General features: G+C 33.0%; 4 protein-coding genes across 6 annotated transcripts; 3 read left to right on the top strand and 1 right to left on the bottom strand.

Moving 5' to 3' along the window:
* Nucleotides 1-15,298: 15,298 nt before the first annotated feature.
* Nucleotides 15,299-19,871, bottom strand: LOC148605253 (beta-1,3-galactosyltransferase 5-like). The gene is made up of 2 exons (XM_088549299.1): nt 19,515-19,871; nt 15,299-17,218 (listed from the first exon to the last, which is right to left on the bottom strand). The coding sequence occupies exon 2, from the start codon at nt 17,153-17,155 to the stop codon at nt 16,082-16,084; it is 1,074 nt and encodes a 357-aa protein (XP_088405425.1). The 5' UTR covers nt 17,156-17,218; nt 19,515-19,871; the 3' UTR covers nt 15,299-16,081.
* A 15,820-nt stretch (nt 19,872-35,691) lies between these two features.
* Nucleotides 35,692-49,769, top strand: LOC148605252 (beta-1,3-galactosyltransferase 5-like). Its single transcript, XM_088549298.1, has 2 exons — nt 35,692-35,773; nt 44,637-49,769. The coding sequence occupies exons 1-2, from the start codon at nt 35,754-35,756 to the stop codon at nt 45,730-45,732; spliced, it is 1,116 nt and encodes a 371-aa protein (XP_088405424.1). The 5' UTR covers nt 35,692-35,753; the 3' UTR covers nt 45,733-49,769.
* Nucleotides 49,770-64,523: 14,754 nt separating this feature from the next.
* Nucleotides 64,524-114,285, top strand: LOC148605251 (uncharacterized). 2 transcript variants are annotated; one of them, XM_088548137.1, is made up of 5 exons: nt 64,524-64,624; nt 67,650-67,969; nt 68,935-69,269; nt 70,758-70,981; nt 113,127-114,285. In XM_088548137.1, the coding sequence occupies exons 1-5, from the start codon at nt 64,613-64,615 to the stop codon at nt 113,229-113,231; spliced, it is 996 nt and encodes a 331-aa protein (XP_088404263.1). In that variant the 5' UTR covers nt 64,524-64,612; the 3' UTR covers nt 113,232-114,285. The 2 variants fall into 2 exon arrangements, with proteins under 2 accessions (XP_088404263.1, XP_088404262.1); XM_088548136.1 differs by lacking the exon at nt 64,524-64,624 and adding an exon at nt 65,698-65,826.
* A 12,799-nt stretch (nt 114,286-127,084) lies between these two features.
* On the top strand, nt 127,085-138,006 carry LOC148605250 (uncharacterized). Of its 2 annotated transcripts, XM_088548139.1 has the most exons (4): nt 127,085-127,159; nt 127,728-128,047; nt 134,476-134,699; nt 137,506-138,006. In XM_088548139.1, the coding sequence occupies exons 2-4, from the start codon at nt 127,771-127,773 to the stop codon at nt 137,605-137,607; spliced, it is 603 nt and encodes a 200-aa protein (XP_088404265.1). In that variant the 5' UTR covers nt 127,085-127,159; nt 127,728-127,770; the 3' UTR covers nt 137,608-138,006. The 2 variants fall into 2 exon arrangements, with proteins under 2 accessions (XP_088404265.1, XP_088404264.1); XM_088548138.1 differs by lacking the exon at nt 137,506-138,006 and having other exon boundaries at nt 134,476-134,916.
* The last annotated feature ends 6,173 nt before the right edge of the window (nt 138,007-144,179 follow it).

Genomic DNA, 144,179 nt, shown 5'->3' with positions numbered 1-144,179 from the left:
AGATCGCCGCAATGGTCCCGGCGGATATGATCGCGATTTTTAGCATCCTGCTCAAAGAAGCAGGTGAAGTTGGCATTCTCCCGGATCGATTGCCGCGGGAGCTTGGAGTAAATTTGGCAGAGGTAGAAGCAGTCCACGTTATTATGGCGACCGCGCACGTAGTAGTCTTCGCACTTGCTCTGCTTGCTCAGCATCAAGTCGTCGAAGACCATGAGGTTCTTGCGGGTGGGATTGAGCTCTCGAGGATCCGGCACATCGCTCGCCTGCTCAAAGAAGAAAGGTTCGATACCGCTAGGCTTGATCGGCGGCTTCATCATCTGCACCACGTCGACCAAAGAGTGGGGGTAGCGATCCTTGATGGAGAGAAGGTCGCGGATATCGTCTTTCGAAAACTCCTTTCACAGCACCTGCCGTAGTAGCTGGTAGATTGGCTGGTGGAGCGATTTTCAGAAGACGTAGAGACGATCGTAGTCAAGCCATCCATCGCGCAGGAGGAGGTTATTCAGCAGCGTCGTCTTGCCACAGTCCGACTTCCCGATGATCAGACCTCGGAAGGATCGCTGTGGGAGGAGAAAGTGGTTATGCCGACGACTCGCGGTGGGTTCATCGTAGGTAAGGTCTTCAACGTCCATTTATCTATATAAAATGGAATGTATTGCTTGAAGTGTAAGCGGTCGACCGAGACAGAAAGTCGCTATGAGACCACCACCAGCAATGGGAGGCGGCGAAGGGGTGGGCTATGCGCCGTATGCGGGGCTAGGAAGTCTCAGTTCCTCCGAGGGAGCGAAGGTGCGGGGCTCGTAAATAAGATGATCAACCATCTGCCCGTGAAGATGCATCTGCCGGGGCATAATTTTACCGGGCCGGGCACACAGCTCCATAAGCGTCTAAATGCAGATGGCACCCCAAAGTTTTGGTCGAAGCCCATTAATCGGGTCGATCAGGCCGCCTATCGGCACGATCTCTGCTACGCCAAGCATAAGGATACTGCCGCTCGCAATTCCATTTGCGATAAGGTCATGCTAGCCTTACTGGACGCCATTCCCAATCCCACCGTCCGGGAGCGCATGGACCGCAGCATCGTCAAGCCAATCATCGACACCAAAGCACGATTTGGGCTGGGAGTGCGGAAAAAAAAGTACGATGGTCGGACGAGCTAGCTGAAGAGCTGCATAAGCCAGTCCGACGTAAATTTCAGAAGCGTCGCGTGGTGGTAGGTGGGGTGGATGAGACCTGGGCTGCCGATCTCGTGGATATGAGCGCCTTCTCCAGCGATAACCGAGGCTTCAGGTATCTCCTGAGCATCATCGACGTCTTTTCAAAGTACGGCTGGTTGGTACCGCTCAAGGATAAGAAAGGCGTCACAATACGAGATGCCTTCCGGATCGTCTTCAAGGATTGCACGCCTGAGAAGCTATGGACTGATAAGGGCACGGAATTTTACAATCGTGAGGTGAAGGATCTGCTCCGGAAGCACGACATCGATCTCTACTCCACCGAGAACGAGGAAAAATCGAGCGTGGTGGAGCGCTGGAATCATGAAGGAAAAGATGTTCAAATACTTCTCGGCCAATTCCACGCGGGCCTACCTTCCCGTCCTGGACGATCTCGTCCGCCAGTATAATACCACCAAGCATCGATCCATCAAGATGACACCTACCGCCGTCAGCCAGAAAGAGCACGAGTCCAAGGTCTTCTGGGATCTCTACGGAGACCTCCCACCCATGCAGCCTCAGCGATTCAACGTCGGCGATAAGGTCCGGATCACCAGGAAGAAGGGCATCTTCGAGAAGGGATATACTCCGCGCTGGACGGAGGAAGTCTTCACCATCGCCCAGACCCTAGCGACGCAGCCGCCCACCTATCGGCTCAAAGACTATGAGGGTGAGGAAATCAAGGGATCCTTTTATGAGCCCGAGCTCCAGCACACCGACCAGGATATCTATCGCATCGAGAAAGTCTTGCGCCGGCGGACCCGAGGAGGGACGAAGGAAATCTACGTGAAGTGGAGAGGCTACCCCAAAGAATTCAATTCCTGGATCAAGGAGTCCGACTTGCAATGATCCCCAGCAGGCTTTCTGGTCTCGATCAAAGGAGACCAGAAAGTCTTGATTTACGCATGCTTCAGTTCGACGAAGAGCCTTAATGCGTCTAGATCCTCTTTCAAGCGGTCGTAAAGTGCTTTTGTGATGGGCTCGTTATCCGTCCGGGGGAGTGGGAGATTTAGCAGGTGATACTTTCGGATGTCTAGATCCGAATTCACCTTGCCGCTGTCTGACTTATCGACTTTGTCATCTTCTACGACCATCAGCTTTTTGGTCAGGTCTTTGATCGATGCGTCATGCTCCTTTTGCATCTGCTTAATCTCCGAATCTAGCTCATTGATGTCTTTCATGCTGTCTTTCAATTGTTGGCTGACCCATCGCTTCGTCACGGCGTCCGAGCTGTCTCGGGGCAAACCGAGGCTGGTGATCCGATGATCTTTCATATCGAGATCCTGAAGCATCCGCCAGACGGGCAGGCGCTTTCTCGAGTGAGATCCAAACTTATCCATTTATCTATAGTCCGAAGATCACCTCCTCGAGCGTCCGACCTTCCGATAAGAGCTTCAGGACGTGCAGGCAAAAGTGTCCGCAGACCACGTCGCCGCGTCGCTGGAGCTCATCGGTATTATATCGAATTTCCGGCCGCAGATAGTCGACCATCTCGTCCGGTGGAGGCAGGCCGTAGGAGTCGAAGTAGACTTTGAATCCTCCGCGCTTATGCCAGCATGTCCAGTGCGTGCCCTGACCATGACGGTCGTCGTGAATCAGGATGCCGCACTCGGTGGGATGGGGGTTGCTAGGTAGGGCATCGCGCATGAATACTCCTCTGAATCGAGGGATGCCTAGGGCCGTGGCAGCTTCTTCCAGCTCTACGTTGGAGAGGGGTTTGTGGGGGAGGAGGATACCGTGCACTCGTATGCTGCTCATTTATCTATGGATGGGCAGGCGAAGCCGACGAAGTCCCGCACCCGTCAGAGCCTGACAAGTGCAGAGGATGTGGCGCTTATCGTCCTTGGCTGAGAAAGCGATCTTGTTGATCTCCTCGGCGTAGATCTGATGGAGATGGCTGCGAAGGATGCTCATCGGTCGGTGGATCTCCTGCTGAGTCTCAAGGCATCGCTTGTAATCCTCGAAGGCGATGCTACGTTTGAAGACGCTCTTGGTGACTCCCTTCGCCTTCTTGGTGGTCTGACCGTCATCCATCTTGAAGGCGTATAGCTTCGCCCGGAGCCCTACGAATTCGGCCATGATCTTACCGCCGCATTCGTCCTTGAACATCCCGACGACCTTCTTATTCACGCCGGTGGGGATGTCGGAGGGATGCTCGGCCGGGTGGTTCGAATTTTTCCTGCACGTGCGGTGTGATAATCTAGTAGAAGTCGGCGGTCTGGATCTCGTAAGCCAAGCTATCGGTGTCAATCAAAAGTAGTCGGGCACGATCACCGTACATCTCCTTCACGAATCCGTAGTGGGTCGTACATAAGGAGCTTCGAGATGTCCAATATGCACGCTCCCAGGTAGACGGGCTTATCGAACTTCAGCTTGGTCTTCTTCATATGAACGGCTGCTAGATTCTCGGTGAAGACGACGCAACGATCGAAGTTGGGCTTGGCCACTAGCTTCAGGGCCTGCTTCTCGGTGGTGACCAGCTTGACGTCGACGCTCTTCCGGATATTCTCCATGGTCTTGCCGAAGACCGAATTATTCATGAGCTTGAAGAAGTCCTTCTCGGAGTCACTGATATGCTCTACGGAGAGCGTGCTGAAGAAGACTTCTTTGGTTGGGAGCTGAGTCTCTTCCAGCTTGACCGGCCCATCCATATAATCGCAGGGAAATACCCCCTTCCGAATCATTAGCTCGTAGCGATCGCCGAATCTCGCCTTCTCGCGAATTGGTCGGGGGTGAGATTCTTAGCTAGGGTATCCAGGCTGTTGAGCATAAACCTGCACGAATCGACGAATCTCATCTCCAGATCGTCCACCTGCTTGGAGAAGCTGATATACTTCTCGTCGGTCGGTATTAGGGATGCAGTTGATCTTACCTTCGGTGTGGCCAAGCTCTTTGACGAAGATATGAGCGTCCTATCCGCTCAAACTGTGGAAGAAGATGGGGACGTGCTTCGGAAGCTGGAAATCCAGATTGCACTGGTTGTGCGCTGCGCCGCGATATTTCCCGGTGAGATGGTCGTGATCCCGGACCTTATCCCCTCTCTATGCATCGCCACAGATGTGGCAGCGCCTGCTTGCTTCGAAGCGCGTCTTCTCGTCGTCGGTCATCTCCATTGGCTTATTCTCCTTGTATAGTTTGGAGATGGTGCACACTTCTTCCTCTACGCATTGCACAAATTTCTTGGCCGCATCCTCCCCCGCAGTAGACGACTGGATCTTTGTAGTCGCCGTGAGCGTATTTCACGTAATAGCAGAAACCCGAGGGTCGCTGCAGTTGATAGGCCTTCATGTAGGAGTGTGATGGATCCGGCTGACAGGTGTTAAGTTTCTCCGTGAAGCACTCGAAATCCGCGTATATCGCGAAGGGGACTCTCATCATCTTCTTGAGATTATGGAAGGTTATGATGGCTCCTTCTTCCGGCATCTCGATCCTGACCGCCTCTTTCTGGGTGCAATACTCCATGTGCTCGTCCAAGATGTCCTGCCTGGAATAGTGGGAGAGGCATCTGTGGCAGAAGAAGAGCTCGAGACCATTGTCTGAGATTTGGGAGCTCAGGAGTCGAGAGAGGCTCTTGATCCAGCAGTAATGCTGCTTTGTCTTGCTTTTCAGGAAGAGGAGATCTACGTGGGTGGTGCCCGTATTCTTGGGTATCTTGAGGGGGTAGATCTGAAGATCCTCTTTCCCATCTTCACCCTTCTTTACGCCTTCGAAGCCATAGACGTTGACGTTGATGGAGGCATTCTGCTTCTCGAATTTATTGATCACCTCGAGCGAGACAGGGAAGTCGATGCCTTCAAAGTTGAGCTCGTCCGCCCACTTTTCGTACTGCTTGACTCGGCTGGTCTGCTTCTGATCCACCGCCTCGTGATGGAGGGCCGAGAGGATCGCCCACTTGAAGCAGCGATCATCCTCATTTTTCACATTGATGATCGCCTTCTTTTTTGCCAGAGCCGATGGGGTTGGAATGAAGGAGCCCCCCTTGAGTGGTTTGAATTGGTTGAGGTGAATTTCTAGCTTCTCGACGCGGCTGAAAGTCCACCCACTCCCTTCCCGCATGTATCTTGCCATACTTTCCTTGACCTTCGCGATCATGAAAGCGATCTCCAATTCGAGGTCAGATGACTGGGTGAGGGTAGCAAGAGATGATCGAAAGTAGGGGGTGACGTACGTATTTTTTCCAGTCGCGGGATTGGTCCTCACCAGCTCTGCTAGAAGTATTAAGTTCACCTTCAATCCCTTCTTTTGGGCAAGCGCATCGGAGATGGTGGTGGTGATGGTGCTCCGACTTACCTTCAGAAAAGTGCCCACGTCGTGCGGTTTTGCGGGTTCGATGACGACCGTGCCAAATACGCCATTCAGTGCTTGATGCCTATCGGTGACCTTGATCTCATCCTCGACTGGGGTGCTTTTGATGTCCTCTTCTACCAGCTGGAGCAGATCCTCTCTCTTGAGCTGGGAGTACTTGGTGAGGCCACGATTCTTTGCCAGTGCTTTGAGCTGCTTCTTGCTGAAGACTTCCTGGCAGGCAAATCTACGGGTGGTTTTCTCCTCGATGAACTTCACCAAGGCCTCTTTGTTCTTCCTACTGACCCCCCTGAGACCCTCGTCCTTAGCTATTTGACGGAGGGTCTTCATGGTCTCTTTCACCACCATCTTACCCTCGACTGGGATAACCTCCTCCTGCTGACGTGGTTGCCTGCTATGTCTCCAGCAGAAACCATCCTTCCCGGGCTTGCTCTTGCAGAACTGCCCCTTCTTCCTCTTGAGTTCGACGCCGCAGGTGGTTTTCTGCTCCTCTGGTTGATGCTCAAATCGCAGCTTCATTACCTCTGCACCACAATTTTGACACTGCGTGGTGTGTTCATCCACCTGCGTCAGGTTGGAGGCATTGCAGCACTGCTGCTGCCTTTTGGGGGTTGGGGCTGGGGTGCTATTTTCCAAATCTTGCTCATTCTCCAGGAAGAAATCCTGATAGCGATCCATCTTATCACTATTGGATTCCATCCTTTTATTTATTTCAATCTGTGACATCCTTCCCTTTAAGGTGTCCTTATCCCCACTTTTCTGTGGGGTGATCTGACTTATGCTCTGTACGAAAGACATAATTCTTGTATTTACCCTATGCTCAATAGGAATGCCGTCCGTTTGCATTTGGCCGTCGGGGTTGGGGTCCTATGCAGGATTTCTGCATGAAAATGGTAATTGTGGCAGAATCGGCCTTTTGAAACTACTGATGTGTTTTTCAACATACGGTCGGCATTCCAATGGGAATAAATTGTGCTCCCTTACTAGCTGACCTATTCCTTCACTCTTATGAGGCTGACTTTATAGCTTATCTGACTAGAAAGAAAGAATATTGTTTAGCTAGATCCTTCAATCTCAGTTACCGCTATATAGATGACGTGTTATCTTTCAACAATCCTAATTTCGGGGATTTTATACATCGCATCTACCCAAAAGAACTTGAGATAAAGGAAACTACAGACACTGTGAAGTCAGCCTCATATCTTGACCTACACTTAGAAATCGATGGTAAAGGAAAACTATTGACCAAACTTTACGACAAACGTGATGACTTTTCATTCAGAATTGTCAACTTTCCTTTCATCTGTGGCAACATCCCTTCGGTTCTTGCGTATGGAGTGTTCATATCACAACTCATACGTTATGCCAGAGCATGCCGAAACTATGGAGACTTTTTGTATCGTGCTAGAACTATGACAAATAGGCTTCTGGAACAGGGTAATGTGGCAACAAGATTGAAGTCATCACTACAGAAGTTTTATGGTCGTCATCATGAACTCGTGGATCGTTATGGTGTATCCACCAGCACCATGAAAACTTATTTATTCAACGGGTCATAGTTTTCCTTTCCTCGTTTGTCTACCCCGAATTTGACTTTTTATGAGCAACTCGGCGGGTGTTTCTAGAAGAGCAGAGGACGCTTACCCTTCCGGTGCACCTGGTCCATACTCCCAGTTTTTAGTGGAGTCTGAGTTGCTCATTTGCTTTTGTTACTTTGTATGTATGACTAGTTATTTTATGTCCTTTGTTGTGAATGTCGGTTTTCCATGTCTGGTCTTTGTCCCTGGATTATATTCTTTTGATTACCGCTATAACCTTGATTCCATTGATTACTCTTACAATTAAAACCGATGCGTGCATACATGCCACCTTTTTCCATACCAGACTTTTGATTAGATACGATATTTCGAAAGTTTTCTCGCGATTCCGCATTTTCTACCTGTTTGCGTATGTTATGAAATATACTTAAATGTAAAAGAAACCGACTCGGAAGACTGATGAACTACCAAACAGTTGTTTTACATGACATTTAATCGATGTGCAAAACTGATTTTCATTGTTACATCTAAATAAGTTATAAGGATTGGTCGTATGACAATGGAACATGATAAATGTCGTAAAAGATGACTAAAGATACAAAAAAAAATTCACATATCCATAAGAAGACTTTACATGCTCCCAGTTTTTAGCGGACTCTGAGTCGCTCATTTACTTTTGTTACTTTGTATATATTCACTAATTACTTTATGTTCTTTGTTTTCATTGTCTTTTTACCATGTTGGGTCTTTTTCCCTGGATTTGGTTCCCTTGATTACTCTTTACACCTAAGATATCAAACGAAATGATTATGGGTTTGCCTATTGGGTCTTAGGAATATAGGGCACTTAATAATTACTTAGATAGTCAGTGGTATATTTACCCATATAACAAGAATTCGCACGAGCTTTCACTTTTTATCAAAAGCAGTGATATGTTAAAAGTATATGTTTAAGAAAATTATAGATTTTTATGGTGTGATTGTCGTACAAAAAATATGTTTGTACTACTGACAAACTGAACACCGTTCTATCAAAATTACAGGTGATTTAAGTATTAGCTTAATATGTTCATTATACCAATTACGCCGAAATGAATTCAGTTGTTGAACGTCAATCATTTTAACCAAAACTTAGCACATAAACGAAGGAAAAAATGCACATTTTGTTATTTAAGGAGGTAGACCTTGGGTGAGGAATATAACTCTTGAAATCAGTGATATGTTTGTATCATATTCAATTTATACAAAGGCTACCAAACTTTCATTTGAAACAAAATGAAATCAATCTATGTTACTCAGATGCTTACATGAGATTGATGTAAAATGCTGAATACAAACGTTTCAATGATTTGTAAGAGTTGTGTCCCTTACCTTAAGTCTACATCCTTAAGGAATGACTGTAATATTTTTTTTCTTTCTACCATGAAGAAATAGCCTCACTGTATAGATAGCAGTATTTTATCGAATATTCCAAGTGTAATAAATTTCGATAAATTCACACTTTCAAATAAATTCGGTATATGATTTCACTCTCGGTCTTTCCCCCGCCAAAACGTCAGAACATAGATATCAATCCGCCAATCACAGAATTTAAAATTCATGTTGAAAATATCGATAAATTATGAAGAAAATCTATATAATAAATAGGATAATCAACTGGTTATTGTGTATAACATAAATATGATCACTCCAACCAACAACTCTTAAGGATTTAACTCGTGCTCGGAACAAGATCCGCATACTCGTTAAATCTAGGCGTTCTTCGGCACTCGTGATAATATTTTGGTTATCCACTCTTTCCAATTTATCATCCTATTATTAATCACGTGATGCACAATAAATAATCTGCGTACATGTTATTTTCAAGTGTACACCACAGGTATTACATTGGTCACAATTTTTAGTATAAATCGTGATTTTATTTTAAAACACTGCCAAGTAAATTGTAAAAAAAAAAGATTAAGCGCAAGAAAAAAAAAATGAATTAGTGTCAAGACGATTTGTTGTCAACTAAATGCGGCGTTGTAAACTAAATGCCAAAAAAAAAAGAAACGATGAATAAAGAAACGAGAAGAAAGGGGAAATAATATCAATTTGAGACGGGCATGGTCGTGACAGTTTTTTTTAACACAGTATAGTTGTATGAAAAGGACGATGTTTGTCGACTTGTTATAAGTTCTTGTTTTAATAAGGAGAAAAAATGTTTCGTCTATAGTTATTTAATCTAACATCGGTATTTATCGACAAATTAAATTGATATGAGTACTTCGACTGATTTCTCTGAATTCTTTTAAATCCAGCAAATTATGCTTTGAATGCATTTATCGAATTTATCGAAATTACCAAGAAGTGTTTCTTCATTTTCACTAATGATATCTTTTTAGAACTTAACCCATTTGACAAATTCGCATTCGGTCTTATAAAATTGTATGTATTTATGTAATTCTGATTGATATACCCACCAAATCTTTTTACACCGCTTTCTTTTCTTTGATACTGATAATGTTTTGGTAAGGTCAATGAATCAATATTATTTAGTTTTGTCTCTACAAAAATACAAACATCATATTTAAGAATTTATTAAATAAAATCAGGACAAACGAGTTTTTGCTTGATGCCACTGACAAACATTTAAAAACATAGTTTTATTTTCTTTTAACTTTTGCTATCACATACATGTAGTCCTCTTGCAGCATGCCCTAATCAGGACCTCGGTTGTAAGATCGAGGAAATAGACAGTTTTGGTGTAACAGCATTAACTTATATATATATGAATTTTCTTATGATAAAATATAAATAACCGATTATCGAAAGTAAGAAAAGACATTTTAATGACAACCTTTTTACCATTTTTGGGAACAATAACAGTTTTTTTCCGGACATGTGGACACTTTTTGAAATTGGCCCTACTCATGGTCAGAATCCTGGGGAAAATGGCCTAGGTGCTTTCAAAACGTAAATGAAGGTCACCAATTGTAGGCTGATCTGTTGTCTAATGTTGCTGAAGACAAGGAGTAAAGACCGATTTACAATTAGAGACTCAAAATGAAATTTCCTATCTGTTTTAACTTATACCGAATACAACTGCTACACTTGACGTCATGTTTGCCATTTCAAAAGACAATGACAATATACGTAACAAAAAATTGAAATTGACTACAAGTTCTGCTTGGCAAAACTGGTGCTTTATTATTGACTAAATAACACAACGTACAAATAATACACAATGTCGTGAAAGCACCTAAATATAATCTACACGGACAATAACTATAAAAACAGAAGACGAAAAAAAAAACAAAAATGAAAAAAAAAAAGATTGCACAAATACGTGGAAGACTGCACCCATGCTTCCATCAAAGACATGTTCACTATAAATACCGGATATATAAATAAGGGGAAGTAACTCTCATGAAACCTACATGTATATGTCAATTAGGCACAATGAGTTGTGTCCCATTGTGCACCATTGTAAATCATCCGACAGTATCGTAACTCATAGTAAAGTTGGTATAACTACAGACATTAAGTACTCCAGCATACTTACTCATTTATAATGACAAGTTGATAACAAAGAAATATACCTGATTTTTCATTTTCGTTTTTTTCTCTTTTTCTCAAGTTCTGCACACTCATTAAATCTCTGCGTTCTTCGGCACTCGTTTCGTTATGTTTTGGTTATTCACTCTTTCAAATTTATTATCCTATAAATCTTCACGCTTGGATCGGCAATGCTAGCGACAGTTTTTTTACTGACTGGAAATTTAGATACATGTATGACCGAAGAAGGAAGTCCTGATTAAATCATGTAAGTTGTGTAGATATGAGATACTATTAGATTTACCCACCGAAGTATTATACGTGCCACTAAACACGGGCTACTACCATTACCATTTTTTAAATAATCTGTCTTGGCTTTTCCGTATTTCTGACTTACCATGCATTTAAGTAGCAATCTTTATAAAAATCAGACAGGAGGTGATTCATGCATGTCAAAAACCCACCGAATTCAGTTTTATTTCTTGTTCAGAAAGCGATATAGATCATATAACCAGCCTTGGTTTTTCATTTGGTGGTAGCACTTTTGAGATAAAATGTGTATAGATAGTACATGAAATCAGCACTTTGCAAGAGTTATCTTTCTTGATTTGGTTTGATTTGGTTGATTTTATTGGGAGGTTAAAGTGTAGTTTTCTCAAAAGTACAGATCTTAAGACAGAAAGGACCTTTGTCACATAAAAAAAATACATATGCAGACCAAAAATGCATCGTCTGATCCATGGGTTTTTCTACATCATGAGTCACCTTACCATAGGGAGTGGCTGAATTTTATATGGATTGGTATTTAAGGAGGTAGACCTAGGTTAGAGACACAATTCTTAAAAATCATTGGAACGTTTGTATTCAGCATTTTACATCAATCTCATGTAAGCATCAAAGTTTCTTGTATTGATTTCATTCTGTTTCAAATAAAATGTGTTACCGTTGTCAATTCAAATTTGTTTTGTGAAAAATAAACACATGTTTTATGTCACTTGCTATTATGTACCATGCAATGTTCCAAATCTACAGAACAGAAGATTCATACTGTACATAGTATAGACAAACTGAAACATATTCTAAATACTTTAAAGAAAACAGTATATATAGATTAACAGGCAAATAAAATCAGGCATATGATGACAGTACAAAATGTACATGTACTGCGTATCAACAAATATTGATCAACGGCGTACTAGTATAACTAAGATGTATAAAGTATATAGTACCATTCTGTGTAAGAATCAGGCAATGGGTGGCACACCATTTTTCTCAATTTTGTGTTTTACTGCCTCAAATGCATTCAATATATCTATGAAACGAACGAAAAGCTATTCAAATTTATCGGAAAGCAGCTATGAAATAGATATTTTTTTACATGGAAAAAGTGCTGGAAAATTCTCCCGCCATCTTTTCAAAGTGCATTTCAACTAAATTTGACCTACATTTATCAACATCTTGACAATCACTTTGATGGTTATTTCTGGAGGTCATGAGGTATAAATACTTTTGCCTGATTCTTAAAAAGAGAATTACATAAATATTAAAGTCTAACTCATGATGTTCTGCGGTCATCACCAAAAACTTCATTACTCTCTGACAAGTATGATAAACCTGTCTCAGTCATAAATAGTATTCTATTTACAACGAACTTGGCGTTAAACAAGCAGCAAGGTTATTGCACTGTGCGATAGGAGAAAGCATTGTTTATTCACCAGGAGCATCTGAGTTCATGCACCCAACATTTTAAGTGGGGTTTTCCTGTGTGAACTTTTCTGTTCTTTTGTATTGTAAAAGGAGTATGTCCCGCTAAGGCAAAAGTTTGTCTACAAATAAAATTGTATCTGAAGTGAGTTGTATGATATTTTTCAAACTATATTTTAGTCGATTGGATGGTTGGTGGGAATACTGTAAGCATATATATTTAAGACTTGGCTAAATAAAAAAAACCGCAAGTTTTTTGCACAGTGCTCGACTCTTTTAACATTGGCTGCATGCGGGTTCATATATTTTGTAAATGACTGTCAATTACACGTACAACATGAAATATCTCGACTAAACACACGTGTGGCCACTTTTTTTGTCAAAAATAGCTTGTATCTAGTATTTGCATTGTAGTATACTACTGATATATAAAAAAACCTGAATCAAATTTAAAAAAAAAATTACAAATTATGAGGCCAAAAAGAGTCCTTACCGAATTTTCTCCTTTGTATCCTTATGATAGTGGAAAGTGTATTGAGGAAAAATGCCCTTGGCCATTAATAAGGACCATTGAGTTTTTACCTTATTATTCATCACATAAAAAAAAACAATTGTAAAGGATTATCGCATTCCGCTCCAGAAACCCTGAAAATCACGAATTGGATCATTCTGTAAAAGAAATGCTATAAAGTGTATTACAAAAAAAAAGTTTCATTTCAAGTTCTTTCTAACACAAAACTGCGGAAGGTAAATTCGAGGGAATGTTCCAAGAAAAGAAGGCAATTAAGCCTTAATGGTGGTTACAGCTTAAAAAAAAATCAGCTATGCGTATATAGCAATTAACTTCAAAAGAAGGATTTCTGTTAAGAAAAAACCTCAAAAAGTTTTTATTTGTATCTTTAATTGACTCTGATAGACTTTTGTGTAAGAAAATACTTTAATTATTGATCTTTGATTCAAGGAATAATTATTATTTTCAAGATAGACTGGGTTTTCAAATCACAAAATCAAAACTCAATAAGACACTTAGGATTCTTTCCTTGTAGTTGCATATTACATGATACATGTAGAACTTCTGATTTCTGGATTTGGCTTTCTTTTCGATATTTGTGGTCTTAGACATGGTTTACAATCTACATGTACTTATGATGTAGACTTTCCTATGTACTTAGTTACATGTACTCTTATAAACTTGTGTACATTCTGCTTTCAATATGCATACATAGTTTTGCACTTTAAAAATTGAAAACTGATAAAATCAATACTTGAAATGAAATGTACGCTGTAAATCAATTTTGATAAAGAAATAAATCACAGAAACTCCATTTTATCTTTGTTTTACCACCGGCTGACCATCGGAGTTTCCGTGATTTATTTCGATTCTGATAGGACAATTACGAGACTTTATTTCATTTTCGTGACCTATTACGGTAACTTTAGATCCGCCATATTTATTCATAGTTGGCTGTACACTTTACGCTGTATCAGTTAAAATGGTCGCTAGTGAAACTTTGCTCTGTATAATTTGATAATGAAGGAAAGGGCGAATGAAGTAGAATGATGTTAGATATGGCAATAGTTGTTCGCATTATAAGGTCACAGTTTTCCCACATGGACAAGTACAATGTTTATTCCTTGACGACTGTATTCTTTTGTTTTCATACATGACAGCGCACATAGCACGTGTTACGGTACCCTGAACGTGTATAATTGATTTATGCAGAATATAACTTTTCTTAAACATATAGGTTAATACATTTATTAAATATGAATTTGATAATCATTAACACTACTGGAATGAATGAAAACAACTGGTACACATTGGAAATGTTGCGTATGTTTATTTACATGATTAAGGTGGGCAGTAATTTACACACATAGAAGCCACGCCCAGTAAGTCGCGTGCTGCTCATGTAGCAATCGAAAATCAACCACGAAGCTTTTTGAGGACATCATAATAGAATATAAGATTTAAGTCACAAAAAATTCAAATAAGCAGCTGACTTGTATCCGGTTGAAGTGTACATCTGAACCAAGTGACATACAATGAATTTAAGTCATACTTCAGCTAAAAATCATGCAAAATGTGATACATGGAACAAGAACCTTTGCAAACATATTTATTTTTATTTTTGATATTTTGTTTGAAATGCTTATTTAAATAGAAAATTACAAATGAATTTTCATAGAACCATTGTTCATAAGAGATAAAAAAAATATATAGAATGCACTGCAGAATTTAAAATTAAGGGAGATAAATCTGTGAATGACACTAAAATACAATAGAAACTATTGAATTTTCAATATGATTTAACCCCTAAGACAGGCAGATTTTAATGAATAATTATACATTTCATCAAATAGACCTACATGTTTAAAGCCACTTTATTACAAAAATAAAAATGTGTAGCCTTTTATGGGGAGCATTTTACAGAACTTGCATGATTCTTACGAAGACTGTTACTTAACTGTATTTATGATACATGTAACTCAACTATCTAAATTTTTCTAATTTTGTTCTGAGATATATTTCTTTTCAATGTGATAAACAGGTTGACTATGCTCATATGTACGTTACATTTCACTGGTAGAAACAAAGAGGTACACGGTTTTGATATAAATGCAATGAAAAACAGATACATGTAGTTCTAACAAACAAGTGCAAATTTTGAATACTCTCGTATGGATATTAACAAAGGCTTCCTCTGCGGTTAATTTTTTGGAGCTACCACAAGAGCCAAAAACAATTTATGAGCCAATTTGGACTTTTTATGTGCCACTTTGAACTTAATTCATATTAATAGCACTAAAACAGAGGCTGTCCCTATGTTAAATGTCCAATATAATAAGTAAATTACAAGTTACCTGGTCAATGCAGTACATGTATTTGTTCAGATCTCCAAGTAAAGAGTTTAATTTTGGCAAAAAATAAATGTTCTTCACGGCAGCAGCATTTACTCATGCTCATGAGTTTGGTAAAAACTACATGTTTTATATACAATTACCGTTCTCCATAATTTATTAATAATATGTACATATATCTCAATTAATAAGTTACAGTAAATGAATTACATGCTTACATGCACAAGCAAGTGTCAGTCACTATAAAAAAAGGAAGTTGGCGCAACATGGTGTTAAATGTACAAACATTATAACAGTGTAATTTGGCTACTTGTATCCAAGGGATAAAGACAAAACTTTCACATATTTTGCTTAAATGAGTAGCATTTTCAATGAAATACACTGACAGTGAAAATATTAGAAGTAAATAATTCTGTCAAAGAAAGTTGATAAGATTTGAATGACAATTTTCAGCACCATGAAAACTGATTTATTCAACGGGTCATAGTTTTCCTTCCCTCGTTTGTCTACCCCGGACTTGACTTTTTATGAGCAACTCGGCGGGCGTTTCTAGAAATGCAGAGGACGCTTACCCTACCGGTGCACCTGGTCCATGCTCCCAGGTTTTAGTGGAGTCCTAGTTGTTACTTTGTATGTATGATTTTAGTTACTTTATGTTCTTTGTTGTGTATGTCTGTTTTCCATGTCTGGTCTTTGTCCCTGAATTACATTCTTTTGATTACCGCTATAACCTTGGTTCCCTTGATTACTCTTCTAAACATATCCAGTGATGCAGAGATCCGATAGCTGTCATTTCAGTTGGAGAAAACTTCTTTGAGTGAAATTTTATTGTTAAATTAATGGACTTTTGATATGCATATTTTAAATTTCTCCCATTTTGCGTGATTCTTATGGTGACTAGTACTTAACGGTAAGTCTACCATCAAAATAATGATCCAATAATCACTTTCACATTATGGTAGATACGAAATAGTATATTGTATAGCACAAATATCGGTGCTTTAAAGTTTGTCAGACAGGGTTCCTTCCAAATTGTTAAAGTTCGCTCTTCTCCAACGTTATGTATAAGGACAAAATCTGGATGTTTTAGATTACAAACTGTATGCTTTATATCTTTTTCCTGAAAAAATCCGTATAAAAATACACATTCTTTTCCAAGTTTCTTTAATGCAAATCCTATATAAACATCTTCCAGATAAAAGTATGGTATATTTTTTGAAATATTGACAATTTCTTTTGCCATTATCATTTTAGTCAAGTAGCCTGGGCCTTTCACATATTTTGGATATCTGTCAAACGGATATTCTGAGGTTGAGACATGCCATTTCGACGAATTGTCTCTCATTCTCATTGCATTAGCATTGCAAATTCCTCCTACTCGATCTGACAGTAAACTTCCGGCCTCAGATAAAGTTTTAAGTAATCCTGGAATATTTAAATAAATATCATCGTCCGCTTTCATAACGAATTCTACATCGGAGCAAAATTGCGTTGCCCATTTATACCCCATAACTGATTTATACGTAAGATTTCTATAAGTGTCTAAAAATGAGAACACAGTTATATCTTTTTCTTTCCAAAATTCACCTCGGACGTTTGCATTTATGGTGTCGTCTGACGAAAGTCCAAGAATAAAGACGTACCGTATCGCTCCTGTATTGTGCTTACTTGCTGACATCCATGTGCGTCTAACTATATTTCGACTCTTAAAATTAGAAGGCGATGATGGAATAAAAATAATTATTGACGGACGAATCCATGTTCCTTCGCCATGTTCGACAGTTTTACATATATTTTTGTTGTTAAGCAGAAGATCCCAGTCTTGTTTGAAACAGTTGTTGCAGTTTAAGATTTCTGATGTAAGTGAAACTTCACTGATGTACCAGTAATTATAAATGATGTAAAGACATATAAAAACACACACGATTTTCAAGACATGTACTGTACACAAGCTCAAAATAAAGTTTGCTCGTTTTTTTACTCCTCGCCAATACATACTCGTTTAAGTCAATACAGTAGCAATGGGAATTTATTCTGCATATACTTGGAAAAAAACTTCCTGAAACAAATAAAAAGACGATGTATTAAATAAAATTAAACAGGAATACTCATGCATGTGGCGATACCTATGGCAATAATCGTAACTAAATATTCGTTTTAAGCTCCGCCCAATCAGACTTAATGGACCACTTATTAAGCAACGAATTGTATCTTACGAAAGACAGGCGCAATAAATATTAATGGCCAATAATAAATCAGTCTTTCTTTCATATATTATACTGCGGAAGTAAATTCAGAAAATTACACATAATCTATATAGAAGTTTCACAGTTTTTCGAAATGATATTTGCGTTTTCAGTGACAAGAAATCCTTGCAAAAATTTCAGACACAATAGAATGCAACAACCAATCTAACAAAAAATTAATGAAACAAAGATATAATTATTTCTATTACTTTATTTTCGTGGTCCTTATCAATTAATACGGGTAAAGTTAAAAGTACTCTCTATTCGCAGATTGTTTAATAAACCACATACTAAAAATGGAAAGGAATATATCCTGCTAAAAAGGTTTAAATTTATCCCTGTACCGAAGGATAGTCTCCCAATATAATTATAATACACCATTTTACTGATAATTTCCAACTTGTTAAAATACACAAACACTAGTCGGAAAAAAGAAAGAATTTTATATGTACAGTAGAAAACACCCTTCAAAAGCATGCTCTATAATTTTGGAACAACCCTAAACCATTTGTATATCAACCTTTTAAAAGAAAACTGTGGACATAAATGTTGCGGTAGTGAATTTACGACAATGTCATAACCAGTCTTCGTAGAAACTTGAAACCAAATGACCAATAGAAATAGTGAAATATAAAGAGGTGCCTCCCACCCATAAGAACCTTGGGCAGAACATTCAAAATCACAATAGCCCATCCAGAACTGAGACTAACGTCTAGTCCAAATAACTATGCCGTCTTTAGGGGGGGGGGGCTTATTTATATTTGCTTGGTAGCCTCCCTTCGAGGCGTCAACGTCATATATAAAAAATGCCCCAGCGAATGTTATAATTATCTGGACTAAGGCTGACCGGAAAAATGAGTTCAGAACATGCAATCAAATGGACTTGACATTTATATTCTGCACACTGACACAATGCATGTTTTCTGAGAAAAAGTAGTATACCAAAGTGTCAAAAAGAGGGGACTATGTGGACAAAGAAAAAAAAAATAAGAATACGAAAATGAAGGGGTCAAAGGATAATCGCTTTATTTAAGTACCTTAACGTGTGGTCACCCGGCTCTTACCGATGAGCAAAATACAATAATTTTTAGTCATGTATATAATTATATAAAAGGATCTAAGAGGTTCCATATTGTTTAATCAGTATCATTGATATTGTAAGTATATTTATAACAACCACATACACCATCACATCATCACAATATTTGCTAGTTATATCATGTCAATATTATGTTTATATATTTATTGTATTTTTTTTGCATGCTTTCAATATGTATTGTTACACACTGTATATGGGAGAAGACTTAACAAGTTTGTCTAACTTGTGTCTAATCCCTTTTGCATAATTACGCAAATAAAATATGTTTAAACTAATCACTTTATTTTAAAACCAAAGAGAAACGAGCAGCGCCAACCCATTTTATTTAATAAAAGTGTATCTATATCTGATATCCAGTATTCAAACAAAATAGACTTAGTGTAGATTTATCGCATCATAATATTTTATTTTATAGATAGCAGTGTGTTATCGAATGTTCTCAGTTTAATAATTCACACTGTGAAATAAATTCGGTAATTTCACTCTCGCGCTTTCTCTAGCCAAAAAACGTCACAATTTTTAAATCAATCCGCCAATCACAGAATTTAAAATTATTGCAAATATCGATCAATTATGAAGAAAATCTATAAAATAAATAGGATAATCAATTGGTGATCACGAATATTATAAATATTATCACTCGTGCCAAGAACACTTAAAGATTTAACTCGTGCGCGGAACAAGTTCCGCACACTCATCAAATCTAGGCGTTCTTCGGCACTCGTGATGATATTTTGGTTACTCACACTTTCCAATTAATTATCCTATTATTATTTCCTTTCACTAAAAACCTACAGAGCGCTCCGTAAATTAACTATTAAAAAGTAAATTTTATATTTTCGCCACCTCCAACCCTAAACAACCTCCTCCAACCTCCTCCTTCTAAATCTACTAAATCTACCCCTGACTACTCATGCTTTGCACATTTTAGGGAGGTGGCGCATGCCCGCCACGCCCCGCCTGAATCCGCTCCTGACAGTTGTGAAGCATTATTACATTGAATCTCTTACCGGTTTTATGTGTATGCCCCCTCTGTCATGGCATATGGACCATATGCATGTGGAGTGTCGCAAGGTGAGCCACATCTCTGTCACAATACACGTGTTGTTTATCCCAGTTTGATACAACATGTATAGGGTCGCAGCATATTCACTATATACATGTACATGATTATTCTAACGATATTTTTGTATGAGGTCTTTATTTGATAACGAGCTTACAATGTGTAAATCTGTTGATGGTTAATATAAAGCTTAAAGGTTACGTTATTTGTACGTTGTCTATATCAGAATGTTATCTGTTATGATAGATTTTCGAGATATGTGTCTGATACAAGTACAACCTGTCAATGTGTCAGTCTTTTGGCGGTCATAAAAATGTCTTTCTGTTACGATATTTCTACAAGTTCTATATCTGAAAACAGAAGATGACGATTAAGTGTAAGTGTTTGTAAGAATCAGGCAAAATGGAAAAGAAATCAGAAACATGCATGGCCAAACCCCACCGATATGACAAGTATCACTCAAAGATGCTATCTCTATTTGAAACGACCATTATCTAATCTTTTCACTGGCTTTGCTCAGAATTTTTTCGATAGAACGTTAGACAAATGAGGTTTTTGACAGAGTTACCTGTTTCATTTTCAGTTCATTGAAAAAAATGCTTATTGTGCTTGATTCTAATGATGCAAAAAGTCAAATTACGCTATCAAAATGATGATTTTTTTTACCATGTTTCACCCACTGCCTTATTCCTACAGAGAGTGACACTTAATTGATACTGTTTTCTATTAAATTGATTGATTGATTGTTGGGGTCTAACGCCCTAGTAGCAATATTTCAGCTATATCCAGGCAACCATTAACAGTATTCTGTCAAAGGTGGAAATGAACTTCTGTCAAAAGAGTTCTTTTTTACAGGTTTGTTATAAAGAACGAGTTCAGGTCAAATTGTTCGTTTACCGAAGTGTAAAAGTATATTTTTCCCGGCCGAGAAAGAGATAGTCCAACTCTCGCTATATCTTTGACAAATGTAAATCATGCTTTGACTCGATGAACGACTGGTTGAGATTAAAATATATCGTCAGCTTACATTGGTGACCTAGCATTTAGTTGAGGAAGGATAGCACCTTGTTAACTGTCGTTAATGAAAATTAAATATGACTTGGCAGACGGAACACTTCCTTGTCGAATACCACAGAACAGACTGAACCAGTAGAGTTAGTTAATTGTCCACCGAAAAGAGCAACATTTTTTTCTAATACTCAACCATGTTGTACACTCTGAACAGTAACTTGTATGTATTTCGAAACCTTTGTCGATCAGTCTCATAATGTAGAATTATAAATCTCTAAAGCAGTCGTAAAGAAAGATTTTTTCCTTGTATTTGTTTTTGTCTTTTTTAAAAAGCATGTATTTCAAACCTGTCAATCTTTATTCAAATATATTGAAGATGTTCAAAAGAAAGTTTTCACATTTATTAAATTCAATATTAAAAGAACAATAACACGTTATACTGTGTTTGATAGCAAAACACAAAAATCGTCAAAACGGTCAAATGGTGTGATTCAGTCAAATTATGACCATGTAAAGTAACCATGTATAAACAATATGCTAAGCAGGAATAGAATTTGTATACTTGGTGATAATAGAGATATGCAGAGTGTGTTACATGGTGACAAAAGAAGTAAAAGTGATGTACAGAATTGTTAGAATCATTCATGATATTCCGAAAGATTTCATCCTAGAAAGACAGTACACTTGACCTGTTGACCTATATTGTATAAAATGTAAGTTTGTTCTTGTCTACATAAGTGAACCTACAGTACCTGAACCGATCCCTGCAACATAAATTGCGATCGGTCATCGATCACCGATCAGTTTCTGGTCAGTCATCGATCCGTCAAACTGATCCATTTAACTGGTGATGGCATCACGTGACCACAGAGCGGTCAATGTATTTTACGGTTTTTGTTGTTTTCTTTATTAATTTCACATATATTTACACAATGTAATAGATTAAAACATTAATTTATCCTTTTATTTTATATTTCTTTAATTTAAAACAGATCTTACGTCATTTTACATAACAAAACTGCGATCAGATCTGTCACTAGTATTCGGTCATCGATCCGTCAGCGATCAATCAGTCAACGGTCATCGATCCGCCAAATCGTTGAAACAAAAAGATTCTTTCACTTGACTGATTCACGTCAACATAGCCTATATTCCCACCAATTGAATCAAAAAGTGATATATGAATCAGATCTTAGCAATAATATCCAGTGTATCTACCCTTTGTACATACCTCCAAGATGGTTGCACAGCGTTGAAAAAAGTTAAGATGATGTATACATATTGAATGGAATGGTGAGAACAACCAATGTTGACAAAAGGATTGCAGAGGTTTCAATATGCATATTTTGATGGATGGACAACTATGTTTTTTTGTGTTCTCAATACTGAGTTTCATCTTGTCTATAAGAATTCAAACTTGATATGCAATGATACATAGAAAGATGTAGTCTTTATTGCAAAGAAAATTAAATTTAGATTAATTCATTCTGTGAAATGGGAAACTTTTTTGTTGAATTGCAATTACAGGACAGGGATGAATATTATTGAGTTTGCATTCAAAAACCCTACTTGATGTCTTCTCATATTCAGTACTTCCTTACTTAGTTCTCAGTCTCTCTAATTTAACATATACTTGGTAGGAGGAAATATCAGTCAGTGAGGATATGGATATGTGAAAACTTTCCATCTGGTCGTCTCCGCGAGTTTTGTTTTGTATTAACTGTTGTAAGTTATTTAATTATGCTAATATTACAGGGCGACTGCAGTTTCATGTCACACTCTGAATCGAATGCTTGATGAAGCACTTGGGTTTTTGATTTATTCAATTCTCTCATTTATACCCGTTTTTCAATGAGAAGCAAAACATTTCCGTAATTACACTGAGACAAAAGGCTAGTCTCTAAAATTCATATGTCTCACCTAAAAATACTATGGTACTTGTCATATTCATACATGATATTGGAGATTTATCATACTATTGTTTTATTGTTCAATGGAAGATTTGAATAGAGAAATAAGAAATATTCTTCCCTTTCAATCTTAAAATTTAGATTTATCAGTTTTTAATTTTCTCGCGGTCATTGAACGCGATGTAAAATGTACTTTGAGTCCGTCTTTCATGCGCGAGACGTAAACGGTTTTCGCCTTAAAACACACAATTAATGCTGATCAATTAAACTGACCTGATCGACCAAGATTCAGCAAGTGATAACAAACCATAACCTAGACATAGCCTAGGGTTGATTCTGCGACGTTTTTGTTCTGAATTAGTGTATTGCTAAATCATACTTCATTCACGGATATTTCCCCATAAATAGATGGAGTTGAATGGATATTTATATATTTATAAAAAAAAGATTAGTCAATATTTAAGAAGATCAAAAGTTGTCCAGTGATTTGTAAAAATGCACTATAAGTACATGTATGTAATTTCAATCAAATACAATATAGAACTGTCCGAATTGTGAAATATTTTTTCCTTTTTATCTTAATATTCAAATTTATACAAATACATATACCTGTTACCTCAATCACGTTGTGCACATTAGATAACCTACGTAGCAGGTTATTTTCAAGCTTGCACCACGGGGTTTGAAGTTATTTCAAATAGACCAAAAAATATAATAGTATTCCTAATAATTTCATTTTAGTATCAAAGTCATCATAAAGGGTTGATGACGTCACAGTCACATAACAAAAGTGGGTTTATCTGATGATGGACAATTTTATCCAATCAAAAGCGTGTTGCAGCTTATATTAAATTATACAAGTACAGTTTTTGCATTGATCACCAGTAGACAAAAATGTAATTTTCAAAATTAAGAATTTAAAAAAAAATGATATCCCTACTCCTTGACACCTAAGAGCAAAATAAAAAGAGATAAAACTGGCGTCTGCAACAAAGTGCTTAAGTAGCACTCCAGCTAGGAATCATACAATATGTCATACCTGGTTGGAAAGCCTTCATATTTTTTGCGATATCTGGTTCAAAATGTTAAAATGTGGCTTTTCTTATAATCCTTGTTTGTAGGAGATAAAAATATACAGAATGTACGGTAAAATTCCAAATCCAATTAAGGAGATAACTCTGTAAACCACACTACAATACAATACAAATTGTTGGATTTTCAATGTGTAGCTTTTTGTTGGTTTATCAAATATTACAGAATTGTTTGATTCATACAAAAACTACTACATTAGTATTCAAGTAAGTATGGTATTATTTGGTATCAGCAGTTTTGTGTAATAAAGGACTTAAATGAGTATAATGATAGATCAAGGGAACCAACCCTGTTCTTGAGAGTATTGAGAGGACTAAACGTCCACTTAACATAAACATGAGGGGTTTCGAATACATAATGTTATCTTGAATAAACAAACAAACAATAGAAGTGTATAGATGAAATATGCCTGGCTCAACAATCCATTTCATTTGCATCGTAATATTTAGTTGATACAAAGATACGAGATAAGGGACGTTTATGGCAAAAATAATACCATATTCACATTAAGTCATCCTGCTTCTGTAAAAAAAAAAAAAAAAAACACCAAGAGACTTTGGGGCTGTGGGGCCTTGTTATCGAAGGAATATTTGGATTAGGACACGCACTACGACCATCTTAGGATCAAACTAAATCAAGCTATCGTTAATTGAAACGTGTCTGGATTTTGGTCTTTACTTTAGGACTAGTAAATGTCTATTGTAACTTATTACTCCGTATATTTATCACAAGTTTACTAATTATTCCCTTTCAGTTTCAATTATTATAACACTAATGAGGTATCAGTATCTACTCCAAAGTATGACCGTCAAATTATGCCTGGGAAAATGCACCATGTTTACAGAGTTATATATATATATATATGTATACATACATACATACATATATATATATATATATATATATATATATATATATATATATATATATATATATATATATATATATATATATATATATATATATATATATATATATATATATTTCAATATATTAAAACCAACATCCAACTTTGAGAAACAATATATTTGAAGGATGAAAAAGATGAAAAAAAATTAAAACAAAATTATCATTCGCCCCTCCCCCCAACTGCCTGGTATTTGCATGGACACTCTCTTAATACAAAGGGAAGAATCATCATGGAAACGCACTGAACTGTTACGTTTTGCATTTTTACATCTTGATAAACTCCTTATTAAGAAGTAATAAATAAAATTAAAACACATTTTAGGAGTTGAATTATAAGTCGAAACAAACATGCTTTCAGTTCTATAACAAATGCTAAAATAATTAAAAATAACTTTTGAATTGCCTTTCAGAAAAAAAGTCAGATAAAATTAATGATCACCCCATCAACAAAATAAGAAATCGACCACACTAAATGTTATGATTATTGTAATTAAAAATTACTTTAATGATTACATTGATCTGTGCAAATATTAAGAAAATAAGTTATCGCAGTCCACAAAACAAAAAGATGCTTTGCATAATGATTTTGAATTATGACTGTTCTTTCTGCTATATTTGGAATTTTGATGATTTTTTTTTAAATTGAATCATATTTATTAGTTTTCTAACATTTAATAAGGTAACTGAATTTTCACTAGAATATTATTTATATAACTATTGATGTATTAAATGGTGCCTTTTACTTAAAACACATTACCTGCATTCGAGCGTTGAATTTCCAAAATCCCGTAAGTATCTCCGTTGTACATATAATCAACAAAAAGAAATATCAGAATAAAGCGCTTCAAAGACGAAATGAAAAGCAACTGACTGGCAAGTCAAGATAGTGACTTGTGTCTCATCTATATAATTTTACAGCCTTTTGATATGGATGTCTACCTTATGACATGATTAGTAAACACTTGAATACACAAATGTGATAAAGACATTATTTTACTCTTTGTTTAAATTTTCGAAAGTTATATGATTAATTTTATATCCCTTTGGTTACATTTTTCAAGGCAATGTGTTTACTTGTTTTTTGTGTTTTTGTTTCTTTTTTACAACGAGCATCGAACTAATTCTATCTCAGTATTTCCATTTGTATTGCTCTTCGGTAAGAATGTTTTATACCATTCAGTGTAGTAAAGAGGTCGTAGGTTTTGTATATTTATTAGACGACAATGATAGAAATATTAAAAAAGGATCAAGAAAAGAAGAAACAATTTTTTTTATATGTTTTTGAATTTAAATGGTCTAATGCATCCTTAAGACCGATACATTTTGGTTGAATTTTGGTTAAGAGCACATGGAATCACTTTCACTCAATGTTTGTTCATTTATAACAGCTATTATAAATATACAGGTAAGTACCAACAGCAATAAGCTGCACAATAGGGGATGGTTCAATGAGTGCTTTTTCGGATAGTATAGTGTGGTAAAACTTCAATGTGGAGCCCATAGCAGTTTTGCATGTCGTTGGGCGTTGCCGTATCGACGTCTTTTCCCACTGCTTTAATTCAGTACATTATGCATTTAAAAAACTGTCAAACAAGTTAACGATATTACTCAGAAAATCTTTAAACAAAAGTGGAAAATAATAAAATAAAACACTACGACATATTTGAATGCGTAACTACGAAGTGCACAATCGATTGTAGACAAAAAGCTTACTATCATGGCAACAAATCAACAGATTCAAAATATTTATGGTAGTTATAAAAATTGAAAGAAAAAAGAATTAAAATAGTAGTTTTTATCTTTTTCTCAAGTAAAATAACATTTCGTGTTCATACTCTGTATTACCTAATGAGATTCACAGGTACAACTGGTGGGATAATATTTCCCAAATGTGATTGTAGAATTTTTTTTCACAAAAGACAAGCATATAAGTAGAAAAATTGATGAGTCAGTGTACTCGTTTTTGACAGGACATTATTTCAATTTAAAACCAAGATATTTTAGAAAAGAATATCAAATAATTCAGATATTTGAATATTAACAAGTTGTAAAATATCAACGATTTATTACGTTCATAAATTATATTTGTTTGAACAGTTTTTCACTTTATGATAGTAGGCCTCGGCAAAGAGACGTACAAATGAACTGTTGTCGACTTGCATCAGTATGGATTCAATATTTTCTGATTAAGATATGATTAAATGTAAATTTCTTTTATTTTTTGTTTATCAGATTTACATATATTACTACTAATATTTAATATTTCATTATAAGTAGTTATTTTCTGTAGTTTTTCTGTGTTACTTTTAGTTGCATTTTATTCTTTATGTTGTTTACTATTCACATATATAATATAAGACCATACTGCAAGCTAATCCACGGACTAAATATGCTATTAATATAATTATGATGCAAATATACTTCTGCTCATGATTTATTTTTAAATGTGGGGGTACTTAATGTTATTATACAAAGTTCAATTAGCACATTTACTAATCATTTTTAATTTACCTAATAAAAAAGTCCTAATTAAGGCAATAGTTTTTTTCACAATAGAAGCACTGAGAGCCTGATTTCAGTCTGACAGGATGTTAACGGCTAATATATCGGATAGTACTGAGTGAGGATCCTTGCCAGTTTCGTAACCTTAACAAAACAAACATATTTAGTTTCTCATTTGCATTTTTCTTTGTACATAATATATTGGACATTTCTTGTTCTTTGCTGTGTGTGTCAGTTTATTATTATTTTGGAAACTAATTGAGAAAAATATAAATAAATTAATTTTCGTCCTCCTACAGGTTACATGTACACCTGTCTCAAATTCCATTCATTAATTTTACATCAATTTTTTAAGTGCTGAAGTATAATTCGGTAAAAGCATCAGGCAATAGATGGTAAATCATTTTTCTTAATTTTTGCTTCGTATATAATCAGTACATCTAGAAAACAACCGGAAAGGTAATTTGACTTATCCTTAAGCGTCTGCTTATATAGGGAAAAAGTGTAAACAAAATTATTCCGCAATTTTCCATAGTGTATTTCAACTAAACTTGGCCTATCAATATCGTAAAAAGTCAAACTTTACAAACACTTTGAACATTTCTGCAGATTTTGAGGTATTAAAACTTTCTGCGTCTTTTCCTTCATGTACCACACCTTATACAGGTAACTGATTCGTAGACAGAGAAGTACCTAAAATGGATGACGGATAAAGGTATATAATAGGAAGAGGATTAGAACGCCAATAGAAAAGAGCACAATCAATGGACAAAGAAAATATACACGCACAACAAACATAGTGATATTAAAACATTACATATATTAAGAGGATTTCACTTGACAGATTTTGTTTTATAAAAACATCATCCGGCGTTTTAATAAAACAATTTTAATTTCAATGATGGTCCCAAATTAGTGTTAAAAATATTGAAACTGACAAAATTTGTATCCGGTTAGTGGTTGCGACACTCATTTTTCAGTCAAAAATCTTCAAAATAACACATTTTTGCAAAATGTATGTGTGCAAACACTTTAGATATACCTATTAGTATACAATTATTGTACAAAATGTTAAAATTGTCTATATCATTATTATGTTGATGGCTGTGATACATATATTTGAGATCAAATTCTTGAAATGAGATATTTTTGGCAAATTAAATGAGTGTGAAAAGATCCTTAATAGTCTAATATTAATGTTTAAAGTTTACAGAGGAAGATGTTTACAAAATGCTGGAATTTTTAATCGTGTTTTTCAACAAACGTTTGGCATTCTAATGGGAACAAATTGTGCTCCTTTACTTGCTGACCTTTTCCTTCATTATTATGAGGCTGACTTAATAGCTGATCTGATCAGAAAGAAAGAATTTCGGTTGGCTAGATCCTTCAATCTCAGTTTCCGCTATATAGATGACGTATTATATTTAAACAATCTAAATTTCGGAGATTTGATACATCGCATCTACCCAAAAGAACTTGAGATAAAGGATACTACAGACACTGTGACGGCAGCCTCATATTTTGTCCTACACTTAGAAATCGATGGTAAAGGAAAACTATTGACCAAACATTACGACAAACATGATGACTTTTCATTCAGAATTATCAATTTTCCTTTCATCTGTGGCAACATCCTTTCGGCACCTGCGTATGGAATGTTCATATCATAACTCATAAGTTATGCCAGAGCTTGCCGAAACTACGCAGACTTTTTGTATCGTGCTAGAACTCTAACAAATAGGCTTCTGGAACAGGGTTATGTTGCTACAAGATTGAAGTCAACACTACAGAAGTTTTATGGTCGTCATCATGAACTCGTGGATCGTTATGGTGTATCCATCTGCATCATGAAAACTGATTTATTCAACGGGTCATAGTTTTCCTTTCCTCGTTTGTCTACTACGGACTTGACTTTTTATGAGCAACTCGGCGGGTGTTTCCAGAAAAGCAGAGGACGCTTACCCTACCGGTGCACCTGGTCCATTTAGAAAACATTTGAACTTAAAAATAGACTAAACAATAAATTCAAAATCATTAAAAGATGGGGAAATATCCATGAGTAAAATGTTTTAGCAATACACTTTTTCTTACTTTAAAAACGTCGCAGACACAAACCTATTTTATCTAAACTTGGGGATGTCTAGGTTGTGATTAGTTATCGCTTACTCAATATTGGTCGATCAGGTCAGTTTCGTCGATCAGCATTAATTGTTTATTTTTAAGACGAAAATGTTTTAGGTACTGTGCAGGAAATACGAACCCGAAATACCTTTATGCAGCTTATAATAATAGTCAGTGAACAAAATTGTTAATCTGAATTTTAATATAAACAGGAAAGACTATTTACTACCCATCTTTTCAATTCCTTCTTTGAACAATTAAACAATAGTATGATAAATCTCTTATGTCATGTATATTCAGATCTCTATCAATAAGAGGAGTACCATATTTTTTTTCAGATCAGACAAATGAAATTTTATTGGCTAATCTATGGTCCCAATGTAATTGAGGAAAGATATGTTTGCTCCATTATTTAACACACAATTGAGCAAATAGATTATACAAAAAACCGCAGACCTTCATCAAACATTCGATAATGAGTATGATATGAAACTGAAGCCTCCCCGTAATGATGTATAAAAATATAGTTATATAAATAATGGTTACAACAAAAATACCGAACATTTATCCAATTCACAGTCCAGTCAAGTCCAAAATGAATCTGCCAAATAGATATTACACCACTGAAGCAGCTGATACTCCAATGATCCTGACTTCGTACAGGCATTTCAAACGAAATGGTGGGTTAAATCTAGGTTTTACAGCGTGCTAAACTTTCGTCTTCCAATGCGGCGTCAATATACCAGTGGTGATCAAAAACATTTGCACGCTATTGTCATAATCGGTAAATCAGCGGTCACATCAGCAGAACAATTTCACACTTTAGACTTTTTGTGAAAATGACACCTGGTATATATATTGACAATTAGCATTTACGAAAAGAAGGGCTGTTGATGGTTAATACATTATCAATATATCTGAATGTAAAGTACAAGGGTAAGCATCTTTTTTGATATTTATTATTAACGAGATTCTGAAGTAATTCAGTCTCGTATGAATAGAAAATCAAATCGGCTAGGAGATGAGCAAAGTTATTGCTCATTGGAATAACAACTTGTTGTTGAAGAATACCTCCTCCAAATTTTACAAGTATGTTATCACTGAAGAAATCAAGCATATTGCAATTTTGATTTTCTATTTAGAACACTTTGCCCATCTGTGTTGTTTTAAAAAAATAATTGGATTTGTAACCAAGAACATCATATTTTGCGAAACAGCAAAATATTTACGAATAAGTCCTTCCAAACGAGATTTAAATTTTACTAAACCGGGAAATGTCTAGTTTTTCAATCTCTGTCGATCAGGTCAGTTAAGTTGATCAGTATCAATTATTTATTTTTAATACGAAAATTGTTTAGGGCCTGCGCACGAAGGACGGACTCAAAATCAAAGTACCTTTACGCATTTTTAAATGATAGTAACAAAATTGATAAATCTAAATTTAAGATTAACAGGAAAGAATATTTACTATCTCTCTGTTCAATTCTTTTTTCTTAAGAATAATAAAACAATAGCATAATGAAACCTCCAATATTATGTATGACCAGAGCTCTATTAACAAGACAAGTATCATATTTTTTTTCAGATAAGACAAATAAACATTAGTGACTAGCCCGTGATCCCCGTGAAATTAGAGAATTAAAGTTTGCTGCTCAATGAAATACGAGAATAAATGAACAAATAAATTATACAGAAAACCAATGAGCTTTATCAAACTTTCGTCAAAGGTTACATGTATGACATGAGACTTCAACCTCCCGTAATGATGTAAGCATATTTATAAAACTTACGAAAGTAAATACAAAACACAATTGGACAACACGACCACATTTCAAGTTCCTGACTTCGGATATAACATATCCTCACTGAGTGATCTAAAGAAACGCATAACATAAAACGCTTCTGCGTAAATGGAACCAAAGTTCTTCATAATTATTTATAAAAGGTAATAAATATATATATATATATATAACGTCTCAGAATGTGACGACTCTATTCGCTACACTGCTCCATCGGATCAAATTGATACAGGGAAGATAACGTAAACTTATAGAAGGGTCTGAAAAATTCCCAACGATGTTAGAACTGTCAAATTTGCGAAGTAAATTTTTGGTCGTTCCCTCCGCGGGACTCGAACTCGTACCGCTGTGACATCTATGGCAACACCGCCTGCACTAAGTCCAGCGCCCTAGACCACTCGGCCAGCTAGGCTATATATATATATACTAGTTATATTCCTTAAGTAAAAAGGTATACAGAAAAATCACGAGGTCAGAGTTGGCCTTCTTAAATCAAGATACGTAAAGTGCCTGATTGATTTTTTTTATTTCAAGGTTCGGCTTTAATGTTATCGTTCTGGTTTTGTTTTTGTTTTTGTTTTTTTTTTCATTCACACCTTTCTTTTTCTTATTTTTCTTTTTATGTTTCACTCCAGATAAGAATTATATTTTCTATATTTTCTTCAAATGATAGTCAAGTACTAAATGTTAACAATAAATGAAGTTCTCAATACCAAATTTACAGCTCATACCATTTTTTTTTACTAAATACACGCAAACTAAAATTAATCCATATTCTTAAGTGTTGCATAACTATAAAACCTTGATCAACACGGAGTTATATCATAACTGCAGATATATGTAAAATCTGCTTTGTCATTCTTTTGTCGTCTTTTGAAGTGGCTATTTCAAAATGCCGATATATATTCAAATTATTCACTTGTCATGCGCAATAATCTTATACAAAGCCTTTAACAATACCTTAATCAGACTTCAACAAAACATATCTGGTGCTCAACTTCTTACATATTTTGGAAGTGTTCTGCAGTGTAAGTAAAACTTATACTGAATAAAAAACTACGACAATATAATTGATGTAGGTTTTGGCTGTCTGGACTTTGTTATTGCTTCATTTTATACAAGCGATGATATTTAAATTGTTAAAAATAATTATTGAAAGAAAACTAGTTTCAAATCTTTTAAAAGACGCAATAATTAAGCCGACCACCAAACTTACACTAAAATTTGCAAGTATCATTTTTATACATCTGGGGTCTTTTTTAAAAATTTTGTTATCTAAATTGTCAATCAGATATAAATTCAGCTGTATAAATACCAAAGATGTGATGAATTGATGTAATGATTCAAGATAAATTTAAAAATAAAATCAAATATGCTTGTTTTTGAGTTATAATAAAAAATCATGTAATATTGAAAAGTAAACCAATGACACAAGCGTGAAGGAAACTAAAAACGCGTTCTTAATTTTTTTAGCATAAAACTACGAAAAATAAAATAGAGAGATACAGCAACCTTCAAGAATTTTCTATTTTATCATTTCATTTTTTTTTGCGATAAAAAAAATTTCTTTACAGACCTTTCTATTGCTGCTTTGAATTTGTAGCCAATACAACTCAAACTATATGTTAACACTTTAGAGTGCATATTTGCAAAGAAAGTTGTTCATATACTGTTTTAGTTTTCTACTTTGTATAGATGTTTGTCCTTACATACTATGAAACTGTTATTTAATATTTTTGTTTAGTTTTTAGTTGTTGAATTTCTTTGTACGAGCTTTTCAGAGAAAATTAGTCTAACAGTGTGATTGTTTTTAAAATAATTGCTAATTAAAATTATAAAATATATAAATTAGCCCTATACACTTACAATTAAAATTGAAAAAAAAGTACAGTACAGAAGAATGAATGCACATATAATAAATGGAAATATCAAGGAAAAAAATAATTATAAAAAAAGGCAGTAAGATTCAACCCTGATGATCCTAAATTCATTATGGTTGAGTAGTTGATTTTTTAAAATTAATAATCGCTTGGATTTGTTGAAAAAAAACTAATATTTAGTTTCTACATGAGCAAACACATACCTACATGTATTTGTCCTTTTTCATATTTCCGATTTTGAAAACGTTGTTATAAGATTTTAAGCAAAGGGAAGTAACTCTCCAACCCGCCGGCTGGTTTACTGTCTAATTAAAGCAATGGACAGCATAGGACTTCAAATACAAATACTTGATTTATTGGTGCTCATGTAAGTACTCTGATGCTATGAAATATATTTCAAACCAAGTGAAAATAGATTTAGTTTCAAAGACAAAATAGTATACTTTTCTTCTTTTTACCAATGACACCACCAACAAGGATGTCGTGTGTTAGTGAGTTACGTCCCTTGGAAAAAAATGCTCATTTAGCTTGCATTCTCTTAATATAAAAATCTGGATTATTATTTTACATATAGTAATAAAGACATATATGTCGACCTGCTAATACGTAATAAAGACATATGTCGACCTGCTAATGCGTATGACCTTTTGTAAAACATTATTCTAAATTCTGTTGTGCAAAACTAATAGAGATATACATTGTGAACTTTCGTAAATAATATGATAATCCTAAATGACATATTTTAGAGATTTACGCATTCATTTTGTATTATGATAAGATAAAAGAGAAATAGAAAAAAAATAAACACAGAAAAATGTTTAGTTACTTTATGTTCTATATTGTGTTTGTCTGTTTTCCATGTCTGGTCTTTGTCCCTGGATAACATTCTTTTGAATTCCGCTAGAATCTTGGTTCCCTTTTTTACTCTTTTACATGGACGTTAAATATGACCGAATAATAAGCTATTTAATGCTTCATAGTGTAAACAATGTTGATTTATCATATACTGAAAGACAGTTGATGTTATTATGAAATTAAAATTTTAGAAAATCTTGGATTGATAAGGGTTGAAAAATCGAAGACATGTACATGTATTTGTTTTCTTCAAGAAATTTTTTTATTTAAATTCAAAATAGTCTTGTTGTTAAACGGTTTATTTTTTTTATGCACAATTATTAAGAATTTGGAAAGTTTGTGTGAGAAATTTATAAAAATGGCTTCAATAATCAAATTATTTTTAGGATCTATATTTATTAATATAATTAAATGTACGAAGTGATAAATAATTGCATAAAAAATTATACAAAAACTTACGCTTGGATCGTAGTCCCATTTTTTAAATTGAAACTGCCAAGATACTTCACATTATTATATAATTGTATTTCTATTTCCTTGTTATTTTATCTTGGTTTTCTAATATTGAATATTGGTGTCACTGTAGTTTTTTGTGCTTTAAAATTGATAATATCTTTAAGGAAGTAGTAAAACCCATTTTATTCTATCACATTTCAGCTTGAAATATACCGAGAAATTGAGATTACTGTGAAATTTGTAGGAAGTAGATAATTCAGTGTATCGTAATCTGAATACAAAACACTTAGAATCAAGTATTGGACAAGATGAAATAACACAAAAGAACCTTATATATATACCTTAAATACATTTACTGGTCGCTTATCGTGATTCGATCCCCTTTTTTATTTTGAGACATTTATTAAAATCTTCCAGTACAATCATTTTGTATAATTTAACATAAAGATAAAAGAAGAAATAAATAAAGAAGAATTTTACACAGACGTAAATATAACCAAATTAAGAAATAAATCACAGAAACTCCATTTTATCATTGTTTTACCACGGGCTAGCCATTTGTATCGTACTGTAATACCCAGAGCGAAAGCGAGGGATTACAAAAGACTTAAATGGTCAGGCTAAGGTAAAACAAAGACAAATTAAATTCTAATAGGACTAGTATCTTTCATATTTTACAATAGATTTAACCTATTAAATGCACAAAATGATTATCATTTTTTTTTATCACTTTTTATACCATGGCAGTGGTCTTTGAAGCACGTTTTTTTTTTCAATATAAAAATGCCACATAGTATAAACAACTAAATAAATCATGTGCTAAAATGGTTACTTTGATTTTATTGTGTAAAAAAAAATCAGAAATTTTTGGATCGGTATTTTCTCATTTTAAGGATTCAAAATGCAGAGAAATATTCATACTTTTACATATTATTTCGTTTAAATTTCAAATAATTTAGCTCTAAAATGATTTATTTGTATTGGAACAGCCTTTTGTATTAAATGTCTAAGTTGAAATTTAGAATGATGTTTTCCTTCTTAGCATTTATAATACATCTTAGAATACCAGGACTCCTAAAGTTTGACCGATCGTCTAGACACCGTTCTAGACAATACAAATTAAAATATAAATATCATAATGCATAAGGAGAATACTTATATTCTCCATTTATTTTATTTATCTATCACAAAACTATCAATTTTTCATGTTATTTCAATTAATCATTCAATAGTCCATAAACACGCCCAAATTATTGTTGAATAAATATAATAAAGTATTTTGAAAGTCCTTTGATTCGTAGATCCAAATTTTTGTGGATTAGAGAACAAATTCGAGTTCGAAAATTATTGAATTCGTGGTTTTGTGGTTTTCAGTATACACTCCAATGGAAATCTCCCTTTTTTGAAACCAAATTTCGCCTAACCACGAAAATCACCAAAATTGGTACCACATGAACAATAGTACTTTCACAATTTATGTAAGTACTAATAATTGTACATGACCATATTCGCGGGTGGTAATATTTTCCTTCGATCACATGATTTAAAATACATTGTGTCCATATCTAAAACGCTCCTTCTGATTTCGAACGGTCAACGTTCAGAAAGGCAAATATGCCGACAACCTTACTTGAAGCATAAAAAGGAGAAGATGTTCCATAATTTTGGCAGGTCAGTTGGATACTTTATATATGTGTTAGCATGCTTCTATATTTTGCAATAGATCTGTTGTTAGATATCCATGTGACAGCATAAAGTCCACAATGTGCAAACGTATCATTTTTAGAAGTTTTGTTTTATAGTAAAGATCTTATTGTATTAGTTGTTCCCAATAATGACCCAAACAATCATTATTACCTGATTGTAAAGTTACCGTCACCGAAAGTATGGAAAGTCACCGTCTTTCAAAGTATGAAAAAAAATCAGAAACACTTATAACAATATGTTTAAGTATTTGTGCAGTATCTATCATGTACCTCAATATAATTTCATCTAATTATAAGTGCTAATTATATTGATGCAAGGCACTTAGCTAAGATAACTTTATACCATTATTTTATCTGTTTTCACAGATGTGAGTAGAAATGACGTTGCTTCTAAGCTACAAAAATTATTAAAAAAAATTAGTAGTAAAATCAAGGACATCGCGTTTAAGACATAGACATATTCTGGTGAAATCGTTCACTCGCTGAGACTTAAGAAAAACTTTATCTATACAAAAAAATGCAAACAAACAATATCCAGAGTTCAAATGGGAATACCAACATGATAACGTATAAAAATATATCATTTTGGTGTAATGTTCATGGAAATTTCATTTTTTTATTATTTATTCACAAAAAGGACAAACGTTTTAGACATAAACAAAATGTCGCTTTTAACCATGTTATCGACTGACTACACCTGTGATATAGTTACTTAAGAATGCTTGTACTCTTACTAACTATAGCCAATATCATTGTAACACAAGACCTAATAAGCGATAATTGCCATAAGCAGACCCATAAGGAAGTTGTGTTCTTTGTCCCCTACAATATTTGTTTTTACTTTTTTATGTTTAAAATTGAAAAAAGCCCAGAAATGATAACAAAACTTCAATAAATGGAAACGCTTACTCATGTTTTTTTTCTATTTAATATTTAAACACCCTTAAATTTAATGCATGTTTGTTCACATATTTCAGAGCAAGTCCTGGCACAACATTAAATAAATTTATAGACCTGCCAGGGTAGACTATAATACATATAAACACATTTATTTCTATCTCCATAATATCTGTGAATCTGTTTTGCATAGAGGTGTATGACTTAATGTATAAGTCAACAAATTATCATGAAGAAGAATTTGAATATCAGTTAAATGTTTCCGCCAGACTCCTATACATTGAACGAGTATGACGGGTCATATGCTGACGGCCTTCCCATTGCCCTGATTTTAAATGATTATGTGTGCGCATTGTCCGCAAATTAAAACAGTACAAACGGCAAGTTTTGCTATCTGTAGGCCATGCAAGTCATAAATCAGGATTACCGCCACAGCTGTCACTGGACAAGTTTACGTAATTGGATAATACTTTGATCTTTACCTGTGCAGCTAGACACAGACGATTCAACCATGGAAGTATAATATCTTGAAATTTACGATACACTGTCCGGTGTCATAAAACTGTATATAGCAATTATTAAGATCGAAATTTGTATTAATTCATTGATGGAAGTAATCTAACATTAGTTGAAAAACAGCAAGGCAAAGCGTTATTGAGGGGTTTTTCCCTAATTAAAAGCATTCGTACATTGAAGAGATTTGTTGAATTGCTAAGATTCATTACTGAAATATGCATATAAAGTATTCTCATAATTCACATAACACATTCACATAATTATAATAATAAATTTTCATATTAATTCATTTTGTTATTTTAAAGGACTAGATACACTTAAGGGTACTTTTAACCCCCTACTAAGTTATATTTCGAAATATAGAAATAAAACGCCACGAATAGGACTCATTGAACAAAATAACCGTATTGCAATTTCAGTTTACTTAATTCTACTTGAATAATGACAAATGAACGAAATACAAAAACCAAGGGTTTGCAAAAATAGCTAGATTTTAAAACAAAATTGACCATTTTGTTACATTTGTGAAACCTGCGCCATTTTAGACCCACCTATTTTTTAGAAATTTAGACAAAATATACAAACATGCTTCAGAATATCAAGATTAATTTTAAATAATTTTATCAAATCACCTACGCCGAGAATGTGTAGCTTTTGATACGGTTGGTGTAATAGTCTAAAGTGGTTGAGAGCACAAAAATGTCGCAAATTCGGTTATCTTCTTATTTGTTAGACAATCATTACATTACAACGTTATTGTTAAAAAAAACTAAACACATGAACCGAACCGTATTTAATGTAATTTGCATAGTTATGGATGCATTATAGGTGCATATTATTGTTTTTTTTTTCTCAGACGTTTTGGTTTTTAACGTATGACCACACATCATTTTGCAGGATTAACATGGATTTTATATGTTTCTACTGTGATGAAAAGACTAACGACTTCAAAATCATAGTTAAACATTGCATGCTTGAACACAAGGACAGTAAATAATAAATTACAGAAAGCTATATTTAAATGATCAAAATAAGATATTTCAATACCAAACAAAGACATATATTCATGTGTTACAGAAAAAGGGAACTTTTTACAGGTATATGGCACTGTCAGAAAATTTCAAAGTTCATTGAATGTATGCATGCATATATATGTACACTGTATGTGCCTGCACTAAACACACTTAAATAGTATATGTACATTTGCATCATGTATCTCCTTCGTGTAGGAAAAAGAATAAGTTACATGTATAATAATTTTTTTGTCTGTAACTTTTTTCTATTTCCGTACCAGTTTGGTTAAGAAAAGGGGTCCGGGAGTCGGAATTGTCTTTACGGTTGAAAATTGTGTGTAAAGTGTAGAAAAATGAGCAAATGATAACCTTTAAAAACTCATTTAGAAATTTCTGGATTTGTCCCTTTTATTATAAAACCTTGAGCCGCAATTGTCGTTCAATCAATTCATACGGAGAAAATTTATTTACCCATGATTATAGGTCATTTAAAATGTTAAACAAAACTGAAATTATGGGTAAAACCCGGCACTTGCCGGGGTTGTCTTAGTTATAAAAGCATTTTTATAGAAATCTCCACGTGCACTGTAATAGATTATGTAACATAGTAGGTCAGTGTCCGTTTAATATCCTGTAATGCGACCAAAAACACCTGAATATACATGTAGTTTAACAATTCTTGTGCGAAGTTTTCCTCTACTTTTTCTGTCATAGAACATAACTAAGATCTATGTTAGTATCTAATGTGTCTCCAATGGGCAAATAAAAAAAAACAGTTGGGATCTCCTATACATGTATGTCTTGAAATATTTGATTTTTGTCGTCTGGTTATAGTGTAAAAATTCTGGCGGGAAATTTTCTGTTTAGTAGAAAATAATCGAATTTTGAATTTATCTACATTGGACTACTATTATTTGAACTTAAAATTCCCAATGGTCAACAGAAGGATTTCTGCAAAAAATACTTGGGATTAAGAAATTCATGACGCCAATTTTGAGCCTCTGCCTGTTTTTTTAGGCATACCTGTACATAAAATTTTTATTCATTGTTGCCAAGGACGTTGTATCGACGATCGGCATGTCAATGCTATTAAAAGTGTCTTCTCATTCAAAGATGATTTATAAATGTTTATACACATTTCTGTGTTAAGTAAGCAACAAAATATAGAATGGGAAATAAAACACAATACGACATAGACCATTTCGTGTAAAAAAAGCCCAATCGGAATTTATTTAGCGATATACTTCTATGTTCCAAAAAGCTGATAACGTTTTGATTAAACACAATATCAGCTTTAGTCAATCCGAAAACGTCTGATTAAACGCAAAATAAGTTTCAACATTCAAAAACGTCTGATTAAACGGTAAATGTTAAATCAGTCGAAATTGTCTGATTGAACAGCAAAATGAATTGAAACAGGCGACAATGACACACTTTAGTGCTGCGGACAGGTATCAAAAAGTGCTTTAGTTTTCGAGTTTAATGGACCTAGAGGAAATACGTTGTTTCATTGTCAATGAAAGGATAGTAGTAGTTTTTGAATATCGTACTTATCAAAGTGAAAAACGGTAAAGTTTTCTGTTATTTTGTTTTAATTTGGGGATGGGTCAAAGATCAATCGACCCCAATACACTGATAAGTAATTTAAGTATAATCATTTATTGCATGGTTAGGAAACAAGTAACATGTAAAGGTCACATATACAGAATTAAAAAAAATGTAAAAAAAAAAACTTTTTCCAACAAAAGTTGACTATTTACTCACAGAACACAATTGCCTCTAAAAATGGTTGCATTTCGGTACATTTTCAATAATAAAGAGATGATAAGACACCGTAGAAAATTACAATGTTTATCTAAGAGTTATCAAGGGAACCAAGGCTATAGCTGTAATCAAAAGAATGTAATCCAGGGACAAAGACCAGACAAGGAAAACAGACATACACAACAAAGAACATAATGTAACAAAATTCATACATACGAAGTAACAAAAGTAAATGAGCAACTCGGACTCCACTAAAAACTGGGAGTATGGACCAGGTGCACCGGTAGGGTAAGCGTCCTCTGCTTTTCTGGAAATACCCGCCCAGTTGCTCATAAAAAGTCAAGTCCGGGGTAGGCAAACGAGGAAAGGAAAACTATGACCCGTTGAATACATCAGTTTTCATGGTGCTGATGGATACATCATGACGATCCACGAGTTCATGCTGACGACCATAAAACTTCTGTAGTGATGATTTCAATCTTGTAACAACATAACCCTGTTCCAGAAGCCTATTTGTTAGAGTTCTAGCGCGATACAAAAAGTCTGCGTAGTTTCGGCAAGCTCTGGTATAACGTATGAGTTGTGATATGAACACTCCATACGCAGGAGCCGAAGGGATGTTGCCACAGATGAAAGGAAAGTTGACAATTCTGAATAAGAAGTAATCACGTTTGTCGTAAAGTTTGGTCAATAGTTTTCCTTTACCATGGATTTCAAAGTTTAGGTCAAGATATGAGGCTGACTTCACAGTGTCTGTAGTATCCTTTATCTCAAGTTCTTTTGGGTAGATGCGATGTATAAAATCAATCTAAATATTCTTTATTGAATAAAATAATAAAAGAAACACAACGTTCTCGATTCGATCTGCAACATAAGCTTTACAAAATGTGTTTGAAGTTGCAATTTATACATATTTTAACTACTAATTATACTGAAAATGTAAAGTACGAAATCACTTTCCGGACAACCTGTTCCGTTTCCAAACTGTTGGTACAACATAAAAGCGTAAATATAATCCAAAATAACTTATTTTTGACATTATCAATATTTTAATAACTTTGCTATAAATGCCTATTTTTTAGCATAATAATGTTCTCTCTTTTGTCTACTAATGTTAATTATGCATTCTTCTTATTTTCTATCCTTGAACAAATACTGGTTTTGAATTAAACTAATTTACAGCATTAATTTTTTCTGTCATGTATATCTTTAAATTCACCTTTATCAGAATGTTGCTGAACTACTGCCGCTATCCTGTTTGCTTGTGCAGCTGTTGGGTGAAATAGATCAAAGGAATTAAATTAAACCTCTGTGATAAGTGCTTTTCAAATATTAATATGTCAACTTTAAAAAATGCACATGGTTTAAAATAGTTTTTTATTCATAGTGAGAAAAAATTGATTTATTTATTTTAACTCTAAATACTGAAATAATGAATTTAGGATACGATGCTCTTATCTACACGTTGGCTAGGTCTTCACATTCGATTATTTAATACAAAGTTTTATTTCTGCATTTGACTTGCCCAGGTGATGTGTCGCTATCTATATCCTATGACTATCATGTAAAATCAAATACTTTTTTAAATGTTCTATGTAATGCTGCAGTTTGAATATTAATGCAGAATTAATTTAATTAAGAACTATGCATATGGGATATTCCAAATCATTAAAAACATTGAAAATTCTTCAAATATACAGAAAAACATGTTTACAAAATGCTGGAATTTTTTATCGATAACATATTTGTCCAGTGTGGTTGACGCGTGTTCATATCACAACTCATACGTTATGCCAGAGCTTGCCGAAACTACGCAGACTTTTTGTATCGTGCTAGAACTCTAACAAATAGGCTTCTGGAACAGGGTTATGTTGCTATACGATTGAAGTCATCACTACAGATGTTTTATGGTCGTCAGCATGAACTCGTGGATCGTTATGCTGTTTCCATCAGCACCATGAAAACTGATGTATTCAACGGGTCATAGTTTTCCTTTCCTCGTTTGTCTACCCCGGACTTGACTTTTTATGAGCAACTGGGCGGGTGTTTCCAGAAAAGCAGAGGACGCTTACCCTACCGGTACACCTTATTTAAGTTCTTTTGGGTAGGTGCGATGTATCAAATCCCCAAAATTAGGATTGTTTAGAGATAATACGTCATCTATATAGCGGAAACTGAGATTGAAGGATCTAGCCAAACGATATTCTTTCTTTCTGATCAGATCAGCTATAAAGTCAGCCTCATAAGAGTGAAGGGATAGGCCAGCAAGTAAAGGAGCATAATTTGTTCTTATTGGAATGCCGACCGTTTGTTGAAAAACACGTCCACCACACTGGACAAATATGTTGTCGATTAAAAATTCCAGCATTTTGTAAACATCTTCCTCTGTATATTTGGAAGATGATTTGGAATTATTTCTTACAAAGTAAGAGGAATCTCTACCAAGAACTATATATTTGTATCTAGGTGTATCAGCTTTTTTGAAAAAAAAAACAACGATGTATAATGTTTTTAAGTCGGAACTGAGTATGGGGAATAGAAGTATACAGTGTTGAAAAATCATAGGTTTTAATGCTATTATATTCAGATAATAGTCTTGAACTGATTGTCTCCAAAAGATCTTTCGAATTTTTCAGGATCCACATTGAATTAATACCACTACCGGAGTAACAAGTGTTGTGGTAGGACTGCAGACCCTCTTTAACAGTTGTGAGTATAGAAGTTAAAAGTTTTGAAAGAGGTTTGGTGGTACATTTGCAGATCCAGCTATGAAACGTTGTTTGCATGGATTCTTGTGAAGTTTAGGAATCCAGTATATAGGCAGTAAATCACAATCATCGTCCTTGGTAGAGAGACCAAAAGAGGATAGCACAGATTTATGGTTTTCCACAATCTCTTCTTTGGAGAGAGTGGTAGAAGTATAGGTCTTCTCATTTCGATAATGGTTAAATCTCCCGTGACGACGTGACCAGAAGGACCATATTTGAATGGAGAGGTTTAGCCTTGAAGTCCTCAATCTCGAGTTTCTGCAATAGCCTTTTATAAGTGAAAATTTTGGATGCGATGGGTGAAGTATAGGAATATGAATTAATTGGTATGGATTTGTCTTCGAAATATGGGGGAAATTTGTTAGTAACGTTTTTGCGATGGAGGATGTTAGCCAAATTAATTGCATCTATACCTTTGTTGACAAACGGTAGTGGAAGAAATGATCGTTTTTCTTAATCTTGACTTTTCACACATTCTGGTTTAAAGAGTCTGTGGAAACCAATATCCAAAATGATGGCAACAAGTGGTATAATGATGAGGTGGGGTCAACAACAGAAGTGTCAAGACTTGTTTTGTAAAGGGAGCGTAGTAGAGTGAGAGGTATAGAATAAAGTTTGGTTCTAATGTGATGAAGTCCAAGAGGTTTTTGTATGAAAGGAAGGATACCATCTATGGAGACATCATGTAACTTAGGTGACGTATAGTGGCGATGGCCATGACTCCTTTCCCGTCTTGGATTTTTGTCAAATAAATTCATCACATTTGTGCTATTGTTATATTGGCTTGAAAGGTTTCCTATACTTTTGATGTTGTTATTGCATCCGTAAGGTATTGCAGTACCTAGTCTGCGTATCCAGTACTCATCTCTTTCCCTACGATAGGTTTTACTTAGAACGGGACTGTTCGTAGGATGATAATTTTTTTTCTAAAATACGAACTTTCATGGACAGGATTGAATGATCTTGTTGATTAAAGTGTTAATAAACTGTCGGGAATTTGGTGGTGTTAATTCCCGAACGATGACCGCACATTCTTTTATTTAATCGTTCTTGCGTTTCTCCGACATATATTAAACCACATAAGTTGCATTCTAATCCATATATTAAGTTTGTTGATTTGCAACTTAAGTCATCGTGACTTCTTGTATGGAAGGTTTTGTTTGTAAGGGAACTGGAGAAGTAAGGGTCGGTTATAAGAATGTTGCATGTTTTGCAATTTTTAATACCTCATTTTGATATGGTACAATGTGGTTCGTCATCGTTGTAGTCAAATATATCGTTTAAAGTGATGGAACATGGTTTGATAATTTTACAACAGTCAGAATTTTTGTACTGGAATAGATGGTCTGCAGGCTGAACGTGTGATTGGGTACTAGTTGAATTGGTCTAGGCACTTTCCATACCAGATGTGAGTGTGCCTAGATTCCCATCTTGGGACACCACATACTTACAAGACAACAGAGTGTCCGATCTGCTGTCAGGTTCGGACCTTTTTTGCGAAACTTGTATTGCGTTCTTGGTACCAGTGATTGTATTTTGGTAATTTACTATAACCAATTGGCTATTCTATTGATCATAAAGATTTTTTTTCAATAATTAATTGTTATTTTCTACATAAATTTTTAATTTTGTGATATTTGTGTTATGACGTTTTTTCATGAGAAAGTCCGAGACAGAAATTACCGAATTTATTTTAATGGGTGAACTATTTAAATGTTTTTACCAAGGGAACATTAAATCGCTGTGTTCTAAATATCTGGTAAACATGGTATATTTGACATATATTTATATTGACGTGACCCTGGAACATTTACCATACTTTGATACATGCATATTGATCGTACATTGAGATCTTTTTTTATTTTTTTAGGTGTATATTTAGTATGGAAAGACAGTATCGCAGTCACATTTACCAATGTAGAATATGCATCAAATGGATGCTAAAGTATAAGTGTCTCGGAATGACATTAACAATTGTATTTTTTCTAATTTTCAAGAACGCTGAATTCTGCGACCAGAAACCTTCACTGACATCTGCAATATTGAATTGTGATGATTGCTTTAAACAAACATGGGATATTGTGCTTAATAATGCAAACATTTGCCGATTCTTTGTAAATGGTGGTTTCGATATGCCGCAAGTCCTAATCACTGTCCCATCGTCACCAGAAAATGAAAATATACGAAATACCATACGAAGTACTTGGCTTTTAACAGTGCAAAATAATACCTCAAATATAAGGTACGTCTTTGTTCTCGGGTATTCTCAAAACGGAAGCGTGAATGCTAAAGTAAAAAAGGAGTCAATATTTCAGAAAGACATAGTTCAGTTTTCGTTTCTAGATATGTATGACAATTTAACGTACAAATCTATTATGGGATACAAATGGGCAACTAAGTTTTGTCAAAAAGCGTTATTTGTTATGAAAGCTGATGATGATGTTTATCTAAACATTCCCGAACTAATTCGAAGAGTTTATAAGAACAGATATTCCTTGCAAAATCGAATGGGCGGATTATGTAATTCTGGAGATAAAAGGGTCAGCGACTTGTCTTCAAAATGGTACGTGTCAACTTCTGAATACCCTTACAGGATATATCCAACTTTTGCAAGTGGTTTTGGCTATATAACATCAATGAATGTTGTGCAAAAAATTGTACATAAATCACGAACTGTTCCCTATTTCCGTCTAGAAGATGTTTATATGGGATTTGTTATGAAGAAGCTTGGTTTGGGTTGTTTTTCATTATACGGTATATTTCATACATCAAAGTTGACTCCAAATGTGTGTAATTTGAAAAATAAAGAATTTCTGCTTCTTCATCACGTATCACCCGACGTTGTGAGGAAAATATGGAAAACCTCTTGTTCTGTATCATCGATACCTAAACATTCGAAAATAAACGATGTGATATTTCGACTATACTATCACTTAACAATTATTGTAGGTTTCTTCTCTTTTTAATCTTGCATTTTTAGTTAATTGATTGTGACTAGTTAACGACAAAAGTTTAATCACAAGTGACGACGAATAAAATGATTAAGCGAGTGTGCAGTGAACCGTGAATCTATTCAGCTAGTCACTAAATTGTTCTAGCGTTCTCAATAAATAAAAAAAATATTGACACGCCCTTATTCTGTTAAATTCAGAGCTACTTTTCTCATGTTTAAAGATAAAAATATGTTTTAAAATTAATTTATAAGAATTGGCTGTGATTAAAATTTTGTCGCGCAATAAACAATATGCACATGGAAAATTTATGCTATTTTTGAATAGACAAAATTTGTATCATTCTTAAAATCATGATGATTTTTTTATTGTCTTTTTTTTAATTTTAAACAATAGGCTTGATTTTTTTTTAAAATGACATTTGAATATTCTTAACAATTCGGAATGCTAAATAAAATGTATCTCACATGAAGAAAATAAAGACAGACATTGTATTACATAATCCAAGCATTTAAACCCAATAACCTACAGAAATAGCCATCAAAGTATTTGTAAAATTTGCATTTTGAAAATATTGATAGGTCAAAAACCCACCAATCTGACAATGTAATACCACTCAAGGATGCTTTCTCTATTTGAAAAGACCATTATTAAATAAGGTTTTTGACAGTTATTTGCCTTGAAATGTTGATTTGCTGTGCATTTCAATGAAACTGTAACTCTATGGTCCAGCATGATATGGAAAATCGTGTCTGTTTTCTTTGATTCTGATGGTGTAGATGGTCAATTTAAACTATTTAAATGATGGTTTTTTTCATACCATGTTTCACCTACTGCCTGATTCTTACAGGGACTGACACTTAATCACTGCTATCTTAATAGCGAAGGATGTTTCTTTTATATATTTTCCTGTACAAGAAAAACAGTTATACAATATTGTTTAAATATTTTCTGATGGTGCTTTATTTTAGTTTTGCTTTTGTTTTTGCTTTTTTGCTTTTTTTGTGTTTTCTGATTGTGTTTTTTGTAGGTTACTTAATTTAATTTTCATGATATAGTTATATCATAAATTACATCTAGGTTGATTTTGATGATATAGTCAAATTACTTCTTGGTTGATTTTGATGATTTAGTCAAATGACTTCTAGGTTGATTTTGATGGTATAGTCAAATTAGTTCTAGGTTGATTTTCATAATATAGTCATTTTAAAAATAACTTCTAAATTTAAATGTTTAACATTAGTGTAATTTTAATTTTACATTTGGATACAACTACAAAATCTCCACGGTTGTTCTATAAAAGATAACAAGATATTGATATGCCTGGTTTTATTCGTGTTTTCCAGTAGGTTCCTTATTTCTGATTGACATATCGATATTATGCAATCCAATATTCTTTGCAACGTAATGCACAGTATATGAAGTTATTTGTTATCGCATATTTGTGTTAATAAGATATGCAGGATGTTTGCATAATTATTTTGACCAATCAAAGTATATCATTTTATGAACAAGGTTTAGTCACTTTAGGTTGTGATAAACTAAAATGTGCTGATTAGAGCATGTATTTAACTAGCTAATATCTAAATTAAAATACTTTGTAGCGAATGAAATTTCAAAGGTTGGAGTGTCATTTAGATTTTTATATATTTTAAATGAAAGCAGAAGGGATTCATATAAACAATTTCATACACAGTATATATTATTTCTATCTTAGAGGTTCAACATGCAAATGACGAATTATGGATAGTCAGATGGTCTGTACCAGTTTTTGAAAATAAAATATGTGCATTTAAACCCAATAAACTACAGAAATAACCATCAAAGTATTTGTAAAATGGGCATTTTTAAGATATTGATAGGTCAAAAACCCACCAATCTGACCATGTAATATCACTCAATGATGCTTTCTCTATTTGAAAAGACCATTATTAAATAAGATTTTTGACAGTTATCTGCCTTGAAATGTTCATTTTTAGTGCATTTCAATGAAACTGTAACTCTATGGTCCAGCATGATATGGAAAATCGTGTCTGTTTTCTTTGATTCTGATGGTGTAGATGGTCAATTTAAACTATTTAAATGATGGGTGTTTCCATACCATGTTTCACCTACTGCCTGATTCTTACAGGGACTGACACTTAATCACTGCTATCTTAATAGTGAAGGATGTTTCTTTTATATATTTTCCTGTACAAGAAAAACAGTTATACAATATTGTTTAAATATTTTCTGATGGTGCTTTATTTTAGTTTTGCTTTTGTTTTTGCTTTTTTGCTTTTTTGTGTTTTCTGATTGTGTTTTTTGTAGGTTACTTAATTTAATTTTCATGATATAGTTATATCATAAATTACATCTAGGTTGATTTTGATGATATAGTCAAATCACTTCTAGGTTGATTTTGATGGTATAGTCAAATTACTTCTAGGTTGATTTTCATAATATAGTCATTTCAAAAAAAATTAAATGTTTAACATTAGTGTAATTTTAATTTTACATTTGGATACAGCTACAAAATCTCCATGATTGTTCTATAAAAAATAACAAGATTTTGATATGCCTGGTTTTGTTCGTGTTTTCCAGTAGGTTCCTTATTTCTGATTGACATACCGATATTATGCAATCCAATATTTTTTTCAACGTAATGCACAGTATATGAAGTTATTTGTTATCGCATATTTGTGTTAATAAGATATGCAGGATGTTTGCATAATTATTTTGACCAATCAAAGTATATCATTTTATGAACAATGTTTAGTCACTTTAGGTTGTGATAAACTAAAATGTGCTGATTAAAGCATGTATTTAACTAGCTAATATCTAAATTAAAATACTTTGTAGCGAATGAAATTTCAAAGGTTGGAGTGTTATGTAGATTTTTATATATTTTAAAATTATACCCGAAGGCATTCCTATGAACAATTTCATACACAGTCTATATTATGTTTATCTTAGAAGTTCAACAAGCAAATGACGAATTTTGGGTAGTCAGTTGGTCTGTACGAGTTTTTGAAAGTAAAATATGTAGTTTTTGTATGTATGAATCACCTCCTATCGGATTGTTATAAAGATTGATAATTAATACAAACGTTATATATTCACGGCAAGCTGTTCTGAATATTTTCAGTCGAATGTAGTCTTATCTACAGATCTTTCAGATCAGGGAAGATATAATTAACAAATTACAATGTACATGAAAATAACATTAGATATATGCAAATAATGGAAATGACGCCGACAAAAAAAAAACACATAACATAACAAAATAGATTTTGAACAATAACTCGTTAATTAATATGTTTTTACTAAAACTTGTAAAAAGTCATAGTATGAATAACAGTAAAAATATTTAGTTTGATATTGTAGTATGACTATAATGAATATGGTGAATACGTCAAAAAGACAATCCCATCCGGGATGATAAGTATCAGCTCAATGCAACCTATCGGTCTTGCATGAATGTTGAGGAACTCTCACACCATAGTGCAGGCTGTAGCTAACCCCAAAACAATATTACACACAGGTAAGGTGATACAGTGAAATGGTTGTTCCTATATACTCCAGCAACATAAACGTGAACGGAAACTGAAAACGAAACAATACATCCAGAAGCAAGACATTTTTGTCTTTGAACTGGCATAAAAAAATCCAGCTGGTTTAAAGTACTTTGGCGTGATCACTATCCTCCCGTTATAAATCTGACCACTGTGAAAAAAAAGTACACAATTAAACACACCTTAAACATTAGTAAAAATGTTAAAACAAGAATAAAAAAACTTATTATAAATTACAACAATGCACAAACAGGACTACTAGCACTTAACTGACATACCATCTCACGACAATGACCTACAAAAAGTTATGTCATCATCGCATAAACTTGTTAAGTTGATAAAACAACTAATTGTAAAAACATGCAATAAGCCTAATTCAAAATATTGTTTGCTTGCAGTTTAGTAACCGACCACCTAAAATCCACGCGACCGATAAAATCTTACAATCTCTCCTTATGTGATTTTTTATCTCATTGGTAGAGATCTAAAGATAAATTCTAAACGGTTTGAATTATTAGTTATTTACAGTAATATGATTATATTCTGATTAATTAACATTTGTATCAATACAATGTTTTTTGACAAATTTCTTTAAATAGTAGTTAATACTTGCTGTAACACACCGTTTTGCAAGCAACTCTGGTAAATAGGAATGGTTCAAAATATTTATATTATAGAAATAAATTATTTTAAAAAAAAACTCCCATTGCTTTCGCAGCAAAGCAATGATTAAGTTATGCCCCTTGTGAGTAAACCTTTCAAAATCAAGAAGTTATATATATTACTGTTTGCGGTTCGTATGCCAATGTATCATTTGAAACTTTGAAGACAAGGTGTCATGCGGCGTTTGTGTGTCATTTCCAAGGCGTATTTACATACAGTGCTGCATTGTGACCCTAACTGCCGGCTTCTGTTTGAAGTGCTGTGACAAAAATGTCTAAGTCCAAGCATATTTTGAATAGCAAAAATTAATCATCTTCCAAGTTATTGATTAACCATTACTCAATCCTATGGTCACCTCTCTTCACCATCAAAAGGGGAGGTATTGAAATGTCGTGTATATTTACTCCTATAATGTAAGTTTCAAATTTTGATTTTTCACTCTGGTTAAATTTTATTATTGCATGTTATCTATTTTCCGGATATGTTTTCCTATATTTAGGATAACAGATTTCTACAGAAAGTTTGACAACAAAAAATTCATACCATCAGCAGCAGTCAAAACATTTTCTTAAACCTAGCTAATTGCAAAAACGATCGGGAATTGTCAAAAGATCCAATGTTCTTTATTATCAGCTAAATAAATCTTGAAACGTTAATTTCATCGACAGAAGTGAGAAAACGTGCGTCTTTTTTCCTTTGTATCAACGTCGTTTACTTGTTTGATAAAATTTAATCATCAATCTGTTAAAATCAGACATGTACTATTATATAATTGATTAATTAATCTATAAAAATATTAATAAAATGCTTTGTAAACATTTTTCGGTTAAAAATCGTCTTATTGTAAAACACAAATTTGCAAACATCTAAGATCTAATAAACGTTGCTTAGGCTTACAGGAATTATTGTTTATAGAGGTCAATCTCTGCCAAATTCGAATAAAATTACCATTTCTGTTGTCAAAATGCAGGAAAGTAAAAAGTAAAACAAGAACAACTTAATAATACAAAAAGGAAATTACAAACAAACAAGCAAAAATAGGGAAAAAAAACTACCAAACACACACAGTTGAGATACACTGTTAAAATAACATACCACATCTATTTTTGTACAGCAGTTTCTAAAATTGGCCAGAAGAGTGTGTATTTTAACCACGCGGTGTATAGAATTACTTTAAATAAGTGTAAAATTAGTCGTAGGTTATGACGTCATAGTAAATCAAAAATTTGTGACGTCATAACTTACGACTAATTTTACTCTTACGATATTTTTGTGAAAAGGGCCACTGTACACAATGATTTATTTCATGAAGATGTTTGACGTTTTCCGTCAAACCGGTCTAGCTTTTTAAAGGTTATCAATATGTAATCTAAGTTCACATCGAGCATTCATAAACTAAGATAATACAAAAAATTATACTCGACGTCAGTTCCAGCCCATTTTCGATTTAACCATAATTTTCACCAGCCGTTTTTTTTTTATCGAGGCAGAGTTGTCTTTCTAGTTATTTTGTATGCGTTACTCAGTTTATTGAAATCAAATATCATAATAACATATGAATAATATGCACAATCAAAAAGAAATTTATGATTCATTACGACAAATTCCATTGTAATTCCGCCAATATTTGTTGCTAAGTGCAGATTGTTGACAAAATACTGATAATTGTATTTTTAAAATTTCTATGTAAACGAAAATGTAATTTCTGATGAATTTGAATATAAACAATTATCGAGTAGGAAGATTACCTTTGGAGAGAAGAATTTTGACACAAAATAAGGCTGCAAATCTTTGTTTTTACCAAACTACCAAGTACGCCAAAAACAAACCGAATTCAGTTTTATTTCTTGTTCAGGGATAGTTACTGATTGCATAATCAGTCTTAGTTTTTCACAAGATTGTACACGAAATTTGCACTTTGCAAGAGTTATTGTTCTTGATTTGACTAGATATGGTTGATTTTAGTGGGAGATGAATGCAATTTGTTTTTTAAAAAGTGCAGATCTGAATGCAGAAAAGCTTATTGTATTAAAGTATAGCAAATGTAGACTGAAAAAGCATCGTTTGTTTGGTGGATTTTTCTTCACAATGCATCACCTTACCATTGGCAGTGCCTGAATTTTATATAGACTGGCACTTAATTTGCTTCATAACTCGTTAATTACTTTTATAATGTTTTATCGATGATGGTTGGTTAGGTAGATCATTACTAATATGTATAGTTGATAGATGTTTTTCTGGAAGATGACCTTGAAATAACATACTTTAGAATTTTAATGTAAAAGTATATGTCACCGAACTTGATTTCGAGATAATGACTAATGAATATGGATTCTGTTTGGAATTTTACTATTTAGCAAACTGTAAAGATTCTGGAAGATATAATTTCTTCTTAATTTACTTAAAGAAGACATAACTGACATTGTTTCATATTTCAAAAAGAAAATAGGGGGTCTTCGAACTCTTTTTCTTGTGATAATTCCAATTATATTTTATAGGACGATTTGCCCGCGAATTATCTCCCCTTAAAAAAGGCTTTATACAACTAAAGTTGCTAATTTAACCATACAATTCAAACATTATCATAAAATAATTTGAACATGATGTCTTACATCATTTTAAACAATATTAGTTCATTGAAAATATATATGTATGATTTTGTAAGATGACAGAAAATAATGATCAGTTTAAAAAGTATGATCAACATTAAACAATTTAAATTAGAACATGAGAGTTACACATAAAGTGGTAAACCTTTACCATGAGTAAAACTTAAAAAGTATCAACTTGTTAATTTCATTTTATTTTAATGTTGTTTATGTTTTGTTTTTTATTTGTTTACTTTCTAAACCGTGTTTCTGTATTTATATATATTCAATTTAACAATAGATCCTTATTTATTCAAAGGACAAAATTGTACGAGTTCTACTTGGAAATACAGCAACAACGAGGTTCCCATAAGTTTTTTTTTATATTTAAATCATTTACATATTGAATTTAACAATAGAACCTTATTTATTCAAAGGACAAAATTGTATAAGTTCTACTTGGAAATACAGCAACAACACGCTCCCCATAAGTTTTCTTTTTATATTTAAATCATTTATAAATTAAACTATAGCATCACGTCTTTACAAAATAGCATTATATAGTTATTCTGAAGACAAAACAAAACAAAACAATTGGTCACATAAAATTGATCCACAGTAAAATGAAAAAAATTAACTTTAGAAACTTACTAATATTATCATTTATTATATACAGTAGTCCATATGCTCTTACACATCAAGTGTACGCATATAAATAAAGTGTTTGTTTATACGTAAAAAGATATATGATACGTCCCTTTATTCTTGCACTCTTTGGAATAGTTACCATACTAGTTTTTATACGTTGATACAGTTATATCTGTCCAACCCGAATCTTGAAAGGTCCAAAAACATGACTGAACTAGACGTTTTTTTAAGTCCCTTTACATCATTTTTCTTATGTATTTAAGTACTTCTCCGTCTAAGAATTAGGCAAAATCTGTATAAGGTGTGGCACATGAAGACAAAATACCCAGATATTTTATTGCATTATCTGAGTATTTGTACCTCGTATCCTCACGAAATTACTGTCAAAGTGTTTGTAAAGTTTGCCTTTTTAAGATATTGATAGGTCTTTAGTTGAAATGCTCTATAAAAATAGCAGGAGAATTTTCCTAAACTTTTTCCTTATATAAGCAGTAAAAAATATCTAGGTCACCAATGCTTCAGGATAAATTTAAATAGCGTTGTAATTGTGTGCTAAATGTATTCGAATATGTTTGATGCGAAAAAGACCAAATTGAGAATAATGTGCCACCTCTTGCCTGATTCTTACACAGAATGGTACTTTCAAAACACCTTAGTCAACCGCAGGTCTTAATCGAACACATGTTTAAAACCATAAAAGGGACAGGTTTCAGAGTATATCTTAAAAATTGAGAAACTGTATTTGAACAAAACACATGGAAATCCTGGAAAGTGAATTTTATCAAAATATTTTGCTTTACTATGACCCACAGTCAGGGTTAATTAACCCAAGTAGAATAAAACATTTTTGTCAAAAAATATTAAACATATAAATAATTGAACCGGAATTACTTCAAAAAATATTTATATCAAACTATGAAGACATGAAAATATCAGTATGTATTTAAAAGAAATATCAGATAAGCTCCAGACAATCCAAAATATTTCTCAAATAATTGTCAAAGAGAACACTTGTCAGGCTTGCAAAATTCACTTTCGACTTTCGTATTGAGACAACCTTTGTCTATGGAAATCAAATACATATAAAAATATTTAGAATATTAAAATTATACCAATCCAAAAAACCAGTTATCGTTAAACATTTTATCAATCGGAGGCTTCTTTTTTTGAAAATGTAGCAAAGAAAGGCTTTCCTCGGCGCTTTTAGTAGGGTTACTGGGGCCACTTCATGCATTGTACTGTATACGTCATAAAATTTCTCTGCGATGATACATTGCAGGCAAATGACTCATTTACTTTATCCTTAAAAAAACATGACCTATTTCGTTATATATTGTATGACTCTTTTAACGCTGAATGTCTGCACGTAATCTCTCTCCAATATCAATGATGTCATACGCTTTGTAAAGAGTTAGTTATAGAATTGGTACAAATATATTAGTACTGATTGTTTAAAGGGAAATCATTCCTATTTATCAATCATGTACTGGTAGTACGTTTGTAACGTGGAAACTTTACAAAAACAGTCAAATGTAAATGATTTTATGGGAAAGTAGGAGAGTTAAATTGAAAGGAATACGGAAGGAAGGCAGCTACTTACTGAACCATTAAAATATTAAGACTTTTGTATCAAACAAGCCTTTTTCTTCTAACACAGCGGTAACAAAGTAGTTTAAAAAATGTTTTAAGTAGCAGTTTTTGTAAGAATCATGCAAATTCTGTAAAATGTGATACACCTTAAAAAAGGTTAGATATCTTTATTTTTGTTATTAAGTTGTTTTATAAGTCTATATGATGAAATATATAATTATTCATTTCAATCTGTCTGTTCTTAGGATATAATCAACATGGAAAGTCCAATAGTTTCTATTGTATTTTAGTATCATTTACTCAGTTATCTCCCTTTAAGTTGAATTATACAGTGCATTCTATATAATTTTATCTCCTATGAACAAGGATTATATGAAAAGTCACATGTTACTTTCTGTTTACTATGACATTTTACACAAAATATCAAAAATAAAATTATGTAGGCTTTTCGACCATGAATCACATTTTGCATGATTCTCAGCTGGGGTACTACTTCAATAACGACTATTTATCACGCGGGGTATGTAAAAACACAGTAGCCATATTATATAATTAATTGTCTTGGGTTATGGAACCGTGTTTTTTACTGGTTTATAATATACAGATAAAATGTACATGGACATCTACATCATGCAAAGAGAAAACTATAAAATCTTTGAAGATTTCTGGATCATAATTCTTTACAGGAACCAAATATTGTCGCTTCAATGTCCATTCATCTAAAACACTTGAAAAGAGGTCATTCTAACTCAAGTTACTATATTAGTACAATAATACCCGCAATTTATGCTTTGCCATTCGTTGAAAATTTAGGCAGTTGGTGATATAACTTGTACATCTTGGCTGGCTATGATTTACATCGTGTTTATTGTATAAAGTTCTTTTTATTTTAACTTATTTATTGGTTGTATCTTCAGTACTATTTTGATATCTGGTTTTATTGATAATAATGAACGGGTAATGGAAGCACGGTAAAAAACCTGATTAAACCCACCATTCACTTTGAAATGCTGGTACTTAGTCAGCACCATTGGAATGGTTTTCCAACTTTCCGGTTCGTGCCCTGATATTGTCATTTGTTATACAGACTTTCCTTTTAGTCTTTTCCTTTTGACAAATGTCTAGATTTTGTCAGTTCGGTTATTTGTTTATCACCCTTCATTCATTAGAAAACACTCTTCAAACGCAAATACATGTATATATATATATATATAGTGTTGGTATAGAAAAGTAATACGATTTTTCTTGACTTTTCGTTAGATGAAACGAATTGCACAATATACAATATAAATTAGTGTTTGCTATATATTTTAACAATAAAAAATCCCTATTTATTTTATGCACATCAGTATTCATATGAACTAGCTACATGTACGATCGTTTTCATAATAATAGTATAATTCCGGATTTCCCAATTTGGAATGTAATTGTCTATTGATTACCGGTGTTACAATGTAATCACGACAGAGTAAATTGTAATTATAGAAGGGGCAATAATTGAAACATGTATAATTACAAACAATTAGCTCAACAATAAGAAGTCAACAATGGGAGGTCAAGATGTTTTAGTTAATCAATTTTTACAATATCAGTTTTTGTAACCAAATTTTATATATTTTCCACAAAATGGTTCATATGTTTTATTTTATATTGAATAACAGTCTCCCCTAAAATATGCAAATATAATGTTAAAAATGTCCTTTACCTTTGAAATTCATATCATATGAGTCATTCTTAATCAATTTCATTAAAATTGCAGTTTTACTCTGTCGTTTTGTTTTATTGAAATCATAATTTCAGTGCATCCAAGAATTGTCTTTTGTATTAAATACCGTTATTAGAACTTCAGCCTCTATAATAAAAACATAACACTACAAGCATTGTAAAAGCGTATTCATGATGATTGTTTAGTTGTATACATTTTATTTGTGTTATAGAAGGCCAGGGTGACAATTAGAGTGATTCTAATTCGGTAACCCCTTTTTAAATAAAGATATTTAACTACTTACATACTTACAATGTACTTACTTACTTCCTGTGTTGTATTAGACGTACAAAAATACCAGATATAACTTTAAGACATGATTATTAAGTTAAAATACAGTAAGAAGATATATTTTTATCCAATGCCGCATGATACAAATAGACTAATTTGTTCAAGGGGGTAATTTTTTTTATAACATAGTGTTTCCTAGGTGATCAACAAGAAACAATAATTCAACAACAAACCAGAAATGTATGGAAAGCTAGAGTGGACCCCAGAAGTTACAAATTTTCTCCCATTGAAACCTATGGAAAATTTGTAACTTCGGGGGTCCACTTTGGCTTTCCATAGAAATGCTTATGAAATTTAATTTTTAAACGTTATGAATGAAGATTCTTTGATTGAAAATATAAATAATTTCACAGAAGTATATTTTCTATCCTTTAATGAGTTCCAAATTATAATAAAATATTGACCTGTAAAAAAGTTACATGTATCTGTGCCAAATATAAAATCTTATAAAGCAACTTTCAGTAAAAAAAAAGATAATGAGCGGGCTGAACCGGAAGTTTTGGAAATACATAAACTTGTTTTAAAAATCAAAATCTGTACCACAGAGGCGTGGCTGAACTAGGTATAGATATAAATTCGTTATTGTTCTATGGCGTAGCAAGAAAAATCTTTAACAATCAGTTTTGTCATGAGTAAAAATAGATTAATACAAACTAGAGGAACATTTCCAAAAAAAAAATATTATCCGAAAATAGTATTTTAATACCTCAAATGTTTCATATTTCGTTAATTTGTTTACTTTTCGTAAATTTATCGTTTATTTCACCTTATTTTAGAAGTCAACAAATTAAAAATAAAATTCAAAATCTTATAAAATATTTAAGAGTACAGAAAAAAGTGCAATCGATTTTAGAAGGTGTTCGTTGAAACCATCCTAGACTCCAAAAGTTGTGACAAAATGCAATAAATTAACAGCAGGTGGTCCTACTTTAGTACTTTATAGTATTAATGTTTTTAGTAGATTGACCTGAGTTATATTGAAAAAACTCTTGAAATTAGTAATATGTTTGTATCATATTTAATTTCATTAAGCCTGTCAAACATTCATTTGAAGCACCCTGAAATAAATTCTTAGTCCCTCAGGCGTTTACATGAGATTTATGTAAAATAGTTACATGTAAAACAGACGTATCCATGACTTCTAAGAGTTATACTCCTTGACCTAGGCCTACATACTTAAAGTAACAAAAAAAATAAATTATATCTCTTTTAACCTCTCTTCGATCATGTCAGGATTCGCTGTCATATAACAGTTATAAACTGTCAGAAACTGTTCTGACCCGCGAAACACCCTGTCAGGTTCTGTCAGGACTCTAGACAAGCTCTGTCATAATCTGTCATGCGTCCTGACACCCTCCTGTCAGGAACTGTTCTAGGCAGAACAGTTATGTGCATTAGAAGAGTTCCTGACAGATCCTGACAGTCATTTGCTCGAGAATACTTCTCTGACTGAATTACATACAGTACATGTACGTGATTCCGAAAAAAAGGCGTAACACCCGAATAACGATTCGTACGACGGGAAAAAAGTCTTGCTATGTTTAAACTTGATTTTTTAAAATTTTCTTACCCGATGTTTATGTATGACATGCAGTACAAACACAAATTTTTGCCTGCCGTACATGCTACGCCCCTGACATTAAAGATATTGGATTGAATTCTTTTGGTTGCAGATCTAGACACCGGTATAATACAATAGTACTTATACAATATTATAGAGTTTATACAGAAATTGTAGGCCTTTAAGGAATTTAAAGTGTTTACACTTATACACTTTGAAAGAATATGACATTTTTGAAGAATTTTGACTGAAATATATAACATGTATAAGTCGCAATCCCGCACATGGTAGTTATATAACAAAAAAAATGGCATTTTAGTAAATAATTTTAGAATCTCATGGACATCAAAAGTGCTCACACTCATATATTTCGCAAGAATATGACATTTATAAAGAATTTTGACTCAAACTAATGTGTCGCAGCCACCACATGATAAATATATTGAAAAATTAAACATTTTAGTCATTAACGTTAAATCCACACGGAAATAAAAAGTGCTCGAACTCATACATTTTGCAAGAATACGACATTTTTTGAAGAATATGACCCAAATTAATATGTCGCAGCTACTATATAATAGCTATATTGAAAAGTTTAGCATTTTAGTCATTAATGTAAGACCCTCATGGAAATTAAAAGTGTGCGCACTCATACATTTTGCGAGAATATGACATTTTGGAAGATTTTTTACTCAAATTAATAAGTCACAGCCACTATATGATAGTTATATTGAAAAATTTAGCATTTAAGTCATTAATTTTAGACTCTTGGAAATTGAAAGGGCTCGCACTCATACATTTTGAAAGAATATGACATTTATAAAGAATTTTGACTCAAACTAATGTGTCGCAGCCACCACATGATAATTATATTGAAAAAAAGTAGCATTTTAGTCATTAATTTTAAACCATCATAGAAATTAAAAGTGTATGCACTCATACCTATGCTTGAATATGACATTTTTAAAGAAAAAATTATGTGTCACAGACATCCACATGATAATTTTATTGGAAAAATAAGCATTTCAGTCAATAGTTTCAGACCATTATGAAAATTAAAACTGCTCGCATTCATACATTTTGCAGAATATTTAGATTTTTTACTTAAATAGAGGTGTCACAGTCACTAATATGAAAGAGCAACCAAGGGAACCAAGGGAAACTAACATAATGGTGTCTACATATTCCACATATAAAACCATGTAGGTAAATTGGAAGTGTTCACACTCATATTCGTTGCTAAAAATGGCATTTTGGAGAATTTTGACCGAAATATTTAGGTATCAGTCACCCATTTACAGCTAAAATTGTCAATTTTAACATTTTTAGAATGATTTATGACCCTTATTTCGTTAAAAGTAGCTTTCACTCAAAAATTACTCTGTCAATCTCGAACTTCGTGAGAATTACCAGACATCTGAAAGCTATCCGTTACCACTTTTACACTTAAAACGGAAACAAAGACCTTTAATTTTATAATTAAATAATTAAATTGATATCACATGTGTATGACAGAATGTAAACAAATTATACATGCAAACAATGATGATTTTTGAACGACGAGTGACTGGACCGTGATCGACGAAAATTTAAACATGAAAGTACAACGATCGAGTGATAGTGGGATGATGATCATAACGAGCTCTATCTATATACATATAATTTGAGCTCTATGTATATATAAATTTTGAAATCAAGATATTTTTCCTAATCGGATTAGGTTATCTACATTAGTCACACATTTTCATTTATTAATCGCGGACTTCCTGTTCTAAATTACGTCACACAGAATAGACAGATTTAGTGTCTGGAACTGTCCAGGGATATGACAGTTTAGAACAGCTTTTTGTATTTTCTTTGTCACGACCCAGGACAGTTTCTGTCAGGATCTGTCCGGGAATAGAGCAAAATGTGTCCTGACCCATGACAGTTTCTGTCAGGATCTGTCAGGATTTCTGTTCTATCTGCTGTCGTAGAACATAAATTCTGGCAGATTCTGACAGAATTTATGAGAGATTAGAAGTGATCGCATCTGTAAAGATTAACTCTGAAAGTGTGATAATTATTTCAATACTTCACATCAAAGACATCGCTTTACATGTTTCTACTTTAATTGTCTTTGATGTTACAATTATCAGTAACCCCCTCCCCCCCCCTAAAAAAAAAATGAAAAATAACAAACAAACAAACAAAAACAAACAAAAACAAACAAAAAACAAACAAAAAACAAAAACGAAAACAGACCATTAATCATGAAGATGTGTAAACAAAGTTTGATGCCTCAAATAAAACACATTTACCCGAAAGATTTACAGCCAGTGTAATATCTAAACAAGAAAAGACTTGCAAGTACTATTGGTCAAGTTAAGGAGGTAGACCTAGGGTAAGGAACACAACTCTTTAAAATCATTGGAACGTTTGTATTCAGCATTTTACATCAGTCTTATGTAAGCATCTAATTAACTTGGATTCATTTTATTCTGCTTCAAACGAAAGCTTGAGGGGCTTTGGTGAAGTTGAATATGACACAAACATATCACTGATTTCACCAATTATGTCCCTTACTTACCCTAGGTCTACCTCCTTAAGTTCTTTCTGATAGAAACATTTAACATTGTTTTATCAGTTAACATAAAAATATAATTTTATTGTAGTGATAATGTTGTTATGTAATAAGGATTACTTTAATCCAATATATCATCAAGATAACTTACAGTTTTGTTATTTTGGTGCAACAGATTATATTTAGGAGGATTTTTAAAGAGGTTTACAATAGACTGATCCGTACATGTAAGAGAAGAGAAGAAAATCGGCTATGACAGGAACACATTTAGACCTCATTTGAATATCAACAACCTGTCTACATACGTCATTTTCAAAGAGAAAATAAATATTATAAATTCATAAAATTCAAAATACTAATAATAAAATATGTCCTATTGATGTATTTATTCCGCCCTCAATCACTGAAAAATGCAAATGATAGAAATGTAATCAAAACAAGAAATGAATTAAGAGCTACATGTACACATATGTAGATTTCGGAGGACCATCAAATCAAATACATGTATAACAACTGTCAACGTAATTACAATGTAGTTTATGCGGCAGCTTTGTTTTCATGGTAGAAAAGAATATGGAAAATCATTAAGTGGATCTAATTCCCAAAATCAATTTTAAAAAATAGCATACACTATTATTTACACAAGAAATATTACGTTTCTTAATTATTTTTGATTTGAGTTTTTTTTCTGTATACAATTTACATCTTGAACACCTCAGGTATGATAAAAAGTTCAAGTGTACAGCATACCGAAATTTACAATATGATTGGTATACGAGACGGTCACTACTGAAGGACAACATATCTAAAAAAAAATGCATCAAGTCAGTAATCAGACTTGTCTGACCATCGACTATATATATCATATATTTTTTTCCGAAATTTGCCATACAATGTAGCACTAAATTCGAATACCCTAAAATCGTGTTCTTCATTCCTTGTATGAAACATTTGGGACTACAATGATGTAGCTCTTTTGACATTTACTGGTAAAATATCAGGGAGGATCTAGACACTTTGAAAAGGAGGATTGGCAGCCGGGGTTCCTCAGAAAATTGGGGGTAGGACATTATTTACAATTTTTTTTGCAATTGTACGCATGAAAATGAAAAATGTCCCATAAAAACGAGATTGCCAACCCGCTGTACCCCTTTTCGATCCCCCACAGAACATATCAGTGGTACTTGCTTGTGTCCTTTCACATTTCTTCTGGTTAAGCTAATAAAATTGTTATAAACTAAGTTATAATGTGAGTTCAAATGAAAAAAAAAATGTGTGTATGATTGCAAATACATGATAGTGAACCAACTAGAACGCTTGAAGATTTAACCCATCCACTATTTGATTGTAAAATCTCTGCTCACTCGATAAATCTTTGCGTTTTCATTTAAGTAGCTGTCTTTGTAAGAATCATGCAAAATCTGAAAAATGTGATACACTCTAAAAAAGGCTACATATTTTTATTTTTGTAATTAATTTGTTTTATGGGAGTATATTATGAAATGTGTAATTATTCATTCAAACCTGCCTGCTCTTAGAAGATAATCAATATTGAAAATCCAATAGATTCTATTGTATTTTAGCGTCATTTACAGAGTTATCTCCCTTAATTTTGAAATCTGCAGTGCATTCTATATACTTTTTATCTCCTAAGAACACGGGTTATATGAAAAACTGAATGTTTATTTCTGTTTACGATGACAATTCAAACAAAATATCAAAAATAAAAATATGTAAGCTTTTTACCCATGAATCACAATTTGCATGATTCTTAGCTTGAGTGCTACTTATATTTTTTCATACTCATGGTATATTTTGATTATTAGTTGGCTACATGCACACAAGAAATTAATCAATTATTTTGTGGTAAAAGGGAGAGAATTCTGACATACACGTATTTTCTTGAATCACATCAATACAAAGTCATGTATATATGGTAAAAAACTATGAAAGAGATAATGTTAGTGTTGTGTCTAGGGATAGATGAGGGGGTCCGGTGGCGGGGGGGGGGTGACCTGTGGTCGGACCTGCTCCTTATTTTGTCAGAAAAATTGGTTTTATGTTGAGCGAAACTTTTGAAAAAAAATGAGAAAATAACTGGTCGCCTTTTTCTGGAACACAGCCTGGTCCCCCTTTTTTTCTTCTAAAACACTGCTGGAATCTATGTTTTGGCCACTGAATTCTACATGATATTACTTTATTTGTTAGTTTGAAGCATCCACCAAAAGTACGGGCATCGAAAAAAATGTTGAAAATAAAATATTTTAACGAATCTGTGTTCACTGAGAATTCTTCGTGTCACATGAAATATGCGGCTTATAAACACCACATCGGAAATACATGCACTCCGTAAAACTACATGTACATATACAGAAGACGTTATTTTCGAGAATTCCGACTGAAATTGCTTAATTTAGAGTGAAATGCAAATTTCAGCTATTTTTCTATTTAAGATTATTTTGAATTACTGAATTTCTGGTCTTCCATATGGTAAAAAATGGCTCAGATTCTTTATTTTTTTGTTAAGAATATGATGTGCTATATGTGTGAGGTCGAGTTTTCTCCGATCATAGAGAAAATATAAAATATATATAACGAGAATAGGTACATGTATGGTGTATATGTATATGTCAAGGAGACAACATCCCCGGCGGTATGAAAATGTCAGCCCAAGGCATTAATTTGTTTTTAATGAACGACGAAGAAACCCCCCATACCACAGGACAGGTTGCAGCTTGCCTAAAAAGCATCATTATACACAGGTACAGCGAAGGAGTTGCCCCTATGTACGCATGTAACATAAACATTAAACTAAAGATAAAAACGAAACAAGATATACAGAGGCCAGAAATTCCTGACTTGAGACAGGCGCAAAATTCCGGAGAGATTAAAGTATATTTGTACTTTGGTGTGATCACAATCCTTCCCCTTCAAAATCTGGACACTGTGGGAAAACAATATACAATTCAACATACCTAGAAAGCAGTTAAAAAAGTCTGAGTCCCATGTTACAATGGAAATTAAGAAACTGAATACAAATTACACAAATATACAAAAAAAAGGACTACTAGCAGTTAACTGACACGCCAGTTCCAGACCAGTTTAAACCTACAAAAAGTTATAATGTCCCCATCGTATGTAATACACGTTTTCCCTATGCATGGACAATGATGTTACTTTATTTGGTTCACCGGAAAATAAGCTTAGTTTGTTGTTCGTACATACACATGTACGTTGATGAGGAAATAGATTCTCCTTCAGGAATGAGTGGTTTGAATTATTTATCCACTCGAGATGGTAAAATTAAGATTTTCAACACGCAAGCTTTAGTGTACATTTTAAAGTATTAATTATACCATTGATAATGGATAAATAATTTATATAAATGAACCCCCTATTCGAAGAGGGGCTCGTTATAAAATATCTGGATCCGCCGCTGGTTCCAATCTATAGGAATCAAGCACTTGGCACATTTTATTTTGAAACGAACTCGTAAATGAACTATATTTAGATAAAAAGTAATTTGAAATGTTAAAATTGATTTTAACCAAACCGAAAGTAGAAAATTACATTTAAATCTCAATGCCTATATTTAGCAACATTTAAATACGTCAGCAATTTTCAGAGCAAAGAGCAAATCGATTCCTTATCTACGGAAAAATATTAATAAAAATGCCACAACCGGTAAGTTTCTCTGTATTTAATGCTGTAGTGGATCCATAGGGGGTGCAGGGGGTTAGCACCCCTCTTTTTTACTTGAAGATTAGTCATTTGCAAGAGTAAAATTGACAAAAATGGCAAATAATGTCCTAGTGCCCCCTTTTTTCTTAAGAATCCCGGCTGGCACTCATCCTTTTCAAAGTAGTTTGGTCCGAACCTGAAAATGATGCTTTGATAAGCTTTAGATGTCTGCCTAAAAGATAAATTGTATGCACGTTGCTCATGGTGATATTCTGTGTTAACAATTCAACACGGCTGAATAAATATATTAAGCCAATTCGATAAAAGATTAACGTACGGATGTACTTTTCAAATACTCCATCCCATCAGATCAAGTTGTCCGTGTGTGGAGAGGTAAATTGCCCCCTTTCCGGGCCTCTTGTTTTATGCAAGTGCTAGTCTAAACAAGTATAACCGATTAAAAAAAAAAACATTTCTATCATTTAAATTTTTAACGGTTATATTACATACATGTAATTTGATTATTACATTATAAAATACATGGTACGCGTAATCATCCTTATAATAATCACGCAGGTTTCATATAGATGTAGAATCTTGCTATATGTACATGTACATGTATGATTCGTTCTAGTGGACAATCCCAGGTAAAAGATAGGGGTCATTTACTGGGTCATTACAACAAACAAATAAAAGTATTTGATCATTAGGATTTAAGGGTTTAATACACTTATAAACCGTATACGACATTTACATGTAAGTACCAGTCGACATAAAATTTGTCTGATTTTTGGAAAGACCGTAACTTAATATGCTGAACATGTAGAAATGTACATTGCGTATAGATATAGAACACAATGAGGCTTTTGTTTTCATTTTTAACCCTTAGTTTCAAAATTTATACAAAAAAATCCGGATATTAAACAGGGGAGTTAATACTATTTCTATCTTGGAAAAGTCATGCTTCGATTCGAATAATATGATCGGAGTTGTTTTCAAGTCGGGTTCTTTAACAGCCAGTGACTGGTGGGACAGAAAGATGCGTAAGTACACATGTATATGCAACTTTTCCCGAACTATCCACGATTATTGTGTGAGGTAGAACAAAAATGAAAGGAATGCGTCGAAGACGGGTGTATATTCTCAATGATAATTCACTGATACAAGTAGCTAAATTCTGTTTTCGTTTATTGATCCTGATACAAGTAAGTGTGCCAATATTTTATACAACGTAAGTGTCATTTTTTTGTACTTTCTTGCTGCGAAACTTCCCTGTTAAAGCTGTACGTACAGTACGTTTGTTTCTGCTGACTAACGAACACTTTCCGGTTTGACTGGTGATTATCACTTGGGAGCATTTCAAGCATGTTACTTTCAGGTTCAAACACGTTACCGTTAAGCTCACTATTTACTTGCTATTATTTTCTTGCTACGAAACTTCCCTGTTAAGGCTGCTTCTGTTGACAACCAAACCCTCTCCGGTGTTGCTGGAACATTATGTACTTGTACACTGTACATGTAATTATCACTGCGGACCAAATCAAGAATGTTACTTCCACGTACGTAACGTGTACTGTTGAGTTCATTTAGTGCTCGTTATTATTTTGGAGATGAACATAAAGCAACACCGAAGGTACAAACGAAGGGACAACATCAGACAAACCTTTGTCAGGAACAGCAAAATAAAAAATTTAATTGTGGGTGAAGAAAATAAAGAGATTTGCCGAGCGCAGCATGATACGATCGCAGCCTGTTGACATATGTTCTCATGTAGAAAGTATGGACGCAATTATATTTTTTGACACACTTAAACATAGGGAGTTATATATATAGTTAATTATTGATATAACAACTGGTTTCGACACAATACACATGTAGCACAAAATTTGAAATTCATTCAAAGGTAGAAAAATAGCTTTATGAATGCTTATCAAAGATAACTTTGATCCCTATAAAAAAAAACTGTAAAAGATGTTAATCTAGTAGAGAAATACAGAAGGAATGCAATAAGATGAGTTGATGATCGGTCCAATTAGAAAGAAGTTCTTTTTTTTTTTTTTTTTTTTGGCGGAAAAGGGGGGGGGTTGACCCACTTAGGGATCTTATAACTTGAAAACCATGAGACATATATGAAATCTGATTAAAAAAAAACGGAATTCGCTTTAAGAATACATTGGCATCTGAATCATCACATTCGGATTTACAACAAACTTTTTTCTGCCAATTGTAATAATAATACCTATGTTCCACCTTTTAGCACCTTATTTCAAGGATGTTGGGAAAAACCTTCAAAAACTACAGGGCCATCCACAATGTGGCTAAAATCAATGTGTTAAAATTACTGAAAGAACCGATAAGTTTTACGTAAGTTATTGTTAATAAACGAAAGTAAGCAAACGCCAACGGTGCAGACGACGATGGCAACGCCGACGGGAAGACCATTACACGAACGAAAAATTTAGTCGTATAAAAAAATCACACAATACAACAGAACTGAAAAGTACAACCTGGAAAACGAACAGAAAATCAAGTTCCTGCCTGTCGTGCTATTCGTTGATGGTCAGTTTCGGTGAAAGAGGAAATTATTGATCTAATCTACCGACTAGTTTTCATGCAATGGTGTTAATGTGTAAATATTTGTAAGAATCAGGCAAAATTGGAAGAATCAGATACATGCATGTCAAAACCTCACCGATCTGACTATAAAATATCACTCAAGGATGCTTTCTCTATCTGAAAATACCATTATTTGATCTCTGCATCACTGACTTTGCTCTGAAATTTTTCAATAGAATCTCAGAAAAATGAGGTTTTTGACTGAGTTTTCTGCCCTTTAAATGTTCATTTTCAGTGCATTTCAATAAAATTGTAACTCAATTGTCCAGCATGATATGGAAAATCTTGTCTGTTTTCCTTTGATGTCCCTTGATCGACATCAGATGGTTTTGAGACTCAAAGGTCACGTGATTTCCGAGTAAAAATGGAACTTAAAATAATATAATGTGTTTTTTAACTTACATGTACGCAGGTTAATCAAGAAGGAGTTGTTCGGGAAAATTCGTTTGTTGAGAATTACTACGCGAACAGAATACAACCCCATAGAAACCAGACAGATGATCCAAAATTTCGAGACAAAGAACAGCTGCTGCTCAGCTGCAAGGAAAGGGCAGGCGATACATTTTCTGGAGTGCATCCATTGAACATTGCCGTGATTGGCCCCCCAGGTGGAGGAAAGTCCTCTTTTTTGAACACTGTGTTCGCTAGTTTCAACATGGATTCATGGCGTCAAATCGCTATGCATGGAAATTTTGGTGGTGGAGGCAGACAAGTTACTACCCGATTCAGAAGGTTATTAATGAATAAATTACAGCATGGCAATTACTGTAGTATTTAAAAACACGTGTACTCAGAAAAAAAAGCAATAACGGTACTAGTAATGCCTATCTGAACCGAATCCGGTTGAGACTTTAAAATCGGTCCAGCTTGTTTAGGTTTGCTAGTTTCAATCTGATTTAAAGCGTCTGGTTTTTGGATTATTTCTAAATTTTGCGGGGTCAGAATATCTGTTTTGAAATTTTGCGGGTCAGAAAATTTATTTCAACAACTTCTTCTAATTCTTACCAGGGTCATTATATTTATTAATTTTAGGAGGCGTTGGCTAGAATTAAAATTTACTTTCAATTTTTACGAGGCCAGATTATTTGTCTTCAAAACACGGGCCCCATCTTCAGAATCAAATGGTTGTCCTCTAAACAGGGTTACATATACCCAGAATCAAATCGTTGTATTTAAAATTCGAAATTCCTCGATCGTTTTCTTTTGTTTTAACAGTAAAAGTATCAATTTTCGCGGTGTACTAGGTTTCGCTATTTTCGCGGTGGACAGATAAGCGCGAAAAATAGTACCCGCAAAATTGATTTTTTACACTGTAGAACGCTTATCATTTTTGAGACCACGAACACGTTCACTTGTCAGAATTCAAGAAAATAAGCAACCACAAAATATCATACGTTTACAATAATCATTTTAACATATATGTATGCAGAATTTATCGAACCTATTAATGATTGAATACTCAGTTTAATTATAAAATAGTTAAAACAAATTATGCATTTTAACAGCGGAAAAAGAAAGGTATAGAAATTCAATGCTGAACAACCGTTTGGTCAAATTAAGATTGTTCGAAGTTCCCTTGCTTTGTTTTGTTTTTTTTCCTTTCTTTCTTTCTTCAAAGTTTGAACTTTCCCATTTCAGTTACCAAAAGAAGGCGTATTACCGGATTAACGATAACTATTCGAACTTTCCAATTTCAGTTACCAAAAGAAGGCGTATTACCGGATTCACGATAACGTTCTGATGCCTACATTTCTTGATATGACTGGTTTTGAGGATGATTCTTCTGAAATAGGCAAAGCACTCCTGCGACTGGTATTTTCTGGAAGAATCAGTGAAGACGAGTCTCTCTTAAGAGCAAGAAATTATGCCGGTTACTATGGCGCCGATGGTTTGATGAAGAATTATAACAAATTCTGGAAAAAGTATTTCAATAAATTTCCCGTCGACCGGATCATCGTTGTATGTAGCCCGAACAGTCCGTTGCCTGAGAACTTTCTTGAAGCTGTTACACAGGTGGCTGCAGAAATGAGTGGTAAAATATTATGATAACCTGTAACCTGTGTAAACTTTAACAGGACGAAGTTGATTATGTCGCATTTTTCTGTTGTTTAAATAATGACCCCTTCTTTTCAGTTTTACATTAACTAGGATATATTTATCTCAATAACTTTATAAAACTTATATAAGCATTTTGTTTTGGTTAAAGATACAAAATTATTACATATAAGATCCTCCCCTACTCATGATTTTTCGAAATTTAATGGGCCTAGAGGGTATACTGCTATATCATATCAATGGAAAGATAAATAAATGTATTCTTTTCTAACTCAAAAGTTGTAAAGTTTCCTACTCTATTATAATAATATAATTATATAGATAGCAGTGATTTACCGAATGTTCCCTCTGTAATTTTTTTTCGATGATTCACACTGTGAAATAAATTCGGTAATTTCACTCTGTCGCGTTTTCTCCCATCAAAACGTCACAACACGAATATCAATCCGCTATTCACAAAATTTCTAATTTATGTTGAAAATAACAATGAATAATGCAGGAAATCTATATAGTAAATAGGATAATCAATTTGTTATCGTGAATAACCAAAATATGATCACTCGTGCCAAAAACGCATTAAGAAAAAAGTTTGCCAATGTATCAGAATGCTATTCATGCTTCGTAAAAATTCTTATTTTGTGCAATTCGATCCAGTTGTTGACGATTACATTTTCATTTTCGTCCGATAGTTCTAAGAGAAACCATATACATGTACATGTAGTTTGCTTTCAATTGGTAAATATTTTTGTTGTAATTAGGGAGTCTTAAGAGTTGTTGTTACATGTACATACACGTAAATATTGTAGGCACATCTACGGGTATTTGAAGCTTAAAAAAGAGCTGCTTGATTCATGTGAATTTAATATACTGTAAGATTCATATATTCCAATCACCAACGCAGAGGGACTTTACGCCTCTTACACGCTCTGTACCAAAGCCCACCTTTATATGCAAATAAGTACAGTACAATGGAAATGGCTTTGCGAATTTGTAATGAGAAAACCTGATGGCTTGTGATTTTTTTACATCCTGAATAGCAGAGCTACATGTATAAGTTAGCGGAGTGATACGTACATGTAGTGAATCAGGAAGCGGGTATAGGTCTGCGGAGGAGATTGGTTGAAGTTGTTAAAAGTGGTACAGTATTGATATAAAATTAATTTTGATACCCTTTAATCTGATTACAAATTTCTTAATTCGTAACAGATTTGGGAGATAATAATTACATGTAATATGATCAATGCACATGAATACAGTAACAAGTAATGGTTAAAAATTTTGGTCAGCTTATCATTCCACTACGCGTCTCGGTCACCTGCTATGTGCTTTGCGATTTCAAATGTTGTAAAATACATCTAGTAAATAACCCAGAAGCTATAAGGATGCTAGTCTTACATATTTTATTTCAGAATGCAGTATAGTTTTAAAAGATATTTTATTTTCTCAATTGACATGTATATTTTAGACATACCAGTATACGGAGTTTTAACGTACAGAGACAAATTCCAGTCAAATAATACGGATCCAACAATACAGAGACGGGTCGACTCCTTTATTAATAAACTTGGGTTGCCTGGAAACAGATTTGCCCATATCATGAACTATTGTGATGATGTTGATAAGCAGCAGTTCTATCTGAACACATGTATACCTTCCTTAGATGTACCTATATTGTCTTTGATGCAGCAGGTATGTGACTTGTGATTACTACCAAATCAAATTTGTACCTTCAACTGCATCGAAATATAAAACTATATTTCAGCGACGGAGCCAGGATATTACAGGGTTGAAAAGTTTGGTCAATTAAGTTAAAACAAAAATAAGCAAATGATAGTCCAGAACTCCCCTTTTCTTCTGGTTTCTAGAATCTTATCCCATTTTTGCAATCTAGCTAGGGATTCGTCACTGTCTGTGCTTACATACTGATGAAAAAAGGAGAGGTTCAAATGTAAGACGGTTAGCTACAAAGGAGCGATAATGAATTTATAAATTAAACTACTGAAGTCCTTTTTGGGTTTAAGAATTTTTTTCGAAGATTTATATAACTTATATAAATCTTCGAAAAAATTCTTAAAAATTTATTCAGCCAGTATCTATACAACTATAATAGATAGAAAGAAACCTTCAGTTGATGAAAAGATCCTTATGTTAACTCCTACCAAAGTCTTCTTGAGTCAAAATGTATTGCCCTTGAACGGAAAACTTTAACTAGATGAGCAAAGCAGGGTCCTGGGAGCCTCTTTTTTTTTTTTTTTTTATAAATATTTCATTTATAAGTCTACTTCAGTCCATTTCTAAAGTTTATACGAACTTTAAGAAGTTTTTTTTTTTTTAATTTTATCTCAATAAAAAAAAACCCTTCCTATAATAGGCTTAATGTAAATATTGTAAAAGAGTTTTCTCGAAGATTTATAATATGGTATATAGAATACAAAAAAATGTGGTTAACCTGACAAAGATAATCCCAACTCAATTGTCTCTCATCTACATGTACAAGACATGTACTAAACATTTAAAATCTTTCACTCCGAATTAACTCTCTTTGTAAAACTCTTATGGCTATTATGTTGCTGCATGATCATCTACATGTGGTCGACAGTTTTCAATTTTAATTTTTATGCACACATATCAAAAAGCCTTACATACAAGTTACACTGTATATAATCCTCAAGTTGGGTTACTTCCCTTAGTCAGCAATATACTGCACATAATCTGTTATTTTTCACTTTGCATTATAAAATGTAAATGAATAAGGATGTACATGACAGTATGTACAGTATTTTACAACATATATATATATAGATGTACAATGTAGTCCATTTGAAGTTTTAAAATCTGAAAAAAAATTCTTAAAAATTAATTTGTCACACGATTTTAATTTTTCTACTGCAGATACTTTTTCTATAGTAAATACGACCCACCGGAAATATTTTTATTAGGGTTACTTGCCAAGCAGAACACCTCAGCTTTTCAAGTTACACAAAAGAAAAACCTCGGAGGCACTAGGCGAATGGATCTGTCCGGAATTTGACCGATCTATTTCTAAAATTACAGTTAAACTGGTTGAATTTTTACCATTACTATTTTTCTTAGCTCATCGCTTCACGCCAAAATTCTTGGAAGAAGGTACGAGAATACAATTAATTCCCCTTGGTTTTCGTTGTAATTTTTATGAACCCAGTCAATGAAATATGGCAAAATCAGGGGTTTTCACAGCCTTGTCTTAGGATCTATAAAATCACAGATATGTGTTTTATTGGTCTGAATCTTTTGTATTTGCTAGTAAATAATATAAATAATGTGAAAAAAAACCTAATATATTCATTCCATTGATATTCATGCATCTAATGTAAGTCACTACATGTATATACCTTGTGATTCTCAAAAACACCTAATTTTAGACTTCCGCATACACTATAAGGTTTCAAAAATGAAATTTTTTGTAGAAAAACTGGAAAAATACAGCTGACTGTCTGCTTATGTACCTGATAAGCTTAGAACCTTACATTATTTTACATTTGTTTCAGATCTTTCATCCTTCAAAACCCAAATAAAGGCTAACTTTTAATATCGGACACAATCACACTTGAACAAGCTCTGTAGAGGTCTGGTTTAAATTGATCTGGAGTGACAGTTTTAGTTTTGAAACCACTTCTTATTGTTTTCAATGTACATTTGATATGTGTAGACCACTTTATGTTTGAAGTTGATCAATTTAAGTCATTGTCAGCATCATAAAATGAGTTTTCATATGTGTACCCCTATACATGGTCTAAAAGTGCATTGACCATGGCCGCATGTATAAAAACCCAATTTTTGGCCTTAAAACAGCTGGAACTTGAGTAAACTGAACTTCATTGCATCAAATACACATAATATGATGCAACCAATGTAAAAAATCACAAAAATATTGCATTAAAAAAAAAAATGCACATTTTAGAGGGGCCTTATTTCCTTCGACCATTGGACATGCGAGTCATGCAATGTACCACTGATACTAAATTTGCTATAACTTATATATTTTTCAACTAATCATGATGAAACTTTGTACTTGAAGTCAAAAAAGGTTTATCTTGACATGAGTGCAGTTTTTATTCAAATTGAGCACATTTGTTGATCTAATAGGTACGAGAATACAATTAATTCCCCTTGGTTTTCGTTGTATACGAATATAGTTCCAACTTTGGTAGTAGGTACCTTCCACATTTTTTCATATTTTTACTGGAAACTTATTTGCTGAAGTTTTGCCTCTAATTGGTAGAAAATAGGTTAAAATTACTTGGGATTTTTTTTCATTAATCAATTCTGACTAAAAGTTGTGATTTGGTTCAGTGGAAGAAGGTTAAAATTTAGGACTTTTAACTCAGTTCATTTGTCATGTTTACCCCATCTCCGAATTATATGTATTAATTTCAGAAAATGATGGTAAAATTTTCTACAATTGATATATAAAATCCTGTTTGTACATATCTTTAGGCCAGAGAAGTTTTATTCAGTTTGCACCGGTGGAATTTTTTTAATCTGCTCAAATATGTATATTGAAATGCACTTGAAAATTAATTGCGGTCTCGTGCCTAATAAGGGGGTTGCCAGGGTATCAGAAATTGTATTTGCTAGTATTTGCTGGGGGTAATTTGGTGTTTATTTTCAAGAATTCAGTAAATCTACATGAAATAATAAGATTTTGGCCCTTTATTCTCTATTTTCTGAAATTAAAATAAAAAATATGGTTTCTATGGGATTTTCCATTGAAATTGCACTTTTGCTAAGGTGCTAGGTATGAAATATAAACCTGTGGGGAAAATATTGTACAGCTTTGAGTTTTTCTCCTCTAACTATACACTAGGAACATCAAATCAACAAAAAACATACTTTATGAACAAGGTTTAGGCAGAAATCTGACAATTTAGTGTAATTTTTATGAACCCAGTCAATGAAATATGGCAAAATCAGGGGTTTTCACAGCCTTGTCTTAGGATCTATAAAATCACAGATATGTGTTTTATTGGTCTGAATCTTTTGTATTTGCTAGTAAATAATATAAATAATGTGAAAAAAAACCTAATATATTCATTCCATTGATATTCATGCATCTAATGTAAGTCACTACATGTATATACCTTGTGATTCTCAAAAACACCTAATTTTAGACTTCCGCATACACTATAAGGTTTCAAAAATGAAATTTTTTGTAGAAAAACTGGAAAAATACAGCTGACTGTCTGCTTATGTACCTGATAAGCTTAGAACCTTACATTATTTTACATTTGTTTCAGATCTTTCATCCTTCAAAACCCAAATAAAGGCTAACTTTTAATATCGGACACAATCACACTTGAACAAGCTCTGTAGAGGTCTGGTTTAAATTGATCTGGAGTGACAGTTTTAGTTTTGAAACCACTTCTTATTGTTTTCAATGTACATTTGATATGTGTAGACCACTTTATGTTTGAAGTTGATCAATTTAAGTCATTGTCAGCATCATAAAATGAGTTTTCATATGTGTACCCCTATACATGGTCTAAAAGTGCATTGACCATGGCCGCATGTATAAAAACCCAATTTTTGGCCTTAAAACAGCTGGAACTTGAGTAAACTGAACTTCATTGCATCAAATACACATAATATGATGCAACCAATGTAAAAAATCACAAAAATATTGCATTAAAAAAAAAAATGCACATTTTAGAGGGGCCTTATTTCCTTCGACCATTGGACATGCGAGTCATGCAATGTACCACTGATACTAAATTTGCTATAACTTATATATTTTTCAACTAATCATGATGAAACTTTGTACTTGAAGTCAAAAAAGGTTTATCTTGACATGAGTGCAGTTTTTATTCAAATTGAGCACATTTGTTGATCTAATAGGTACGAGAATACAATTAATTCCCCTTGGTTTTCGTTGTATACGAATATAGTTCCAACTTTGGTAGTAGGTACCTTCCACATTTTTTCATATTTTTACTGGAAACTTATTTGCTGAAGTTTTGCCTCTAATTGGTAGAAAATAGGTTAAAATTACTTGGGATTTTTTTTCATTAATCAATTCTGACTAAAAGTTGTGATTTGGTTCAGTGGAAGAAGGTTAAAATTTAGGACTTTTAACTCAGTTCATTTGTCATGTTTACCCCATCTCCGAATTATATGTATTAATTTCAGAAAATGATGGTAAAATTTTCTACAATTGATATATAAAATCCTGTTTGTACATATCTTTAGGCCAGAGAAGTTTTATTCAGTTTGCACCGGTGGAATTTTTTTAATCTGCTCAAATGTGTATATTGAAATGCACTTGAAAATTAATTGCGGTCTCGTGCCTAATAAGGGGGTTGCCAGGGTATCAGAAATTGTATTTGCTAGTATTTGCTGGGGGTAATTTGGTGTTTATTTTCAAGAATTCAGTAAATCTACATGAAATAATAAGATTTTGGCCCTTTATTCTCTATTTTCTGAAATTAAAATAAAAAATATGGTTTCTATGGGATTTTCCATTGAAATTGCACTTTTGCTAAGGTGCTAGGTATGAAATATAAACCTGTGGGGAAAATATTGTACAGCTTTGAGTTTTTCTCCTCTAACTATACACTAGGAACATCAAATCAACAAAAAACATACTTTATGAACAAGGTTTAGGCAGAAATCTGACAATTTAGTGTAATTTTTATGAACCCAGTCAATGAAATATGGCAAAATCAGGGGTTTTCACAGCCTTGTCTTAGGATCTATAAAATCACAGATATGTGTTTTATTGGTCTGAATCTTTTGTATTTGCTAGTAAATAATATAAATAATGTGAAAAAAAACCTAATATATTCATTCCATTGATATTCATGCATCTAATGTAAGTCACTACATGTATATACCTTGTGATTCTCAAAAACACCTAATTTTAGACTTCCGCATACACTATAAGGTTTCAAAAATGAAATTTTTTGTAGAAAAACTGGAAAAATACAGCTGACTGTCTGCTTATGTACCTGATAAGCTTAGAACCTTACATTATTTTACATTTGTTTCAGATCTTTCATCCTTCAAAACCCAAATAAAGGCTAACTTTTAATATCGGACACAATCACACTTGAACAAGCTCTGTAGAGGTCTGGTTTAAATTGATCTGGAGTGACAGTTTTAGTTTTGAAACCACTTCTTATTGTTTTCAATGTACATTTGATATGTGTAGACCACTTTATGTTTGAAGTTGATCAATTTAAGTCATTGTCAGCATCATAAAATGAGTTTTCATATGTGTACCCCTATACATGGTCTAAAAGTGCATTGACCATGGCCGCATGTATAAAAACCCAATTTTTGGCCTTAAAACAGCTGGAACTTGAGTAAACTGAACTTCATTGCATCAAATACACATAATATGATGCAACCAATGTAAAAAATCACAAAAATATTGCATTAAAAAAAAAAATGCACATTTTAGAGGGGCCTTATTTCCTTCGACCATTGGACATGCGAGTCATGCAATGTACCACTGATACTAAATTTGCTATAACTTATATATTTTTCAACTAATCATGATGAAACTTTGTACTTGAAGTCAAAAAAGGTTTATCTTGACATGAGTGCAGTTTTTATTCAAATTGAGCACATTTGTTGATCTAATAGGTACGAGAATACAATTAATTCCCCTTGGTTTTCGTTGTATACGAATATAGTTCCAACTTTGGTAGTAGGTACCTTCCACATTTTTTCATATTTTTACTGGAAACTTATTTGCTGAAGTTTTGCCTCTAATTGGTAGAAAATAGGTTAAAATTACTTGGGATTTTTTTTCATTAATCAATTCTGACTAAAAGTTGTGATTTGGTTCAGTGGAAGAAGGTTAAAATTTAGGACTTTTAACTCAGTTCATTTGTCATGTTTACCCCATCTCCGAATTATATGTATTAATTTCAGAAAATGATGGTAAAATTTTCTACAATTGATATATAAAATCCTGTTTGTACATATCTTTAGGCCAGAGAAGTTTTATTCAGTTTGCACCGGTGGAATTTTTTTAATCTGCTCAAATGTGTATATTGAAATGCACTTGAAAATTAATTGCGGTCTCGTGCCTAATAAGGGGGTTGCCAGGGTATCAGAAATTGTATTTGCTAGTATTTGCTGGGGGTAATTTGGTGTTTATTTTCAAGAATTCAGTAAATCTACATGAAATAATAAGATTTTGGCCCTTTATTCTCTATTTTCTGAAATTAAAATAAAAAATATGGTTTCTATGGGATTTTCCATTGAAATTGCACTTTTGCTAAGGTGCTAGGTATGAAATATAAACCTGTGGGGAAAATATTGTACAGCTTTGAGTTTTTCTCCTCTAACTATACACTAGGAACATCAAATCAACAAAAAACATACTTTATGAACAAGGTTTAGGCAGAAATCTGACAATTTAGTGTAATTTTTATGAACCCAGTCAATGAAATATGGCAAAATCAGGGGTTTTCACAGCCTTGTCTTAGGATCTATAAAATCACAGATATGTGTTTTATTGGTCTGAATCTTTTGTATTTGCTAGTAAATAATATAAATAATGTGAAAAAAAACCTAATATATTCATTCCATTGATATTCATGCATCTAATGTAAGTCACTACATGTATATACCTTGTGATTCTCAAAAACACCTAATTTTAGACTTCCGCATACACTATAAGGTTTCAAAAATGAAATTTTTTGTAGAAAAACTGGAAAAATACAGCTGACTGTCTGCTTATGTACCTGATAAGCTTAGAACCTTACATTATTTTACATTTGTTTCAGATCTTTCATCCTTCAAAACCCAAATAAAGGCTAACTTTTAATATCGGACACAATCACACTTGAACAAGCTCTGTAGAGGTCTGGTTTAAATTGATCTGGAGTGACAGTTTTAGTTTTGAAACCACTTCTTATTGTTTTCAATGTACATTTGATATGTGTAGACCACTTTATGTTTGAAGTTGATCAATTTAAGTCATTGTCAGCATCATAAAATGAGTTTTCATATGTGTACCCCTATACATGGTCTAAAAGTGCATTGACCATGGCCGCATGTATAAAAACCCAATTTTTGGCCTTAAAACAGCTGGAACTTGAGTAAACTGAACTTCATTGCATCAAATACACATAATATGATGCAACCAATGTAAAAAATCACAAAAATATTGCATTAAAAAAAAAAATGCACATTTTAGAGGGGCCTTATTTCCTTCGACCATTGGACATGCGAGTCATGCAATGTACCACTGATACTAAATTTGCTATAACTTATATATTTTTCAACTAATCATGATGAAACTTTGTACTTGAAGTCAAAAAAGGTTTATCTTGACATGAGTGCAGTTTTTATTCAAATTGAGCACATTTGTTGATCTAATAGGTACGAGAATACAATTAATTCCCCTTGGTTTTCGTTGTATACGAATATAGTTCCAACTTTGGTAGTAGGTACCTTCCACATTTTTTCATATTTTTACTGGAAACTTATTTGCTGAAGTTTTGCCTCTAATTGGTAGAAAATAGGTTAAAATTACTTGGGATTTTTTTTCATTAATCAATTCTGACTAAAAGTTGTGATTTGGTTCAGTGGAAGAAGGTTAAAATTTAGGACTTTTAACTCAGTTCATTTGTCATGTTTACCCCATCTCCGAATTATATGTATTAATTTCAGAAAATGATGGTAAAATTTTCTACAATTGATATATAAAATCCTGTTTGTACATATCTTTAGGCCAGAGAAGTTTTATTCAGTTTGCACCGGTGGAATTTTTTTAATCTGCTCAAATGTGTATATTGAAATGCACTTGAAAATTAATTGCGGTCTCGTGCCTAATAAGGGGGTTGCCAGGGTATCAGAAATTGTATTTGCTAGTATTTGCTGGGGGTAATTTGGTGTTTATTTTCAAGAATTCAGTAAATCTACATGAAATAATAAGATTTTGGCCCTTTATTCTCTATTTTCTGAAATTAAAATAAAAAATATGGTTTCTATGGGATTTTCCATTGAAATTGCACTTTTGCTAAGGTGCTAGGTATGAAATATAAACCTGTGGGGAAAATATTGTACAGCTTTGAGTTTTTCTCCTCTAACTATACACTAGGAACATCAAATCAACAAAAAACATACTTTATGAACAAGGTTTAGGCAGAAATCTGACAATTTAGTGTAATTTTTATGAACCCAGTCAATGAAATATGGCAAAATCAGGGGTTTTCACAGCCTTGTCTTAGGATCTATAAAATCACAGATATGTGTTTTATTGGTCTGAATCTTTTGTATTTGCTAGTAAATAATATAAATAATGTGAAAAAAAACCTAATATATTCATTCCATTGATATTCATGCATCTAATGTAAGTCACTACATGTATATACCTTGTGATTCTCAAAAACACCTAATTTTAGACTTCCGCATACACTATAAGGTTTCAAAAATGAAATTTTTTGTAGAAAAACTGGAAAAATACAGCTGACTGTCTGCTTATGTACCTGATAAGCTTAGAACCTTACATTATTTTACATTTGTTTCAGATCTTTCATCCTTCAAAACCCAAATAAAGGCTAACTTTTAATATCGGACACAATCACACTTGAACAAGCTCTGTAGAGGTCTGGTTTAAATTGATCTGGAGTGACAGTTTTAGTTTTGAAACCACTTCTTATTGTTTTCAATGTACATTTGATATGTGTAGACCACTTTATGTTTGAAGTTGATCAATTTAAGTCATTGTCAGCATCATAAAATGAGTTTTCATATGTGTACCCCTATACATGGTCTAAAAGTGCATTGACCATGGCCGCATGTATAAAAACCCAATTTTTGGCCTTAAAACAGCTGGAACTTGAGTAAACTGAACTTCATTGCATCAAATACACATAATATGATGCAACCAATGTAAAAAATCACAAAAATATTGCATTAAAAAAAAAAATGCACATTTTAGAGGGGCCTTATTTCCTTCGACCATTGGACATGCGAGTCATGCAATGTACCACTGATACTAAATTTGCTATAACTTATATATTTTTCAACTAATCATGATGAAACTTTGTACTTGAAGTCAAAAAAGGTTTATCTTGACATGAGTGCAGTTTTTATTCAAATTGAGCACATTTGTTGATCTAATAGGTACGAGAATACAATTAATTCCCCTTGGTTTTCGTTGTATACGAATATAGTTCCAACTTTGGTAGTAGGTACCTTCCACATTTTTTCATATTTTTACTGGAAACTTATTTGCTGAAGTTTTGCCTCTAATTGGTAGAAAATAGGTTAAAATTACTTGGGATTTTTTTTCATTAATCAATTCTGACTAAAAGTTGTGATTTGGTTCAGTGGAAGAAGGTTAAAATTTAGGACTTTTAACTCAGTTCATTTGTCATGTTTACCCCATCTCCGAATTATATGTATTAATTTCAGAAAATGATGGTAAAATTTTCTACAATTGATATATAAAATCCTGTTTGTACATATCTTTAGGCCAGAGAAGTTTTATTCAGTTTGCACCGGTGGAATTTTTTTAATCTGCTCAAATGTGTATATTGAAATGCACTTGAAAATTAATTGCGGTCTCGTGCCTAATAAGGGGGTTGCCAGGGTATCAGAAATTGTATTTGCTAGTATTTGCTGGGGGTAATTTGGTGTTTATTTTCAAGAATTCAGTAAATCTACATGAAATAATAAGATTTTGGCCCTTTATTCTCTATTTTCTGAAATTAAAATAAAAAATATGGTTTCTATGGGATTTTCCATTGAAATTGCACTTTTGCTAAGGTGCTAGGTATGAAATATAAACCTGTGGGGAAAATATTGTACAGCTTTGAGTTTTTCTCCTCTAACTATACACTAGGAACATCAAATCAACAAAAAACATACTTTATGAACAAGGTTTAGGCAGAAATCTGACAATTTAGTGTAATTTTTATGAACCCAGTCAATGAAATATGGCAAAATCAGGGGTTTTCACAGCCTTGTCTTAGGATCTATAAAATCACAGATATGTGTTTTATTGGTCTGAATCTTTTGTATTTGCTAGTAAATAATATAAATAATGTGAAAAAAAACCTAATATATTCATTCCATTGATATTCATGCATCTAATGTAAGTCACTACATGTATATACCTTGTGATTCTCAAAAACACCTAATTTTAGACTTCCGCATACACTATAAGGTTTCAAAAATGAAATTTTTTGTAGAAAAACTGGAAAAATACAGCTGACTGTCTGCTTATGTACCTGATAAGCTTAGAACCTTACATTATTTTACATTTGTTTCAGATCTTTCATCCTTCAAAACCCAAATAAAGGCTAACTTTTAATATCGGACACAATCACACTTGAACAAGCTCTGTAGAGGTCTGGTTTAAATTGATCTGGAGTGACAGTTTTAGTTTTGAAACCACTTCTTATTGTTTTCAATGTACATTTGATATGTGTAGACCACTTTATGTTTGAAGTTGATCAATTTAAGTCATTGTCAGCATCATAAAATGAGTTTTCATATGTGTACCCCTATACATGGTCTAAAAGTGCATTGACCATGGCCGCATGTATAAAAACCCAATTTTTGGCCTTAAAACAGCTGGAACTTGAGTAAACTGAACTTCATTGCATCAAATACACATAATATGATGCAACCAATGTAAAAAATCACAAAAATATTGCATTAAAAAAAAAAATGCACATTTTAGAGGGGCCTTATTTCCTTCGACCATTGGACATGCGAGTCATGCAATGTACCACTGATACTAAATTTGCTATAACTTATATATTTTTCAACTAATCATGATGAAACTTTGTACTTGAAGTCAAAAAAGGTTTATCTTGACATGAGTGCAGTTTTTATTCAAATTGAGCACATTTGTTGATCTAATAGGTACGAGAATACAATTAATTCCCCTTGGTTTTCGTTGTATACGAATATAGTTCCAACTTTGGTAGTAGGTACCTTCCACATTTTTTCATATTTTTACTGGAAACTTATTTGCTGAAGTTTTGCCTCTAATTGGTAGAAAATAGGTTAAAATTACTTGGGATTTTTTTTCATTAATCAATTCTGACTAAAAGTTGTGATTTGGTTCAGTGGAAGAAGGTTAAAATTTAGGACTTTTAACTCAGTTCATTTGTCATGTTTACCCCATCTCCGAATTATATGTATTAATTTCAGAAAATGATGGTAAAATTTTCTACAATTGATATATAAAATCCTGTTTGTACATATCTTTAGGCCAGAGAAGTTTTATTCAGTTTGCACCGGTGGAATTTTTTTAATCTGCTCAAATGTGTATATTGAAATGCACTTGAAAATTAATTGCGGTCTCGTGCCTAATAAGGGGGTTGCCAGGGTATCAGAAATTGTATTTGCTAGTATTTGCTGGGGGTAATTTGGTGTTTATTTTCAAGAATTCAGTAAATCTACATGAAATAATAAGATTTTGGCCCTTTATTCTCTATTTTCTGAAATTAAAATAAAAAATATGGTTTCTATGGGATTTTCCATTGAAATTGCACTTTTGCTAAGGTGCTAGGTATGAAATATAAACCTGTGGGGAAAATATTGTACAGCTTTGAGTTTTTCTCCTCTAACTATACACTAGGAACATCAAATCAACAAAAAACATACTTTATGAACAAGGTTTAGGCAGAAATCTGACAATTTAGTGTAATTTTTATGAACCCAGTCAATGAAATATGGCAAAATCAGGGGTTTTCACAGCCTTGTCTTAGGATCTATAAAATCACAGATATGTGTTTTATTGGTCTGAATCTTTTGTATTTGCTAGTAAATAATATAAATAATGTGAAAAAAAACCTAATATATTCATTCCATTGATATTCATGCATCTAATGTAAGTCACTACATGTATATACCTTGTGATTCTCAAAAACACCTAATTTTAGACTTCCGCATACACTATAAGGTTTCAAAAATGAAATTTTTTGTAGAAAAACTGGAAAAATACAGCTGACTGTCTGCTTATGTACCTGATAAGCTTAGAACCTTACATTATTTTACATTTGTTTCAGATCTTTCATCCTTCAAAACCCAAATAAAGGCTAACTTTTAATATCGGACACAATCACACTTGAACAAGCTCTGTAGAGGTCTGGTTTAAATTGATCTGGAGTGACAGTTTTAGTTTTGAAACCACTTCTTATTGTTTTCAATGTACATTTGATATGTGTAGACCACTTTATGTTTGAAGTTGATCAATTTAAGTCATTGTCAGCATCATAAAATGAGTTTTCATATGTGTACCCCTATACATGGTCTAAAAGTGCATTGACCATGGCCGCATGTATAAAAACCCAATTTTTGGCCTTAAAACAGCTGGAACTTGAGTAAACTGAACTTCATTGCATCAAATACACATAATATGATGCAACCAATGTAAAAAATCACAAAAATATTGCATTAAAAAAAAAAATGCACATTTTAGAGGGGCCTTATTTCCTTCGACCATTGGACATGCGAGTCATGCAATGTACCACTGATACTAAATTTGCTATAACTTATATATTTTTCAACTAATCATGATGAAACTTTGTACTTGAAGTCAAAAAAGGTTTATCTTGACATGAGTGCAGTTTTTATTCAAATTGAGCACATTTGTTGATCTAATAGGTACGAGAATACAATTAATTCCCCTTGGTTTTCGTTGTATACGAATATAGTTCCAACTTTGGTAGTAGGTACCTTCCACATTTTTTCATATTTTTACTGGAAACTTATTTGCTGAAGTTTTGCCTCTAATTGGTAGAAAATAGGTTAAAATTACTTGGGATTTTTTTTCATTAATCAATTCTGACTAAAAGTTGTGATTTGGTTCAGTGGAAGAAGGTTAAAATTTAGGACTTTTAACTCAGTTCATTTGTCATGTTTACCCCATCTCCGAATTATATGTATTAATTTCAGAAAATGATGGTAAAATTTTCTACAATTGATATATAAAATCCTGTTTGTACATATCTTTAGGCCAGAGAAGTTTTATTCAGTTTGCACCGGTGGAATTTTTTTAATCTGCTCAAATGTGTATATTGAAATGCACTTGAAAATTAATTGCGGTCTCGTGCCTAATAAGGGGGTTGCCAGGGTATCAGAAATTGTATTTGCTAGTATTTGCTGGGGGTAATTTGGTGTTTATTTTCAAGAATTCAGTAAATCTACATGAAATAATAAGATTTTGGCCCTTTATTCTCTATTTTCTGAAATTAAAATAAAAAATATGGTTTCTATGGGATTTTCCATTGAAATTGCACTTTTGCTAAGGTGCTAGGTATGAAATATAAACCTGTGGGGAAAATATTGTACAGCTTTGAGTTTTTCTCCTCTAACTATACACTAGGAACATCAAATCAACAAAAAACATACTTTATGAACAAGGTTTAGGCAGAAATCTGACAATTTAGTGTAATTTTTATGAACCCAGTCAATGAAATATGGCAAAATCAGGGGTTTTCACAGCCTTGTCTTAGGATCTATAAAATCACAGATATGTGTTTTATTGGTCTGAATCTTTTGTATTTGCTAGTAAATAATATAAATAATGTGAAAAAAAACCTAATATATTCATTCCATTGATATTCATGCATCTAATGTAAGTCACTACATGTATATACCTTGTGATTCTCAAAAACACCTAATTTTAGACTTCCGCATACACTATAAGGTTTCAAAAATGAAATTTTTTGTAGAAAAACTGGAAAAATACAGCTGACTGTCTGCTTATGTACCTGATAAGCTTAGAACCTTACATTATTTTACATTTGTTTCAGATCTTTCATCCTTCAAAACCCAAATAAAGGCTAACTTTTAATATCGGACACAATCACACTTGAACAAGCTCTGTAGAGGTCTGGTTTAAATTGATCTGGAGTGACAGTTTTAGTTTTGAAACCACTTCTTATTGTTTTCAATGTACATTTGATATGTGTAGACCACTTTATGTTTGAAGTTGATCAATTTAAGTCATTGTCAGCATCATAAAATGAGTTTTCATATGTGTACCCCTATACATGGTCTAAAAGTGCATTGACCATGGCCGCATGTATAAAAACCCAATTTTTGGCCTTAAAACAGCTGGAACTTGAGTAAACTGAACTTCATTGCATCAAATACACATAATATGATGCAACCAATGTAAAAAATCACAAAAATATTGCATTAAAAAAAAAAATGCACATTTTAGAGGGGCCTTATTTCCTTCGACCATTGGACATGCGAGTCATGCAATGTACCACTGATACTAAATTTGCTATAACTTATATATTTTTCAACTAATCATGATGAAACTTTGTACTTGAAGTCAAAAAAGGTTTATCTTGACATGAGTGCAGTTTTTATTCAAATTGAGCACATTTGTTGATCTAATAGGTACGAGAATACAATTAATTCCCCTTGGTTTTCGTTGTATACGAATATAGTTCCAACTTTGGTAGTAGGTACCTTCCACATTTTTTCATATTTTTACTGGAAACTTATTTGCTGAAGTTTTGCCTCTAATTGGTAGAAAATAGGTTAAAATTACTTGGGATTTTTTTTCATTAATCAATTCTGACTAAAAGTTGTGATTTGGTTCAGTGGAAGAAGGTTAAAATTTAGGACTTTTAACTCAGTTCATTTGTCATGTTTACCCCATCTCCGAATTATATGTATTAATTTCAGAAAATGATGGTAAAATTTTCTACAATTGATATATAAAATCCTGTTTGTACATATCTTTAGGCCAGAGAAGTTTTATTCAGTTTGCACCGGTGGAATTTTTTTAATCTGCTCAAATGTGTATATTGAAATGCACTTGAAAATTAATTGCGGTCTCGTGCCTAATAAGGGGGTTGCCAGGGTATCAGAAATTGTATTTGCTAGTATTTGCTGGGGGTAATTTGGTGTTTATTTTCAAGAATTCAGTAAATCTACATGAAATAATAAGATTTTGGCCCTTTATTCTCTATTTTCTGAAATTAAAATAAAAAATATGGTTTCTATGGGATTTTCCATTGAAATTGCACTTTTGCTAAGGTGCTAGGTATGAAATATAAACCTGTGGGGAAAATATTGTACAGCTTTGAGTTTTTCTCCTCTAACTATACACTAGGAACATCAAATCAACAAAAAACATACTTTATGAACAAGGTTTAGGCAGAAATCTGACAATTTAGTGTAATTTTTATGAACCCAGTCAATGAAATATGGCAAAATCAGGGGTTTTCACAGCCTTGTCTTAGGATCTATAAAATCACAGATATGTGTTTTATTGGTCTGAATCTTTTGTATTTGCTAGTAAATAATATAAATAATGTGAAAAAAAACCTAATATATTCATTCCATTGATATTCATGCATCTAATGTAAGTCACTACATGTATATACCTTGTGATTCTCAAAAACACCTAATTTTAGACTTCCGCATACACTATAAGGTTTCAAAAATGAAATTTTTTGTAGAAAAACTGGAAAAATACAGCTGACTGTCTGCTTATGTACCTGATAAGCTTAGAACCTTACATTATTTTACATTTGTTTCAGATCTTTCATCCTTCAAAACCCAAATAAAGGCTAACTTTTAATATCGGACACAATCACACTTGAACAAGCTCTGTAGAGGTCTGGTTTAAATTGATCTGGAGTGACAGTTTTAGTTTTGAAACCACTTCTTATTGTTTTCAATGTACATTTGATATGTGTAGACCACTTTATGTTTGAAGTTGATCAATTTAAGTCATTGTCAGCATCATAAAATGAGTTTTCATATGTGTACCCCTATACATGGTCTAAAAGTGCATTGACCATGGCCGCATGTATAAAAACCCAATTTTTGGCCTTAAAACAGCTGGAACTTGAGTAAACTGAACTTCATTGCATCAAATACACATAATATGATGCAACCAATGTAAAAAATCACAAAAATATTGCATTAAAAAAAAAAATGCACATTTTAGAGGGGCCTTATTTCCTTCGACCATTGGACATGCGAGTCATGCAATGTACCACTGATACTAAATTTGCTATAACTTATATATTTTTCAACTAATCATGATGAAACTTTGTACTTGAAGTCAAAAAAGGTTTATCTTGACATGAGTGCAGTTTTTATTCAAATTGAGCACATTTGTTGATCTAATAGGTACGAGAATACAATTAATTCCCCTTGGTTTTCGTTGTATACGAATATAGTTCCAACTTTGGTAGTAGGTACCTTCCACATTTTTTCATATTTTTACTGGAAACTTATTTGCTGAAGTTTTGCCTCTAATTGGTAGAAAATAGGTTAAAATTACTTGGGATTTTTTTTCATTAATCAATTCTGACTAAAAGTTGTGATTTGGTTCAGTGGAAGAAGGTTAAAATTTAGGACTTTTAACTCAGTTCATTTGTCATGTTTACCCCATCTCCGAATTATATGTATTAATTTCAGAAAATGATGGTAAAATTTTCTACAATTGATATATAAAATCCTGTTTGTACATATCTTTAGGCCAGAGAAGTTTTATTCAGTTTGCACCGGTGGAATTTTTTTAATCTGCTCAAATGTGTATATTGAAATGCACTTGAAAATTAATTGCGGTCTCGTGCCTAATAAGGGGGTTGCCAGGGTATCAGAAATTGTATTTGCTAGTATTTGCTGGGGGTAATTTGGTGTTTATTTTCAAGAATTCAGTAAATCTACATGAAATAATAAGATTTTGGCCCTTTATTCTCTATTTTCTGAAATTAAAATAAAAAATATGGTTTCTATGGGATTTTCCATTGAAATTGCACTTTTGCTAAGGTGCTAGGTATGAAATATAAACCTGTGGGGAAAATATTGTACAGCTTTGAGTTTTTCTCCTCTAACTATACACTAGGAACATCAAATCAACAAAAAACATACTTTATGAACAAGGTTTAGGCAGAAATCTGACAATTTAGTGTAATTTTTATGAACCCAGTCAATGAAATATGGCAAAATCAGGGGTTTTCACAGCCTTGTCTTAGGATCTATAAAATCACAGATATGTGTTTTATTGGTCTGAATCTTTTGTATTTGCTAGTAAATAATATAAATAATGTGAAAAAAAACCTAATATATTCATTCCATTGATATTCATGCATCTAATGTAAGTCACTACATGTATATACCTTGTGATTCTCAAAAACACCTAATTTTAGACTTCCGCATACACTATAAGGTTTCAAAAATGAAATTTTTTGTAGAAAAACTGGAAAAATACAGCTGACTGTCTGCTTATGTACCTGATAAGCTTAGAACCTTACATTATTTTACATTTGTTTCAGATCTTTCATCCTTCAAAACCCAAATAAAGGCTAACTTTTAATATCGGACACAATCACACTTGAACAAGCTCTGTAGAGGTCTGGTTTAAATTGATCTGGAGTGACAGTTTTAGTTTTGAAACCACTTCTTATTGTTTTCAATGTACATTTGATATGTGTAGACCACTTTATGTTTGAAGTTGATCAATTTAAGTCATTGTCAGCATCATAAAATGAGTTTTCATATGTGTACCCCTATACATGGTCTAAAAGTGCATTGACCATGGCCGCATGTATAAAAACCCAATTTTTGGCCTTAAAACAGCTGGAACTTGAGTAAACTGAACTTCATTGCATCAAATACACATAATATGATGCAACCAATGTAAAAAATCACAAAAATATTGCATTAAAAAAAAAAATGCACATTTTAGAGGGGCCTTATTTCCTTCGACCATTGGACATGCGAGTCATGCAATGTACCACTGATACTAAATTTGCTATAACTTATATATTTTTCAACTAATCATGATGAAACTTTGTACTTGAAGTCAAAAAAGGTTTATCTTGACATGAGTGCAGTTTTTATTCAAATTGAGCACATTTGTTGATCTAATAGGTACGAGAATACAATTAATTCCCCTTGGTTTTCGTTGTATACGAATATAGTTCCAACTTTGGTAGTAGGTACCTTCCACATTTTTTCATATTTTTACTGGAAACTTATTTGCTGAAGTTTTGCCTCTAATTGGTAGAAAATAGGTTAAAATTACTTGGGATTTTTTTTCATTAATCAATTCTGACTAAAAGTTGTGATTTGGTTCAGTGGAAGAAGGTTAAAATTTAGGACTTTTAACTCAGTTCATTTGTCATGTTTACCCCATCTCCGAATTATATGTATTAATTTCAGAAAATGATGGTAAAATTTTCTACAATTGATATATAAAATCCTGTTTGTACATATCTTTAGGCCAGAGAAGTTTTATTCAGTTTGCACCGGTGGAATTTTTTTAATCTGCTCAAATGTGTATATTGAAATGCACTTGAAAATTAATTGCGGTCTCGTGCCTAATAAGGGGGTTGCCAGGGTATCAGAAATTGTATTTGCTAGTATTTGCTGGGGGTAATTTGGTGTTTATTTTCAAGAATTCAGTAAATCTACATGAAATAATAAGATTTTGGCCCTTTATTCTCTATTTTCTGAAATTAAAATAAAAAATATGGTTTCTATGGGATTTTCCATTGAAATTGCACTTTTGCTAAGGTGCTAGGTATGAAATATAAACCTGTGGGGAAAATATTGTACAGCTTTGAGTTTTTCTCCTCTAACTATACACTAGGAACATCAAATCAACAAAAAACATACTTTATGAACAAGGTTTAGGCAGAAATCTGACAATTTAGTGTAATTTTTATGAACCCAGTCAATGAAATATGGCAAAATCAGGGGTTTTCACAGCCTTGTCTTAGGATCTATAAAATCACAGATATGTGTTTTATTGGTCTGAATCTTTTGTATTTGCTAGTAAATAATATAAATAATGTGAAAAAAAACCTAATATATTCATTCCATTGATATTCATGCATCTAATGTAAGTCACTACATGTATATACCTTGTGATTCTCAAAAACACCTAATTTTAGACTTCCGCATACACTATAAGGTTTCAAAAATGAAATTTTTTGTAGAAAAACTGGAAAAATACAGCTGACTGTCTGCTTATGTACCTGATAAGCTTAGAACCTTACATTATTTTACATTTGTTTCAGATCTTTCATCCTTCAAAACCCAAATAAAGGCTAACTTTTAATATCGGACACAATCACACTTGAACAAGCTCTGTAGAGGTCTGGTTTAAATTGATCTGGAGTGACAGTTTTAGTTTTGAAACCACTTCTTATTGTTTTCAATGTACATTTGATATGTGTAGACCACTTTATGTTTGAAGTTGATCAATTTAAGTCATTGTCAGCATCATAAAATGAGTTTTCATATGTGTACCCCTATACATGGTCTAAAAGTGCATTGACCATGGCCGCATGTATAAAAACCCAATTTTTGGCCTTAAAACAGCTGGAACTTGAGTAAACTGAACTTCATTGCATCAAATACACATAATATGATGCAACCAATGTAAAAAATCACAAAAATATTGCATTAAAAAAAAAAATGCACATTTTAGAGGGGCCTTATTTCCTTCGACCATTGGACATGCGAGTCATGCAATGTACCACTGATACTAAATTTGCTATAACTTATATATTTTTCAACTAATCATGATGAAACTTTGTACTTGAAGTCAAAAAAGGTTTATCTTGACATGAGTGCAGTTTTTATTCAAATTGAGCACATTTGTTGATCTAATAGGTACGAGAATACAATTAATTCCCCTTGGTTTTCGTTGTATACGAATATAGTTCCAACTTTGGTAGTAGGTACCTTCCACATTTTTTCATATTTTTACTGGAAACTTATTTGCTGAAGTTTTGCCTCTAATTGGTAGAAAATAGGTTAAAATTACTTGGGATTTTTTTTCATTAATCAATTCTGACTAAAAGTTGTGATTTGGTTCAGTGGAAGAAGGTTAAAATTTAGGACTTTTAACTCAGTTCATTTGTCATGTTTACCCCATCTCCGAATTATATGTATTAATTTCAGAAAATGATGGTAAAATTTTCTACAATTGATATATAAAATCCTGTTTGTACATATCTTTAGGCCAGAGAAGTTTTATTCAGTTTGCACCGGTGGAATTTTTTTAATCTGCTCAAATGTGTATATTGAAATGCACTTGAAAATTAATTGCGGTCTCGTGCCTAATAAGGGGGTTGCCAGGGTATCAGAAATTGTATTTGCTAGTATTTGCTGGGGGTAATTTGGTGTTTATTTTCAAGAATTCAGTAAATCTACATGAAATAATAAGATTTTGGCCCTTTATTCTCTATTTTCTGAAATTAAAATAAAAAATATGGTTTCTATGGGATTTTCCATTGAAATTGCACTTTTGCTAAGGTGCTAGGTATGAAATATAAACCTGTGGGGAAAATATTGTACAGCTTTGAGTTTTTCTCCTCTAACTATACACTAGGAACATCAAATCAACAAAAAACATACTTTATGAACAAGGTTTAGGCAGAAATCTGACAATTTAGTGTAATTTTTATGAACCCAGTCAATGAAATATGGCAAAATCAGGGGTTTTCACAGCCTTGTCTTAGGATCTATAAAATCACAGATATGTGTTTTATTGGTCTGAATCTTTTGTATTTGCTAGTAAATAATATAAATAATGTGAAAAAAAACCTAATATATTCATTCCATTGATATTCATGCATCTAATGTAAGTCACTACATGTATATACCTTGTGATTCTCAAAAACACCTAATTTTAGACTTCCGCATACACTATAAGGTTTCAAAAATGAAATTTTTTGTAGAAAAACTGGAAAAATACAGCTGACTGTCTGCTTATGTACCTGATAAGCTTAGAACCTTACATTATTTTACATTTGTTTCAGATCTTTCATCCTTCAAAACCCAAATAAAGGCTAACTTTTAATATCGGACACAATCACACTTGAACAAGCTCTGTAGAGGTCTGGTTTAAATTGATCTGGAGTGACAGTTTTAGTTTTGAAACCACTTCTTATTGTTTTCAATGTACATTTGATATGTGTAGACCACTTTATGTTTGAAGTTGATCAATTTAAGTCATTGTCAGCATCATAAAATGAGTTTTCATATGTGTACCCCTATACATGGTCTAAAAGTGCATTGACCATGGCCGCATGTATAAAAACCCAATTTTTGGCCTTAAAACAGCTGGAACTTGAGTAAACTGAACTTCATTGCATCAAATACACATAATATGATGCAACCAATGTAAAAAATCACAAAAATATTGCATTAAAAAAAAAAATGCACATTTTAGAGGGGCCTTATTTCCTTCGACCATTGGACATGCGAGTCATGCAATGTACCACTGATACTAAATTTGCTATAACTTATATATTTTTCAACTAATCATGATGAAACTTTGTACTTGAAGTCAAAAAAGGTTTATCTTGACATGAGTGCAGTTTTTATTCAAATTGAGCACATTTGTTGATCTAATAGGTACGAGAATACAATTAATTCCCCTTGGTTTTCGTTGTATACGAATATAGTTCCAACTTTGGTAGTAGGTACCTTCCACATTTTTTCATATTTTTACTGGAAACTTATTTGCTGAAGTTTTGCCTCTAATTGGTAGAAAATAGGTTAAAATTACTTGGGATTTTTTTTCATTAATCAATTCTGACTAAAAGTTGTGATTTGGTTCAGTGGAAGAAGGTTAAAATTTAGGACTTTTAACTCAGTTCATTTGTCATGTTTACCCCATCTCCGAATTATATGTATTAATTTCAGAAAATGATGGTAAAATTTTCTACAATTGATATATAAAATCCTGTTTGTACATATCTTTAGGCCAGAGAAGTTTTATTCAGTTTGCACCGGTGGAATTTTTTTAATCTGCTCAAATGTGTATATTGAAATGCACTTGAAAATTAATTGCGGTCTCGTGCCTAATAAGGGGGTTGCCAGGGTATCAGAAATTGTATTTGCTAGTATTTGCTGGGGGTAATTTGGTGTTTATTTTCAAGAATTCAGTAAATCTACATGAAATAATAAGATTTTGGCCCTTTATTCTCTATTTTCTGAAATTAAAATAAAAAATATGGTTTCTATGGGATTTTCCATTGAAATTGCACTTTTGCTAAGGTGCTAGGTATGAAATATAAACCTGTGGGGAAAATATTGTACAGCTTTGAGTTTTTCTCCTCTAACTATACACTAGGAACATCAAATCAACAAAAAACATACTTTATGAACAAGGTTTAGGCAGAAATCTGACAATTTAGTGTAATTTTTATGAACCCAGTCAATGAAATATGGCAAAATCAGGGGTTTTCACAGCCTTGTCTTAGGATCTATAAAATCACAGATATGTGTTTTATTGGTCTGAATCTTTTGTATTTGCTAGTAAATAATATAAATAATGTGAAAAAAAACCTAATATATTCATTCCATTGATATTCATGCATCTAATGTAAGTCACTACATGTATATACCTTGTGATTCTCAAAAACACCTAATTTTAGACTTCCGCATACACTATAAGGTTTCAAAAATGAAATTTTTTGTAGAAAAACTGGAAAAATACAGCTGACTGTCTGCTTATGTACCTGATAAGCTTAGAACCTTACATTATTTTACATTTGTTTCAGATCTTTCATCCTTCAAAACCCAAATAAAGGCTAACTTTTAATATCGGACACAATCACACTTGAACAAGCTCTGTAGAGGTCTGGTTTAAATTGATCTGGAGTGACAGTTTTAGTTTTGAAACCACTTCTTATTGTTTTCAATGTACATTTGATATGTGTAGACCACTTTATGTTTGAAGTTGATCAATTTAAGTCATTGTCAGCATCATAAAATGAGTTTTCATATGTGTACCCCTATACATGGTCTAAAAGTGCATTGACCATGGCCGCATGTATAAAAACCCAATTTTTGGCCTTAAAACAGCTGGAACTTGAGTAAACTGAACTTCATTGCATCAAATACACATAATATGATGCAACCAATGTAAAAAATCACAAAAATATTGCATTAAAAAAAAAAATGCACATTTTAGAGGGGCCTTATTTCCTTCGACCATTGGACATGCGAGTCATGCAATGTACCACTGATACTAAATTTGCTATAACTTATATATTTTTCAACTAATCATGATGAAACTTTGTACTTGAAGTCAAAAAAGGTTTATCTTGACATGAGTGCAGTTTTTATTCAAATTGAGCACATTTGTTGATCTAATAGGTACGAGAATACAATTAATTCCCCTTGGTTTTCGTTGTATACGAATATAGTTCCAACTTTGGTAGTAGGTACCTTCCACATTTTTTCATATTTTTACTGGAAACTTATTTGCTGAAGTTTTGCCTCTAATTGGTAGAAAATAGGTTAAAATTACTTGGGATTTTTTTTCATTAATCAATTCTGACTAAAAGTTGTGATTTGGTTCAGTGGAAGAAGGTTAAAATTTAGGACTTTTAACTCAGTTCATTTGTCATGTTTACCCCATCTCCGAATTATATGTATTAATTTCAGAAAATGATGGTAAAATTTTCTACAATTGATATATAAAATCCTGTTTGTACATATCTTTAGGCCAGAGAAGTTTTATTCAGTTTGCACCGGTGGAATTTTTTTAATCTGCTCAAATGTGTATATTGAAATGCACTTGAAAATTAATTGCGGTCTCGTGCCTAATAAGGGGGTTGCCAGGGTATCAGAAATTGTATTTGCTAGTATTTGCTGGGGGTAATTTGGTGTTTATTTTCAAGAATTCAGTAAATCTACATGAAATAATAAGATTTTGGCCCTTTATTCTCTATTTTCTGAAATTAAAATAAAAAATATGGTTTCTATGGGATTTTCCATTGAAATTGCACTTTTGCTAAGGTGCTAGGTATGAAATATAAACCTGTGGGGAAAATATTGTACAGCTTTGAGTTTTTCTCCTCTAACTATACACTAGGAACATCAAATCAACAAAAAACATACTTTATGAACAAGGTTTAGGCAGAAATCTGACAATTTAGTGTAATTTTTATGAACCCAGTCAATGAAATATGGCAAAATCAGGGGTTTTCACAGCCTTGTCTTAGGATCTATAAAATCACAGATATGTGTTTTATTGGTCTGAATCTTTTGTATTTGCTAGTAAATAATATAAATAATGTGAAAAAAAACCTAATATATTCATTCCATTGATATTCATGCATCTAATGTAAGTCACTACATGTATATACCTTGTGATTCTCAAAAACACCTAATTTTAGACTTCCGCATACACTATAAGGTTTCAAAAATGAAATTTTTTGTAGAAAAACTGGAAAAATACAGCTGACTGTCTGCTTATGTACCTGATAAGCTTAGAACCTTACATTATTTTACATTTGTTTCAGATCTTTCATCCTTCAAAACCCAAATAAAGGCTAACTTTTAATATCGGACACAATCACACTTGAACAAGCTCTGTAGAGGTCTGGTTTAAATTGATCTGGAGTGACAGTTTTAGTTTTGAAACCACTTCTTATTGTTTTCAATGTACATTTGATATGTGTAGACCACTTTATGTTTGAAGTTGATCAATTTAAGTCATTGTCAGCATCATAAAATGAGTTTTCATATGTGTACCCCTATACATGGTCTAAAAGTGCATTGACCATGGCCGCATGTATAAAAACCCAATTTTTGGCCTTAAAACAGCTGGAACTTGAGTAAACTGAACTTCATTGCATCAAATACACATAATATGATGCAACCAATGTAAAAAATCACAAAAATATTGCATTAAAAAAAAAAATGCACATTTTAGAGGGGCCTTATTTCCTTCGACCATTGGACATGCGAGTCATGCAATGTACCACTGATACTAAATTTGCTATAACTTATATATTTTTCAACTAATCATGATGAAACTTTGTACTTGAAGTCAAAAAAGGTTTATCTTGACATGAGTGCAGTTTTTATTCAAATTGAGCACATTTGTTGATCTAATAGGTACGAGAATACAATTAATTCCCCTTGGTTTTCGTTGTATACGAATATAGTTCCAACTTTGGTAGTAGGTACCTTCCACATTTTTTCATATTTTTACTGGAAACTTATTTGCTGAAGTTTTGCCTCTAATTGGTAGAAAATAGGTTAAAATTACTTGGGATTTTTTTTCATTAATCAATTCTGACTAAAAGTTGTGATTTGGTTCAGTGGAAGAAGGTTAAAATTTAGGACTTTTAACTCAGTTCATTTGTCATGTTTACCCCATCTCCGAATTATATGTATTAATTTCAGAAAATGATGGTAAAATTTTCTACAATTGATATATAAAATCCTGTTTGTACATATCTTTAGGCCAGAGAAGTTTTATTCAGTTTGCACCGGTGGAATTTTTTTAATCTGCTCAAATGTGTATATTGAAATGCACTTGAAAATTAATTGCGGTCTCGTGCCTAATAAGGGGGTTGCCAGGGTATCAGAAATTGTATTTGCTAGTATTTGCTGGGGGTAATTTGGTGTTTATTTTCAAGAATTCAGTAAATCTACATGAAATAATAAGATTTTGGCCCTTTATTCTCTATTTTCTGAAATTAAAATAAAAAATATGGTTTCTATGGGATTTTCCATTGAAATTGCACTTTTGCTAAGGTGCTAGGTATGAAATATAAACCTGTGGGGAAAATATTGTACAGCTTTGAGTTTTTCTCCTCTAACTATACACTAGGAACATCAAATCAACAAAAAACATACTTTATGAACAAGGTTTAGGCAGAAATCTGACAATTTAGTGTAATTTTTATGAACCCAGTCAATGAAATATGGCAAAATCAGGGGTTTTCACAGCCTTGTCTTAGGATCTATAAAATCACAGATATGTGTTTTATTGGTCTGAATCTTTTGTATTTGCTAGTAAATAATATAAATAATGTGAAAAAAAACCTAATATATTCATTCCATTGATATTCATGCATCTAATGTAAGTCACTACATGTATATACCTTGTGATTCTCAAAAACACCTAATTTTAGACTTCCGCATACACTATAAGGTTTCAAAAATGAAATTTTTTGTAGAAAAACTGGAAAAATACAGCTGACTGTCTGCTTATGTACCTGATAAGCTTAGAACCTTACATTATTTTACATTTGTTTCAGATCTTTCATCCTTCAAAACCCAAATAAAGGCTAACTTTTAATATCGGACACAATCACACTTGAACAAGCTCTGTAGAGGTCTGGTTTAAATTGATCTGGAGTGACAGTTTTAGTTTTGAAACCACTTCTTATTGTTTTCAATGTACATTTGATATGTGTAGACCACTTTATGTTTGAAGTTGATCAATTTAAGTCATTGTCAGCATCATAAAATGAGTTTTCATATGTGTACCCCTATACATGGTCTAAAAGTGCATTGACCATGGCCGCATGTATAAAAACCCAATTTTTGGCCTTAAAACAGCTGGAACTTGAGTAAACTGAACTTCATTGCATCAAATACACATAATATGATGCAACCAATGTAAAAAATCACAAAAATATTGCATTAAAAAAAAAAATGCACATTTTAGAGGGGCCTTATTTCCTTCGACCATTGGACATGCGAGTCATGCAATGTACCACTGATACTAAATTTGCTATAACTTATATATTTTTCAACTAATCATGATGAAACTTTGTACTTGAAGTCAAAAAAGGTTTATCTTGACATGAGTGCAGTTTTTATTCAAATTGAGCACATTTGTTGATCTAATAGGTACGAGAATACAATTAATTCCCCTTGGTTTTCGTTGTATACGAATATAGTTCCAACTTTGGTAGTAGGTACCTTCCACATTTTTTCATATTTTTACTGGAAACTTATTTGCTGAAGTTTTGCCTCTAATTGGTAGAAAATAGGTTAAAATTACTTGGGATTTTTTTTCATTAATCAATTCTGACTAAAAGTTGTGATTTGGTTCAGTGGAAGAAGGTTAAAATTTAGGACTTTTAACTCAGTTCATTTGTCATGTTTACCCCATCTCCGAATTATATGTATTAATTTCAGAAAATGATGGTAAAATTTTCTACAATTGATATATAAAATCCTGTTTGTACATATCTTTAGGCCAGAGAAGTTTTATTCAGTTTGCACCGGTGGAATTTTTTTAATCTGCTCAAATGTGTATATTGAAATGCACTTGAAAATTAATTGCGGTCTCGTGCCTAATAAGGGGGTTGCCAGGGTATCAGAAATTGTATTTGCTAGTATTTGCTGGGGGTAATTTGGTGTTTATTTTCAAGAATTCAGTAAATCTACATGAAATAATAAGATTTTGGCCCTTTATTCTCTATTTTCTGAAATTAAAATAAAAAATATGGTTTCTATGGGATTTTCCATTGAAATTGCACTTTTGCTAAGGTGCTAGGTATGAAATATAAACCTGTGGGGAAAATATTGTACAGCTTTGAGTTTTTCTCCTCTAACTATACACTAGGAACATCAAATCAACAAAAAACATACTTTATGAACAAGGTTTAGGCAGAAATCTGACAATTTAGTGTAATTTTTATGAACCCAGTCAATGAAATATGGCAAAATCAGGGGTTTTCACAGCCTTGTCTTAGGATCTATAAAATCACAGATATGTGTTTTATTGGTCTGAATCTTTTGTATTTGCTAGTAAATAATATAAATAATGTGAAAAAAAACCTAATATATTCATTCCATTGATATTCATGCATCTAATGTAAGTCACTACATGTATATACCTTGTGATTCTCAAAAACACCTAATTTTAGACTTCCGCATACACTATAAGGTTTCAAAAATGAAATTTTTTGTAGAAAAACTGGAAAAATACAGCTGACTGTCTGCTTATGTACCTGATAAGCTTAGAACCTTACATTATTTTACATTTGTTTCAGATCTTTCATCCTTCAAAACCCAAATAAAGGCTAACTTTTAATATCGGACACAATCACACTTGAACAAGCTCTGTAGAGGTCTGGTTTAAATTGATCTGGAGTGACAGTTTTAGTTTTGAAACCACTTCTTATTGTTTTCAATGTACATTTGATATGTGTAGACCACTTTATGTTTGAAGTTGATCAATTTAAGTCATTGTCAGCATCATAAAATGAGTTTTCATATGTGTACCCCTATACATGGTCTAAAAGTGCATTGACCATGGCCGCATGTATAAAAACCCAATTTTTGGCCTTAAAACAGCTGGAACTTGAGTAAACTGAACTTCATTGCATCAAATACACATAATATGATGCAACCAATGTAAAAAATCACAAAAATATTGCATTAAAAAAAAAAATGCACATTTTAGAGGGGCCTTATTTCCTTCGACCATTGGACATGCGAGTCATGCAATGTACCACTGATACTAAATTTGCTATAACTTATATATTTTTCAACTAATCATGATGAAACTTTGTACTTGAAGTCAAAAAAGGTTTATCTTGACATGAGTGCAGTTTTTATTCAAATTGAGCACATTTGTTGATCTAATAGGTACGAGAATACAATTAATTCCCCTTGGTTTTCGTTGTATACGAATATAGTTCCAACTTTGGTAGTAGGTACCTTCCACATTTTTTCATATTTTTACTGGAAACTTATTTGCTGAAGTTTTGCCTCTAATTGGTAGAAAATAGGTTAAAATTACTTGGGATTTTTTTTCATTAATCAATTCTGACTAAAAGTTGTGATTTGGTTCAGTGGAAGAAGGTTAAAATTTAGGACTTTTAACTCAGTTCATTTGTCATGTTTACCCCATCTCCGAATTATATGTATTAATTTCAGAAAATGATGGTAAAATTTTCTACAATTGATATATAAAATCCTGTTTGTACATATCTTTAGGCCAGAGAAGTTTTATTCAGTTTGCACCGGTGGAATTTTTTTAATCTGCTCAAATGTGTATATTGAAATGCACTTGAAAATTAATTGCGGTCTCGTGCCTAATAAGGGGGTTGCCAGGGTATCAGAAATTGTATTTGCTAGTATTTGCTGGGGGTAATTTGGTGTTTATTTTCAAGAATTCAGTAAATCTACATGAAATAATAAGATTTTGGCCCTTTATTCTCTATTTTCTGAAATTAAAATAAAAAATATGGTTTCTATGGGATTTTCCATTGAAATTGCACTTTTGCTAAGGTGCTAGGTATGAAATATAAACCTGTGGGGAAAATATTGTACAGCTTTGAGTTTTTCTCCTCTAACTATACACTAGGAACATCAAATCAACAAAAAACATACTTTATGAACAAGGTTTAGGCAGAAATCTGACAATTTAGTGTAATTTTTATGAACCCAGTCAATGAAATATGGCAAAATCAGGGGTTTTCACAGCCTTGTCTTAGGATCTATAAAATCACAGATATGTGTTTTATTGGTCTGAATCTTTTGTATTTGCTAGTAAATAATATAAATAATGTGAAAAAAAACCTAATATATTCATTCCATTGATATTCATGCATCTAATGTAAGTCACTACATGTATATACCTTGTGATTCTCAAAAACACCTAATTTTAGACTTCCGCATACACTATAAGGTTTCAAAAATGAAATTTTTTGTAGAAAAACTGGAAAAATACAGCTGACTGTCTGCTTATGTACCTGATAAGCTTAGAACCTTACATTATTTTACATTTGTTTCAGATCTTTCATCCTTCAAAACCCAAATAAAGGCTAACTTTTAATATCGGACACAATCACACTTGAACAAGCTCTGTAGAGGTCTGGTTTAAATTGATCTGGAGTGACAGTTTTAGTTTTGAAACCACTTCTTATTGTTTTCAATGTACATTTGATATGTGTAGACCACTTTATGTTTGAAGTTGATCAATTTAAGTCATTGTCAGCATCATAAAATGAGTTTTCATATGTGTACCCCTATACATGGTCTAAAAGTGCATTGACCATGGCCGCATGTATAAAAACCCAATTTTTGGCCTTAAAACAGCTGGAACTTGAGTAAACTGAACTTCATTGCATCAAATACACATAATATGATGCAACCAATGTAAAAAATCACAAAAATATTGCATTAAAAAAAAAAATGCACATTTTAGAGGGGCCTTATTTCCTTCGACCATTGGACATGCGAGTCATGCAATGTACCACTGATACTAAATTTGCTATAACTTATATATTTTTCAACTAATCATGATGAAACTTTGTACTTGAAGTCAAAAAAGGTTTATCTTGACATGAGTGCAGTTTTTATTCAAATTGAGCACATTTGTTGATCTAATAGGTACGAGAATACAATTAATTCCCCTTGGTTTTCGTTGTATACGAATATAGTTCCAACTTTGGTAGTAGGTACCTTCCACATTTTTTCATATTTTTACTGGAAACTTATTTGCTGAAGTTTTGCCTCTAATTGGTAGAAAATAGGTTAAAATTACTTGGGATTTTTTTTCATTAATCAATTCTGACTAAAAGTTGTGATTTGGTTCAGTGGAAGAAGGTTAAAATTTAGGACTTTTAACTCAGTTCATTTGTCATGTTTACCCCATCTCCGAATTATATGTATTAATTTCAGAAAATGATGGTAAAATTTTCTACAATTGATATATAAAATCCTGTTTGTACATATCTTTAGGCCAGAGAAGTTTTATTCAGTTTGCACCGGTGGAATTTTTTTAATCTGCTCAAATGTGTATATTGAAATGCACTTGAAAATTAATTGCGGTCTCGTGCCTAATAAGGGGGTTGCCAGGGTATCAGAAATTGTATTTGCTAGTATTTGCTGGGGGTAATTTGGTGTTTATTTTCAAGAATTCAGTAAATCTACATGAAATAATAAGATTTTGGCCCTTTATTCTCTATTTTCTGAAATTAAAATAAAAAATATGGTTTCTATGGGATTTTCCATTGAAATTGCACTTTTGCTAAGGTGCTAGGTATGAAATATAAACCTGTGGGGAAAATATTGTACAGCTTTGAGTTTTTCTCCTCTAACTATACACTAGGAACATCAAATCAACAAAAAACATACTTTATGAACAAGGTTTAGGCAGAAATCTGACAATTTAGTGTAATTTTTATGAACCCAGTCAATGAAATATGGCAAAATCAGGGGTTTTCACAGCCTTGTCTTAGGATCTATAAAATCACAGATATGTGTTTTATTGGTCTGAATCTTTTGTATTTGCTAGTAAATAATATAAATAATGTGAAAAAAAACCTAATATATTCATTCCATTGATATTCATGCATCTAATGTAAGTCACTACATGTATATACCTTGTGATTCTCAAAAACACCTAATTTTAGACTTCCGCATACACTATAAGGTTTCAAAAATGAAATTTTTTGTAGAAAAACTGGAAAAATACAGCTGACTGTCTGCTTATGTACCTGATAAGCTTAGAACCTTACATTATTTTACATTTGTTTCAGATCTTTCATCCTTCAAAACCCAAATAAAGGCTAACTTTTAATATCGGACACAATCACACTTGAACAAGCTCTGTAGAGGTCTGGTTTAAATTGATCTGGAGTGACAGTTTTAGTTTTGAAACCACTTCTTATTGTTTTCAATGTACATTTGATATGTGTAGACCACTTTATGTTTGAAGTTGATCAATTTAAGTCATTGTCAGCATCATAAAATGAGTTTTCATATGTGTACCCCTATACATGGTCTAAAAGTGCATTGACCATGGCCGCATGTATAAAAACCCAATTTTTGGCCTTAAAACAGCTGGAACTTGAGTAAACTGAACTTCATTGCATCAAATACACATAATATGATGCAACCAATGTAAAAAATCACAAAAATATTGCATTAAAAAAAAAAATGCACATTTTAGAGGGGCCTTATTTCCTTCGACCATTGGACATGCGAGTCATGCAATGTACCACTGATACTAAATTTGCTATAACTTATATATTTTTCAACTAATCATGATGAAACTTTGTACTTGAAGTCAAAAAAGGTTTATCTTGACATGAGTGCAGTTTTTATTCAAATTGAGCACATTTGTTGATCTAATAGGTACGAGAATACAATTAATTCCCCTTGGTTTTCGTTGTATACGAATATAGTTCCAACTTTGGTAGTAGGTACCTTCCACATTTTTTCATATTTTTACTGGAAACTTATTTGCTGAAGTTTTGCCTCTAATTGGTAGAAAATAGGTTAAAATTACTTGGGATTTTTTTTCATTAATCAATTCTGACTAAAAGTTGTGATTTGGTTCAGTGGAAGAAGGTTAAAATTTAGGACTTTTAACTCAGTTCATTTGTCATGTTTACCCCATCTCCGAATTATATGTATTAATTTCAGAAAATGATGGTAAAATTTTCTACAATTGATATATAAAATCCTGTTTGTACATATCTTTAGGCCAGAGAAGTTTTATTCAGTTTGCACCGGTGGAATTTTTTTAATCTGCTCAAATGTGTATATTGAAATGCACTTGAAAATTAATTGCGGTCTCGTGCCTAATAAGGGGGTTGCCAGGGTATCAGAAATTGTATTTGCTAGTATTTGCTGGGGGTAATTTGGTGTTTATTTTCAAGAATTCAGTAAATCTACATGAAATAATAAGATTTTGGCCCTTTATTCTCTATTTTCTGAAATTAAAATAAAAAATATGGTTTCTATGGGATTTTCCATTGAAATTGCACTTTTGCTAAGGTGCTAGGTATGAAATATAAACCTGTGGGGAAAATATTGTACAGCTTTGAGTTTTTCTCCTCTAACTATACACTAGGAACATCAAATCAACAAAAAACATACTTTATGAACAAGGTTTAGGCAGAAATCTGACAATTTAGTGTAATTTTTATGAACCCAGTCAATGAAATATGGCAAAATCAGGGGTTTTCACAGCCTTGTCTTAGGATCTATAAAATCACAGATATGTGTTTTATTGGTCTGAATCTTTTGTATTTGCTAGTAAATAATATAAATAATGTGAAAAAAAACCTAATATATTCATTCCATTGATATTCATGCATCTAATGTAAGTCACTACATGTATATACCTTGTGATTCTCAAAAACACCTAATTTTAGACTTCCGCATACACTATAAGGTTTCAAAAATGAAATTTTTTGTAGAAAAACTGGAAAAATACAGCTGACTGTCTGCTTATGTACCTGATAAGCTTAGAACCTTACATTATTTTACATTTGTTTCAGATCTTTCATCCTTCAAAACCCAAATAAAGGCTAACTTTTAATATCGGACACAATCACACTTGAACAAGCTCTGTAGAGGTCTGGTTTAAATTGATCTGGAGTGACAGTTTTAGTTTTGAAACCACTTCTTATTGTTTTCAATGTACATTTGATATGTGTAGACCACTTTATGTTTGAAGTTGATCAATTTAAGTCATTGTCAGCATCATAAAATGAGTTTTCATATGTGTACCCCTATACATGGTCTAAAAGTGCATTGACCATGGCCGCATGTATAAAAACCCAATTTTTGGCCTTAAAACAGCTGGAACTTGAGTAAACTGAACTTCATTGCATCAAATACACATAATATGATGCAACCAATGTAAAAAATCACAAAAATATTGCATTAAAAAAAAAAATGCACATTTTAGAGGGGCCTTATTTCCTTCGACCATTGGACATGCGAGTCATGCAATGTACCACTGATACTAAATTTGCTATAACTTATATATTTTTCAACTAATCATGATGAAACTTTGTACTTGAAGTCAAAAAAGGTTTATCTTGACATGAGTGCAGTTTTTATTCAAATTGAGCACATTTGTTGATCTAATAGGTACGAGAATACAATTAATTCCCCTTGGTTTTCGTTGTATACGAATATAGTTCCAACTTTGGTAGTAGGTACCTTCCACATTTTTTCATATTTTTACTGGAAACTTATTTGCTGAAGTTTTGCCTCTAATTGGTAGAAAATAGGTTAAAATTACTTGGGATTTTTTTTCATTAATCAATTCTGACTAAAAGTTGTGATTTGGTTCAGTGGAAGAAGGTTAAAATTTAGGACTTTTAACTCAGTTCATTTGTCATGTTTACCCCATCTCCGAATTATATGTATTAATTTCAGAAAATGATGGTAAAATTTTCTACAATTGATATATAAAATCCTGTTTGTACATATCTTTAGGCCAGAGAAGTTTTATTCAGTTTGCACCGGTGGAATTTTTTTAATCTGCTCAAATGTGTATATTGAAATGCACTTGAAAATTAATTGCGGTCTCGTGCCTAATAAGGGGGTTGCCAGGGTATCAGAAATTGTATTTGCTAGTATTTGCTGGGGGTAATTTGGTGTTTATTTTCAAGAATTCAGTAAATCTACATGAAATAATAAGATTTTGGCCCTTTATTCTCTATTTTCTGAAATTAAAATAAAAAATATGGTTTCTATGGGATTTTCCATTGAAATTGCACTTTTGCTAAGGTGCTAGGTATGAAATATAAACCTGTGGGGAAAATATTGTACAGCTTTGAGTTTTTCTCCTCTAACTATACACTAGGAACATCAAATCAACAAAAAACATACTTTATGAACAAGGTTTAGGCAGAAATCTGACAATTTAGTGTAATTTTTATGAACCCAGTCAATGAAATATGGCAAAATCAGGGGTTTTCACAGCCTTGTCTTAGGATCTATAAAATCACAGATATGTGTTTTATTGGTCTGAATCTTTTGTATTTGCTAGTAAATAATATAAATAATGTGAAAAAAAACCTAATATATTCATTCCATTGATATTCATGCATCTAATGTAAGTCACTACATGTATATACCTTGTGATTCTCAAAAACACCTAATTTTAGACTTCCGCATACACTATAAGGTTTCAAAAATGAAATTTTTTGTAGAAAAACTGGAAAAATACAGCTGACTGTCTGCTTATGTACCTGATAAGCTTAGAACCTTACATTATTTTACATTTGTTTCAGATCTTTCATCCTTCAAAACCCAAATAAAGGCTAACTTTTAATATCGGACACAATCACACTTGAACAAGCTCTGTAGAGGTCTGGTTTAAATTGATCTGGAGTGACAGTTTTAGTTTTGAAACCACTTCTTATTGTTTTCAATGTACATTTGATATGTGTAGACCACTTTATGTTTGAAGTTGATCAATTTAAGTCATTGTCAGCATCATAAAATGAGTTTTCATATGTGTACCCCTATACATGGTCTAAAAGTGCATTGACCATGGCCGCATGTATAAAAACCCAATTTTTGGCCTTAAAACAGCTGGAACTTGAGTAAACTGAACTTCATTGCATCAAATACACATAATATGATGCAACCAATGTAAAAAATCACAAAAATATTGCATTAAAAAAAAAAATGCACATTTTAGAGGGGCCTTATTTCCTTCGACCATTGGACATGCGAGTCATGCAATGTACCACTGATACTAAATTTGCTATAACTTATATATTTTTCAACTAATCATGATGAAACTTTGTACTTGAAGTCAAAAAAGGTTTATCTTGACATGAGTGCAGTTTTTATTCAAATTGAGCACATTTGTTGATCTAATAGGTACGAGAATACAATTAATTCCCCTTGGTTTTCGTTGTATACGAATATAGTTCCAACTTTGGTAGTAGGTACCTTCCACATTTTTTCATATTTTTACTGGAAACTTATTTGCTGAAGTTTTGCCTCTAATTGGTAGAAAATAGGTTAAAATTACTTGGGATTTTTTTTCATTAATCAATTCTGACTAAAAGTTGTGATTTGGTTCAGTGGAAGAAGGTTAAAATTTAGGACTTTTAACTCAGTTCATTTGTCATGTTTACCCCATCTCCGAATTATATGTATTAATTTCAGAAAATGATGGTAAAATTTTCTACAATTGATATATAAAATCCTGTTTGTACATATCTTTAGGCCAGAGAAGTTTTATTCAGTTTGCACCGGTGGAATTTTTTTAATCTGCTCAAATGTGTATATTGAAATGCACTTGAAAATTAATTGCGGTCTCGTGCCTAATAAGGGGGTTGCCAGGGTATCAGAAATTGTATTTGCTAGTATTTGCTGGGGGTAATTTGGTGTTTATTTTCAAGAATTCAGTAAATCTACATGAAATAATAAGATTTTGGCCCTTTATTCTCTATTTTCTGAAATTAAAATAAAAAATATGGTTTCTATGGGATTTTCCATTGAAATTGCACTTTTGCTAAGGTGCTAGGTATGAAATATAAACCTGTGGGGAAAATATTGTACAGCTTTGAGTTTTTCTCCTCTAACTATACACTAGGAACATCAAATCAACAAAAAACATACTTTATGAACAAGGTTTAGGCAGAAATCTGACAATTTAGTGTAATTTTTATGAACCCAGTCAATGAAATATGGCAAAATCAGGGGTTTTCACAGCCTTGTCTTAGGATCTATAAAATCACAGATATGTGTTTTATTGGTCTGAATCTTTTGTATTTGCTAGTAAATAATATAAATAATGTGAAAAAAAACCTAATATATTCATTCCATTGATATTCATGCATCTAATGTAAGTCACTACATGTATATACCTTGTGATTCTCAAAAACACCTAATTTTAGACTTCCGCATACACTATAAGGTTTCAAAAATGAAATTTTTTGTAGAAAAACTGGAAAAATACAGCTGACTGTCTGCTTATGTACCTGATAAGCTTAGAACCTTACATTATTTTACATTTGTTTCAGATCTTTCATCCTTCAAAACCCAAATAAAGGCTAACTTTTAATATCGGACACAATCACACTTGAACAAGCTCTGTAGAGGTCTGGTTTAAATTGATCTGGAGTGACAGTTTTAGTTTTGAAACCACTTCTTATTGTTTTCAATGTACATTTGATATGTGTAGACCACTTTATGTTTGAAGTTGATCAATTTAAGTCATTGTCAGCATCATAAAATGAGTTTTCATATGTGTACCCCTATACATGGTCTAAAAGTGCATTGACCATGGCCGCATGTATAAAAACCCAATTTTTGGCCTTAAAACAGCTGGAACTTGAGTAAACTGAACTTCATTGCATCAAATACACATAATATGATGCAACCAATGTAAAAAATCACAAAAATATTGCATTAAAAAAAAAAATGCACATTTTAGAGGGGCCTTATTTCCTTCGACCATTGGACATGCGAGTCATGCAATGTACCACTGATACTAAATTTGCTATAACTTATATATTTTTCAACTAATCATGATGAAACTTTGTACTTGAAGTCAAAAAAGGTTTATCTTGACATGAGTGCAGTTTTTATTCAAATTGAGCACATTTGTTGATCTAATAGGTACGAGAATACAATTAATTCCCCTTGGTTTTCGTTGTATACGAATATAGTTCCAACTTTGGTAGTAGGTACCTTCCACATTTTTTCATATTTTTACTGGAAACTTATTTGCTGAAGTTTTGCCTCTAATTGGTAGAAAATAGGTTAAAATTACTTGGGATTTTTTTTCATTAATCAATTCTGACTAAAAGTTGTGATTTGGTTCAGTGGAAGAAGGTTAAAATTTAGGACTTTTAACTCAGTTCATTTGTCATGTTTACCCCATCTCCGAATTATATGTATTAATTTCAGAAAATGATGGTAAAATTTTCTACAATTGATATATAAAATCCTGTTTGTACATATCTTTAGGCCAGAGAAGTTTTATTCAGTTTGCACCGGTGGAATTTTTTTAATCTGCTCAAATGTGTATATTGAAATGCACTTGAAAATTAATTGCGGTCTCGTGCCTAATAAGGGGGTTGCCAGGGTATCAGAAATTGTATTTGCTAGTATTTGCTGGGGGTAATTTGGTGTTTATTTTCAAGAATTCAGTAAATCTACATGAAATAATAAGATTTTGGCCCTTTATTCTCTATTTTCTGAAATTAAAATAAAAAATATGGTTTCTATGGGATTTTCCATTGAAATTGCACTTTTGCTAAGGTGCTAGGTATGAAATATAAACCTGTGGGGAAAATATTGTACAGCTTTGAGTTTTTCTCCTCTAACTATACACTAGGAACATCAAATCAACAAAAAACATACTTTATGAACAAGGTTTAGGCAGAAATCTGACAATTTAGTGTAATTTTTATGAACCCAGTCAATGAAATATGGCAAAATCAGGGGTTTTCACAGCCTTGTCTTAGGATCTATAAAATCACAGATATGTGTTTTATTGGTCTGAATCTTTTGTATTTGCTAGTAAATAATATAAATAATGTGAAAAAAAACCTAATATATTCATTCCATTGATATTCATGCATCTAATGTAAGTCACTACATGTATATACCTTGTGATTCTCAAAAACACCTAATTTTAGACTTCCGCATACACTATAAGGTTTCAAAAATGAAATTTTTTGTAGAAAAACTGGAAAAATACAGCTGACTGTCTGCTTATGTACCTGATAAGCTTAGAACCTTACATTATTTTACATTTGTTTCAGATCTTTCATCCTTCAAAACCCAAATAAAGGCTAACTTTTAATATCGGACACAATCACACTTGAACAAGCTCTGTAGAGGTCTGGTTTAAATTGATCTGGAGTGACAGTTTTAGTTTTGAAACCACTTCTTATTGTTTTCAATGTACATTTGATATGTGTAGACCACTTTATGTTTGAAGTTGATCAATTTAAGTCATTGTCAGCATCATAAAATGAGTTTTCATATGTGTACCCCTATACATGGTCTAAAAGTGCATTGACCATGGCCGCATGTATAAAAACCCAATTTTTGGCCTTAAAACAGCTGGAACTTGAGTAAACTGAACTTCATTGCATCAAATACACATAATATGATGCAACCAATGTAAAAAATCACAAAAATATTGCATTAAAAAAAAAAATGCACATTTTAGAGGGGCCTTATTTCCTTCGACCATTGGACATGCGAGTCATGCAATGTACCACTGATACTAAATTTGCTATAACTTATATATTTTTCAACTAATCATGATGAAACTTTGTACTTGAAGTCAAAAAAGGTTTATCTTGACATGAGTGCAGTTTTTATTCAAATTGAGCACATTTGTTGATCTAATAGGTACGAGAATACAATTAATTCCCCTTGGTTTTCGTTGTATACGAATATAGTTCCAACTTTGGTAGTAGGTACCTTCCACATTTTTTCATATTTTTACTGGAAACTTATTTGCTGAAGTTTTGCCTCTAATTGGTAGAAAATAGGTTAAAATTACTTGGGATTTTTTTTCATTAATCAATTCTGACTAAAAGTTGTGATTTGGTTCAGTGGAAGAAGGTTAAAATTTAGGACTTTTAACTCAGTTCATTTGTCATGTTTACCCCATCTCCGAATTATATGTATTAATTTCAGAAAATGATGGTAAAATTTTCTACAATTGATATATAAAATCCTGTTTGTACATATCTTTAGGCCAGAGAAGTTTTATTCAGTTTGCACCGGTGGAATTTTTTTAATCTGCTCAAATGTGTATATTGAAATGCACTTGAAAATTAATTGCGGTCTCGTGCCTAATAAGGGGGTTGCCAGGGTATCAGAAATTGTATTTGCTAGTATTTGCTGGGGGTAATTTGGTGTTTATTTTCAAGAATTCAGTAAATCTACATGAAATAATAAGATTTTGGCCCTTTATTCTCTATTTTCTGAAATTAAAATAAAAAATATGGTTTCTATGGGATTTTCCATTGAAATTGCACTTTTGCTAAGGTGCTAGGTATGAAATATAAACCTGTGGGGAAAATATTGTACAGCTTTGAGTTTTTCTCCTCTAACTATACACTAGGAACATCAAATCAACAAAAAACATACTTTATGAACAAGGTTTAGGCAGAAATCTGACAATTTAGTGTAATTTTTATGAACCCAGTCAATGAAATATGGCAAAATCAGGGGTTTTCACAGCCTTGTCTTAGGATCTATAAAATCACAGATATGTGTTTTATTGGTCTGAATCTTTTGTATTTGCTAGTAAATAATATAAATAATGTGAAAAAAAACCTAATATATTCATTCCATTGATATTCATGCATCTAATGTAAGTCACTACATGTATATACCTTGTGATTCTCAAAAACACCTAATTTTAGACTTCCGCATACACTATAAGGTTTCAAAAATGAAATTTTTTGTAGAAAAACTGGAAAAATACAGCTGACTGTCTGCTTATGTACCTGATAAGCTTAGAACCTTACATTATTTTACATTTGTTTCAGATCTTTCATCCTTCAAAACCCAAATAAAGGCTAACTTTTAATATCGGACACAATCACACTTGAACAAGCTCTGTAGAGGTCTGGTTTAAATTGATCTGGAGTGACAGTTTTAGTTTTGAAACCACTTCTTATTGTTTTCAATGTACATTTGATATGTGTAGACCACTTTATGTTTGAAGTTGATCAATTTAAGTCATTGTCAGCATCATAAAATGAGTTTTCATATGTGTACCCCTATACATGGTCTAAAAGTGCATTGACCATGGCCGCATGTATAAAAACCCAATTTTTGGCCTTAAAACAGCTGGAACTTGAGTAAACTGAACTTCATTGCATCAAATACACATAATATGATGCAACCAATGTAAAAAATCACAAAAATATTGCATTAAAAAAAAAAATGCACATTTTAGAGGGGCCTTATTTCCTTCGACCATTGGACATGCGAGTCATGCAATGTACCACTGATACTAAATTTGCTATAACTTATATATTTTTCAACTAATCATGATGAAACTTTGTACTTGAAGTCAAAAAAGGTTTATCTTGACATGAGTGCAGTTTTTATTCAAATTGAGCACATTTGTTGATCTAATAGGTACGAGAATACAATTAATTCCCCTTGGTTTTCGTTGTATACGAATATAGTTCCAACTTTGGTAGTAGGTACCTTCCACATTTTTTCATATTTTTACTGGAAACTTATTTGCTGAAGTTTTGCCTCTAATTGGTAGAAAATAGGTTAAAATTACTTGGGATTTTTTTTCATTAATCAATTCTGACTAAAAGTTGTGATTTGGTTCAGTGGAAGAAGGTTAAAATTTAGGACTTTTAACTCAGTTCATTTGTCATGTTTACCCCATCTCCGAATTATATGTATTAATTTCAGAAAATGATGGTAAAATTTTCTACAATTGATATATAAAATCCTGTTTGTACATATCTTTAGGCCAGAGAAGTTTTATTCAGTTTGCACCGGTGGAATTTTTTTAATCTGCTCAAATGTGTATATTGAAATGCACTTGAAAATTAATTGCGGTCTCGTGCCAGAAATGTTGTTCATTATTTCTAGTGCTGTCCGACAAAACATTTTAGCGTCAACTTGTGGATTGAACTACTACGATTCGCGTATGACTACCATTCCGGCATTTTTTTCCAGAAAAAATTCTCCTTTCAGCATCCGAGGATATTTTTAGTGTAGCGGAAATGGCCGAGTAGTTCCGATTGGGTTAATTGCTAAATTCAATTTCATGCCTTTTTACTTTTATTGTTTGCTTAAGTTTTGGAAGAACTATTTGAATATTCAGTTACATAACTTGGTCATGTTACATCAACTTATTGAAAAATGTCTGTTATAGATTTTAATTGACCATCACACAATCATGCTTTCTAATCCTGTATTAACATCTGTAGATATTCAAATTACTTGAAGTGACCTTGCATGAAATGTAGCCTGGCCACATTGACTTTTTTATATAATTTTACGTCAGATATTCAAATAAGTGTTTTAACATTTAATTTAAAACAGACACAATTGAATTAATGCTAACGGGAAGTTTTTAGGTCTGTTGACATAAAATTTTGAAAATGTTTTTAAGAGTTCGTATGCACAATACAAAAGCAAATGCAGTTCAGTGAATTATTTTGAGAAAAAAATTATATTACAAGAATTTATTTTCGAAGCTTTATAAAACTCAAACATACTAAATACCAAAAATATCTCAAAAAGAGAGGAACGCCCCTTTCTCCTTTATATTTTCAAGTATAGGGGAATGTGATTCTAATTCTTTTATACATGTACAGGTAATGAATATTGTTGGCATTTTCAGGTACTAACCCCAAACTATAGGGATAGAAAGAAAGGAACTGACTGGCTGATGATATTTGTATTTGTGGTTGCTGTACTGGCGTGTCTGTTCGTTTTTTGTTGTTAAGGAAGCTGTCTTTTTTTAAGAATCAGACAGAGGGTGATTAATGTGCGTGTATGTGAAAAACCCACAGAATTCACTTCTTTTTGTTATGCAACAACAGATACAGACCACGAAACCAGTTTTAGTTTGTTATTCGTTTGTTGTTATATCAAACCAAAAAATGAAATAACCTTTTGGTATGGCGTATATATACTGTACATAGCCAGACCAAAATAATGTTTACTAAAAAGATTAAATTATCATTTCTAATGGTTATAGGATTAAACCGCTGTTTTCGGTCGTTCATGCATTTACACGTGTATGTCGGATCTCGGCGCTCCCAAGCTCAATGAACGACCGAAGGGCATTCGTGTAATGTTTAAGAGTGAAGAGATCCTTTCATACATCCATTTACGACCGAAAATAGCTGTTTAATCCTGATAATTCTATCCCGACATTTGGTAATTATTTTTTTTAAATATGTTGAACCGGTAATATTTATAGAATCTAGTTCTGGGACAACTTAATTTTGGGGCGAATTTACTTGTAGTTAGATTTAAAGCATTTATAAGTTTCTTTTTCCGAGTGGAAAATTACTCTATGTAAACAAACTGTACCGGTAAAATCAATGATGGCACGAAACCACAATTAATTTTCCCACTGTCTTCTTTATAGCCTTTCTGTAATTTAAAAAAATTCCACCGGCGCAATTCAATTCAGATTTTCAGGGACGTTAATTTGAACCTTCCAACAACTTATATAAAAAATATAAAAAAAATTACCATTATTTTTTCAAATTTTATGCATAAACACAGAGATACCCTAAAAAATGACCCAAAATGGCTTCTGGATGTCACAAACTTGACCTTTTTTGACCTCACCAAATCACAACCTAAATGTCAAATTTCTCATTTCAACACATCTACTAAAATAATTTCATTATTCCTCTTCCATTTGAGCACAAAAAGTATGAGAAATTCTGAAAGGAAGTGTTTCTAAAAAATTTTTGAAAAATCTCCTATTATTATAGGAACTATATTCGTATACAACGAAAAGCTAAGGGCAGATAATTGTGGTCTCGTACCTGATGTAATAAACTATTCTTACGGCTATATTATGCTGTTTAGTACGTTGTTACAATCTTTCGAACTACACGGCCGCCATAATGGTTTCAATCTGACCGGCGTTCATGCATGTATGAACGATCTGATGAAGTTCATGCATATACATGTATGAACTTTCTGGCAAAGACGTTCTCGACCAATCAAAAACGGCTATAAGCATAAAGAATCTTATGATTAGAATTATTGCAAAATGACACTGTCCATTTCACAAAAGTAATGTTACGGAAGGGAAATTGAGGCCGCTCGAGACCTTAGAAGATTATCCTGGTAATTTTTTCTATTATGTAAAAAAATATATATATTTTAATTATCCATATTTTGAACGTCGAACATGGTTTTTAACAATCATGAATACGTCAAAAAAATACATTTGATATATATTATTATAAGTTACACCATTGTTGTGACGTCAACCCATTGTTATAACAGTGGATTCTTTTTTCAAATTGACAACCTTTCCAAAAACAACTCAGTAAGTAGTTTTTTTTCAGAAACCGTAAACGTTGTTTGATTTATCAGTACGCCACCTATTGCATGTACCACTAGTCCAAAAAGAACTAACGAATAAGTTCAGTCATTTTTATTAACGTAGACTTCTGAATGACTTATATATCCGCACATATACATGTATATTGGGTTGGTCCCTTTGAATTCGCCAATTTGCTTTTCTTTTCACGAACTGTACACTCCGCTTGCTTTGTAGTGATCGTCCGTTAAGACTGTACATGTGTGTGGGTTACAGCTGTTTGCCGGAAGAAACCGTTTAGATATAATTATTTGTTACTTGGGCGTCGAAACAATGTACCCAAACTATTTTTCGAGCGACCTGCGTCATTATCGGTGAAAAGAGTCTTAGAAGTTGGACTGAAATTCAGTGGAAAAAACAAAATAATACAACTTATCGATTTATAGTACATTTAATCATAAAAGGTAAACTTAAATTAATGGCTTTGACAAATACATGCTACGAGAACGCCAAAGCCTTCTGTATCCCGTTTTCGCAGTTTAAAATCTAACTGCTGATGCAAAAAGGATGAGAGCAAGAATGGTAGTTTCCTTTTATCTAGACAACTTTTAGACTTTGTGTTAATCAGTTCCATAAAACCTCTTGAATCACTGTTGATGGACGAAAAACCGGCCGACCACACTTATACCATAAAACTAATGAAAAGTCCACAATACACTGATCTGCAAATAAATATCTACATGTAACTTGTTAGAAAATGGTAATTTTAATTAAGCATGTACTGCAAATAAGAACAAGTCTGTGAAAGTCAAACAAAATGGGAAGTTTGAAGCATGCAAGTCAAAACCCCGCCGATCTGACAGTATAGTTTGTATCAAAGATATTTTGTCTATTTGAAATTAACATTTTGATCACTGCAACTTTCTTTATTTGGTTCACCGGAAAAAAAAGTTTAGATATTTGGTCTCACGTGTACATGTATATGTACATGTACGATGGTGAGAACATAGATTTCTGTCAGAAATGAGTTGTTTGAATTATTTTACCACTCGAGATGGTAACATTAAAATTAATATTTTCACCACGCGAACTTCAATGAATATTTCATACTATAAGTTTTACCATTCATAGTGGAGATATAATATATATCAAGAATAAGTTAAAGGAGAATCAGTTACTCGCATGAAATCTGTAGAAAACTTTGAAAATGTAAAATGGCGGGGAAAAGTAAGGTTATGTGAGAAGTCATGACCTCTGTTGATTGACAAGGAGGGAGGAGCATGACCATATTTGTGCGCGCCAGCGCTCTTTCCTTTTTTTCATAGAGTAGAATTTGAACAGGCTATACTACCTACCTTGAAAAAAAATAATATGAAAGTGATTTTTAATCAGCATCCTAGAATAGGAGAAAGACTAATTACATGTATATTCAGACACATAAATGCGTCCATGGTACTACTTTTTTATTGTTCGTTTTGCTTTTCTTTGTGTGACTGTGTGTGTGTGTGTGTGTGTGTGTTACTTCCTTTTTTTATTGAATTTCTTCGTCTTGAATCAACATACTTTATTGTATTACGAATTCTAATATGAAGGTTAATTCATTAGTGCATGTAGCATCTAAATTTGCACGATCGCATCCATCCATAATACATGTATATTCAAAAAGTACAACCCCCTTTTGTTGGGAAATTTTGTAGAATTTGGACACTAAATGAGCAAATGATAGACTAGAAATCCCCGTTTTTCTTGGGGGATGGGGGAGGCTCGTTTCAGAATATCTGGATCCGCCGCTGGTTCCAATCTATAGGAATCAAACACTTGGCAAATTTTATTTTGAAACGAAGTCGTAAATGAATTATATTTAGATAAAAAGTAATTTAAAATGTTAAATTGATTTTAACCAAACCAAAAGTAGATAATTACATTTAAATCTCAATGCCTAAATTTAGCAACATTTAAATACGTCAGCAATATGCAGAGAAAAGAGCAAATCGGTTCCTCCTCTAAGGAATTATTCAAAATGTCACAGGCGGTAAGTTTAAATGAAATTCAAATTAATAGGTAACATTAAATTCAGTACCAGAACCAGAGGAAGGTGCAGGGGGTTAGCACCCCTCTTTATATTAGAAAATTAGTCATTTGCATGTTTAAAATTGACAAAAAATGGCAAATAATTTCCTAGCGCCCCCTTTTTTCTGAGGAACTCCGGCTGGCACCACTCCTTTTCAAAGTTTTGATCCGAACCTGAAATTGATGCTTTGATAAGCTTTACATGTCTGCCTAAAAGATAAATCGTATGCACGTTGATCGTGGTGATATTCTGTGTTTACAATTCAACACGGCTGAGTAAATATATTAAGCCAATTCGATACAAGATTAACGTACTGATATACTCTTCAAATTCACTCTATAATTTTCAAATACTCCAACCCATCCGTGTGGAATTTCAGACCTCTTGTTTTTTGCAAGAGTCATGCAGTCGGAACGAGTATAACCAAGTAAAAAACATTTCCGTCATTTTACCTTTTTTACAGTTTCATATCACATACATGCAATTCAATTATTACATGTATATTATAGAATACATGGTAATCACCCTTATAATAGTCATGCAGGCTTCATGTACATGTAGAATCGTGCTATACGTTGATGTACATGTATGCTTCGTTCTAGTGTACAATCCCAGGTAAAAGATGGGGGTCATCTACATGAATATGTACCTGGCCAGCGTTTCACAAAAATTTTTACGTTGAACGTAGGACGTAAGATGGTCGTACTTCAAATCTTAAATTTTTTTTCTGTTTCACAAAACATCGTAAACGTAAATTAAAGACGTGGAAAGACCTACTGCAAGGTCGCATGCAATTCCTGCATTTATTCAGGTACAACACATGTTCAGTGTTTGTTTATGTACACACAAACGTACACAAGGTATAGCTAATAACCGAAAGCGATTCAAAACGTTTCGCACTTTCACTGTTTCGTATCCTTCTTATGTCTGGTCGCGATAAGCCAGCAAAACAAGAACAGCATTAAATTTTATTGAAAAACAGCATATTAATCTATTCATGTTCTGTGCATTTTTTGTTGGGGTAATAGAGAGGAGAATACTCACGGGAAGGATGGGGTGCTACTCTATTGTTTTCCATTACTCCGGGTTGCTCAATTTCTTAAGTTTTATTTCTGTTATTTCAATTCTTTTCTTGTGTGTGTGTGTTTTTTTTTCCTTATGCAGTCTTTATCCTTGGGATGTATTTCTTTCGCTCTAATCTTGATTCTTATAATTGATTACTTTTTATGACTCGAGTGCTTATTTGTGAAAAATTACATGTAATCCGTACCTACCTATGGATGTAGCAAACCGTTTCATATTTATAATGTTGAAGTAAATCTAATACGGAAGGAAACAGAACTGGGTGCAAGCTTTCAAACAAAAATACAGAAAACCGTTCTCATATGGGTAAATGACACCAATAAAAAGTATATGTCAAGCATCATTAGCTATTTTGTACCAAATATATATTTTCCAATAAGAAAAAAAATCACACCCAAATCTACGCATTTTTTTTTAAAAAGTACTCAATACATGATAATTCACATTCCCGTATATTAGTGTACTGGGGGTACCCACTGCCCCATCCAAATCCAGAATATACTAGGCTCTTTGATAATTCGGATATTTGATCAGTGCTTAAAAGTTACTACCATTTAACCATACGACATTTAAATGCAAGTACCAGTCGACATAAATTCATACACTGTCAATGGTAAAGTGATTCATTGTGTAATAAAATACCAAGCAAAATATTATTTTCCATCTCATGAATCTATCTTTGTTATATTTTCACATAACGAAAATTATGTCCGCATTCAGATCTGCATATCATACATTCATCTCCCACTAAAATCAACCATATAAAACCAAACCAAGAATGATAACTCTTGCAAAGTGCCAATTTCTCGTACAATCTACATTGTATATAATTATTATCTCAAAACACAAAAACCAAATGAAAAATAAGACTGGTTATGTGATCCGTAGCTGTTTATGAACAAGAAATAAACGTGAATTCGTTAAATTTTTGACATCGATCTGTCTGATTTTTAGAAAGACCATTAATATCCTGTTTGAATGTGCATTGCGTATTTACAGTTGCGATCACCTCTAACCTCTCTTCGAATCTGTCAGGATTTGCTGTCATAGAACACTTCTAAACTGTCAGAAACTGTTCTGACCCACGGCACACCTTGTCAGGGACTGTCAGGATTTCGGACAAGCTGTGTCATATTTTGTCATGGATCCTGACACCCTCCTGTCAGGAACTGTTTTAAGTAGAACAGATAAGTGGATAAGAAAAGTTCCTGACAGATTCTGACAGTCATTATCTCGAGAAAACTCCTCTGACTAAATTACATACAGTACGTGTACGTGATTACGAAAAAAAGGCGGAAATTAAACATGGGTATAAATACCATTTCTATCTTAGTCAAGTCTTGCTCCGATTCGAATAATACGATCGAACCTTTTTCAAGGTAAGTTCTTGACTGATGAGACAGTGGAGAAAATGCGTAAGTACACATGTATATGCAACTATTCCCGAACTTTCCATGAATACTGTGTAAGGTAGAAAAAAAAGAAAGGAGCGCGTCGAAGACGGGGGTACATTTGTATTTTAAATGATAATTCAATGATAAAATTAGCTAATCTGTTTTCGTTTATTGATCCCGATACAAGTAAGTGTATGTTACACATGTACTTCCACCTACGACGCAAATCAATCAAATCAAATACGCTTTATTTAAAGTCGGTAAGTTATGTAACAAAAACAACATAAGCTCTTAAAGAGCTTTTATAACCGACATAAAGTAAATAATAAAACAGTGAGTGCATGCATACTTGTAAGACAATACATAAAACGAGACTTAAATAAAATATGACGAAGACAAGTCAAGACATTTACAGGCACTTATAAGTAAATTAAATGCAAAGCAAGCAATAAGCTGTTTAATAAAACTAGTAGCGTAAATTTAAGCAAGATAAGCCAGCAAAACATCAATAAAAATTAACAGAACCACACAGAAAATAATTTGGTTTAGGTGTGCTGCTTGTCATGGTAACACAAATCATGTTTTACAGGCAACACAGGAGCAGTTTTTTTCACTCCCAGCTCGAAATCATGGATTAATATTGATTAAAATTTGAGCACTGTCTGAACTCACCAGGAAGAGAGTTCCAGAAGAAAGGAGCAGCGTACATAAATGATTGTTTCCCATATCTTGTTTTTACATGAGGGATCTGTAATAAAGAGTAATCAAGGGAACCAAGGTTATAGCGGTAATCAAAAGAATGTATTCCAGGGACAAAGACCAGACATGGAAAACAGACATACACAACAAAGAACATAAAGTAACTAAAATCATACATACAAAGTAACAAAAGTAAATGAGCAACTCGGACTCCACTAAAAACTGGAAGCATGGACCAGGTGCACCGGTAGGGTAAGCGTCCTGTGCTTTTCTAGAAACACCCGCAGAGTTGCTCATAAAAGTCAAGTCCGGGGTAGACAAACGAGGAAAGGAAAAGTTACTGTATCTGAAATCATAAGTATGATTTCATAAATTACTGTTGAGCACATTTAATGCTCGGTATTACAACGTATTAAGGATATGAACATATGGCAACACTGAAGTTACAAACGAAGGGACGATATCAGACAAACCAATATCAGGAACATCAAAATGACAAATTTAATTGTGGACGAAGAAAATTAAGAGATTTGCAGAGCGCAACATTATACGACCGCGGCATGTTGAAATATGCTCTCTTGTAGAAAGTATGGACGTATATATATTTTTTGACACACTTTAACATAGGGACCTACAAATGTACAAATGTGCAATTAATTATTGACAAAACGACTGGTTTCGACTCAGTACACATGTTGCACAAAATTTGAAATTCAACTTAAGGTAGAAAAAAAGTTCAGCCTTAAGAATGCTTATCAAAGACATTTTCTTTTGATTTCATTGGATCCCTATAAAAATGTAAAAGATGTTATTAATCTGATAGAGAAATACAGAAGGGATTTTCATGGGAATAAGAAGAATCGATGATCGGTTCAATTAAAAAAAAAGTCGTTTTTTTGGGGGGAATATGACCCATTTACAATTAGGGATCTTATAACGCGAAAACCCTGAGATATATCTGAAATCTGACTGAAAAAAAACCGAGCAGGGATTATTCAAAACGGTTTAAGATTCACAATACTGTCCTAATATATATACAATATAGGTACATTGTCGAAAATTATTGAAGATATGTAATGAGGCGACGGAACGTGTAGGAAATGCGAGGCTCCTTGTTTTTATCCTTTTATATTAATAGTTTTGTTCTTGTGTACATTTTTAAAATAAAATTTTAAAATGTATATCCCCTGAGGTGCCCCGATCATTAAACCGGAAGATAAAAATTAATACGCATGGCGCATGACTCAGCAAACATTGAAATTTAATCCGCACCATATAATCCGTCAAAGCTGTTTGAAAAAAATAAGCAATGTATCAAAATTTATTTAATTCCAAGAGACAAATAAGTAAAATGAACAATAAATACAAATATTTTAAAGGTTGTAAAGTCGATTTTAAGAACATTAAGGTTTTGAATTTCGCGAGGAAGGTGGAAGCTGACTTGTCTTGTTTCTGTTTGGTATATGGCAGTAGATTTCAGGGATGAAGTTTGTATACTAGTTTCTTTGGGATTTGAAATATTTGTTTGAGATTTTTGAAGAAGAGGATGCAGTTGAATGGGCAGATCTATAATGTAGTGTTCCTCTGATTCATCATCTTGGGGTTTAGGCAGTAATAAATCCAAGAGCATTACAGTTTCCTGGTCATTTGTCTCTTCAAGAGTTTTATCACATTGTAATGTTTCAATTTCTTTAAGTGGGGACCAATTTATGTTAAATTGTGACGGGCACTCTTACTCCAAGTCCGACATGACTGAAATGACAGGGGGAGTCGTCTGCAAATTGATAATGAATCAAATCTGAACGAGATTTGGGATTTACCATATATATGACGGTGAAAAAAATACAAACAAAATCATTATTTGCTTTCCATAAAATCTTTTATTTTATTCAGGTAAAAAAGTGAAAACGAAACAAAACAGCGAAAAAAAGATTAACCGGATACGCAATCGCAATTTGTTTATATCGTATCTATGGTGGCAGCCATGATTAATTTATGCATACCAGGAAAAAAGTAGTTCCGCCGATCACGTGAGTCGGAGGAGCCAGAAAGTCGATAACCTGCTAATGTACGAATACAGCAAAAAATAACCGTATACCTTTATTCGGTTAACAAATAACCTCATTGCAGGATAAATATACAATATAGGTACATTGTCGAACATTATTGAAGATATGCGATGAGGCAACGAAACGGGTAGGAAATGCGAGGCTCTGCCGAGCTATTTCCCCTGTTCCAAGCCGAATACACATATATTTAATAATTTTCGACAATGTACCTAATATTGTTTTTATCCTGTTATGTTAATAGTTTTGTGCGTGTGTACATTTTAAAAATAAGATTTTAAAATGCATATCCCCTGAGGTGCTCCGATCGTTAAACCGGAAGAAAAAAATTAATACGCATGGCGCATGACTCAGCAAACATTGAAATTTAATCCGCACCATATAATCCGTCAAAGCTGTATGAAGAAAATAAGCAATGTATCAAAATTAATTTAATTCCAAGAGACAAATAAATAAAATGAACAATAAATACAAATATTTTAAAGGTTGTAAAGTCGATTTTAAGAACATTAAGGTTTTGAATTTCGCGAGGAAGGTGGAAGCTGACTTGTCTTGTTTCTGTTTGGTATATGGCAGTAGATTTCAGGGATGAAGTTTGTATACTAGTTTCTTTGGGATTTGAAATATTTGTTTGAGATTTTTGAAGAAGAGGAGGCAGTTGAATGGGCAGGTCTATAATGTAGTGTTTCTCTGATTCATTATCTTGGGGTTTAGGCAGTAATAAATCCAAGAGCATTACAGTTTCCTGGTCATTTGTCTCTTCAAGACTTTTATCATATTGTAATGCTTTAATTTCTTTAAGTGGAGACCAGTTTATGCTAAATTGTGACGGGCACTCTTACTCCAAGTCCGACATGACTGAAATGACAGGGGAAGTCGTCTGCAAACTGATAATGAATCAAATCTGAACGAGATTTGGGAATAATTATTTGGTTTACATAAAATCTTTTACATGTATTTCATTCAGCTAAAAAAAAGTGAAAACGAAACAAAACAACGAAAAAAAGATTAACCGGATACGCAATCGCAATTTGTTTATATCGTATCTATGGTAGCGGCCATGATTAATTTATGCATACCAGAAAAAAGTAGTTCGGAATCCGCCGATCATGTTAGTGGGAGGAGCCAGAAAGTCGCTAACCTGATAATGTACGGATACAGCAAAAAAATAACCATATACCTTTATTCGTTTAACAAATAACCTCATTGCAGGATAAAAAACTCTTAAACATAGTTTCAAAAAGAGTACATTGACATCTGAATAATCAAATTTGGATTTACAATAAAATGTTTCTGCAAACTTTAATGATAACTTATGTTCCATCTTGTAGCCCTTTATTTCAAGGATTAGGCAAATTCTTCAACAATTACAGGGCCATTCGCAATCTGCCTAAAATCAATGTGTTAAAAATACAAAAAGATCCGATATGTTTTACTTAAGTTATCGTTGATAAACGAAAATAAGCAAACACCAACGGTGCAGACTCCGACGACTCCGACAGGGTAATACCACAAGACGACTAAAAATGTTTGTGGTATAAAAAAAATTCCCACAGTACAAGAGAATGAAAAATTACAACCTGAAAAATGCACAGAAAATCAAGTTCCAGACCTGTTTGTCATGATATCCGTTGTTTGTTGGTTCCGGTAAAACAGGAAATGATAGATCTAGTCTACTTTCATGCATTGGTGTTTTATGACTTCAAAAACGCATACAGGTACTTGTAGAAATCACCGTCGGCATAATAGGTTACATTTTAAGACATAATGCCTTATGTACATTAATTATTTAACAGAATACATGATGTTACTAAAATGTACAAATGTACATAATTTACATGTACATGTACGTATAACTACAGTACATGTACATGTAGTTAGATCCTGAGCAGGTCTTTTTTAAAGTATGCAGTGTAGGAGTTATACAATGTACACTGTAGGTTTATCTTATGACCCAGATTTTTTTGTCGGTTTTCATGGTTTTATAAAGAAATGTTGGATATTAATTTTGAATGTTTTTTTACGAATGCTACAGGTGTACAGATGACATAAGTTCTAACCTCTCACAAAACTGTCCTAGAACTGTCAGAAGAACAGTTCTATGACATATTTAGAACAGTTCTAGAGCCAGTTCTTCTGACAGTTCCAGCAGTAGAGCCGGCTCTGCAAGTAGAACTGTTCTCGTAGGAGCCAGCACTGCTGTCAAAAGAGCTGGATCTAGTAGCAGAACTGTCTGATGAGATTGCTCTAGGACTAATCTATGACTCTTTACGAACTGTCTTAGAGCCGGTTCATCTGATAATTCCCCTGAGAGGTTAGAACCGAATCTGATCTGTATTCTTTTTAGGGTGTTATTTTCTTCACAGGGTCATATTTTTCAGCTAGGCTTTCAATTTATTCTGTATGGTATTGTATGGTACACGCATGCGCATGTATGTATTTCGCTTGCTCATGTTTCAATGCCGTAAAAAAGATTTTATTCAGATTATTTCGTAGACTTGTAACTGAATATGCATGTTAGCCATGGGCATCGATTTCATCAAATCTACTGTTAAGAAGGGTCATTACAATACGTGCAGTCACATGTACTTATCCGCGGGAAAAAGGTGTGGGTTCACGAGGTATTTATAGGTTTTAAAGACGCTAACCATAATCTGCGGTTGGCTATATGTTCATTCTGTATCTCCAAAAAGATTAATTTTTGACAACGGGATCAGCGTTTTCACCACTACTAAAACCAAGCATCTGCACAATACTTAATATTCAAAATTTCATTTTAATTTCGTTTCCATTTTTTGTTTGCTTCGTTTTGTGGCAGAGTGAAATTTTGATAGTTTATTGTGTTTTATATATTCATAACTGTTTTATATCTTTATTAATTATTTTAATGTTTTCTCTAATAAAAATCATTAAAACAATCAATGTTTACTTTGTCTCTGTCTCTAGTATTTTCTATATATCACCATATAAGGGTGAGTCTATATCTATAGGTCAGTTTATGGGTTATTGGTTTTGAGCGGGAATGTTTTGTTTGTTCTGGGCACTCTATTGAAAACTATTGAAGAATGAAGCCATAATTTATTTTCTTTGAACTTCAACATAATTTGACTAAATCTAAAGTCTGTGGAAGATTTGCTGATGCAGTGAAGGTCAGTTTCTTTCCTTACAATAACAATTACCTGAATAGTTATTTAATCATCTGTTTTGTGGAAATAATATTGTTTATCAATTTACAATATTTGATTGATTGATCGATTGGTGTGTAAAATGTGTGTGATCCTGTGAATGAATGATAAAACTTATAAACTGATATAGATAAAGTATGAATAACAAATAATCGATAGCAGTAATATTGAGGTAATAATAATATTAATTTTTTGTAAATAAAATAATAAAATGGTTAAATTCAAACTTGTGTACTTAAAATTATAAGTAAAATTGAGGTGTTACAGATTGACAACAGTATAACTATTTATAAACTTAAAAATACGTAAAAGATAAATTGTTTATTAAATATTCTAAATCAAGGGAAATAACTACCTTTTCATATTTTTAGCACATTAGTTATTATTTTAATATTGTTCCTTCAGGTGGAATAAACAGCTTATGTAATAATTGTACTGTCCCTGGAAAACGAGGCCTCTTGCACCTCATGCGAGGTATGTTTATGTGTATTGTTCACATTTTGTATCAAATGTAATGTCATTTTATTGTCTTTGTATTGTCATTGTATTGTCTTTGTATTGTCGTGTCTAAATAAGCTATATGTCTTGCTTAATTATTTCGACTTATTTTATGTTTCATATTTTTCAAGTAAATCGTACAGTAATTCCGCCGTTTTGCTGTTATATTTATATATATATATATATATATATATATATATATATATATATTATACAACGTCTCAGAATATGACGACTCTATTCTCTACACTGCTCCATCGGATCAAATTGATACAGGGAAGATAACGTAAACTTATAGAAACTTTCAGACCCTTCTATAAGTTTACGTTATCTTCCCTGTATCAATTTGATCCGATGGAGCAGTGTAGAGAATAGAGTCGTCATATTCTGAGACGTTGTATAATATTGATTTGTTGTGACATGCATCATTAATTTGATCCTCTATCCTACATAATAACACCTAGATAAACTGTTCCGTACTACCATACATCGTGTACTAAGTTACAGCCCTAGATTAATCCTACGAGGAGGAATCACCTTTTTCGTTTGTAAATCATATCCACATTTGATGAAATGAAGAACCCTGACACTCAGATTACTTGTTTATTTTATTGGGAATTTTGAACCAATTTTACAGTTTCATTTCGTTTTTTTTTTTGTTTTTTTTTTGTTTCTCAATTAACCTATTGATTTAAACGTAGCCAATCACGTGAATTCCATTTATGGAAGTCAAAGGCATTGTTGAAATATAGTTCAAACTTTTGTATGTGTATTTTAATTTTTCTTTGACCATCATTTATGGAAAAGAAAATAATTTCAATCGTATACTGTAAAAAACGGGCAGTGTATTTAAATACGAAATAATCAATTGATACATCTTCAAAATTTATCCGCCAGATCTCTTTTGCGGTGGAAGTACTTTACTTTAATTCGGTTATCAACCGGATGTCCGTCCCTTTGATCGACATCATCAGAAGTCACATGACTTCCTAGTAAAAATTGAACTTAAATAATCTCATATGTTCAAGATCTTTAACTTACATGTACGCAGGTTAGTCAAGAAAGACGTGTTCTGAACATTCGTTCGTTGAGGAAAACTACGCGAACAGAATGCAACCCCAAACCAGACAGATGATCCAAAATTTCGAGAGAAAGAACAGCTGTTGAAAAGCTACAAGGAGAGGGCAGGCGATACACATTCTGTGAAGTATCCATTAAACATTGCCGTAGTAGGTTGCCCAGGTGGAGGAAAGTCATCCTTTTTGAACTCTGTGTTCGCAAGTTTCAATATGGATAGCTGGCGTCAAATCGCCATTCATGGAAATTTTGGTGGTGGAGGCAGACAAGTTACTACCCGATTCAGAAGGTTATTTATCGGTTCTGAATCAGTTTATTTAGATTTGCTAGTTTCCATCCTGATTTAAAGCGTCTGGTCTTCGGACTATTTCTGAATTCTGAAACGCGAAAAATAGTATCTGCAAAATTGATTTTTTTTACACTATAGAACGCTTATCATTTTTTGAAACCGCGAAAATGTTTACTTGACAGAATTCACGAAAATGAGCAAGCACGAAAAATAATTCTTTTAAAGTAATCATTTTTACATCTATGTTTGCATAATCTATCGAACCTATTAATGATTGAATACTCATTTTATAAGTTACATAAAACAAATTATGCATTTTAACAGCGAAAAAAAAAGTATAGAAATTCGATGCTGAACAACCGTTTGGTCATATTAAGATTGTTCAAAGTTCCCTTGCTTTGTGTTGTTTTTTCTTTCTTCAAAATTTGAACTTTCCCATTTCAGTTACCCAAATTAGTCTTATTACCGGATTCACGATAACGTTTTGAACTTTCCTACACGTATTTCAGTTGTCCAAAGAAATCGCATGACTAGAATCTCGAAAACGTTTTGAACTTTCCCATTTCAGTTAACCAAAGAAGTTGTACTGCCGGGTTCACGATAACGTTTTGATGCCTACATTTCTTGATATGACTGGTTTTGAGGATGATTGTTCTGAAATAGGCAAAGCACTCCTGCGATTGGTATTTTCTGGAAGAATCAGTGAAGACGAGTCTCTCTTAAAAGAAAGAAATTATGTCGGTTACCATGGCATCGATGGTTTGGCGAAGAATTATAACAAATCCATGAAAATGTATGTAAATAAATTTCCCGTCGACCGGATCATCGTTGTATGTAGCCCGAACAGTCCGTTGCCTGAGAACTTTCTTGAAGCTGGAGAAATGAGAGGTAAAATATTATGGCAATATGTAACTTGTGTAATCGTTAACGGGACAGTTGATTATATCGGATTTTATTTTGTTATAATAATTACCCCTTCTTTACAGTTTTACATTAGCTAGGATTTATTTATCTTAATAACTTTATAAAACTTATGTAAACATTTTGTTTTGGTTAAAGATACGAAATTATTACATGTAAGATCCTCCCCTACTCATGATTTTTTTCGAAATTTAGTGGGCCTAGAGGGTATACTGCTATATCATATATCATGGAAAGATAAATAAATGTATTCTTTTCTAACTCAAAAGTGGTAAGGTTTTCTGCTATTTTGCATTAATTACAGGAGAGGTAAAAGATTAATCGGCCCCTATACACTTCGATAAGTAATTTAAGTGAAATCTTTATTGTAGGTATTGGAAAACAAGTAACATGTAAAGATCATATGTATAAAATTGCAAAAATATAAAAATGAACTTTTCCCGACAAAAGTTGACTCATCACAGAACAAAAATGCCCCTATAATTTTCGATGATTAAGAGATAATAAGACGCCGTATAATATTACAAAGTATAACAGTTACTAAGTATTCTTTACTGAATATCAAATTAAATAACGCGGCAATCTCGATTTGATCTGCAACATGGGCTTTGCAAATGAGTTGGATGTTCCAAATTTTCACATATTTAAACTTTTAATTGTACTAAAATTGTATAACACGGGATCGTTTCCGGGCATTTTGTCTAGTTTCTGGACTGTTTTAAGCTACAAACCTCTAATGTAACTTCCCATAGGCTTCAACGCTAATTTTACTAAGTTCAATGATTTATGGAGCTTCTAACTTAAGTTTAACCTAAAGAAAACTATACATCACCTAAAAGATGCATATGTACACTAATAGCTCTAAACATGCTATGTGGGGTTTACTACATGTACCTTGCAGTACGACACCGGCTCCTAGAAGACATTGAGCTAAAAATAGAACGGGAATTCCCCTAGATTTCACAAAAAGGGGTCTTCATGCAGAACTCATAAAAAGTATTTAATTCAGAAATAAAGAAAATATAATTCCCTGCCAAACACAAGCTCACTTGTGCAAATTTGATAATCATTTTTGTCACAGCAACATAACACAAATACACTAAAACTTGTGTAGGACTATTTTTGCTTTAGGCCCCCCTTTTGAAATGAGATTTTAGGCCTACTAAAGGAATTGTAAAAAGGGGTCCTAAAATTTCATCCCAGTCCCAGGATGGAAAAATGTACCTTGGTCCCACCGACACCAAATTTGGTACACAAGTTGTAAAGGGGGGGGGGGGGTTAAAATTTTCTCAACGGCAGAGGAAGGTATTGAAATTCCCAATATTTTGGAAATTAATTTTCCTTAAGTAGGCCTAAAATTTCATCCCAGTCCCAAGATGGACTAATTGACCTTGGTCCAAGCCATTTGCACCAACGTTTGTATAGATGTGATAAGTGGGTCCGCTTTTTTAAATTTTCTCAACGACAGAGGAAGAAATGGAAGTTTCCAATATTTTGGGGATTGATAGTCCTCGAGTAGGCCTAAAATCTTATCCTTATCCCAAGATGGACTAATTGACCTTGGTCCAAGACACCAACTTCAAACTTGGTACATAAATGGTTAGGGGCAATTTTCAGACAATCGTAAGCAATTTGTGATCATATAATGTTATGGCACAGTTTTTGCCATCGTCGTCGTAGTCTCGGACATTAAACCCCAACAAACAAACAAACGTAGTCGTCCTCGTCGTCTTTGGGCACCTCGTTACCATGCTATACTTCTAGTTGTGTATGAGCAATTGTTCTGAAATTTTGATATGATCTTACTAACCACAAATGGAAGGTTCATATTCACTTTGTTCCCCCTACCATTTTAGAAAAAGGGGCTAAAAGTATATTTTTTTATTAAAACCCATGTAGAAAATTTGTTTTATTCCGATTGTAATTATTCTTTTTTGTTGTGTTCCTTATTGAATTATTGTAAACAAATGTTGCAGCTGATTCCATGTATTTTGGACCATATTCAAGTTATAAGGGGTCAAAGTAAGACGACGCCCGCAAAAAATCAACTTTTTTTTATCCGATTTTAAAATCCCTTTTTTAATGTTCCTTATAACAATTCTTGCCTGCATTTATCAGATTTCAGACATCTCTTAAGGTTTTCAAGTGATAATGAGCCAAAGAGGCTAAATCCGGAAAAAATCGTATTTTTCATTTTTTGTCTGATTTCAAAAACGAAATTAATTCGATTCCTCATACAAACCCCTGCCTGCATATCAGACATCTCTTACAATTTTCGGGTTATAAGGGATCAAAGGGGCCATACCCGAAAAAAATCCACTTTTTAAAAATTTTTTGTCCGATTAAAAAAATAAATATATTGGATCCCTCATAAAAGTCTCTGCCTAAATTTTTCAAAAAGATTTTAGCTATCTCGTACAGTTTTCGAGTTATAAGGGGCAAAAGGGGCCACAACCGAAAAAAAATCGACTTTTTTATTGTTGGTCCGATTTTGGCTTTAATTCATTGGGTTATTGGATTCCTCATAAAAATATTTGCCTGCATTTAGCATAGAAATTTCAGAGATATCTCATGTTTTTAATGGGTCAAGGGAGCAACACTCCAAAAATCGACATTTTTTTATTTGGTCTGATTTGAAAATTTTTAATTAACTTTAAATCTTTTTACAATATAGTGTCAAAACCATGTGTTGTGTTCATATAAACTGTAAGTCCTTATGCTTAAGTGTGTCAAACTAATATAGTGATCTCACTTGCTCTATCCGTCAAGGGTTCGATCACTGCGGTCGTATCATGCTGTGCTTGGTGAAGCTTTTTATTAAATTTGTGTAAAGGACAAAGGAAGATATGGAAATTCCAAATATTTTGGGAATCGATAGTCTTTAATTATGCTTGAAATCTCAGTCCCAAGATGTACTAACGGACTAATCGACCTTGGTCACCCAGGTTGACCTTCGAATTAGGTTCATCACTTGATTTTTGACGTTTTTTCCTGCAGAAGCGCTACTGGATCTTACTCCTTTTTTACAAAACAGGGCAAGGTACGTGTATCTTTGGTTGCATTATAAGTCACCAGTATGTGGAGGCTTAGCCCTAGTAGGGACCCATGGGTCAAATCCTAATGAGGTCCTCTGTTTAAATCGAACTAAGTTAAACTAATTTGTGGAGCTTCTACCTTAAGGTTAACCTAAAGAAAACTATACATCACCTAAAAGCTGCATATGTACACTAATAGCCATAGAAATATTATGCGAGGTTTACTAGCCTCCTAGAAGACCATGAGCTAAAAATAGAATGGAAATTCCCCTAAATTTCACAACAAGGGGTCTTCATGCAGAAAATTTGATTAAAAGTAAAGATCAGAATGAACCATTTCGTTATTTTGACTGCGAGAAAATATATACAGGTTTGTACATGTATTAGAAAAAGGAATTAATAGAAACTACACATCATAGTTATTCGTCATGCTTGATATTTCAACTGGATACTACAAGGAGTTATTTTCGTAACAAATTGGTATCTTCTGTCAAAATCACTTCCTCGATATCAATACATATACAAGGGAAAGTTTAAAATGCTATCAGCGCTGGAAAGAATCTTGTATAGTTTACGTTTCTCTATATTCCAAAGTATTTAAATAGTTACCATGCAATTTTATATGCCTTGTATGATTGCAATCAAAGATCTGCCTTATAAGTAACAAGTGCATGTAACTTTTGTTTCATAAATCTTATTAATCTATACTTTTTTTTCTATTCAAATAACACCGAAAACTTTTCACAACGTTAGTACTATTTACCCTTTTCCCTGTTTCAACCCAGTGGGGAATGTTCCAAGAGAAATCGATTTGTAAACCTTGAAAATATATGCCTACATCTTTAATACGAGATAATCTGAAATCAGACATGAGTTACTTCCACATAACTTCATGCATTAAATTGAATATTTATATTTGAGGATTTACAGCTCCGTAAACACAAATTTTGTTGTGGAAATGAATACTTTCTTTACACAATAATAATTTTGAACAGTAAATTGCATGAAAACTTTAAATCTTCCAAATACAATTTAATTCAAAATTCCGGCAAATTTTCTTTTGTATACAAAATGTACTTTATTATTGAAACGTCATTATTTCTCTTTTAAAGTTTTATAAGAAACTTTGAAGTTTATTGTGACAGAGTAGTTTTTCTATTAGCAAATTGACCTTCAGGGGAGACTATAAGCGAAATTATCATAATTCCCAGGGTCAAAGTATGTTTTTATTATCATTCAAAACGGTTTTTGTTAGTTGGGGTTTAACGCCCGAGCAGCAATATTTCAGCTGTATTCAGGCGATTAACATGAAGTGGATGATAAAATGAACATGAAATGATGGTGAAATGAAAAATGGGATGGGACACAAGGATAATGGGTCGACAAATTTTGATTGCCACTGAAAAAAGGGGAGAGATGGGTAGAGTCTGGCAATTTGGTCTCCTGTGGCGGAGCCTTATGGTTCCTTCTCCGGGAGAATACCACAGTAGGGTTCTTTAACGTGCTAGGAACGTGGCATCTTTCCCAACACGGTGCACCGCTATGGTTTGCGGTCAGGTTTTCCGTATTGTAGCCTGACAACCCTAGCATGTAACACGCCAGGGGTAACCTATTCCACCACCTGGGGCACACAACCCAGTTGCTCTGTGGGCAGAGCGCCCTAGTCCCCGGCTAGGGTTCTGAGCACTATTTAGTCGCCTTTTACGACAGGCTTAGCGCTGCTGCAGGCCTATCTACACCCGGACCTGCACAGATATTGAATATTGTTTATTATACTTGATAGTCTAGTTCTTAGGATTATAAGATAATTGAACGAGTAATAGGCATGTGTACATGTTGAAAAAAAATAATAGCACGGGCGCTGATTCAGTGGACCCAGAAAAAAAAATCATTGCAACGTTCTTTTTCACCGTCACATACTTGATGACTTTTAAGCAATGCCAGGGTTTCCCTCCTTAGTTTAAATCCGGAATGACATTATTTATAAAAGAACAGATCGACGGGCGCTTAAGGAAAAACTGAGGAAATTAATATCCTACCAATAATAGCGGTCCAAAACCTGGTTTGATATTCAATTCCTTAAATTTATATATGTTATTCTAATGACTGTTTTTGTATTTGTGGTGCTTTGTCTGAATATCCTGTTCTTCATTCCAATTTCCTCAAAACGAACATTGTTGAGCTCTCAATTACTGAATAACAGAAAACAAATGTCAGATTGTATCTATCTGTTTAAAAAGCATTTAAGATATTGATCATGTAAAACAAAAGTTTTTTTTGATGATATACGAGCTTTTCCGTTGTACCAACAGAACAGAACAAGTTGTTCGGGAAATGATTTCGTAATTTACAATTTTAGTATAACTAGTGGTTCAAAAATTTGCTCATTTGCACATTTTGTAAAGTTCATGTTGCAGGTCGAATCGAGAAAGTTGTGTTTGTTTCATTTGTTATTCAGTAAAGAACACTTAGATATACATTGTAATATTGTATGTTGTCCGGTTGTCTAATTATTATCTCTTGATCATTGAAAATAAAATGCACTAAAATGCAATCATTTTTAGAGGCGAATTTGTTCTGTGATTAAATAGTCAACTTTTGTCGGAAAAAGTTCTTTTTTTACATATTTGTTATTGTATACATGTGATCTTTACATGTTACTTGTTTTCCAATATTTACAATAAACGATTTCACTTAAATTACGTATCAGTGTGTTGCGGTCGATTGATTTTTAACCCCCCCCCCAAAAAAAAAAAAAAAAAACCCTCCGTCCTCTAATTGATACATTTGTAAGTTTGATATTAAAAACCTACATTGATTTATCTTTCCATTGACATATGATATAGCCATATACTCTCTAGGCCCATTAAACTCAAAAACTAGAGCACTTTTTTACTACTCATATATCCATTGTAGGTTACTACATGTTGATCACATGCGCAGGTTAATTTTAACTCTTAGTACTGATTGAATTCTTATTGATTATTGCGATGAGGACTTCGTCCTCCATACAATTTATATGACATAAAATCTACTGGATCCATATGTACATGTACGACTTTTTATATTTGCAAAATGCATCTCTAGTAATCACAGTAGATAAAATTTATAATAATTTTTGACACAGATATTCTACAGATGACTTTCACATTGGCAATTTACGATGAATCTGGTAGAAATCAAACTGGTCTACGGTTTTATACTAGTCACCTGATGTTTTCTTTGCAATTTCAAGGTTGTAAAGTACATCTAGGAAAATAACCCAGAAGCTATAAGGATGCTAGTCTTACATATTTTATTTTCAGAATGCAGTATAGTTTAAAAGATATTTTATTTTCCCAACTGACATGTATATTTTAGACATACCAATAAACGGAGTTTTAACGTACAGAGACAAAGTCCAGTCCAATAAAACGGATCCAACAATACAGAAACGGGTCGACTCCTTTATCAATAAACTTAGGTTGCCTGGAAACAGATTTGCCCATGTCATGAACTATTGTGATGATGTTGATAAGCAGCAGTTCTGTCTGAATACATGTACACCTTCCTTAGATGTACCTATTTTGTCTTTTATGCAACAGGTATTTGTGATTAGTATCCAACCAAATTACACCGATATAAAACTATATTTCAGCGACGGAGCCAGGAGATTCCAGGGGTGGAACCCCCTTTTGTTGAAAAGTTTGGTTAATTAAGTTCGAACAAAAGGAGCAAATGATTGCCCAGAACTCCCCTTTTCTTCTGGTTTCTGGAATCCTTCTGTTATCTAGGGATCCGTCACTGTGTTTGTATACTGATGAAAGGAGTATTATAAAATGTATGACGGTTAGCTACAAAAGAGCGATAATGAATTTATAAATTTTACAATAAAAAGTCCGTTTGGGTTTTATAAATCTTCGAAAAAAAAATTAAAAATTCATTCAGCCAATATCTAAAAAAACTATAATAGATAGAAAGAAACCTTCAGTTGATGAAATGATCCTTATAATAACTCCTACCATAGTCTTCTTGAGTCAAAAATGTTGGACAACTCCTTGTTAAATGTATTGCCCTTGAAAGGTAAAATTTAATCAGGTGAGCCATTCAGGGTCCTGGGAGCCTCTTGTTTTTAAATATTTCATTTTTTCCACTTCAGTCCATTTCTAAAGTTCATACGAACTTTAAATAGTATTTTTTTTTAATTTTATCTCAATAAAAGAAAAAAAACACTTTCCTATGCTTAATGTAATGATTGTTCAAGAATTTTTTTCGAAGATTTATAAAATGGTGTACAGAATACTAAAACTGTGGTTAACCTGACTGAAAGACAACTCCAACTCAAATTTCTCTCATCTGCATATACATTACATGTACTGAACATTTAATTTTTTTTGTTTGGAATTAACTCTCTTTGTAAAACTATTATGACTATTATGTTGCTACAAGAACATCTACATGTGGTCTACAATTTTCAATTTTAATTTTTATGCACACATACCCAAAAGCCTTACATATCTGTTATTTTTCACTTTCCGTTATAAAATGTACATGAATAAGAATGGACATAACTGTATGTATATTATATTTCAACAAACACACACACACACATATATATATATATATATATATATATATAGAAGAGTCTGAAAAAATTCCCAACGATGTTAGAACTGTCAAATTTGCGAAGCAAATTTTTGTCGTTCCCACCGCGGGACTCGAACTCGTACCGCTGTGACATCTATGGCAACACCGCCTGCACTAAGTCCAGCGCCCTAGACCACTCGGCCATCTAGCTGTATAAAAATGTAGCTTTCGCTGGCCGGGTCATTCCTCCTCGTAGGATTAATCTAGGGCTGTAACTTAGTACACGATGTATGGTAGTACGGGACATCTAGGTGTTATTATGTAGGATAGAGGATCAAATTAATGATGCATGTCACAACAAATCAATATTATACAACGTCTCAGAATGTGACGTCTCTATTCACTACACATAATAACATTTAAATGAACTGTCCCGTACTACCATACATCTAGTACTAAGTTACAACCCTAGATTAATCCTACGAGGAGGAATGACCCGGCCAGCGAAATTTTCTTATAGCCTAGCTGGCCGAGTGGTCTAGGGCGCTGGACTTCGTGCAGGCGGTGTTGCCATAGATGTCACAGCGGTACGAGTTCGAGTCCCGCGGAGGGAACGACCAAAAATTTGCATCGCAAATTTGAGTTCTAACATCGGTGGGAATTTTTCAGACCTTTATATATATATATATATATATATATATATATATATATATATATATATATATATATATATATATATATCCACTGTAGTCCATTTGAATTTAAAAAAATAGAAAAAAAAATCTTGAAAATTCATTTGTCATAAGATTACGAACCAAGGGAAATATTTTTATTAGGATTAATTGCCAATTGGTACACCTCAGCCTTTCTAGTTACACAAAAGGAAAACTTCGGAGGCACTAGGCGGATGGATCTTTCCGGAATTTGACCGATTCAATTCTAAAATTATATTTATTATAATAAACTGGTTGAATTTTTTTCACCGTCACTATTTTTCTTAGTTCCTCGCTTGGCGCCAAAATTCTTGGAAGAAATGTTGTTCTATATTTCTTGTGCTATCCAACTTAACTTTAAAGCGTTACCTTGTGGATTGAACTACTACGATTCGCGTCTGACTACAATTCCGGCAAATTTTTCAAGAAGAAATTCTCCTTTCTGCATCCGAGATTATTTTGAATGTAGCAGAGATGGCCGAGTAGTTCCGATTGAGTTAATTGCTTAATTCCATTTCATGCCTTTTTATTCTTTCTTGTTTGCTTAAGTATTGGAATAACTATTTGAATATTCAGTTACATAACATCGACATGCGACATCAACTCAATAAAAAATATCTGTTATAGATTTTAATTGACCACCACACAGTCATGGTTTCTAATCCTGTATTGACATTTAGATATTCAAATTACTTGAAGTGACTTGGTATGAAATGTAGCCTGGCCACATGGATTCCTTGTTTAATTTTACACCAGATATTCAAATAAGTGTTTTAACATTTGAACTGACAAAATTAAATTAATGCTAAGGGAAATTTTTTTTTAGGTCTGTTGACATAAAATTTTGAAAATATTTCTAAGAGTTCGTATGCACAATACAAAAGCAAATGCTGTTAAATTAATTATTTTGAAAAAAAAAATATGATATTACAAGGATTTATTTTCGAAGATTTATAACACTGAAACATACTGTACTTCAATAAAGACAAAACAAATCTCAAAAGGAGAGAACGCCTAACGCCCCTTTCCCCTTCGTATTTTCAAGTATAGGGGAATGTGATTCTAAGCCTTTTATACATGTACAGGTAATGAATATTGTTGGCATTTTCAGGTACTAACCCCACACTATAAGGATAGAAAGAAAGGAACTGACTGGCTGATATTTGTATTTGTGGTTGCTGTACTGGCGTGTCTGTTCGTTTTTGTTGTTTAAGTAGCAGTCTTTTTGAGAATCAAACAAAAGGTGATTAATGTACATATATGTGCAAAACCCACAGATTTCACTTCTTTTTGTTATGCAAGAACAGATACAGACCACGAAACCACTTTCAGTTTATCCTTTTGTTGCACTTTCGAGATAAATAGTGACATGTATAGATTGTGTAAAATATTGGCGCATGACAGGAGTTATCGTTCGTGGTTTTGTTTGACGCGGTTGGTTTATTGAGATTTCTCTTAAGTTCATATCTCAAAACAACCAGAATTATCATTACGTAAAAATACAGCATATGGAGACCAATAAAAGCATCATTTGTTCGATGGATTTTTCTTCACAATGTATCAGCAGTGTCTGCATTGTATGTGGACTAGTTCTTTTAAATTATATATGTAAATGCAGTATTTGAATTTCATTCATATTGCTAATAAATGTATTTTATTATAGCATACATTTGTCGAATGTAAACCGTTGATTACCCCTTTTTGCGCATTCACCGGCGACGATAGGTCAAAGTAATATCTATCCAAAAGACGAAATTACCTTTTCGTATGGCGTATACACAGCCAGACCAAAATAATGTTTACTAAAAATGTTAAATTATCATGCATTTTACATGGTTGCGAAACGAGACAGCCCATTTTTCAAAAGTGATGTTACGGCAGAGAAATTGGGGCCGCTCAAGGCCTTTGAAGCTTACCCTTGTTTTTCCTATACTTTGATCTATTATGTTTTGAGAAAAAACTTATTTTCATAATATAATATAATAATAATAATAATATTTAAAAAAATATGTCGAACAATACATGTAATATACATTATCATAAGTTGGTACATTGTACAATGTATGTACATGCATGTAACCGTATGTATCATATATATATATATATTTAATTGATTTTGACCTTTTCGTGAAGTTTCTTGCTAATTTCTACATGTCACAGCATTCTCTTTTCAGAACATCTCCGGGCATTTCAAAATCTTGGCATCTACTAACTTCTATAAATATGCATGTTATAATTGGCATTCAACAATTAACATTTTCCTCCTTTTATTAATAAAGTCAGGTCCGTCTGTGCAAAATATACATGTAACACCGACAAAAATTGAATAACTCGGATACATATTTTGATCGTGACAGGAAAAATGGGGCAAGATTAGATTTTTGTGAATAGTGTTACAAGTCCATTTTTATTATGTACATGCATACATGTATAAATCGAATAACATTTCCTGAAAATATCTTTTTCCAACTCCATGCAATTTCTGAGATATGGGCCATTTCGTTATTGTGACTTACACAACAGATTCATGAAATGGCTCTTATTTTCTTTGTAATGGTGACATTTTGTTTTGTGAACTACATGTACATGTATGCTGTATTTCAAGATGTTTTCTTCGTGTGTTATTTGTTACCAGGTCACAAACTTGTATTTCTATTATTTTATTCTTATCCATGGTAACTTGAATCCATAAGTGTATTCTGTTGTTGCTAAAGCAACACGATACTAGAATTCAGGATTGTAACTTGTAAACATTCTGAAGTGCCTTTGTTGGTAGCATTACAGGCTTGAGTGTTAACTGTTGACTGTACTCCCGAGTCAAGTCTACTTCTTTCTTTGGCACAACAGGCTTAGGACAAACTTGATCTTTGAAATCATCTGTATATACAAATATACGTATGTATTCATAAAGGAAGCACTGCCTGGCTTTATCCAGTCCTGCACCTGATAGTATTGCAGGCATTCTTGTCAAGAATTTCTGAATTCTTTCTCTGGTATTGCAGTTCAGTGCATCTTTATTTGGTTTGCCAACTGATTCATGAACCCTTTCTGATAATCCGTCCTCATCCAGTGATTGTGCAATAGCTTGGAACTTTTTTTCTCCCGATGCCGTGTATGAAACAGAATATGTAGCCTGACATACCCTATTGCAATTGAAGCAAAAAAAAAATAATGTCTAGTGATATGGACTCTGTTTTGCTTTGGTTTTCTGTTGTTTTTTTTCTTTCGTATACCGGGATCCAGTTCGTATATGAGAAAAACGTGACAACAATATCCACTTCCTCTCTAGACAATTCTCTACAATGTTTACGAAATTCTATGACACTAATAGTATCAAAGTCAATAAAATTTACTGCAGGGCTTACCTTGTACCATCATAAAACTCTTTACACCAACAATTGTTTTGAGTTATATATTCAATAGTGTCACTATTGGACGGTTCTAGAAAATAAAATGATCGTCTTCACTAGATTCTTAATTAAATGTAGCGTCATTTAATGTCAAAGTCGCTGTCTCCTTCGACAGTATCACTGACTTGTTCATTTATCTGTTCATCATATTTTTCTGATGGTTGTCATGGTAATTTAGAGTACTAAAAACTACTTTTGTACAATTGTACAAGTATATGTATAAGCAACTGGGTTGGTGTTGTGTTTCTAGTAATTAAAGCATTTTTACTTAATATCTTACCGGTGCAACTGTTGCAACCAGATTTTTAAGTCTGCATTGCCCAACTTTTATTTTTGCTAGATTATAATACTATTTATTATTACTGTTTTGTCTGTTTTATTGTCATTGTCCAAGATTGTGAATGTACTGTTGTTCCTCCTAATCATGGTTTCTTTGCTGTAGAACAGAAGGCGATTAATAGTCCAAAAGCGCCGATTCAGTCTGACAGGAAGTCGTGCCTTTCGGAGCTTCCCATACTAATTTCGGTATTTTCGTACCTTCACTGAAAACCGTTTGTTATATGGTGTTAAATAATCATTCAAATTAAAATTTATTTTCGTTTCCGACATGCCGTAAGAGTGGGTCTTTTTGGCGTTAATCGGTTATACCGGTCTTAACAAATTAGCGACAACAGTGTCAAGAAGCGTCAAGAAGTGACAATAATCTACATACTCAACTTCATCCGCTTACAGGTTACACCTGTCTCATAAGCAAGCGAAGCTCGCTCTTAAATGTTTAGACATTGAAAAGGATACCCGTTACTTTTGCTTCGCTCGCACGAAAGGCCACTGCCTTCCTCATAACAATACCCATCAAGCAATAGTAACATTCTTTGATATTGGGAAGGAGAAACCTTTTAACGCCCCCCCCCCCACCCCGCCCCCCGAGGAAACATTAACTAAAAACACCTTAGAAATTTTTGTCAGCTCTGATTTCATATATTATACTTATAATCTTCCGATGTCGAAAATTTTGTATTGATATACGGTTTTAATTGTCGTAATACATTATCCTAATTGTCATGGTCTGAAATGTCAATGGGCCAAAATGTCGGGCGTTCGAAAAGAATTATGAATTGTCATAGACCGGAATGTCTTTAGGTCGAATTGTCTGGCATAGGTAAAAAAAATATGTTTCCTATAAACTGTCAAACGTCTTAATAGATTTCTTTTATTTCATTTAGTTTCGTTTCATTCTGTTTCGATTTGTATTGATTTATTTTGACATGTTTTTATTTCGTTTTGATTCATTCTGTTTCGTATTGTTTCGTTTCCATTCTCTTTAAATCGATTTTCTAAACGTCTTTAAAGATTTCTTTTATTTCATTTAGTTTCGTTTCATTCTGTTTCGATTTGTATTGATTTATTTTGACATGCTTTTATTTCGTTTTGATTCATTCTTTTTCGTATTGTTTCGTTTCCATTCTCTTTTTATCGATTTTCTAAACGTCTTTAAAGATTTCTTTTATTTCATTTAGTTTCGTTTCATTCTGTTTTGATTTGTATTGATTTATTTTGACATGTTTTTATTTCGTTTTGATTCATTTTTTTCCGTATTGTTTCGTTTCCATTCTCTTTTTATCGATTTTCGTGTTTCGTTTTTTTTTTGACATGTTTTTATTTCGTTTTGATTCATTCTTTTTCGTTATGTTTCGTTTCCATTCTCTTTTTATCGATTTTCTTTGTTTCGCTTTGTTAACATCTGAGTGCCATACTGCAGACTGTTATATGACCAACCCTCAATCGGAACTAAACGGTAAAAATTTCAACCAGTTATACTATAATTTTAGAATCGGATCGGTCAAATTTCCGGACAGATCCATCCGCCTAGTGCCTCTGAGGTTTTTCTTTTGTGTAACTAGTTTGTTTGTTTGTTTGTTGGGGTTTAACGTCCGAGCAGCAATATTTCAGCTATATTCAGACAATGAACATGAAATGGATGATAAAATGAACATGAAATGAAAAAAAAGGATGGGTAACAAGGATAATAGGGTCGACAAATTTTGATTGCCACTAGAAAAAGGGGGAATGGGTAAGGTTGGGCAATTTAGCCTCCTGTGGCGGAGCGCAAAGGTTCCTACTCCTATCGAATACCACAGCAGGGTTCTTTAACGTGCTAGGAACGTGGTATCTTTCCCAACACGGTGCACCACTATGGTTTGCGGTCAAGTTTTCCGTATTATAGCCTGACAACCCCAGCATGTAACACGCCAGGGGTACCCCATTCCACCACCTGGGGCACACATCCCAGTTGCTCTGTGGGCCGAGCGCGTAGCCCCCGGCTAGGTTTCTGAGCACTATTTAGTCGCCTTATACGACAAGCTTAGCGCTGCTGCAGGCCTATTCTTTTAACACCCGGACCTGCACGGGGCTTGTGTAACTAGAAAGGCTGAGATGTTACGATTGGGCCAACCTTATCTTGGAAAACCTATGATTCGATTTGTATTTAATCATCGAAATTAGCGAATACTTTCCGAGACTGGTTTGGTTCTCAATTGCATTTAAAAAGTATACGAAAATGAAGCTGCTATGGTGCTATTTTCAAGCTTCTGATACTGAAGGTTCAAAACGGAAATTAATGTTTTTTTCTTGCAGTAAGTATACAGAACCCAAATGATAATTCAACCATTAACACTCTCTTCGGGAGCGTATAAATATCAGATTTGAAGTAATTCACGAATATCAAAAACCCATTGTGTCGTTTTTCGTTTGTTCGTAATTTTTTTTTCTGTTGACAAGTCTATCGTTAACTATCGTTTGTTTTCTGATGTTTGATTTTCATTTTATTGGTGTTTTCTTTTTGTATACATATGTGATATATTACAATATAATATGTTTCAATGAAATTTCATTTAAATGGTTTCTTTTTTCATAAACATAAAACATGAATAACAAATTAGTACCCTCCTTGAGACGTTTAGGTGTCCCGCACGCACGATAAACGAACGCTCCTAATGTGCGTTTAAATGCACGATAAACGAACGCTCCTATCGTGCGTTTAAACACACGATAAACGAACGTTCCCAGCGTACGTTTAAACGCACGATAAACGAACGCTCCTAGCGTGCATTTAAATGCACGATAAACGAACTCTCAAATCGATAGACGAACGACGAAAAGTAATAATATTAACATATAATAAAGACGGAAAAAAAGAAAACAGAGTTAATGAAATTATATACAAATGTAAATTAATAATAACAAAAAATATAAATAATAACAGTTAATTCAAGAAAATAATCAAAACATAAAAATAAACGAACGCTTCTATCGTGCGTTTAAACAGACCTCCTTGCAAAACGATGTGTAAACGCACGATCAACGATGCACGAACGAAAACATGGGAAACGTGAACGTTTTATTGTCGACGGCCTTTCTCTCTGCCCTAACAACGAAACTTAAAGTTTTGTCTGATGATATCGGTTAATCTGTTTATGAAACCTGTCCACCATTGTACAAAGAAGTATAATTTTCCCTTACAGAAAATGACGAAAAGCCATTGGGATTATTTTCGTAGACCAAAAAAGAAATTCCGCGTTATACGGGTCCGGATGTACTGTCACGTTAATTTGCGAATGTGTATTTGTTTTCTGTTTTTTGTTTTCTTTTTTGTTTTTATTTGTTTCTTGTTTTTTTGTTTGTTTTAATCTATGAAAAGGAGTCCAAATAGCTTTGATTTGAAGAAACCTGGAAGCATGCAATGATTTGAAATTTCTTATATATTTTTATACTACATGTATATATCGCGTTTGCAAAACATTAGCCAAAATTTATCTAACTCAACTACATGTACGTCTTTGCACGTAAGTTTTTGTCCTTCAGAATTGATCATTATCTATCGACTTGTATAATATTCACTTAGATAGGGGTTTCCCGCACCAGATATATACAGAAAAAAGCACAAATCGTTTTTTGCCTGGTTCGGTTCATCCCAACACTGGATGTTCGAAATATTTTTTTTAAAGTTAAACTAATGTTGCACATATGCACATTTCACTGTGAGAGCTCATTTACATGTCGTCAAGAGAATTTTGAGTAAAAATAAAAAAAAAAATAAAAAAAAAAAAAAAAATAAAAAACGTAAGGCAAAGAAGTGAGAGATGTTTTGAGCAGATGATATCTGCAGATATGAAGAACCAGCACATATTTGAGTGTCGACTATACGCAAATGCCCAGACCATTTACTTGGCGATTCCACACGCCAACTCGTAATGGTATCACAGTAAAGGCCATTATGTTGTTTGTTTAGGTAGTTGGATTTCGATTATAATTGCTTATCCAGAAATCAGTAAAAATCTTGTTCTACCCCTCTGTGGCCCTTTATTCCTAATTGGTT

This window comes from Perna viridis, chromosome 10 (assembly GCF_037379345.1).
Source record: "Perna viridis isolate PV_CMFRI_1.1 ecotype Kerala chromosome 10, ASM3737934v1, whole genome shotgun sequence".
NCBI classification, from domain to species: Eukaryota; Metazoa; Mollusca; class Bivalvia; order Mytilida; family Mytilidae; genus Perna; species Perna viridis.
The sequence above is the reverse complement of the archived record's forward strand: the minus strand, read 5'-3'. Positions and strand labels throughout refer to the sequence as shown.

Excerpts from the sequence above, each read along its gene's own strand:
- LOC148605253 (XM_088549299.1), bottom strand. The coding sequence starts at position 17,155 with ATGTATTGGCGAGGAGTAAAAAAACGAGCAAACTTTATTTTGAGCTTG.
- LOC148605252 (XM_088549298.1), top strand. The coding sequence starts at position 35,754 with ATGTTCCATAATTTTGGCAG. Across the intron at positions 35,774-44,636 it reads ATGTTCCATAATTTTGGCAG|GTGTATATTTAGTATGGAAA; the intron begins GTCAGTTGGATA and ends TTATTTTTTTAG.
- LOC148605251 (XM_088548136.1), top strand. The coding sequence starts at position 65,731 with ATGAAAGGAATGCGTCGAAGACGGGTGTATATTCTCAATGATAATTCA. Across the intron at positions 65,827-67,649 it reads GTTTATTGATCCTGATACAA|GTTAATCAAGAAGGAGTTGT; the intron begins GTAAGTGTGCCA and ends ACATGTACGCAG. Across the intron at positions 70,982-113,126 it reads TATTGTCTTTGATGCAGCAG|GTACTAACCCCAAACTATAG; the intron begins GTATGTGACTTG and ends TGGCATTTTCAG.
- LOC148605250 (XM_088548138.1), top strand. The coding sequence starts at position 127,771 with ATGCCTACATTTCTTGATATGACTGGTTTTGAGGATGATTGTTCTGAA. Across the intron at positions 128,048-134,475 it reads TGAAGCTGGAGAAATGAGAG|ACATACCAATAAACGGAGTT; the intron begins GTAAAATATTAT and ends TGTATATTTTAG.